Source organism: Nicotiana sylvestris, chromosome 1 (genome assembly GCF_000393655.2).
Source record: "Nicotiana sylvestris chromosome 1, ASM39365v2, whole genome shotgun sequence".
In the NCBI taxonomy this organism is placed as follows: domain Eukaryota; kingdom Viridiplantae; phylum Streptophyta; class Magnoliopsida; order Solanales; family Solanaceae; genus Nicotiana; species Nicotiana sylvestris.
Genome location: NC_091057.1, coordinates 153,724,193 through 153,868,371, shown reverse-complemented (window position 1 = coordinate 153,868,371; position 144,179 = coordinate 153,724,193). Strand labels below are relative to the sequence as shown.

Below are 144,179 nucleotides of genomic sequence, written 5' to 3'. Positions count from 1 at the left end.
ACGTCTGATTTTTGATAGATTCGACGCGCGTGAAGGCCGATTCGAGGGGCAAAGACGTCGCGAGCTAGAGTTGTAGCCGGTTCGAAGTGAGTAATGATTGTAAATGATGTCCTGAGGATTTGAAACCCCGGATTGCACATCGTAGTGCTATATTGAGGTGAGACACGCGCTTGATGATGAGCATGGAGTTGTTTACTATTGGTGATTGTGACTTGGTCAGTCCCGATTGATGATTTTACCGCGTATTTGACTGAAACTTGTTTGTTATCATCATGGTTTGGGGTGATTGCCATATTTGGGCTTTCTGCCAACTATTTGAACCCTTCGGGGATTTTTATCATTATTTTCTCACTATATTGATTTATTACTTGAACTCAGTCCTATTGTTTTTCCACTGTTTTACAACTCAACCACTTTTACTCAGTTTTGAGACATAAATGATATTTCTAAACGATGTTTTGGGCTGAGCACTACTGTTTTACAAATGCCTGAGGGGCTTGTGATGATTTTCTGACTGAGTGCGGCCGAGGGCCAGATGTGACGATACACTGAGTGATATGAGGCCGAGGGCCTGAGATACATTTACACGCCACGAGGTGGCTTGAGTGATGTAAGACCGAGAGCCGAGAGTTGATGCCACGAGATGGCTTGATATTGCACTTGGGCCGTAAGGGGCCCCTCCGGAGTCTGTACACCCCCAGTGAGCGCGAGTACCCATTGTGTTCTGAGAGTGAGCCCGAGCGACTGATACTGTTCTGAGAGTGAGTCCGAGGGGCTGATACTGTTCTGAGAATGAGCCCGAGGAGCTGATACTGATCTGAGAGTGAGCCCGAGGGGCTGATATTATTTTCAGAGTGAGCCCGAGGGGCTGGTACTGTTCTCAGTTGTTGCTCGAGGGGCGGGTTTCTATTTGTTAATTACCTGCCGAATTACTTGTTTTACTGGTTGAAAAAGGAAAATTTACTTGATATTTCATCGATTTACTGTTTTAAGTGATTTTACTACTTTGGTATAGTAAAATCTACTTTGATTCAAAGTTGAGGTTGGTATTGTGGCACCAAATGTTGAAGTGAGACTTGTTATTATCATTTCTATCTCCCAGTTATTATTGGTCCTTGTTTTGGTGAGGGAGAGTATTAATGTACGAAGGGTGATGTCGTGTCATGTTTTGTGAGTGATAATGCACGAAGGGTGATGTCGTGCCATATTGTAAGTGTTAATGCACGAAGGGTGATGTCGTGCCATGTTATGAGAGAGTTAATGCACGAAGGGTGATGCCATGCCGTTACTATTGTTTCGTATAGTGAGGTTGAGAGTAAAAGCACGAATGGTGATGCCGTGCAGTTTCCTTTACCGCGTTTACGTGTTCCTATCTGTTTAAGGCATATTGGTTAATCAAGTTCTTATCACTGCTTTGATTCTTTATCTTGTGATCCCCTCAGCATGTCCCCCTCCCAATATTAATTGTCTAGTTTCTTTTATTGTTGTTATTGATATATATATTGTTATACTGTACAGGTTTATTTTGTGGGTGTCTTGTCTTAGCCTCGTCACTACTTCGCCGAGGTTAGGTTCGACACTTACCAGTACATGGAATCAGTTGTACTAATACTGCACTCAGCACTTTCTGTGAAGATTTTGGTACCGGACCGAGTTGATCCTGAGTTTAGCTGTTGGCTTCATCTGATCGGAGATCCAAAGTAGTCCTGTTGGCATCCGCAGACCCTGGCGTCCCCTTTTATACATTCTCTTTACTGTTTCATTTGTATCGAAAATACTTGTATTTCCTTCAGACAAAATACTTGTAATTAAATTTTAGAAGTTCTGACTCTAGATTCTGGGCAATTGTGTATAAATATTAAGATTGTTATGAATTTGCGCATTCTTTTTAACTTGTTATGGCTTAATTGTTGTGAATCACCGAAGGGTTAAGGATTTGGCTTAATAATCTCTAATATTGGCTTGCCTAGCAAGTGAAATGTTCGGTGCTATTACGGTCCTGCGGTGGGAATTCTTGGTCTGTCACATATCCATCTATAACTTTGGTATTTCGCATTTTATCTTCAAGACCAAGATTTCAAATTATTATGCCATTTGTCCTCAATTCTAGTTTAATTTGCTAGAATTGTTGAAATGCTCTTGGGACTTGAGTTTTCTTTATTTTTTTACTCCTGCCGTTGTGATCCGTAACAACTTTGCGATTCTGCTCATTATTTGAGAAATGTATTTATTTAATATCTAAGTTAACTAAAAACCAAACGGTGCTATATAACTAAAATTTCACCTGCCCATATAATCACAAACATGAATTCATCTACATTATTTCAAGAGGAAATACTAACTATTTCTCTAAACATCAGTCAATTGACTTTAGCTAGGATCAATTAGGCACAAAACAATAAAATAATTGCACAAAACTAACTTGCTGTTATTACAAACTTGCAAGGGGTACTTCTCTAATATCTAATTATTTGAAAAATTCTTCAATGTCAAATGTGACACTAGGTTCAAAATCCACAGAGAAATCCCAGTCTCCACCAAATGGGGAATTAGATATTGAAGTTGGGGTTGAGATTAATTCAGTAACATCTGACTCTGAGCTCTGTAGAATGTTTTCCATTGCAAATTCTTCATTGCGGTCTGTCAACAGTGACATGTACGTCGATAATTCTGAGGTAATTGGAGATGAAAATGGTGCCATGGAATTGGAAAAGTATTGGGTTTCTTCAATCGGATTTAGTGGGGTAGGAGGGAATGAAAAGGGAGTGAAAACTTCTTCTTTTGTGAGGCTAAAGTTTTCAACTTTATGGTCTGGTCCAGAGTTGAATATTACCATCTCTTGTTCTTGTCTTTGATAACTCAATTCTTGTTTTTTGTTGTGTTTCTGACGTTTTTGGTTTTGAAGTGAAAAGATTTCTGATTGTGCAATTTTGCAACTGTGCCTTCCTTTATATGTGACCTCAAAAGTTGATGAGTTTCCAACTGATCTTTGGACTTGTTTTGTTGCCAAACAGCCTTGTGTATTCCTGTGAGTGCACCTATAATAAGCCCTACATTTACAAAAAATCTATTAGGTCAACAATATTAAGCAATTCTAATATTAACTAAGTGGAATCTAACAACTCAAAAAAATAAGACATGCAACTTGTTATAATATAGTTACTGCCAGTATATATGAGTTAAGTCTAAAATAGATTTACTACTCCTTGCATTCCTTTTCACTATGAATTATTGTCACGTAGCATAAGTAGTTGCCAAATGAAAGAGACATTAGTTGTTGTCTGGACTCTGAAACTTAAAAGTTCCATATGTGTAGTGAAATCATATTGGTTTGCTTTTAATAGGAAAAGGTACTATCTTCAGCACATAGTATTGGAAATTTTTATTTAGGAGGGGGCCACATGAAATGATCCAAAACTCATGCAGTGAATGTAGCCTATAAAGAAAGAAAGAAAGAAAGAAAGAAAATTGCCAAAAAAACCAAAATTGTCAAAGACAAAACCTAGGACCTGCTATGGGGGTTGCAATATACTCCACATTTGTTTTTATTTGTCTATATTTTTATTTTTATTTATCCACTATACTGAATTAAAAAAAAAAACTATTTTTACAATTATTTTCCAAGATTTTTAGAGATATTATCATTACTATGGACAAAATTATAAAATACATATTTTATTTATTTTTTCGTAGATAGAGTACAACTAAAAATGAAAAAAGACTAATAATGAAAAGAAAAAGAATGATTGAGGGATCCCATCTACTGCCATCTTGTTCCCTGTAATTTATATTTGGAGCAACTGGCAAGTGGCCATTTAAGTAGCTGCCCACCTCCTTCTTTATTAGTACTACTAACTTCCAGGTAAAACTGAGTTTAAGTCTTTAAATTAGTGAAATAAAAGTATATTAAATTCAACAGTTGATTAAGTAGTTTGTATATGAGACAAAAAGTCCAATTTTAGGATATTTAAACATTAAGCAAACAGCTAACAAAGTATAGTGGAAAAATGTAAATTATGGTTTTGTTTTTGTGCATATTCCAAGTAAAAGTTGCTGATCAAATGTGAGTCGACTCCATAAAAGATAAATTATTAATGTTAAAACACAACAAATAAAGGGAAATAAAAGCAAAAGGATTGTTACCTTGGATGAATAGACCCTAAAATATCTTTCTGGCCATATTTTCTCCAACTATATCCATCATCATGTGGACTTTCAAGTCCAGTTCCACAAATGCTAACTTGTTTACTCCATTGATGTGGTGTCTTTCTGTAAGCCAAAAAATGTTCCAAATTACAAATATTGACCAAAAAAAAAAGAACCCTAATCCAAGAAATGATTGATTTACAAGAAACCACAAAAAAAAAAAAAAATGTCAAAAGAGTCCTAAAATTACCTCTTCTTGCTGAACACATTTTGGCCCACCAATTGATCCTTCGAAGAATCCAAAACCTCACTCTTTGGACTATTATTATTACCAAGAAATGAAATTGATGAACATGAAGATGTAGAATTAGCATTTCCACCTTCAAGAAGAAGTGCCTTCAAATTCAGAATTGATAAAGATTTTTCAAGTGAAAATAGTATTTTCCCAAGTAGTAAATCACATTCTTCAGGAGAAGCCAAAGGACCAATCTGTTTTTTCAGTTGATTAACAAACTCCCTCCCTTGTGTTAGCTCAGTGATCAGTTTCTTTTTCTCCAAACCTTTAACTTTTTCCATTTTTGGAATCTTCAACTTACAAGAAAAATGATGACAAATTAAATAGGTATTATTTGAGATGAGTAAAGAATACTATAAATGGTGATAAATGGACAAGAAAAAAACAAGAAAGTTGAAGATAAAGGAAATTAGTGTATTCAAATCAATTGCCAAGAAAGAAGTAGGAGAGAGCAAGTGAAGAATTGTAAGTTAGAAAGAAGAGAAGGAAGGAAAGGAGGATATAAAGAGGAAAAAAAGTGGAAAGAGAGAGGGGGAACAAATATTGACTGTGATTATACTTTGTTGGATTTTTCTTTGTTAAGTCTTGAATTTCTTTTTCTTTTCCTATGGAGGAATTAAATTCAAGAAAATATTCAAGAAACCCTACTGCTGACTGATTCAAAAGGACGTTTTTTGTCGGGCCACCACGGTTCACATCCTTTCCTTTTTCTCTCCCTCCTTTTTTCCTCTTTTACACGGTTTAGTTTTTTATCATTCTTGATCACTAATTGATGTTTTTTAATCGTATAAATACTACTAATAATATACTAAAAATAGTCTAAATCTGAATATTATGTAGGGTTTTATTTGATTTGCTTATTCATAAAAAGGAAATTCCATTTTTAGGTACGAATGTCACATTTAGAAACACAAACGCAAAAATTCTCTAACTATTGTAGAGCATGCTTAGAGGTGGATGTATGCTTGCGCGTTAGAAGAAGCTAATCAACACAACAAGGGGTCGTTAGACTGTAGCTTGCGCGAAGGAAGAAGCAAATCAATAAAAATTATGTAGCTATGCTTATATTTATGCTCAATTAAGGGTGTATAAAGGAAACCGACAAACTATACCAACCCGATAATCCGAGTCAAACCGAGAAAAAAAAATCCGACTATGGTTTCGTTTGATTTAGTTTGGTGTTGGAAAAAAAAACACGACCATAATTGGTTTAGTTTGATTTTAATTAAAGAAAGTCAAACCGAAACCAAACCAACCCGACATTACATATATAGAAATTTTAGATATATTTAATATATAAATATACTTATTGTGATGTAATTTATAAATATTTCTTAAAAGATTTCATAATTTTATCTTTTAAGGTATTATTTCAATGTTGGATTTAGAACTTTTGAATGCTCCAATAAATTTAATAGCCATTAATATTAGTAAATTAAATAATGCTAACAAAAGCCCAAACCAAAATCAAATCAATACTAATGCTAACAAAAGACATTCAATTCAATATTACGAACGAGAATGTATTGAATATCTATTTTTTGTTTTGCAATAATTTAGATAAAAATGCATAACCTATTTTTATTTTTCTTTAGCGTTTAGTCATGCAATTAATACTCCCTTATTAGTCTATTTATTTTAGCATGACTTAGTACTTTTAGATTATGTTTATTTTTATTATGGCTTTTTAATTAGCAATATTTATATTACATAATTTTATTGTCTTTATTGTTGAATATTTTAGGATAATACCATGACACATCTCATATTTTTTTTATTATTTTCTTGATAAATACTTTATATAGTTGTATCTTACTAGGATTAAAGAAATATTTTGAGCATACGTTATATGTTTTGTTCTACGAAGATTTTACCGGAAAAAAACCCTGAAAAAACTCTAATAACCCGAAAACCCGAGATTGACAAACCCGAGTTTTATTGGTTTGGTTTGGTCTTTAAATTTAATAATCCGACACAATTGATTTAGTTTGGTAATTGTAAAATCCGAACCAACCCGATCCATGTACAACCATATGCTCAACACATGACCTGTCCTTAATAAATAAACCAAAATGACTTTTTGTACAAAATTATATTAAAATCATCTGGTATTAGGATTTATATATATATATATATATATATATATATATATATATTAATTTTCTTGCTGTCTTCATAATGTGATTCGTTAATCCTAGCGTCATATATGACTATGGCTTATCCTGTCTTAATAAAATCTATATTGCATCTCTCATCATCATCTTCGTTAGCTAAGAGACATGGGAATCCATTTTTCATTTTATATGTCCAACTTATGTGTGAACGTGGAAACACGTGCTTCAATATTCAACTACGTTTAGATTGGAGAATAGATTCGCATTTTGTTTGGTTTTGGAAGAATTATCTGTTTTGAATTACTATCTGGAAAAATAATTTTTAGTGGGCGTTTGGACATAAGAATTATAAAATTTCAAAAAAAAAGTGAAAAGAATTTCCAGTGAAAATGGTTTTGAAAATTAGAATTGTGTTTGGACATGAATATAATTTTGGGTTGTTTTTGAAGTTTTGTGAGTGATCTGAGTGAAAATTTTGAAAAATAGCTTTTTGGAGTTTTTCAAATTTTCGAAAAATTCCAAAATTCATCTTCAAGTGAAAATTGGAAATTTTATGGCCAAACACTAATTTCGAAAAAAGAGAAATATTTTCAAAAAAAAAAAAGGCAAAAAATTCTTATGTCCAAACGGGCTCTTAGTGTTTAATTAATTTGATATTGATAGATATGTTTGTAGATTTCCTTTTCAAAAGAAAACAACGTTAAAACCCTAAATAAATTTTAAGGTTTTCATAATGCGAAAGTGAAATCACTGGAAAATCATCTTTGGCTGCTACTTTTTTTTTTTTTTTTTGGTAAATAAAGAATTTTATTACCAAACAATGTTATGTACAGAGTTTCAAACCTATAAAATCAGACAAATTACATCCGCGAGCTGAGCATAGTGCCCCAATTGCTAGGTACTTCCTATCTATCTATCTTCTACCTTCACTGCCTATGGATATGAATCCAATTCTTTTAATCTATAACCTACTTTTGACTTCTTGTTTCCTCGATAAAATATGTCTTGTACTATCAGCCGAAGGATCCCATCAACAGTCTTCTTCTTGTCCTGGAACAATCTTGTATTCCTCTCAAGCCATATATAGTAGACACACCCTGCGAGAGTCATTCTGTATACCTCTGCAATGGCTTTCTTTCCATTTATTTCTCGGATTGCCCATTCAATCTCCTCATCCCACTTCAATACCGACCTTTGGAATCCCTGCCATTTCAGTAGTCTCCCCCAGATTTCTTTTGACATCCGACATTCAAAAAATAAGTAATGGTTTCATTTTTCTCATTACACAACTCACATTTTTGGTCTATTGCTTTGCCCCATCCTGCTACCTTATCTTTCGTGTGCAACTTCATCGCCAAATTTATTATAAAACTCCACCTAGGAACAACATAGTTGTTGCAAGTTATTCTCCTCTATGGCACCTTTGGGAACTCCCCTCTCATTCTATGGTACATCTTTTTAATAGAGAAGGATTGCTGGCTCATCAACTCTGTAACCTCCATTCCTGCCCTTCTAGGTATGCCTTGGCTTTAAGAATTTTGAGTAGTACCTAAGATGCTTGCTTCACTTGGACCTCCCAGATGTTCTTCCCTTTCCCGTAGTATATATGGACCCACCTTACCCACAATTTATCTTTTTTGGTACATAGGTTCCACAAAAGTTTAATTATTGCTGTCTTGTTCCAAGTTTCAATGTGTATTACATTAAAACCCCCTGTTGTTCTTGGCCAACATACCTTTTCCCAAACCAACAATGCTCTCTTTGATATCTCTGTTGTGCCATTCCAGAGAAAGCTTCTACATATTGCCTCTATCAATTTCACAATTTTCTTAGGTAGCACAAAGATTTGGGACCAGAACACTTGGACTGAGAATAGTACATTCTTGATCAGTTGGAGTCTCCCGGCATAGGACAAGTATTTTGTGGTCCATGAAGTTATCCTTCCCAACATCTTCTCTACAAGTGGCTGACATTGTACTAGGGATAGTCTTTTGGAACTCACCCAAGTACCTAATAGGTAACTCCCATTTTGTAAACTCCAGTGTTGTTAGAATTTCCTCTTGCACCTCCCTGCTTACCCCTCCAAAATAAATGGAGCTTTTATCTCTGTTTGCTATCAGTCCTGAGCATTGTGAGAATTCATTAAAACAGCTCATGAGCAATTGAACTGAGATTTCATCTCCCCTGCAGAAAAGAAGTAAATCATCTGCAAAACATAGTTGAATAAGCTGCAACTTTGAGCATTTAGGATGAAAATTAAAATCTGGGTTGTTTTGTAGTGCCTTGAATTTTCTATTGAGGTACTCCATGGCAATAACAAAGAGGAATGGGGACAATGGATCCCCCTGCCTTAGTCCCTTCTTGGCTTGAAATGGCGAGCTTGGTGTCCCATTAATGATAACTGAATAAGAGACACTTGTAATACATATCATGATCCATTCTATAAACACCTTTGGGAAGTTCAAAGCATGTAGGATTTGTTCCAAGTAGGGCCATTCTAAGGAGTCATAAGCCTTTTGCATGTCTACTTTGATCATACATCGTGGGGACACTAATTTCCTTCCATAACCCCAGACCAATTCATGGCTAATAATAATATTGTCTGATATAATTCTTCCAGGGATAAAAGCTGATTGGCTTTGGTCTATTATAATATCCATTACTCCTTGCAGTATCTTTGTAAGAATTTTGGATATCAGTTTATACAAAATTGTGCAGCATGATATGGGCCAAAATTGATTGATAGTGAAGGGGTTCTTAACTTTTGGTATTAATGTAACTGTAGTGCAATTAATAGGCAGATGCATGGTCTTTGTATTGAAGAAGGACAGGACAACATTAGTTACCTCATTCCCTATAATGTTCCATACTTTCTTGAAGAAAAACGCATTGAAACCATCACAACCTGGCGCTTTCTGGTCATCTACATCTTTCAGAGCATTCATCACTTCCATTCTTGACACTGGTGCTATCAGTTTCAGCTGCATCTCTCTGTATAGAGTCAGCTGCTGAGCCCAGTAGTCGTTTATAAAACCCTATGATCTCTTCTTGAATTGCTTTTTCACTCTGCAGCAGTACACCATTATTATCTATCAAATTTCTGATTTTATTTTGGGATAGTCTATTCTTCACAGAGGCAAAAAAGTAGGCTGTATTTGCATCCCTCAATTGCAACCATTGGTTTCTAGATTTCTACTTTGTTATACTTTCTTCAAAAAGGATCCACTTCTCTAGTTGCTCTCTAATTGATTTCTCTTCCTTTTTTAATTTCTCTTATATCCCCCTGATTCTCAACTCCTCCTGGATTGACCATAGTTGTTGTCTACTGTTTTTGATTTTCTCATCAACTTCTGAATAGTGAGTACTGTTGAGTTGTTTCAGTCTTTGTTTCACTCTTTTCAGTTTTTCCCATACTCTCTGCATATTCACCTCTTTATCCATGCCAATCCACCCTTCTATTACTTTTTGCTGAAATTCTTCATGTTTTGCTATGACATTGAAAAATCTAAATGGTCTATATGTCTTCTTCTGGTGATCCTCCAATCTAATAGCTAACGGACTATGGTCAGAAAAGCAAGACGCAATGATTATAATATCAAAATGTGGATATTTGAGCATCCATTCTACATTTGCCACTCCTCTGTCTATCTTACTGCTAACTGAGTTATTCGACCATGTGTAATTTGCCCCTATACTTCTTAGCTCTGCCATATGACAATCATTCACAAAGTCTTTAAAATCTTTAACCTCAGATTCATGTATCTGGTTGCCATTTATTCTATCCTCTATATTCAACACTGCATTAAAGTCTCCCATTGCTACCCCAATAGAGATCAAGGTCCATTTTTTCATTTTAATAGGGTTTATTGTAGGTGTAGAGTCAGCTGTTGAGCCCAGTAGTCGTTTATAGAACCCTATGATCTCTTCTTGAATTGCTTTTTCACTCTGCAACAGTACACCATTATAATCTATCAAATTTCTGATTTTATTTTGGAATAGTCTATTCTATCCTCTAATCTAATAGCTAACGGACTATGGTCAGAAAAGCAAGGCGCCGTGATTATAATATCAAAATGGGGATATTTGAGCATGCATTCTGCATTTGCCACTCCTCTGTCTATCTTACTACTAACTGAGTTATTCGACCATGTGTACTTTGCCCCTATACTTCTTAGCTCTGCCATATGACAATCATTCACAAAATATTTAAAATCTTTAACCTCAGATTCATGTATCTGGTTGCCATTTATTCTATCCTCTATATTCAACACTGCATTAAGGTCTCCCATTGCTAGCCATGGTCCTGCTTGATCATTTTGAATTTGCCTTAGTTCATGCCATAGACTTCTCCTATCACCAATTGTATGCAGACCATAGATAGCTATGAAGTTAAATCTCATCTTGCTATCCAACATGCAAACCTGGCCATGAATGAGTTGTACATGAGTAACTTCTACTGTGAAACTGACCCTGTTAAGATCCCACAGTAGCCAGATTATTCCTTTATCTCTTGTTCCATAGTTGTTGCACCAGTTCCACTATGGAGCTATTTTATTTTTGATCTTTTTTGCGACTACTTCTGTCACTCTATGTTCTACTATAGTTATTATTGCTGTATTATTTTCCTTTATAAACTCCTTCATCTCCTTCTGCTTGTACAACTTATTCAACCCCCTTACATTCCATGTGACTAATTTCATCTTGGAATGAATAGGTGTTGTGCCTCCCTCCTCTACTTGTGCTACATTGTCCTGCTTTCATCCCCTGTTTGGTTATAGCAAATTGCAAAAGATCACCTGTTGCTAGAGGGTCAAAATCATTTTTGGTCTGCATGCCTTCATTTTGATAGCTCACTAGAGACTTGCCTGTTGATTTCCCCCTCACTTCTGTCCACCTTCTTCCTTTTCTATTGTATTTTATTTTGTCGGTTCTTTCTCTATAGTTGGTATCTCAGCCATCTTAGTTTTCTCAGGATTGCTTTGTGCCTTTGCTGTCTGTGTTCCCCCTTTTGCGTGCCATTCCTGTCTCTGCTTAGGGACATTCTTTCTTACTTGCTTTGGTTGCTCTTTTACCTGTTCTTGTTTCTCCTTTTGTTGGCAAGAGTGTCCCAATTGTAGACAAACATTACAATATTCAGGGCGCCAATCATTGGTCACTACCTGCTCAAAACATCTACCATTTGGATCCTTCACATCGATCTTTTCAGGGATTTTTTTTGTGATGTCAATCTCAATTAACACACGAGCATAAAAAATTCTATCCACTCTGGTAGTACAGTCATCAGCATACAGGGGTACTCCCAAACTACTTGCTATTCGACTCAGGGATGTCGTCCCCCAGCAATTCAGAGATAAGTTTGGAAATCTTACCCATATTGGCAAAGTATTCAGTATTTCATCCTGGAAGTTGAAATCAGTTGTCCATGCCCTTGTTATTATCGACCTGTTGTTTATAGTGTTGGGGGATGCATATAATGCCTTATCTCTGTCCTCTATACTGTGGAATCGGATTAGGAAATAGCCATCGTTATGGTAGTAGACTCTTGGCTTTACAGCAATTCCCCATTGACTTGCTATAAACCTCTCTACAGCCCCAATTGTAGGTGAGTCCCCAACCACATAGAAGACAATTGCCTTGCGCCATTTTTTAGTTTCCTCTTCCACTTCTTCTTTTTCTAATTCTACGATTTTAACACCATCTCGTATAGTGGGGGCGATGTAGCTCAGATTCATACCTTTGGAAGCATATTTGTTTCCTTCAAACAAGTTCACCCAGGGCAGTTTGGTTGGTGGATCATGCCCTAGGTCCAGTCTTTTTTGCGCCTTATTCGTCTCTGCCACTAGGTTCCCATTTTGATTTTCTGAACTAAGTGCTATTGTATCCTTGCTTACATCTTTCACTTCCTCCACTTCTGCAGAGAGTGGCGTTTTGGTCTTCTCATTGCAGCTGGGTAGAGCAGGCCATAAACCCTCCTTTTGTGGAAATTGATCCCTTGGCGTATCAGTAATCAACATGCTTATGCTCAAAGGTCACTTTGTGGGCGGTGTAAACTTCTCCGCCACCATCTTTGCTGGTGCGGTGCAAATTTGTTCATTCACATCCCCTCTAAGATCCTCCTGCTCTGAGTTCTCAGTTCCCATGGGTCGTCGATTAAACTTTGTTAATTTCACATTTGATAGTTCAATTCTGTGCGCTGCCTTTTTTGCTCGGCCCCTAGCCATTTCCGGCGAGGACGTACGTTAGTAATCACCACTATCGTGCGCCTTGAGAGGAAGAGCTAGAGATCTAAAGATACTACTAAATATATCTTTAGTATTTATTTTTGAAGAATTAACCCAAATAGCCGTCCACCTAATTTCTTAACCTAAAAGTAGATGCCAGATGTATAATATTTGTAAAATTCATGTATAATATGTGTATAATTATGTATAATCAACATATAATATGTGTATACCGACTAGAAAAAGTAAACAATGAATCTCACAAGCTATTTGGGTAAAAATCCCAATGTAAAAAAAACTTGATCAAATAATTAGAGTCGTGGTTTTTCAGCTAGGAAAAATCCTTTAACCAAATGTACTTTTTTTGTTTTGTTTTGTAAAACACACTTATAAGATAACCTATATCACTATCTCGACCATATTATTTATCTTCTAATTAAACCACATATTAACCATTAATTATCTCCATATATTATTTTTAGGACTCAAAAAAATGAAAAAGGATAAGAGGAAAAAAAACATTGAGATAGTGATAGTGTATAAATAAAGGGTGAGAGAATTGCATAAACGTAAGAAATGGGTTGTATATATATGACGCCACCCCATAGACGTCATCTTTCTCTCTTTCTTTGTCACTTAGTATTAGCAATATTTAAAGGCAATAGCGCGGAACCACGTTTGAAGATTCTTCGTTTGACTTATTTTCGCATTTATATTATCATGTAATAATCTTATTATAATTCTGTGGCTTATATTATTTTGTTGTTATCTCAAAATTAAGCCAACAAGAAGCTTCTTGCGTTTTGAATTTGATGTTAGACTAACACCGAGAGACAATTCAAGATCTTAAGCTACTAATAGTGCATTTACTATTATCTGTGTCCATATATATGTTCTCATTGATTTATTTTTTTTCCTACCTCCTAAGAAAATTTTTGATAGCCTATAATTATATAAGTATTTGTTTAAATTATCCTGAAATGTCTCACTTAATAACACTTAACAAATTAGAAAAATGATGGTAGATTTGAACAAAGAAGTAATAAATGATTCAATTTTTTCTAAAGTGTCCAACATTTAAAATAAATTTACGTACCAAGTACCAACTATCAGAATTTAAATATCTATGTGTGTGTCTGTGTGTGGGCCGGGGGGGGGGGGTAGGGTGTCTGTCGTTGTATAATGGTTTTAGTTTTATTGGCTTTTGACCGAGAAAGCGTATGTAGCTAACGTGTTAAATTTTACGTAACTTGATATGTATTACTTATCTGCTTATTGACATTCGTACAATTAAATGGTTTCGAAATTTATTCAATTTCACTTACCTAGTAAACATATTTTCTTGTATTTGACTCATTCTCTTGAAAATGGTTTGTTTGCACTTGACTTGCCATGAAACATCCAACCGCCTGCGTGAAAAAAGTTTATTTTGTATCTTACATAACTGAAACCTGTTGTGTGAGGCCCGTTGTGTGAGGCTTTTTTATTGTCTCACAACCGTGTGGTCCCAGAATTTGTGGACCTAGATGTGTAAAATATGGGTCCACAAATATGTGAGATAAAAAGAGGTCTCACACGACTAGTATAAGTTGTGTGAGACACAAAATAAAATCACTCTGCTGCATGCGAAAAATATAAACATCTGGGGTCAGTTAACAGTGGGTGTGTGCTTCTTTAATTTCCGAACCAGAAAGTCGCACCAAATTGAAAAATCAAACCAAACCAATTTAAAAACCTAATTAAGTTTGGTTTGATTTGATTTGGTATTGGGTAAAAAAATTCGAACCAAACCGACATATAAATATTATAGAATTTTCTTTAAAAAATATAAAAAGATATTTGCGATTCTCTTGTGGGATATAATATTTAGTTAAATATGGAGTGCTCCATATTTATTAACGTTAAATAATAGGTTGCACAATCACTTTCTTATCAAGTGCTAGTGAAATACGTCAATCTCTTTGTTCTTCCATATTCATATATCAAGATCTATTAAATTCTTTATCTTTTCGAATTTAAAATGGTATTTCGATAATTTAAAATTAAATAAAATATATCATTATATAGGTTCATATTTATTTTTGTGTTATTAAATTCGGTTAACCTTGAAAGTGTACATCAACGTAAAATTATTATCAGACAAAAAATAACTATCATGCATTACTAAGAAAATTCTTCACAAGAATATTTTAATAGATCATATATTTGTCAATATTTTTATTTACTAAACGTATATTTACTTATAAAAAATTTAACAAAGTAAGATTAAAATAATATTCATGCAACTAAAAAAATTCCGAAAAATTCAAAAAAACCCGACAAAATCGAACAATCCAAACCAATATAGCTGATTTGGTTTGGTTTTGATAAAATCCGAACCAACCCGCTCCATATACATCCCTAGTTTCGATAATACTGATTAAAGAATATTCAGTGAGACTATTACAAAATTTGTTTAAGAAGATACACCTTAGATAATTCTTATTGTAGATCTCTCCATTTAAGCTAGAACAACTTAATTTGTCCAATATCATATAAGATAAAATTAAAAATTAAAATAGACATAAAAAATCACTAGAAATTCTTTATATTATCTAATGTATATAAAGCTTTGGCAAAATTAAAGGATCCTAGATCGCTGAAACACAAGAGAGAGATGTATCCTGTAAGTCTAACATAAGATTAAGGCCAATAATAAGATGACAGATTATTATTTAATTCTTTAATCTAAACACAAAAGAATATCATGCATGCACCTAGCTAGACAATTTTATTGTTTTCTAATCTGATGCTGGCAATGAGTTGTGCTTAAGTGAGAGATGATTAACATGTCCTCCTGTTGGATTAAGTTACTACTCCATAATGTACGTAGAAGGCCATTTAAAACAAAATCATGAAAACTAGCTAGGGGTTTTGTTTAACAAACATGAACAGTCAACTTCAAAATAATTTGAAGCTGAGCATTAATTAGTGCTCTATTTATGGAAACTGGGAATCCTCCTCCTGCAACGTAACGTACTGGAACCCCAATTGCCAAATTGCCAAATTGCAGTTTTATATTGTCCTCTTCACTTGAAGCATTTACTCCATGTATGTTAAATTTATTAATGTTGGTATACCGATTGTCTGTAACTTTTGTTTTTGTTTCTCTTTTTTGGGGTTATGATTTTTTTTTTTTGGCTCGACAGACGAAATTATATTATACGTGTTGTTCCTCCTGTATTTGTAATATAATGATTATGGAAATTAAAATATTAGCTTATTAACGTAAGTATAAATGATATAAATGAAGCAGAAATTAATTCGAGCCCACTGAATTCACAGTGTTTCCTTAAGGAATTTAATCCCCTCCTAGTACCCAAAGTTATGGATTATTTCCTCCCAGGATAGAACGAATTACACACTGGTGTAGCGGTACTTCAAACCCCAATATTCAGCGAACACAAAGTTCAAATATTACGTTAATATTCACTATTAACAAATAAATTTGGTCCAAAAAATTAATCAATCAATCGATCATTTGACCGAATCCGAATCCAAATGAAGCCGAAGCCGAATCCGAATCCGAATCCAAATGAATCCGAAGCCGAGCCGAGCGAGCGACGACGACGACGGCGCGAGGCTTGCCTTCTTCTTAACTCTTTAAGAGCTACATGAAGTGCATTTGTATATAAACCCACCAAACTCCTTTTCCTCTACCAATGAGGGACAATGTCTCATTAAAAGGAGAGGGAAACTTAAAATTTTACTCAAAATTTTCATTTCCCTCCATTTCCCATTCACCCTCTTTTTAATACCTTTCTATATTAAAAAGAAACTCAACAATCCCCCACATGAATGGGGAATGGCTATATCACGGAAGTATGCATGAAAAACTTGTGTGATTTGCAAGCAAGGATTAATTGCATCTGGATAAGTAGGTTTCCCTTTGAACTTTCCGTAGTGAACTTATGTCGGATATACTCGGTCAATCGGTAGATTTGATATCTTTGAACCGTCGAACTTTAGTGTATACCTAGACAACCATAAGTCACACAATCAATCCCTTAACCGTCTTTGGTTCTCATTGTTGTGTTCGTTTCAGCCATGAACACTGCCTGGTTTCATAAGTGCGTAGAGAATTGGCCTTGCAAAATTCTCCTTGAAGCGGCTAACACTTCACACTTACATAGGTGATTCCTAAACGTGTCATCCCGTAGATACACTATTTGATATACCCTGTATCAAATTTAGAAATCATTAAAAAGCCTTAATGCTTTATCCTTGGTACTGAACATTGTCTCATCACGAGAATGGACTAAAATTTTTGTTGACAATGTTGAACCGTCATTAATGAATTTGTTTGATCTCCTTGAACCTAGATCTTGGGATCTCCAGTCTTCTAGGTAGAGTTACCGCCACAATGACTTGTTCTCGGCCATAGTCCGATTCCCCTCGATGATTTCTCAACTACCTCTCTAGTTAGGCCTTTTGTAAGTGGATCCAACACATTATCACTTGACCTTACATAGTCAATCGTGATAATTCCTCTAGAGAGTAGTTGCCTAACGGTTTTATGTCTACGTCGTATATGACGAGATTTACCGTTATACATAACGCTCCCAGCCCTTCCAATTGCTGCTTGGTTATCATAATGTATGCATATTGGTGCCAACGTTTTGGGCCAAAATGGAATGTATTCCAAGAAATTACGGAGCCATTCAGCTTCTTCACCGGCTTTATCTAAGGCTATGAACTCAGCCTCTATTGTAGAGCGGGCAATGCAAGTTTGTTTGGAGGACTTCCAAGATACCGCTCCTCCACCAATAGTGAATACATATCCACTTGTGGACTTCAAATCAGTTGAACCGGTGATCCAATTTGCATTACAATATCCTTCAATCACCGCAGGATATTTACTGTAGTGCAAATCAAAGTTTTGGGTATGTTCTAAGTATCCCAAAACTCGTTTCATTGCCATCCAATAAGATTGACCTGGATTGCTCGTGTATCGACTTAGTTTACTTATAGCACAAGCTGTATCTGGTCGTGTACAATTCATGATGTACATTAAGCATCCCAACACACGAGCATAATCCAATTGTGATATGTTTTGGCCTTTATTCTTTGCTAGTGCAAGATTTACGTCAATTGGAGTCTTTGCAACTTTAAAGCCCAAGTGCTTGAATTTTTCAAGTACTGTCTTAATATAATGAGATTGTGACAATGCCAGACCTTGAGGAGTCTTTTGGATCTTAATCCCCAGAATTAAATCCGCAATTCCCAAGTCCTTCATATCAAACTTGCTAGTTAGCATACGCTTAGTAGCATTTATGTTGGCAATGTTATTACTCATTATCAGCATATCATCCACATATAGGCAAACAATGACTATGTGATTTGGAACATTTTTAATGTACACACATTTATCACATTCATTTATCTTAAAACCATTTGACAACATTGTTTGGTCAAATTTCGCATGCCATTATTTGGGTGCTTGTTTTAGTCCGTAAAGGGACTTAACAAGTCTACATACCTTATTTTCTTTACCTGGAACCACAAACCCTTCAGGTTGTTGTCACACCTCCTTTTTACCTTACACCCCGGAGAGGGTATAATAAAGGGAGTTTTTCCAATTAAAGGACAATCGAAACGGGATTTATTATTTAATTCAGAGTCGCCACTTAGGAGATTTATGGCGTCCCAAGTCACCGGTTGAATCCCGAATCGAGGAAAAAATTGACTCTGTATTACAGTTCGCGAACCAGAAATCCGGATAAGGGATTCTATTAACCCGGAGAAGGTGTTAGGCATTCTCGAGTTCCGTGGTTCTAGCACGGTCGCTCAACTGTCATATTCGGCTTATTTATCTGATTTTAATACATATTGAACCTATGTGCAAATTTTAACTGTTTAACGCTTTTATTATTATTATTATTATTATTTTTTAACGGGAATTGCGACGTTGTAAAATACATCTCGGACCACGTCACATCAATGCACCCGTGGTTATCGACACATTTCGACTCCGTCGAGATTTGGATTTGGGTCACATAAATGTGCACCCGGGTTTAAGAAAGTAAATTACTAAAAGTGCGCCTAAAGTGACTAGCGCGTTATTATCTTTGAAGAGGGCCGTGAAATTCACTAAACGACCCATCCTGAATTCTAAATGTTTTATTTAAAGGTCCATGCTAAAATGACTACGATTTTCTATATATATATTTTCCTCTAAAAATATTTGGGATCCTAATTTTATTATTAATTCTACTACCACTACTACATTTGGGGTTGTTCAAGTCACTACTAGAAACATGATTTTTGCCAAAGATGCGAAGCGACTGTTTAAACCAATTGATTCAAGTTAACCTTACTAGATCAATATTCAAAACACCCAATATTTTGAAGCTATGATATTGAAATGTTATTAGAAAACAAATGTCAAAAGGATGTCTTTGAATTAATGCCTATATCCTAGATGACAACCAGTTTCTACTTATCACTACACGCGAAAGATGTAAGTCTCACACGCGAAAGATGTAAGTCTCCAAGACTGGTTGGATTGGACCGGGTAAGAGGGTATTTTGGATTGGGCCAGAACTTTCTTTTAAAATTGGCCCAGTCCGATTTTCTTCTCTTGTTTCTTCTTTTTCTTCTATTTTCTTTTTAATTCCTAATTACCAAAATTTTGTCCAATAAATTGTAAAGCCAAATTAACTCAAAAATACTTATTAACCCTTTAAAATCTAAAATCAAACACTAATTAAAACACAATCACATAATTGGACATCCAATGCTAAAAATGCAAAAATGCACATTTTGTAATTTTCATTCTTTTAAAACCAAACATAGTTTAATTAATTCCTAATTGTTAAATAAAAATCCTAAATGCACATGCAATATATTTATTTTTAATTAAAGTAAAAACAAACGTGCACAAGCAATTACAAATAAATCACAAACAACACAAAACTATTTTATTTTGAATTTCTGGGAGTAGTTCTCATAGGGCAAAAATTACGTGCTTACAGCTGCCCCTCTTTGTCCGAAAACAAAAAGAGTTTTCGTGCAAAGATAAAGTGAGTGGATACGAGCGATTTTTGCCCGTTGGAGTACTCCGTGTGAAGCATTTTTGAAAAAATTTAACCGAACCTTTGCTTTAAAGGTTTCCTACATATCCCTGGCTAGAAGGGAATCAGGTTAATGCAGTTCGGGAAGTTTTGGTAGCTGGGACTACCATGGGACTGCGATGTTGCTGTTACTGCTGTTGCATGCTGTTACTGCTGCTTTTCGACCTTCTTATTACACCATTGCTAGACGGAAAACAAAAGTTAGACTAAACTAATGATTACAGAATCTTATCTATCTTTGACTTGCTCTTGTAGTCTTCTTTCTGATTTCTGAAATGAGATTCATGCTGGGGGTATTTTTGTTGTGACCCTCCGCATTACTAACTTCTGACTTGATCTTGAAATGTATTCCTCTGTTCTGCAGGCGAGCTCCTAACTTCAACTCGAACGTGTACTCCTTTGTTCTACATTCGGGCTCCTGACTCCAATAGCGGCTTTGCAAATAAATCAGCCTCTATTCTCCAGGCGGGCTCCTGACTTCAACCGCAACTTTAAAATAAACACCTCCATTCTACAGGCGGGCTCCTGACTCCATCAACTTAAAATATGACAACCTCTGTTCTACAGGCGGGCTCCTGACTTCTTCAACTTAAAATTATAACAACCTCCGTTCTACAGGCGGGCTCCTGACTTCATCAACTTAAAATTTAACAACCTTCATTCTACAGGCGGGCTCCTGACTTCATCAACTTAAAATTTAACAACCTCCATTCTACAGGCGGGCTCCTGACTTCATCAACTTAAAAATTAACAACCTCCATTCTACAGGCGGGCTCCTGACTTCTTCGACTTAAAATTATAACAACCTCCGTTCTACAGGCGGGCTCCTGACTTTGACTTGAAATTGTAACAACATCCGTTCTACAGGCGGGCTCCTGACTTCGACTTGAAATTGTAACAACCTCCGTTCTACAGGCGGGTTCCTGACTTCAATTTCAACTTAAAAATGCATTTTATTGTTGTTGCTCCTTCCTGCCTCCTGGACCATTTTCCTTCTAACTTGAAATTATCTTCTTTCAGAACTGCTTCCCTTAAAACTGGTGTTTCATTCCTCTGAAAACTGTTGGGGATAACATTGCTGGGGAATTATCTTCCTTTTTAAGACTAGTTACTTTCCTCCGTTTAACAATGGTGGGGATGATACTGATTCAAAGACCATTACCCTTAAAACTTGGGTTATCTTGCTTCTTCCAAGATTGCTTTCTTTAAAACTTGTATTGCCTCCTCCCGTAAACTGCTGGGGATTCCACTTCCTTCAAAACTTGTGTTATTTTCCATCTTCCTCAAGTGGGTATCTGATTTCAAGAAAATTTTCGCAATGAAAGAAAATTTTCTGTCCCAGTTTGATAATCTTCTTTGATGTCAATAACATTTCCTTTCCCCTGCTTCAAATAAAAAAAAAATTGTTAGTTTAAAACGTGGTGAGTGGTCGTGCCACTCATGCTGGGGATGGTTTTTCCCTTTTTCCTTTCCCTGCTTTGTGTTTTATTATAAAACTTGCTGGGGATGATATTATTTGCTGGGGATGATATTCCTGCCGGGGATGATTTTTCTTTTCTCTTCCTTCCCCGCTCTGTGTTGTCCGACCATCGTGGAACTTGGTCGATAATCTGTCGGAGTTGTTCCTGCATCTCGCAAATCTGCTGGGGATCCTCTTGGAATCTGCTCCATAACTTTTTAGCTTCCTAATTTTCTGTTTTTCTCAAACTTCCCCTGGGAATTTGGTCCTCTTGGAATCTAGACCCATTCATCACTTGGTCTTACGACAAACTTCTTTTTGCTTTGTCACCTTATCTTTGGCCTGTCCTATTCGCATTTGCTTTGCACCGTTTTGGCAACTAGTAATAAGCTCTGAAAAATCTTTCTCAAAACAAACTGCTGGGGAGATAAAGTCTTAAAACAAATGAAAAGTGATGATTTCAAAAGATGGAAAAAGAAAAAGTTTTTCCGAACGAATGCTGGGGAGAAGAAAAGGAAAAGGACTTATCTGAATGATATAACCGATCCTAACGATCATGCCGTGAATTCCGGATTAGTCAACCCAGTCTATTTGTATCAATCAATCTTTCTGGTGGCCTCATTTCGCTGGGGGATATGCAGACACCCAACTCTTTGCCAAATGCGGATCCTTTCCGCCAATCTTGTCTTGTCGCCTCATAGTGCCCTTCGAAGGGTTTTCACTAATAAGACTCTCTCATTTCTCTCAACTCCCGTTGCCTTATGATGCTTGTGAAGGTTTTCACCGATAAGACTCTCTCGTTTTATTTCTCTCAACTTACGTCGCCCTATGGTGCCTTTGAGGGTTTTCACCATAAGACTCTCTCATTTTATTTTCTCTTTCTCAGCTGGGGATTGGAGTGTTGTCGATAAGATTCTCTCTACTGGGGATTCTTTTGGCTATCAATTCATTTTCAGTTTATGATCCTCTTCTCTGCTGGGGATCAGAGTGTTATTCCCGACTTCCATTTGCATGACTTGGCACTTCTCGAATACTGATCGGGAGGTCTTTTTTGGACATCAATATGGGTTTTTGTGTATGCCTAAAATAAAAAGGGGTATCAAAAGGTTCAAAATAATTTTGATGGGTAAAACATTACAACTCTTGGAATCAAACTTCCTTCCCAAAATTACAAACACAACTTCTGCACCAGTTTCTTGATTGGGGATTTTTATTTTTGTTACACTATGTTACACTATGACCGAGCCATGAGGCGCCTATGTATCCTTCTTTGAGGAATCAGGTCAAACGTAGTTCCCAATTCCTTTGTTTTTCTTGTGACTTTCTTTTGTCTTTATTATCATTATTTTCTCTTCTCTTTTTCTTTCATTTTCATTACTGATTCCAAAAGAGGGGTATGAAAGAATAAATAAGGCTCAAAAGGGGAAGCAAAGGTTAAAGTGTTTGGATAGAAGAAAGAATTGCCTCCATCATTTCATTCTCCGATAAATGCCAAGTACAAACAAACAACAATTACAATCAAAAGAAATCATACATAATATTTCTTAACTGCATCAGAATTGATAGCCATGTCGACGCATTTCCCTTCGATATCTATTAAACATAAAGCGCCATTGGATAACACTCTGGTCACAATAAACGGCCCTTGCCAATTCGGGGCGAACTTGCCCTTTGCTTCGGCCTGATGTGGCAAGATTCGTTTCAGCACCTGCTGTCCTACTTCAAATTTTCTGGGACGCACCTTCTTATTATATGCTCTTGCCATCCTCTTTTGATACAACTGGCCATGACATACTGCTGCCAATCTCTTTTCATCAATCAAGTTCAACTACTCCAAACGGGCTTTGACCCGTTCATCATCATTAATCCCAGCCTCAGCGATAATTTAGAGGGACGGAATTTCTACTTCTACCGGTATCACTGCTTCAGTTCCGTATACCAACAAATAAGGAGTTGCACCTACTGAAGTGTAGGCAGTAGTGCGATATCCCAACAATGCAAATGGCAACCTTTCGTGCCATTGCCTGGACCCTTCTACCATCTTCCTCAATATCTTCTTTATGTTCTTGTTGGCCGCCTCAACCACGCCATTCGCCTTGGGACGATACGGGGTGGAATTACGGTGTGTAATCTTGAACTGTTGACATACTTCTTTCATCAAACTACTGTTAAGATTAGCGCCATTGTCCGTGATGATCACTTTGGGGATCCCAAATCTACAGATGATATGGGAATGAACGAAATTCACCACTGCCTTCTTGGTTACCGACTTGAAAGTTTTAGCCTCAACCCACTTGGTGAAATAATCGATGGTGACCAGAATGAACCTATGACCGTTGGAAGCTGCCGGCTCAATCGGTCTAATGATATCCATGCCTCATGCAACAAATGGCCATGGTGCTGACATTGTATGCAATTCTGTTGGCGGAGAATGAATCAAATCTCCGTGTATCTGACACTGATGGCATCTTCGCACGAAATTGATACAATCATGCTCCATAGTGAGCCAATAATACCCTGCTCGAAGAATCTTCTTCGCCAATACATATCCGCTCATATGTGGCCCACAAACTCCCGTATGTACCTCTGTCATCACTGTCGTGGCTTGACCAGCATCTATACATCTCAGCAATCCCAAATCTGGTGTTCTTTTGTATAACACTCCTCCACTGAGGAAAAATCCATTTGCCAATCACCGAATGGCTCTCTTTTGATCTCCGATGGCCTGCTCTTGGTATATCCCCATCCTGAGGTATTCCTTGACATTATAAAACCATGGCTCGTTATCCATTTCTTCCTCTATCATGTTGCAATAAGCATGCTGATCACGAACCTGGATATGCAACGGGTCAACATGAATTTTGTCTGGGTGGTGCAACATCGATGCTAAAGTGGCCAAAGCATCGGCAACCTCATTGTGAACTCTTGGGATGTGTCTGAACTCCACTGATCGAAATCGCTTGCTCAGATCGTGCAAACATTGTCGATATGGTATAAGCTTCAAATCCCGTGTTTCCCATTCACCCTGGGTTTGATGCACCAGGAGGTCCGAGTCTCCCAAGACCAAGTCGTCCTGGACATCCATGTCTGCAGCTAACCGTAAGCCCAAAATGCATGCCTCATATTCAGCCATGTTATTGGTAAAAATAGAAATGTAGCTGTGCCGTAACAGGATAATGATGTCCTGTTTCAGAAATAAGTACCGCTCCTATTTCAACTCCTTTCGCATTTGCGGCTCCATCAAAGAAGAGTTTCCAACCTGGTTCCTCAGATAATTCCAACTCATCTATATGTATCACTTCTTCATCAGGAAAATACGTCCTCAATGGCTCGTATTCTTCATCAATAGGATTCTCAGCCAAGTGATCGGCCAATGCTTGGGCTTTCATGGCCGTCCTCGTCACATAGACGATGTCGAACTCCGTGAGTAATATTTGTCATTTCTCTAACCTCCCTGTGGGCATAGGCTTCTAGAAAATATACTTCAGTGGATCCAAGCGTGAAATGAGATAAGTAGTATATGATGACAGATAATGTTTAAACTTCTGTGCCACCCAAGTTAGGGCGCAACACGTCTTCTCAAGTTGAGTGTACTTAACCTCATAGACCGTAAACTTCTTACTGAGATAATAGATGGCTTGCTCCTTCCTTCCTGTGATATCATGTTGCCCCAGTACGCAACCAAATGAATTCTCCAGTACCGTTAGATAGAGAATCAACGGTCTTCCTGGTTCAGGTGGGACCAACACAGGTGGGTTTGATAGATACCCCTTGATTTGGTCGAAGGCTTCCTGACATTCTGCCGTCCATTCTACCGTAACATCTTTCTTCAGTAGCCGAAAAATAGGTTCACAAGTCGCCGTGAGTTGAACGATGAACCTGCTGATATAATTCAACCTTCCCAACAGACTCATTACTTCTATTTTGTTCTTCGGCAGTGGCAATTCCTGGATGGATTTGATTTTTGACGGGTCCAACTCAATGCCTCGCCGACTGACGATGAATCCCAACAGCTTTCCAGATGGAACACCAAATGCACATTTGTCCGAGTTGAGCTTAATGTCGTACCTTCGAAGTCTTTGGAAAAACTTTCTTAGGTTTGCCACTTGGTCTTCCTGACGCTTAGATTTTATGATCACATTATCTACGTACACCTCAATCTCTTTGTGTATCATGTCATGAAATGCCGTAGTCATTGCTCTGATGTATGTTGCCCCAGCATTCTTCAAGCCAAAAGGCATTACCCGGTAGCAATAAGTCCCCCATGGCATAATGAATGCCGTCTTTTCTGCATCTTCTTCATCCATCAGAATCTGATGATACCCAACATAGCAATCTACAAAAGACCCGATCTCACGTCCGGCACAATTATTGATCAAGATATGGATGTTGGGTAATGGAAAGTTGTCCTTGGGGCTTGCCCTGTTCAAATTGCGGTAATCGACACACACTCTGATCTTCCTACCTTTCTTCGGCACTAGCACCACATTAGCCAACCAATCAGGATATCGAGTGACCCGAATAACCTTTGCCTGCAGCTGCTTGGTTACTTCTTCTTTAATCTTCACACTCATATCTGTCTTGAACTTCCTCAATTTGTGCTTGACGGGAGGGCACGCCGGGTCAGTGGGCAATTTGTGAACCACTAGATCGGTGCTTTAGCCTGGCATGTCATCGTACGACCATGCAAAAACATCTTTGAATTCAATGAGTGCTTTGATTAGTTCCTTCCTGATGTTTGGCTCAATGTGGATGCTTATTTTGGTTTCCCTAACATCGTCTACATCCCCTAAATTAGCTTCAGTGTCGTTTAAATTGGGCTTGGGTTTCTCTTCGAACTAGCTTAATTCTCTGTTTATCTCTTCAAAGGCTTCATCCTCATAGTATTCCGATTCATCATCATAATCTACCTCTTGTACAATTAGTTCGGAATCAGATTGATTTTTTAGACTAGGTTGAAGATCCGTTGTGCATGCCATGTCATTAGAACTAGTATAAAGAGAACTGTTCAGAAAAAGAAAAGAAGAAAACAGAATTAAAACAAAATAAAGAGAGAAAACTTTCACTTTATTAAAATGCGGGATAACAGAGTTTCACGCTTTTGTTAAATACAAAAATAAAACAAAATTGGATTACAACTCTGGAATAATCCCGAAAACAAGAAAGAAAATTCAGAGCCTACTACCAAGACTCCCTCCGGGTAGGAAGAGGAGTAACTGTCCAATTGTTGATATTGGCCCTAGGCCTCACAAACTGTATATCTGCCCTACTGGAACCTTCTCCAGCTTCTATCACGTTGACGTCAGCGAACAGCCTTTCAAAACCCTGATTCAAATCTCAATCTGACCCAATCAGAGGTCCGAGAATTTTGGGGACTTACAACCTTCCGATACCTGCTATGACAAAGGATCTAGAAAGACATGGAGCTGGCTTGGGAAGAACCCAAACTTTCTTCTTCAACTTTCTGGCTCGCCTTACATCTGCTGCCGTAGGCTTGAATCCTAGCCCAAAAGTGTCCAGGTTCTTGGGCAAAGAAACTGGCTGGACCATACCTTGCAGATCAAACCCCAAACCTTTTCCTGGTACAAACCCGCTGGTTTTCTAAGGCTACCATGAAGGTCGCAGCTGCGATCCTGGGAAGTGGAAGGTCCTCGCCTTCAAAAATTTTATCCACTGAAACCGCATCGAAAACCTGGTACACCCATGGACCTTTGTCGTCATCAGTTTCTATGAATGGCACAACGACATCACTCACAATGCCTGTACCGTCATCCCCGTGCACCACTATCTCCTGCCTGTCCCATTCAAATTTCACCATCTGGTGCAATGTAGAAGGCACTACTTTGGCGGCATGGATCCAGGGTCTCCCCAATAGAAGATTGTATGATACTGCCACGTCTACCACTTGGAATTCCATGGTGAATTCTACTGGACCAATGGTCAACCCCAGTATGATATCACCCACCATGTCGGTACCACCTCCATCGAAACCTCGGACGCATACGCTGTTCCTGTGAATCCGGTCATGATCAACTTTCAGCTTGTTTAGATTAGTCAAATTACAGATGTTGGCGCTTGATCCATTATCAATCAATACCCGGGTGACCACCGAGTCTTCGCATTTCACGGTCAAGTATAGGGCTTTGTTGTGTTCTGTACCCTCTGCTGGCAATTCATCATCAGAAAACGTCACTCGGCTTACCTCGAAGATTTTGTGCACTATCCTCTCCAAGTGATTTATAGAGATTTTATCCAGAACATGGGCCTCGTTCAGGATTTTTATCAGTGCCTGGCAATGATCGCTAGAATGGATCAACAGTGATAGTAACGAAATCTGTGCTGGGGTCTTTCTTAACTTCTCTACAATAGAGTAGTCTTGTGCCTTCATTTTCTTCAAAAACTCCTCAGCCTCTTCCTCCGTCACTGGCTTCTTTACCACCGCTGGGTTGGACCTTCTTAACTCTACGGGAGAAAAACACCTTCCCGAACGAGTTAAGCCCTGAGCCTCACATACTTCTTCCACAATCTCCTTCCCTTTGTACATTACCATCTCTTTACTGTAGCTCCATGACACGACTTTCTCGCTGGTTATCCGCATCTACATTACTGGCCTGATGACAACTGGCCCTATGCATGCTGGCTTGCTTGGTACCCCTCGCACCGTTACTTTGACCGGCTCTAGATTCTTTGCAACAACAGGCGAACTCTTCCCCATCACCACTACTGGCTTGACATCTACCTTTTCCAACTGTACCACCTCTTCTCCACCTGTCGACTTTTCTTTTGGACTGGCACGGATCATCATCACTGTCTGTGAGGGTTTCTTTAGCTCCCCTCCTTCGTGCACAAGCTCGATCATGTGGGTTTCGTGGTGTGTTGGCAACGGGTTCTGATTGATGTTGGGTGCCTCCGGTGTCTAAACCTCGATCTTGTTGGTGTCAATAAGATCTTTCACTACACGTTTCAACTTCCAACACTTCTCGGTATCATGTTTGGGAGCCCCCGAACAATACTCACAGCTTACCGAGTGGTCCATATTTTGGGGAAGGGGATTGTCGCACCTCCTTTTTACCGCACCCGCGGGGCGCGTGGGGGAGTTTTCTCCAATTGAAGGACAGTCGAGACAGGATTTACTTGTTTGTTTTAGAGTCGTCACCTGGGAAATTTAAGGCGTCCCAAGTCACCGGTTTTAATCCCTGAATCGAGGAGAATATGACTCTGTTTGTTATTTTGCGAACCAGAAATCCTGAGTAAGGAATTCTATTAATTCGGGAGAAGGTGTTAGGCATTCCCGAATTCCGTGGTTCTAGCACGGTCGCTTAACCATTTTTATATTTGGCTTAATTATCTTGATTTACTAAATACCTTTTTCTTGTTGCTTGATTTTATTACCGCTTTTTGTTTAGATTGTTTACAATTATATAAACGAATCACGCGTACGTATATTCGTATTATATACCTTTTATAAATGTAGAGCATCGTGCCACGCATACGTGTACACAATAGGGTTGGCAATATATATTTTTTTTATAATAAAAATCATATGTTTGAAATCGTGCTTAGAATAAAATTAAGAACGTTTGTCGCTCTTGTATTGATTAAATAGTGAACCACACACCTCGGGTTTTTATGAAATTAATTTGATATTCTCCGAAAAATCCCTTTTTATTAAATGTTCACTCGAAGTTGCGCGAACGCATAATCCGAATTGCTTTTTAGAAATATAATCAGGTCACACGAACGTATCCCTAATCACAAAAATATTCTTGATGGTAGTATAAATTTTTTCACAAATTGTTTATTACATCCATATATTTTTATGTGAAAGTCATGGTAAATCACTATTTGAGACGCCTCTAAATTACTCGAAAAGAATTCACAAATTATTGAGTGTTGACCACAAATTATATTTTTTCGCGTATAAATTATATTCCTCCAAGCCATTTAAACTTAAAGAGTAAAATAAACAAAGTGTGATTAATACTACCATTTTTCTCGTATAGGTATACTCAAAATGTGAATGGCGTAGGAAACTAAAAAAAATCGATTCATGAAAGGAGGTGATATTTTCGAAGAATTTTCATTACTCTATTTGTAACGAATGTTATTTTACATTCTTAAAATTGTTACACATTATAAATCTAATCTCCTTCTACATTGCTTGTTCCTAATCTGATAGGCCTAATTATTTTTGATTAATTCTGCTTATGATTGAGTTTGGGATATACATAATCAAACCGATTTTTATTCTCAATCTATGCGAACTATTACTACTAACTTTATGCATTGTTTAAATTCCTAGGCCATTTGTTATTAAGAAAGAGAACTAATCTACCTGTTGACTTAATAAGAGGAAATTGCATACAACATTATTCGCCATATTTCAACATTGTGAACATAACAGATTGTACTAATGCATCTTTCAACTATTGATTATAAACATAAACATTATTACGCCATATATGAATAAATTGCAACTAACATCATTCAATCCACAACTAAACCAGATATTAGAATAAGCTAGTAATATGGTTTTTGACATTTTTATACTATTCTTTATTCAACTAACAATGCCACAAAGCTTAGTTAATGGCCAATATTTATGCCATATTTTCCTATCTTGGCAATCCAATTATAACTATACTTTTAATGAAATTCCGAAATAGGTAACATTATTACAACTCCCATACGAACTTCAAAAGGAAATGATTAACTAGTATTCTTTATGTCAAGCATACTACTATGTTGGCCAACTGAAAACAAACTGGAATTTAAGCTAATAGACTTAACAGAGTAGATGACATAATTATAATCCCAAACTTCGTTTATTTGGCCAAGGTTGAAGCTTTCCATAACATGAGTTTTAAAGTATATACCTGGAAATGAGGGAAGGAGAAGTGAATTTCAGCAGTAATAGCAGCAACAAAAACCAGTAGAAAACCCCAATGTTTCAACAGATTTGAACAACAATACAGAACCCGAGAACACAGACGTAACGTAGAATGACTCTTTAAAAAATTTCAGATTTTAAACTCAACAATGGGATTTGAACAAATCCACACAGATAAAAACACAGTATTTCTGATTTTTCAAGACTTAGGAGAAGGCAAACTGAAAATTTCAATCTCAGAAATTCAACCTTAACACTAGCTTCTATTGTAGAAATCTGTTTTTTCTACTTCTGATTTTTCTTTCTTTATTTCTGTTTTCTTTCTTTTTCTTGAATCAGATTTCTTTTTCTGCTTCTGTGTGTGTTCATTTATTTCTATCTCTCCTCTTTCCTTAGTGTGTGTCTATGTATTTATACAGGTCTGCCCCTTTCCTTTCAGTGCTGCCTGGACCCCTTCTCTTTTAAAAAACAGAACATCCCATTCAAAACCTGCTTTTAACTACTTTAAATCCCATTACAAATCTTTTTTCCTGATTTTCAGCACTCCCATTACCCTTTGTTTCCCATTATTACATTAAATAAGAGCCATTAACACTCCACTATCAGCACACTACTACCCTCACTGTTTCATTCCCAATAGTACCCCTGAAAGCCTACTGTTATTACTGCCCTCAAAGAAATCAGAATCTGATACAAAACAGATTTTAAAATCTGTTCAAACTCGATTATCTTTCTGAATTAAACAGCTATAACCAATCCTATCAACTTCCTAACAAAGTTGTATCTAACCAACCCTTGTAAACTTGAATTCAAACCTAACATCACAATAACATTATACTGAATTTCAACATTGAACTAAGATCCAAACAAATACAGGAGCATTGTCAATATACTGACAATGCCCTGAAACTTAATGCTCAGAAATCAACACATACACAACATCCTTTTGATGAACTTATTGAACTATAAACAAGGATGATTTAATTGAGGAGTATTAATCAAACTGATTATCTACAACATTTGCCAACAATCAGTTTATAAACAGATAAACAGATCATTTCAAACAACATTTTCAGAAACAGGATTTTATAATATAACTAATCGACGAACTTAATCGAGTCGATTACACACATTGTAAACAAACATAACCAACAGAAACAATTCACTTATTTGATCAAATAGACGGGTATGAGACAGAATCACAGAAAAAAATAAAAATAAAATATGAAAAATTACACATGTTACTGAAACAAACAACAATACATGTAGGAAACAAAAGAAAATAGGAAAAATACCTCTGAATCTTTAAATTTACACGGACTCAAACTCAATTTGGATTCGGACCTTTTTGAGGCTGAACAGACTTTATTCGAAGTATTCTCAATTGAGAATACCTCGATTAAAGTCTCTTAGACCTCAATCCCTCACTTGAATTGGAAAAATTCCATGACTGGAAATTTTTAGGGTTTCAGATTTTTTGATTTCAAATCCGAACATTTCTAGGTATATTCGAATCAAACCAATGGTGTTCTAGGCACGAGGGGGTCAGGTGGATAACTGGTGTGAGTTTGAGGCAGGTTGGGATAGGGTCCGGTTTCACTCGAATCTTCAAATGAAGATTTGAGCAATTCTAGGAGGATTCGAACCATGCTACTAACAGATCCGTAGTGAGGGTAGTTAGGGGAAGTTGTGGTGTTAATTTGGAGACCATTGGAGAAGATAAGATTTTCAGGACAACCTTCGATTTAAGAATCAAAGAGGCTGGGCCTGATTCGAAAGAAACTGACACCAGATCCGTGAAGAGGGGGTTGTGAGGAGTCGAGGATGTTCAGGTGGTGACCGGCGGCATTGTTGCCGCCGGGTTTCAGGCGATGGAGAGTTAAGGTGGCTAGGGTTAGGGGTGTGATTTCGGAGATGACGATGAACAGTAGAGAGGGGGGGTGTTTAGTTAGGGGGTCGGGGTAGGGATTTGGACTTATATAGGGATGGGGTGGATGGATATTGACCATCCGATCAAGTAAGATACATGGTCAGGATCAGTTCACTTAACCAAACGACGTCGTTTGATTTAAGTTGAGGGAAAGGGTTGGATCGGGGCAATGGGTCGGGTAGAGGGTTCCGGGTAAAGGGTGTGGGATCTTAGCCGTTGGATGGATTTGATCCAACGGCCTTTGATGAAATATGACCAAACGTCGTCGTTTGGTATTGGTTTTGAATTGGACCGGACCTGGGGTTGTTTGGACTGGGCTGTGGGGAAGTGATTTTGTTTGGGCCTGGATTTCAATCCAGGTCCGATTTTTTACCTTTTATAAATTATTTTCCATTTCCTAATTTTATTTCTAATTATAAAAATCCTAATTTTAATTATAAAAACAAAATTACTCTTTACAAAAAAAATTAATTACTTTTTTAACAACTATTAACACATAAACAAAACATTAATCCCACAATGACATAATTTAAATAACAAAAAATAGTATAAATTCATATTTTTTTGTGATTTTCCCTTTTAATTCTTAAATGCATAATTAAAACTTAGATATGCATGAAACATGTATTTTTATTTTAGTTTCGTTTAATTATAACAAAGCAAACATTTACGGACAAAATACAAACAATTAATAAACATCACATAAATTCTAAAAATTTCATACTAAGAGAATTTTGTTTTATTTTTGATTTATTTTAGAGTATTTTTCGTGAGGCAAAAATCACGTGCTCACAGCTGCCCCTCTTTGTGCGGAAACTCGAAGAGTTTGCGTGCAAAGATAAAGTGAGCGGATACGAGCGATTTTTGCCTGTTCGAATACTCTGTGAGAAGCATTTTTTGAAAGATTTGACCGAACCCCTGCTTCAAAGGTTTCCTACATATCCTTGGCTATAAAGGAATCAGGTCGATGTAGTTCGAGAAGTTTTGGGTAGCTGGGACTACCGTGGGACTGCGATGTTACTGCTATTTTGTGCTGCTTTTACTGCTTGCTGACCTCCTTATTACACCTTGCTTCAAAGGTAAAACAAAAGCTAAACTAGACTATGATATATGAATTACAGAATCTTATCTTGATCATGCCCTTGCGTTTCTTGTTGTCTTGATGTCTTGGTGACTTTTGGGCATCTTTTGCTTCTGACTTGTTCCGCATTTCCTTTCATTGTGCCTTGTATTTCCTTTATTTGTTTGGGACTCTTGTTGTTTCTTGCTGGGGATTTGGTTGGACTCGCCTGATTTCTTCTTTAATTCTTCATCCTCATTCTCCAGGTGGACGCCTGATTTCTTCTTTAATTCTTCATCCTCATTCTCCAGGTGGACGCCTGATTTCTTCTTCAATTCTTCATCCTCATTCTCCAGGTGGACGCCTGATTTCTTCTTCAATTCTTCATCCTCATTCTCCAGGTGGACGCCTGATTTCTTCTTCAATTCTTCATCCTCATTCTCCAGGTGGACGCCTGATTTCTTCTTCAATTCTTCATCCTCATTCTCCAGGTGGACGCCTGACTTCTTCTTAAATTCTTCATCCTCATTCTCCAGGTGGACGCCTGATTTCGTCTTTAATTTTTCATCCTCATTCTCCAGGTGGACGCCTGATTTCTTCTTTAATTCTTCATCCTCATTATCCAGGTGGACGCCTGATTTCTTCTTAATTCTTCATCCTCATTCTCCAGGTGGACGCCTGATTTCTTCTTTAATTCTTCATTCTCATTCTCCAGGTGGACGCCTGACTTCTTCTTAAATTTTTCATCCTCATTCTCCAGGTGGACGCCTGATTTCTTCTTCAATTCTTCATCCTCATTCTCCAGGTGGACGCCTGATTTCTTCTTCAATTCTTCATCCTCATTCTCCAGGTGGACGCCTGACTTCTTCTTAAATTCTTCATCCTCATTCTCCAGGTGGACGCCTGATTTCTTCTTTAATTTTTCATCCTCATTCTCCAGGTGGACGCCTGATTTCTTCTTTAATTCTTCATCCTCATTATCCAGGTGGACGCCTGATTTCTTCTTAATTCTTCATCCTCATTCTCCAGGTGGACGCCTGATTTCTTCTTTAATTCTTCATTCTCATTCTCCAGGTGGACGCCTGACTTCTTCTTAAATTTTTCATCCTCATTCTCCAGGTGGACGCCTGATTTCTTCTTTAATTCTTCATCCTCATTATCCAGGTGGACGCCTGATTTCTTCTTTAATTCTTCATCCTCATTCTCCAGGTGGACGCCTGATTTCTTCTTTAATTCTTCATCCTCATTCTCCAGGTGGACGCCTAATTTCTTCTTCAATTCTTCATCCTCATTCTCCAGGTGGACGCCTGATTTCTTCTTTAATTCTTCATCCTCATTCTCCAGGTGGACGCCTGATTTCTTCTTTAATTCTTCATCCTCATTATCCAGGTGGACGCCTGATTTCTTCTTTAATTCTTCATCCTCATTCTCCAGGTGGACGCCTGATTTCTTCTTTAATTCTTCATCCTCATTCTCCAGGTGGACGCCTGATTTCTTCTTTAATTCTTCATCCTCATTCTCCAGGTGGACGCCTAATTTCTTCTTCAATTCTTCATCCTCATTCTCCAGGTGGACGCCTGATTTCTTCTTTAATTCTTCATCCTCATTCTTCAGGTGGACGCCTGACTTCTTCTTAAATTTTTCATCCTCATTCTCCAGGTGGACGCCTGATTTCTTCTTTAATTCTTCATCCTCATTCTCCATGTGGACGCCTGATTTCTTTTTTAATTCTTCACCGGGTGTTTCCTGACACAAATGTTGTTTTTGCCCCTGTTTCAAATCAAAGAAAACTTCGTTAGTTTAAAGCAGGGTGGTTAACTGGGGCATTCTTGCCGACGGTGGGGCTTCTCTTAGTCTTGTTTTATTGCCTTGGAATGGTTGAAAAGACTGTTTTGTCCTTGTAATTGATCCTTAACTATAGGATCCCCAACTGTTGTTTTCACTTCAAACCTTTTCAACTGTAATCATATGTCTCTCCTGACATTGCTGAACCACTTTTGATTCCACTTTTCTTACACCCATATCTTATTTTTATCCTATTACCTCCTGCCCATCATGGCCGTATTTTTGTCCTATGCAATCTTGAATCTTGGTAGTATACCTTGACATTCCTTCTTATTTGTTTGGAACAAAAGTCATCTCAAAAGCTTTAGAAGAGTAAGATTATTAGTGACGAAAACATGACGATTTTGACAATCTAGAATGGAAAGAAAAACATCCCAATTTGGATGACTGTTGGAGAAAGAATAAAGGACTTATCTGATTGGAGTCACTGGCACCAATGATCATGGTATGCATTTTGGATTAATCAACCTAGTCTTTTAATCAATCTCCTTTCAATTGTTTCATTTTGTTTTCCCAAAATTTCCATAACCCAACTTCATTTTTTTTCATTTTACAGACCTGTTTGACTTGCAATATCTTAAAGAGTTTTCACCGACAAACCTTCCTCATTTGTTCATTTCTTAATTCCTTTTTGCCTTATCGTGCCTGCGAAGGTTTTCACCAATAAGACTCTCTCATTTTACTTTCTCTCAACTTTCGTCGTCTCATGGTGCCCGTGTGGGTTTTCACCTATAAGACTCTCTCATTTTTACTTTCTTTTCTTGTTTGGACCAGAGTGTTATGAACCATCTTCATTTGCTCGACTCGGCATTTTTCTAAGATTGATCAAAAGGTCTTTTTGGTATGTGGTTGGAATCAAAAGTTAAACAATTTTGATATGGGTTTAAAATTACAACTCTTGGAATCTTTTCTTATTACCAATACAATTCCTGCCCCAATTTCTTGATTGGGGTCTCTTGATGTTTCTTTTTGTGCACATTATGCATATCGTGCACCCTATGACCGAGCCGTGAGGCGCCTACGTATCCTTCTTGAGGAATCAGGTCAAACGTAGTTCACTCTATAATAGTGATTTTCTATTTATATATATATATATATATATATATATATATATATATATATATATATATTTATTTGACTTTCATCGATTCCAAGAGAGGGAAAGAAAGAAACGAATGTGGTTCAAAGGGGAAAACAAAGGGTACAGTGTTTGGATAGCAGAATAAATTGTCTTTGTCATCCCAATCTTCGAAATAATGCCGAATACAAACATTTAATAATTATACCAAAAAAAATCATTCATAATATCTCTTTACCGCATCAGAATTGATAGCCATGTCTATGCATTTGCCTTCAATATCTGTTAAACATAATGCCCCATTGGATAATACTCTGGTCACGATGAATGGTCCTTGCCAATTCGGGGCAAATTTTCCTTTTGCCTCAACCTGATGTGGAAGAATACGTTTCAGCACATGTTGACCCACTTCAAACTTCCGGGGATGCACCTTTTTGTTGTATGCTCTTGCTATTCTTCTTTGATACAATTGGCCATGACATACTGCGGCCAATCGTTTTTCATCAATCAAGTTTAACTGTTCCAGACGGGTTTTGACCCATTCATCATCATCAATCTTAGCTTCGGCGATGATCCGAAGGGAAGGAATTTCAACTTCTGCAGGAATTACTGCCTCAGTGCCATATACCAACAAATAAGGAGTTGCTCCTACTGAAGTGCGAACAGTAGTGCGATATCCCAACAACGCAAATGGTAATTTTTCGTGCCATTGCCTTGAACCTTCTACCATTTTCCGAAGTATCTTCTTTATGTTTTTGTTGGCTGCCTCGACTGCTCCATTCGCCTTGGGCCGATATGGGGTAGAGTTGCGATGTGTAATCTTAAACTGTTGACATACTTCCTTCATTAAGTTACTGTTAAGATTAGCACCGTTATCTGTGATGATCACCTTTGGGATTCCGAATCGACATATGATATTTGAGTGGACAAAATCGACCACAGCTTTCTTGGTCACTGATTTGAATGTTTTGGCCTCAACCCATTTGGTAAAATAATCAATGGCTACCAGAATGAACCTGTGCCCATTGGATGCTGCCGGCTCAATTGGTCCAATCACATCCATGCCCCAGGCGACGAAGGGCCATGGTGCCGACATTGTGTGCAACTCGGATGGTGGAGAATGAATCAAATCTCCGTGTATCTGGCATTGATGACACTTGCGCACAAAACTGATACAATCTCGCTCCATGGTAAGCCAATAGTAACCAGCTCGGAGGATTTTCTTTGCCAACACATATCCGCTCATGTGGGGTCCGCAAACTCCCGAATGTACTTCAGACATGACAGCCGTAGCTTGTCGGGCATCTATGCATCTTAATAATCCAAGGTCTGGTGTTCTTTTATACAAAACTCCTCCGCTTAAGAAGAATCCATTTGCCAATCGCCTAATGGTTCTCTTTTGATCCCCTGTGGCTTGTGCTGGATATATCCCCATTCTGATATACTCCTTGATGTCGTGGAACCACGGTTCACCGTCAAATTCCTCTTCAACCATATTGCAGTAAGCGTGCTGATCGTGGACTTGAATATGTAGTGGATCCACATAAGCTTTGTCCGGATGGTGCAACATTGATGCCAGGGTAGCCAATGCATCGGCAACCTCATTATGGATCCTTGGAATATGCCGGAACTCCACTGATTGAAACCGCTGACAAAGATCATGTAGACATTGTCGGTATGGTATGAGCTTCAAGTCTCGGGTTTCCCATTCTCCTTGAATTTGATGTACCAGAAGATCCGAATCTCCCATGACTAAGATTTCCTGGATACCCATGTCTGCGGCTAGCCTTAACCCCAAAATACAAGCTTCATATTCAGCCATATTATTGGTGCAATAAAATCGTAGTTGAGCCGTAACAGGATAGTGATGCCCTGTTTCAGAAATGATTACAGCTCCTATCCCGACTCCTTTCATGTTAGCGGCCCCATCAAAGAAAAGTTTCCAGCCAGGTTTTTCAATTTGCTCCATCTCATCGATATGCATTATTTCTTCATCGGGAAAATAGGTTTTCAACGGCTCGTACTCCTCGTCGACCGGGTTTTCAGCTAAATGATCAGCCAGTGCTTGGGCTTTCATTGCAGTTCGAGTCACATAGATGATGTCAAATTCTGTGAGCAATATTTGCCACTTTGCAAGTCTTCCCGTTGGCATAGGCTTTTGAAAAATATATTTCAACGGATCCAGACGCGAAATGAGGTAAGTAGTGTAGGATCACAAATAGTGTTTCAATTTTTGAGCTACCCAAGTTAGGGCGCAACATGTCTTCTCCAGATGAGTATACTTAACCTCATAAGCTGTGAATTTCTTGCTAAGGTAGTAGATGGCCTGTTCTTTTCTGCCGGTGAGGTCATGTTGCCCCAATACACAACCAAATGAATTTTCCAAGACCGTCAAGTAAAGAATCAGAGGTCTTCCTGGCTCTGGCGGGACCAACACGGGTGGGTTCGACAGGTATCCTTTTATCTTATCAAACGCCTCTTGACACTCATCGGTCCATTTGACCGCAACATCTTTTTTCAACAATTTGAAAATAGGCTCACAGGTTGTTGTGAGCTGAGCAATAAACCTGCTGATGTAATTCAACCTCCCCAACAAACTCATTACTTCAGTTTTGTTCCTTGGAGGTGGCAATTCTTGGATGGCTTTGATTTTTGATGGGTCTAGCTCGATGCCTCGCCGACTGACTATGAATCCCAGCAACTTTCCAGATGGAACTCCAAATGCGCATTTGGCAGGGTTAAGCTTGAGGTTGTACCTGCGAAGTCTTAAGAAGAATTTCCTCAAATCCCCAACGTGGTCGGCCTGATGCTTTGATTTTATGATCACATCGTCCACGTATACCTCAATCTCCTTGTGTATCATATCATGAAACACTGTGGTCATTGCTCTCATATAGGTTGCTCCGGCGTTCTTTAAACCGAATGGCATTACCCGGTAGCAATAAGTTCCCCATGGTGTGATGAATGCCGTCTTTTCTGCATCTTCTTCATCCATTAGAATTTGATGATACCCGGCATAACAATCCACGAAAGACCCTATCTCATGCTTGGCACAATTATCGATCAAAATATGGATATTGGGTAATGGGAAATTATCCTTCGGACTTGCTTTGTTGAGATTGCGGTAGTCGACGCATACTCTAATTTTGCCGTCTTTCTTTGGTACAGGAACGATATTAGCTAACCAAACAGGATATCGAGTGACTCGAATGACCTTTGCTTCCAACTGTTTGGTGATTTCTTCCTTAATTCTCACACTCATATCAGGCTTGAATTTTCTCAGCCTCTGCTTGACAGGAGGCACCATTGGATCGATGGGCAATTTGTGAACCACTAAATCAGTGCTCAAGCCCCGCATGTCGTCATATGACCATGCAAAAACATCTTTGAATTTTATGAGTGCTTTAATTAACTCTTCTCGGATCCTTGGTTCGAGATGGACGCTTATTTTAGTTTCCCGGATATTATTCATGTCCCCTATATTGATGTCTTCGGTATCACTCAGGTTAGGTTTGGTTTTTTCCTCAAAGTGAATTAACTCTTTACTAATCTCTTCAAAAGCCTCATCTTCATCATATTCTGATTCATAATCACAATATATTTCTTGAATTATTATTTCGAAACCAGATTGATTTTTAAGACTGGGCTGAGGATTCCTCATGCATGCCATATCACTAGAGCCAGCGTAAAAAGAACTGTACAGAAAAAGAAGAAAAGGAAAAGAAAACTATCAGGAATGATAATGAAAAAGGAAACTGTATTTTATTGGATGATGAAAGATAACAAGGTTTGCACACTTCAAACAAACTGTAAGATAAGCATTGGGATTACAACCCTGAGGTAACCCAAACAAACTGAAGGAAAATCAAAAATAAACTACCAAGACTCCTTTCGAATGGGGAGAGGAGTGGCTTTCCAATTATTAAGCTTTGTTTCTGGCCCAACGAATTGAACTTCTGCGTTGCTACAACCTTCCCCGCTTTCCACCATATTCACATCGTCAAACAATTTCTCGAATCTTTCAATTAATTCCTCCTCAGGATTGACCAGGGATTTAGGAATTGTTGTTATCGGGCGATTTTTAGCACCGGTCTTGACAAAAGACTTTGATAGATGTGGGACTGGTTTTGGAAGAACCCATGCCTTTTGTTTCAGCTTTCTGGCCTTTCTCACGTCGGTGACAGTGGGTATGAATCCCAAACCAAATGTTCCCCAGTTCTCGGGGAGAGATACTGGTTGTATAATTCCTTGCAAAGATGAGCCCAGACCTTTGCCGGGTATAAAACCATTTTTTAACATTTCATAGGCTACCATGACTGATGCAGAGGTTATCTTTGGATTCGGAAGGTACTTCCCCTCTGGAATTTTCTCTACCGACACTGTATCGGACACTTGGTATACCCATGGTCCCTGGTCATTTTCTATTCCCTCGACCGGTACAATGGCACTGCTGTGAGCATTTAAACTTTCTTCCCCATGCACAACTATTTCTTGATGATCCCATTCAAACTTGACCGCCTGGTGTAGTGTTGACGGGACTGCTTTAGCAGCATGGATCCATGGTCGACCCAACAACAAATTATAAGAAACAGTTATGTCCAGTACTTGAAACTCCATTGTGAATTCAACTGGCCCTATTGTCAGTTCCAACACTATGTCGCCAAATGAATCTCTGCTTCCACCGTCAAACCCCCGTACACAAATGCTATTCTTCTGGATCCTCTCCTCTTTGATTTTTAATTTGCTTAAAGTAGAGAGAGGGCAGATGTTTGCACTTGACCCGTTGTCAACCAATACCCGGGTTACTATGGAGTTTTCACATTTCACGGTGAGGTAAAAAGCTCTGTTGTGCTCAGTCCCTTCCACAGGCAATTCATCATCAGAAAATGTAATTCTGTTCGCCTCAAAGATTCTGTTGGCTATTCTTCCCAAATGATTTACAGAGATTTTATCGAGAACGTGAGCCTCATTCAGGATTTTCATCAAAGCCAGACGGTGCTCCTCTGAATGGATCAGTAATGACAATAATGAAATTTGAGCGGGCGTCTTCTTCAGTTGATCCACAACAGAATAGTCATGGAGCTTCATTTTTCTTAAAAACTCTTCCGCTTCTTCTTCCGTCACAGCTCTCTTTATTGGTGTTGGATTATTTTTAGTTTTTCTTAACTCTTCGGGAGTAAAACATCTTCCCGAACGAGTCAAGCCTTGCACCTCACAGACTTCTTCCTTGACTTCTTTTCCCTTGTACATTACAGTCACCCGTTCATAGTTCCATGGAATGGCCTTGTTGTTGATCACTGGTAGCTGGGTTACAGGTTTGATAATAACCCGATCTATACGGGCTCCTTCCACGAATACAATGGTTTGCTGGCAATCCCTGGTACTATCACTTTCGGCCTTTCTTGCTTTGTGGCAACTTTGTTCGAAGATTCCTTCTCGACTACCACAGATAGTTCATCACCATTTCTGTTCTGCTTAGGTACCGGCTTCTCCTCTGTTAACTGCTTATCTGGCTTGGCTTCATGAGACCTGATCATCATGACAGCTGTCACACCTCCTTTTTCCGCGCCCGTGGGGCGCAAGGGAGTTTTTTCCAATTAAAGGACAATCGAAACGGGATTTATTTGTTTATTTCAGAGTCGCCACTTGGGAGATTTAGGGTGTCCCAAGTCACCAATTTTAATCCCGAATCGAGGAAAATAATGACTCTATATTACAGTCTGCGTACCAGAAATCTAGATAAGGAATTCTATTAACCCGGGAGAAGGTGTTAGGCATTCCCGAGTTCCGTGGTTCTAGCACGGTCGCTCAACTGTTATATTTGGCTTATTTATCTGATTTTTAATACACTATGAACTTATGTGCAAATTTATCTTTTAACCGCTTTATTATTATTGTTTTTACAAGAATGTGAACATCGCTTAAAATATATCTTTGGACTGTGTCACATGAAATGCACCCACAATCCGAAACATATTTTATATTTGATGTTTTAGGATTTGGATTTGGGTCGCATGAAATGCACACCCGAGTTTAAGAAAATTAGATTATTAAAGGTGCGCCTAAAGCGACTAGCACATTATTATTTTTTGGGTAGGGCCGTGAAATTTGCTAAACGACCCATCCCGGGATCTAAATATTTAATACATATATTTTGTGAGGGCCCCGCAATTTGTCCCTTTTATTTGGCGAGGCTCGTCTCATTTTATTTTTTATTATTATTATTTACTATTTATTTATTTTTTATATTTTTAAAGGGATGCCATTTTTACGTTTTTAACCATACTAAACCTTACAGCTTCTTTACAACTAAAATCTCATAACTTGTTAGAAGTTTAATAAAAAGAGTTTTAGCAAATGAGTATTTCGGTAGTAGTAACAGCATGCACTAATACTATTTTTTCGAATGAACTAACCGAAGGAAAAGACGAACAGATTAATGTCAAACTTGTGTCATAGTACGACTAGTCCAACTTAATTAAAACGACATCAAATAAACAAGAATAGCATAACATGAAAATGAACAAAAATGCAGACAATGAAACATAGGCGGAAAATTTCCATACCAATTTTTATATTGCATCTCAAACATTCAACGTAAAGTTTATTTATCTAATACGTCGAGGTTTACTAACCTTTGCACCTCGACAAACTCAGAACGACAAACAGTGCCTCCTACGGAACTTGAACCGGACTTCACCGAACAAGGAACAACAACGAAACCCCGGAACAAACTCGACGAACCGGACCTCGACTCAACTTTGGACTTTGGACTGGAACTCGACTCAGCTTTTTGGGCTTTGGACTGGAACTCAACCTCAACTCGACCTCACTGACGGATTGTTTGGTCGACGACTGTGGAGCTCGCAACGGCAACAATGGCGGATTCAAGGAGGAGGAAGGCGATGGTTATGGCGGTGTTTGGACAGTGTCCAGGAGCTGGTCGTTGCTATATTTTCCGGCGCGACGTCTGTGTACGTGAAGCTGCAGTTGGAGAGGTCGTTTGGGCAGTTGGCGACGGGGGGTGGTTGGACGACGCAGTTTGGGCAGTGGTCGACGACGGAGTGTTTGGTGGGGGTGACGACGCTGAGGAGGTTGGTGGCGACGTGAGGAGGTGGTGGTCGACGCAGGTCATGGCGTTTGGACAGTGGTAGGCGATGGAGGAGTTGGGTGGTCGTTCATGGAGGCGGGCTGGTTGGTCGGAGGTTGACGACGGGAGGGGTGGTCGTGGTCAGTAGGGTCGTTTGTGGTGTTTGGACGTGGAGATCGGTGGGGGAAGGTGATGGGTTGAGGAGGGTGGTCTCGTTTCGTTTTTTTTCCCCCTGCGTTCTTTCTGCTTCTTCTTCTTAAGAAGAAGATAAACAGTACATGTTTTCTCTTTTTTTTTTTTTTTTTTTTCAAATTTTCAAAATCCCTCCCTTTGTCAAATGTGTAGTCCGTGTATTTGACATGGTTTGCCCCGAAAAATGAGCCCACGCGTGGTGGGGTTCAAGGCATATGTCCCTCACGCGTGGTGGGGTTCCCCACGTGTCCTGGACACGGTTTATTATGGGCTAGGTCCGAAAATTAGGCCTAAAACCGGGTAGTTTGAACCCGAATATTATTCTTTTGCCCGGACCCGAGAAATAGGAACACGTTGCTTAACTAGTCCTATGTAAGCAAAATAACTACCAAAAATAAGACTAGTATTTAAACAAAACTATATATTTTTAAATATTTTTCAAGATTTTAAAATAGCTACAAAAATATTAATAAAACTATTTTTTTGTAATTTTCGTAAATATTAAGATAAAATATGAAGTAATATTTTTTGTATTTTTCAAAGTTAAAATAACTATAACATATTAATAAAACTATTTTTTGTAATTTTCGTTTTTTTTAATAAAGACAAAAATATGAAATAATATTTTTTGTATTAAAATGACTTCAAAACATTAATAGAATTATATATATATTTTTTGTTAATTTTCGAATTTATATAAAGTACCAAAATAAAGTGCAATTTTTGATTTTTTTTTCAAGTTTATGAGGGATACATAAACTAAAATTTATATATATACTTTTTTTTGTAATTTTTCTTTTTGCAATGAAATAAAGTAAAAATAGTTAAAATAGCTATACTAGACCCAATTTCACATATTCACACTAAAAATGTGAAAATTCTCGGGGAGGGTCAAAAATCACGTGCTTACAGCTGCCCCTCTTTGACTGGAAACACGAAGAGTTTTCCGACAAAGAACGACTAGCCGTGTTTTTGACCCGACCATTACTTGGACGGACTACACTTCAGGAAAGGGAGGGAATGTGACCGAGCCCTGGTATCCGAGCTGCCTACATATCCTTGGTTATACAGGAATCAGGCCACGTGTAGTTCGGAAATGAGAGAGATAGTGAAGTGTACCGAGGTGAAGAGCCGATCGAGGTGCCGTTCCGTTGAGGTTCCGGTCCGCGGTCCTGTCGTTACAACAAAAATGAAAACTGAAAAAGACTAACTAAGCCTATCAGCTACTAGTTACAAGGATTCCTATCTCTTAAGTCTTCTGAAACTTGGTCTTGAGTCTTGAATGGTGCTTCATACAGACTTTGGATTTGAACCTTGATACTTGCTAGTTGTAGGCGCTAGTTCTTGAGCAGATCACATCCGTTCTCCACTTCCGTGCTTCGGATTCATTCATTTTTCTTTTTTTTCTTCTTTTTTTTTTCTCTTTTTTTTCTCTTTTTTCTTTTTGTGACTAGCTTTTGTTGACCATCCCAGACTGTTGACTTGCGTTCTTGGGGCGAGCTTCTTGTTGCTTCTATCTTGGATTGAGTGCTGGGATTTTTGTTGTGACTTCCTGCCTTCCAATGGGTTACGGCTTGACTTTGAACGATCCCGCTGTTCTACAGGCGGACCCCTAACTTCTTCAATCTTTGACATATAACAATCTTCTGCTCTACAGGCAGGCCCCTGACAATCAAAACAAACAAAACAAACAAAATTTCCTAACCCAGTTTGCACTGGGAAGGTTTGTGAGTCGTTAGCAAAATCGTAGCCCACTGATACTACTGGTGCAGTGCTGAGAGTGAACTAAACACTAGATTAGGATGTATTCCCTTGTTATGCAGGTAGGTGCCTGGTTTTAGGAAAATGACTCTTTTTCAAAATGTTTTTTTTTTTGGTATCTTAGGAGAAAGATTCATCAGACTAAGATTTTGATCCTAGGAGAAGGTTCATCAGACTAGGTCATTTTGTTTTTTGGTTATCTTAGGAGAAAGATTCATCAGACTGAGATTTTGATCCTAGGAGAAGGTTCGTCAGACTAGGTCTCTATCTTAGGAGAAAAATTCGTCAGACTAAGATTTTGATCCTAGGAGAAGGTTCATCAGACTAGGTCATTTTTGTTTTTAGGTTATCTTAGGAGAAAGATTCATCAGACTAAGATTTTGATCCTAGGAGAAGGTTCGTCAGACTAGGTCTCTATCTTAGGAGAAAAATTCGTCAGACTAAGATTTTGATCCTAGGAGAAGGTTCATCAGACTAGGTCATTTTTGTTTTTTGGTTATCTTAGGAGAAAGATTCATCAGACTAAGATTTTGATCCTAGGAGAAGGTTCGTCAGACTAGGTCTCTATCTTAGGAGAAAAATTCGTCAGACTAAGATTTTGATCCTAGGAGAAGGTTCATCAGACTAGGTCATCATTTTTTTTTATTTTTGGTTATCTTAGGAGAAGGATTCATCAGACTAAGATTTTGATCCTAGGAGAAGGTTCATCAGACTAGGTCATTTTTTTTTTTTTTTTTTTTTTTTTTCAAAACAACTTAGGAGGAAATGCATCTCCTATGGGTAAAACTTAACTTTGAGGAAGTGCGTTTCCTGTGGGTATAATAAACTTAGGAAGTGCGTCTCCTATGGGTACAATAAACTTAGGAAGCGCGTCTCCTATTGGTGAAATGAACTTAGGAAGTGCGTCTCCTATGGTGAAACTCACTTAGGAAGTGCGTCTCCTATTGGTGAAACTTGCTTTAGGAAGTGCGTTTCCTATGGTGAAACTGAACTTTAGGAAGTGCGTCTCCTATGGTGAAACTGACTTAGGAAGTGCGTCTCCTATGGTGAAACTGACTTAGGAAGTGCGTCTCCTATTGGTGAAACTTGCTTTAGGAAGTGCGTCTCCTATGGTGAAACTGAACTTTAGGAAGTGCGTCTCCTATGGTGAAACATATCTTAGGAAGTGCGTCTCCTATTGGTGAAACTTGCTTTAGGAAGTGCGTTTCCTATGGTGAAACTGAACTTTAGGAAGTGCGTCTCCTATGGTGAAACTGACTTAGGAAGTGCGTCTCCTATGGTGAAACTGACTTAGGAAGTGCGTCTCCTATTGGTGAAACTTGCTTTAGGAAGTGCGTCTCCTATGGTGAAACTGAACTTTAGGAAGTGCGTCTCCTATGGTGAAACATATCTTAGGAAGTGCGTCTCCTATTGGTGAAACTTGCTTTAGGAAGTGCGTCTCCTATGGTGAAACTGAACTTTAGGAAGTGCGTCTCCTATGGTGAAACATATCTTAGGAAGTGCGTCTCCTATTGGTGAAACTGAAACAAACCTAGGAGGAAATGCATCTCCTATGGGTAAAACTAAAATTTAGGAGGAAATGCATCTCCTATGGGTAAGACGTGGAATGTATGCCTCTATTATCTGGGCGGGCTCCCAATTTCAACACTTGAAATAAAAAGACTGAATGTATGCCTCTGTTATCTGGGCGGGCTCCCAACTTCAACACTTAAAATAAAAGACTGAAACCAACATATCCTATTTGAGGGCGGATGAACCCAACATATCCTATTTGAGGGCGGATTAACCCAATTTCAACACTTAAAATAAAAGACTGAATGTATGCCTCTATTATCTGGGCGGGCTCCCAACTTCGACACTTGAAAAAATAAAAAGACTGAATTTATGCCTTTGTTATCTGGGCGGGCTCCCAACTTTAACACTTAAAATAAAAGACTGAAACCAACATATCCTATTTGAGGGCGGATGAACCCAACATATACTATTTGAGGGCGGATGAACCCAACAGATCCTATTTGAGGGCGGACTAACCCAACAGATCCTATTTGAGGGCGGATTAACCCAATTTCAACACTTAAAATAAAAGACTGAATGTATGCCTCTATTATCTGGGCGGGCTCCCAATTTCAACACTTAAAAGTAAAGACTGAAACCAACATATCCTATTTGAGGGCGGATGAACCCAACATATCCTATTTGAGGGCGGATGAACCCAACAGATCCTATTTGAGGGCGGATGAACCCGACAGATCCTATTTGAGGGTGGATGAACCCGACAGATCCTATTTGAGGGCGGATGAACCCGACAGATCCTATTTGAGGGCGGATGAACCCGACAGATCCTATTTGAGGGCGGATGAACCCAACAGATCCTATTTGAGGGCGGATGAACCCGACAGATCCTATTTGAGGGCGGATGAACCCAACAGATCCTATTTGAGGGCGGATTAACCCAACAGATCCTATTTGAGGGCGGATGAACCCGACATATCCTATTTGAGGGCGGATGAACCCGACAGATCCTATTTGAGGGCGGATTAACCCAACAGATCCTATTTGAGGGCGGATTAACCCAATTTCAACACTTAAAATAAAAGACTGAATGTATGCCTCTATTATCTGGGCGGGCTCCCAATTTCAACACTTAAAAGTAAAGACTGAAACCAACATATCCTATTTGAGGGCGGATGAACCCAACATATCCTATTTGAGGGCGGATGAACCCAACAGATCCTATTTGAGGGCGGATGAACCCGACAGATCCTATTTGAGGGTGGATGAACCCAACATATCCTATTTGAGGGCGGATGAACCCAACAGATCCTATTTGAGGGCGGATGAACCCGACAGATCCTATTTGAGGGCGGATGAACCCGACAGATCCTATTTGAGGGCGGATGAACCCGACAGATCCTATTTGAGGGCGGATGAACCCAACAGATCCTATTTGAGGGCGGATGAACCCGACAGATCCTATTTGAGGGCGGATGAACCCAACAGATCCTATTTGAGGGCGGATGAACCCGACAGATCCTATTTGAGGGTGGATGAACCCGACAGATCCTATTTGAGGGCGGATGAACCCGACAGATCCTATTTGAGGGCGGATGAACCCGACAGATCCTATTTGAGGGCGGATGAACCCAACAGATCCTATTTGAGGGCGGATGAACCCGACAGATCCTATTTGAGGGCGGATGAACCCAACAGATCCTATTTGAGGGCGGATTAACCCAACAGATCCTATTTGAGGGCGGATGAACCCGACATATCCTATTTGAGGGCGGATGAACCCGACAGATCCTATTTGAGGGCGGATTAACCCAACAGATCCTATTTGAGGGCGGATTAACCCAATTTCAACACTTAAAATAAAAGACTGAATGTATGCCTCTATTATCTGGGCGGGCTCCCAATTTCAACACTTAAAAGTAAAGACTGAAACCAACATATCCTATTTGAGGGCGGATGAACCCAACATATCCTATTTGAGGGCGGATGAACCCAACAGATCCTATTTGAGGGCGGATGAACCCGACAGATCCTATTTGAGGGTGGATGAACCCAACATATCCTATTTGAGGGCGGATGAACCCAACAGATCCTATTTGAGGGCGGATGAACCCGACAGATCCTATTTGAGGGTGGATGAACCCGACAGATCCTATTTGAGGGCGGATGAACCCGACAGATCCTATTTGAGGGCGGATGAACCCAACAGATCCTATTTGAGGGCGGATTAACCCAACATATCCTATTTGAGGGCGGATGAACCCAACAGATCCTATTTGAGGGCGGATTAACCCAACATATCCTATTTGAGGGCGGATGAACCCAACATATCCTATTTGAGGGCGGATGAACCCGACAGATCCTATTTGAGGGCGGATGAACCCCGCATATCCTATTTGAGGGCGGATTAACCCGACAGATCCTATTTGAGGGCAGATTAACCCGACAGATCCTATTTGAGGGCGGATTAACCCAAAATATCTTTAAGACTTGAAAATGTCTTACCTCGAATACTTGCTGGGGATTGGGATGAACTTTCCTTTTCTACCTTCCCCACTTTGTTTTTGCATAGCTTCTTCCTTCGAAGACTACCTCCCTTGATTTACTTACCTGTTGGGGGTAAAATGTTATCAGCTGAGGGTACCTGACTTCCAGAAAATTTTCTAAATGAAAGGAAAATTTTCTGCCCCAGTTTGATAATATCCCTTGTGGCATGCGTTTCTGCATCAATGCCATTTCCTTTACCTGTTTCAAATCAAACAAAAATTGTTAGTTTAAAACATGGTGGTTGATTGTGATACTCCTGCTGGGATGGTTTTCCCTTTCTCCCTCCTTGCTTTGTGTTCCACAACTTGTTGGGGATGATATTATGTGCTGGGGATAGTCCCTTCCTGCTGGGGGATATCCCTCTTCTTTTGTGGCATAGCTTGGAAACTGGCATTTTCCCCGACCTTTTAGTCTAGTATGGATTCCGCCAAATCATGCTCACTGCTTTCCTTGCTTTGTTCATGGGCCTTGGCCTTGAGGCTTATAACTTTGATTAAGGCAATGGTATCCCTCTTGACGCTTGTCAATCCTTCTGTCAATTCCCTTTTGCTGGGGATACCTTTTTGACACTGGCTTCGCGTTTGTTCCCTGCTGACTATACCACTTGGATGTACTAGTCAGATCTCATTTTGGAAAGCTGATGGCCTATTCGAAGTCATTTCATACTTGTTCTGACCAGACAGACTCTATTGGGGGTTTTTCCATGAAAGAAAAAAAGATAAAAAGGGAACAGGATAAAAAGACAAAGGAAAAAAACATGACTCTTTAACAAAAGAAACTATAAATAAAAACCCTATCAAATGCAGATACCGACTCTAATGGCCATGACATGCGTATGTGGCCTATCCTTTACCGTCAATCCTCTTTCAAGATCTTCAATTGGCGATTCCCCATCTGATTCTCACTCTTATTCGACTTGTAGTGCCCGAAGGGTTTTCACTATCAAGCCTCTCTCATTTTGGTTTTCTCTCAGCTTTCATCGCCTTATGGTGCCTGTGAAGGTTTTCACCAATAAGACTCTCTCATTTGTATCACTTTCCAGCTGGGAATTTGGAGTGTTGCCGGCATGACTCTTTTTGTTGGAGATTAGAGTCCTTTCTGTTGTGGAAACAGAATGTTATGTTCGCCGGTAAGAATCTTATTTGTCTGACTTGGCATCTTTTGAAGACTGGTCAGAAGGTCTTTCTTTGGACCGTAATGTGGGTTTTGGATAGGGCTAGAAAGAAAGGGTATTAAAGGCTCAAAAATGCATTAATTTTGGGTTATTAATTACAACCTTCGGAATTAGATTTATTTGCATCAAACACAACTTTTTGCCCCAGTTTCTTACTTGGGGATATTTTAATTGATTTTTTTTTTCATTTTTCAAAACTATGACCGAGCCGTGAAGCGCCTACGTATCCTCTTTGAGGAATCAGGTCAAACGTAGTTCCCAATTCCTCTTTTTCTTGTGGCTTTCTTTTTGTTTTTGTTATCATTTTTCTTTTCTTTTCTTTTCTTTTTTTTCTCTTTTTTTTCGTTGTTGTTTTCTTTCTTTCTCTCTTTTTTCTTTTGTTTACCTGCCGCGCTTGCGTATTCTATTCATTGCTACTAATTCCGAACGAGGGGTATGAAAGGAAAATAAATAAGGCTCAAAAGGGGTAACGAAGGATAAAGTGTTTAGGTAGCAGAACAAAATGCCTTCGTCATTTCAGTCCTCAAAACATGCCAAGTGCAAACAACACACTTTAAATTTGTAGTCTCTTCTGATGGTGCTGGACTTGACAATTATGTTAAACATTTTATTTTTCCTTTGTCATTTCTAAGCACCGTTGGGCGACACTCTCATTATCATGACTGACCCTCATGCCAATTTGGCGAATCTTGCTTTTAACGGTTTTCTTTGTGTTCAACTTGCCCCAGTTCCACATGACTCGAGCTCTGAATAATCTCAACCGTCCTTATTTCCTTTAAATGGTCTGAATCGCCTTTCCAGGGTTTTATGATTAACTTTTAAGATTAGGCCCAAACTGGGTGCGCATGTCATGTCCCTAGAATCGGCATTGAACAAAAATGGTAAAAAGGACTAAACAAAAGATGACTGGAAATAATAAAAGACCGGACTTTGTATTAGACTTTCGGCGAAATGGTTTAAATAACAAAGCAAACAAAACAATCCAGAACAAAATCCTAAAAACAAACTGGATAAGACAACATCCGACTCATAACCCTAATAATCCGAACAACAGAAATGACAACAAAATGAGCCACCACAAGCTTCTCTCTTGCTGACCAAGGAACAAAACGTCCTCCCACTTTATCAAAATTGGCAATTTAGCCACTGAGCTTTGCATCAATATTACCAGCTTCCACCTCATCAACCTCCGTAGGCAAGTTCTCGAGGAGGTTCGAGTGCTCCATGTCACTGTTATTAATCGCAACCCGCCCTTCTCGGATCATTTTCTCTACTTCCTTTCTCCAGCTATGACAGCTCTCAATGTTGTGCCCTACGACATTGGAGTGGTAGGCGCATCGTGCTGCCGGATCAAAGCTCCTTGCAAGCGGATTTATAGTACATGCGGGGAGTGGCTCAATCGAACCAGCATGCCTTAGCCTTTCAAACAGACTGGCATAAGATACCCCGATGGGGGTGAGAGCCTTTCCTCGTTTCAGCAACCTCTTCATTCTTGCATGTTGACAGGGCCGGAAACCTGATCCAGGTGGCTTTTGGTAGGCTTGTGTCGGTGGGTAGGCATTTTGTGGAGCCGGGTGCCTGGAAAGTGAAGTATGGCGGGGAAAGAATTGGTGTTGGGGAGTGGAGAAGCATTGAGGAGTGATGGAGCTACTCGGGTAGCTGGGAAAACTGTCATAAGCGGGTCGGGATGGTGAGTATGGGGGATCTTCCGCTATGGTGTTGGGTGCTTGAGAAGCGACAGAGTTCAAGAAGCTTGGCGGTGGAGGGGGTGGTGCTTTTCCTGTTATCCATGCCTGGTACATGTCTGCCACATGCTGTCTCAGCATTTTCACTTCTTCTACCAACCCGTTGTTCCGTTCGACCAATTGTTGTCGGTCATCAGTACCGACCCACTCGGTTCTGCGGTTCTGAGCCATTGTCCTTTGATTTTGCTTTGCAAGGAGGAGTTACCACAACCAACCACTCTCTTTATATGGACACATCAAAGGGAAGTCATCACGTTAGTGTTAGGGCATTGGACAGACAATCATATATCAGAGATACAATGTACCTAAGCATTTAGACAATTGTGCCCCCTGAAAATCTTCCACACTCTCTTTTATTTATTTATTATTATATTTTTTTTATATTTTTTTTTATTTTGTTTATTTTATTATTTTTTCATTTTAGTGGTGGTCGAATCTTATGGAGATTGCCTACGTATCATGACCCCGCATGAATCAGACCTTGCGTAGTTCGGACCAATAAAAGATAAACAATAATGAACATTTTTCTTTTCACTTTTCATATTAAAACAAACTGGGTTTCCAAGGTTTAAAGATGACCTACCGACTTGAAAATCAAACAACCCGCCTATTTTAATCAAAAGATTTATAAACTCAAAAACAAAAGGCTAACTCCCTTTCTCTGTTCGACAAATGCAACCAAATGGTTATTTTTTTTTATTTTTTTTTTTTTGCCAATGTGGCCCCTTCTAAATTTCACATGAATTTTGAGGCAGGGGAGGATTATTTTATGACACTTTGCAAACTTGTCCATTCTTTTACGAAAATAACCCTTCGACAACTGAAAGATTATTCTAAGGCTATTTCGGCAAGAACAGTTTAAGACGCGGCCGAAGCTGGCTCGGCTTATTATGACAAAAGACGGTATTCACCTGACCGTCGACTCTTTTTCAAATTATAATAAAATTTGGTGTTGCAAAACACGGCCCTTCAGCGCCTCGGGGACGAAGATCTTCTAAGGCTGTGTGGGTCAATTGGACCAAATCTAAAACAATGACCCAAAGGTGGCTGTTTATGCAAAGTCAGCCTTCCGGCGTCCCTTTCGGGAACATTCGGCTATTTATGACAAAACAACATCACCTGACTTATTTATGACTCTTTTTTCGTTTTTCAAATTAGAAAACTCAATATTGCAAACACGGCCTTTCAACGTCTCGGGGACGAGGATTTTTAAGGCTGTGTGGGTCAACTGGACCAAATCTTAAAAAATGACCCAAAGGTGGCTGTTTTATGCAAAGTCAGCCTTCCGGCGTCCCTTTCGGGAACATTCGGCTATGTCTTGATAAAACAGCGTCACCCGACTTCTTTATGACAAAAATTGAAATTTGACATATATATTTTTTTATGATTATTATTTGTTTGTTTTTGGCTTTTTAGCAAAACGGTGGGGTTGGACCCGATGAGAGTTGCCTACGTATCTCACATCCGGTGAGAATCAAACCCGCGTAGTTCGGGCAATCAAAATATTTTTGAGAAGTCCCTTTTTCCATTTTCTATTCTTTTTTTTTTTTTTATATATATATAGCAACAATCAAATAGACTATTATTCTATTATTTTCATTTATAACAAACAAACGAATTAACGAAAAACATAAAACATTCCTTCTTTTTTGAGAAGGTGGGTTGGACCCGATGAGGGTTGCCTACGTATCTCACATCCGGTGAGAATCAAACCCGCGTAGTTCGGTCGAATAAACTATTTTTGAGAGGACCCTTTTCCATTTTCTATATTTTTTGTTTTTGTTATTTTTCCCACAACAATCAAATAGACTATTATTTTTCATTCATAACAAACAAAAAAATTAACGAAAAACATAAAACATTCCTTCTTTTTTTGAGAAGGTGGGTTGGACCCGATGAGGGTTGCCTACGTATCTCACATCCGGTGAGAATCAAACCCGCGTAGTTCGGTCGAATAAGAATAAGTAGGCAAATAATAATAAGAAGATGAACTAACCTTTTTTTGAATTTTCGTTTAAAAGAACTACTTTAAAAGAAGCAAGGAAATATTATTTTTTGATTGATTTTCTTTTTTAAAAGAAACACTTCTAAGATATATTTTTTGAATTTTCATTTGCTTTTTTTTTTTATTCTAAAGAAGAAGAAGAAAATATTTTTCGGAATTTTGCTTTTAATAAAAGAAATGCTTCTCAAAATGTTTTTTTTTTGAATTTTGAATTTTCTTTTCAATTTTGAAAAAAGAATCAAACTATTTTCGGATTTGTTTTTTTTTATATATATATTATATTATTTTTTTGAAAACAATTAGAAAGACTTCCTAAAGAAGTCAATAATGGAGAAAATATTTTTTGGATTATTTTAATTTTGTCATTTTCATAAACAAATAAATAACACATATTTTAAAAACAAGACTCTTTTTTCATTTTTATGGCAAGACAAACTTTTATGGCAAAACAATGATTATTTTTTCTACTTTTCCTTTGCTTTAATAAAACAAACTAATAAGACATATTTTTTATTTTTATTTCTCAAAATTTCGGCAGAGTTTCGACACTACTTGGACATTTGCGTTTTTTTTCTCTTTCTAAAAATAAGTAGTTATATCTCTACACTGCCATTTCCCCATCTTTTCACGATTTTCTAATTTGTGGAAAATGACGACAACATACAAAATCTTTTGAATTTTCATGCCTTGTTTTTATATGTATTTTTATTTTTTTATATTTATTGTTGTTTTCAAAATGTGGCATGGGAAACATAAGGATTTCCAAGACATCTTGGATTTCGCAAATGTTCCCCATGCGCTTTTTCCAACATATGAAGCGTGGGGGACATATGGGAATTCCAAGGCTTCTTGGATTCCACAAATGTTCCCCATGTGTTTTCCCAAAAAGCAAGCGTGGGGGACATAGGGAATTCCAAGGCTTCTTGGATTCCGCAAATGTTCCCCATGCTTTGATTAAAATAACATCATGCTGGAAATGACCAAATGACCCATTCGCCCTTGACTGAATACAACATGTAGCACATAGGATGCCATAAGATGGTCTATTATTTTCAGGTTGCTTGTCCTAGACGGACCCAACCCCTGTGTTGAGTCCCCTAAGTCAAATGCACATGATGCAAATAAACGTTCCTACTAGGGATCCGGCATGTGGCTTTGTTATACTAGGTTCAGAACCTGGGTGTTTGTTCTAGACCTGGCTTACCCGAGCGGACAGCTCGAGCCGAGGGGGGGCAGCGTACCGGGAATACAGAAGCTTCACCGGCTTAGCAACTTATCCGAACCTCGTTCTAAATTGGGATTTGACACTATACAGAAAAGAAGTCATACGAAGTACGCCCTTCTTCATGATTTAGAAGACTCAGAGAGAAGATGGGTTTCGGCACAATTTATATACAGTTCACATAATATCAAAGCGGTAAAAGCAACATTTAGCACATTAGGCTTAAAACATGTAAAAAATCAGATAAAGCCAAATATAACAATTTATCTAAGCTCGAATTTCTAACCCTGAACCAGTGGTTCTGGGTTATTACATCCCCAGTGGAGTCGCCAGAGCTGTCACACCTCCTTTTTCCGCGCCCGTGGGGCGCAAGGAGTTTTTTCCAATTAAAGGACAATCGAAACGGGATTTATTTGTTTATTTCAGAGTCGCCACTTGGGAGATTTAGGGTGTCCCAAGTCACCAATTTTAATCCCGAATCGAGGAAAATAATGACTCTATATTACAGTCTGCGTACCAGAAATCTAGATAAGGAATTCTGTTAACCCGGGAGAAGGTGTTAGGCATTCCCGAGTTCCGTGGTTCTAGCACGGTCGCTCAACTGTTATATTTGGCTTATTTATCTGATTTTTAATACACTATGAACTTATGTGCAAATTTATCTTTTAACCGCTTTATTATTATTGTTTTTACAAGAATGTGAACATCGCTTAAAATATATCTTTGGACTGTGTCACATGAAATGCACCCACAATCCGAAACATATTTTATATTTGATGTTTTAGGATTTGGATTTGGGTCGCATGAAATGCACACCCGAGTTTAAGAAAATTAGATTATTAAAGGTGCGCCTAAAGCGACTAGCACATTATTATTTTTTGGGTAGGGCCGTGAAATTTGCTAAACGACCCATCCCGGGATCTAAATATTTAATACATATATTTTGTGAGGGCCCCGCAATTTGTCCCTTTTATTTGGCGAGGCTCGTCTCATTTTATTTTTTATTATTATTATTTACTATTTATTTATTTTTTATATTTTTAAAGGGATGCCATTTTTACGTTTTTAACCATACTAAACCTTACAGCTTCTTTACAACTAAAATCTCATAACTTGTTAGAAGTTTAATAAAAAGAGTTTTAGCAAATGAGTATTTCGGTAGTAGTAACAGCATGCACTAATACTATTTTTTCGAATGAACTAACCGAAGGAAAAGACGAACAGATTAATGTCAAACTTGTGTCATAGTACGACTAGTCCAACTTAATTAAAACGACATCAAATAAACAAGAATAGCATAACATGAAAATGAACAAAAATGCAGACAATGAAACATAGGCGGAAAATTTCCATACCAATTTTTATATTGCATCTCAAACATTCAACGTAAAGTTTATTTATCTAATACGTCGAGGTTTACTAACCTTTGCACCTCGACAAACTCAGAACGACAAACAGTGCCTCCTACGGAACTTGAACCGGACTTCACCGAACAAGGAACAACAACGAAACCCCGGAACAAACTCGACGAACCGGACCTCGACTCAACTTTGGACTTTGGACTGGAACTCGACTCAGCTTTTTGGGCTTTGGACTGGAACTCAACCTCAACTCGACCTCACTGACGGATTGTTTGGTCGACGACTGTGGAGCTCGCAACGGCAACAATGGCGGATTCAAGGAGGAGGAAGGCGATGGTTATGGCGGTGTTTGGACAGTGTCCAGGAGCTGGTCGTTGCTATATTTTCCGGCGCGACGTCTGTGTACGTGAAGCTGCAGTTGGAGAGGTCGTTTGGGCAGTTGGCGACGGGGGGTGGTTGGACGACGCAGTTTGGGCAGTGGTCGACGACGGAGTGTTTGGTGGGGGTGACGACGCTGAGGAGGTTGGTGGCGACGTGAGGAGGTGGTGGTCGACGCGGGTCATGGCGTTTGGACAGTGGTAGGCGATGGAGGAGTTGGGTGGTCGTTCATGGAGGCGGGCTGGTTGGTCGGAGGTTGACGACGGGAGGGGTGGTCGTGGTCAGTAGGGTCGTTTGTGGTGTTTGGACGTGGAGATCGGTGGGGGAAGGTGATGGGTTGAGGAGGGTGGTCTCGTTTCGTTTTTTTTTCCCCCTGCGTTCTTTCTGCTTCTTCTTCTTAAGAAGAAGATAAACAGTACATGTTTTCTCTTTTTTTTTTTTTTTTTTTCAAATTTTCAAAATCCCTCCCTTTGTCAAATGTGTAGTCCGTGTATTTGACATGGTTTGCCCCGAAAAATGAGCCCACGCGTGGTGGGGTTCAAGGCATATGTCCCTCACGCGTGGTGGGGTTCCCCACGTGTCCTGGACACGGTTTATTATGGGCTAGGTCCGAAAATTAGGCCTAAAACCGGGTAGTTTGAACCCGAATATTATTCTTTTGCCCGGACCCGAGAAATAGGAACACGTTGCTTAACTAGTCCTATGTAAGCAAAATAACTACCAAAAATAAGACTAGTATTTAAACAAAACTATATATTTTTAAATATTTTTCAAGATTTTAAAATAGCTACAAAAATATTAATAAAACTATTTTTTTGTAATTTTCGTAAATATTAAGATAAAATATGAAGTAATATTTTTTGTATTTTTCAAAGTTAAAATAACTATAACATATTAATAAAACTATTTTTTGTAATTTTCGTTTTTTTTAATAAAGACAAAAATATGAAATAATATTTTTTGTATTAAAATGACTTCAAAACATTAATAGAATTATATATATATTTTTTGTTAATTTTCGAATTTATATAAAGTACCAAAATAAAGTGCAATTTTTGATTTTTTTTTCAAGTTTATGAGGGATACATAAACTAAAATTTATATATATACTTTTTTTTGTAATTTTTCTTTTTGAAATGAAATAAAGTAAAAATAGTTAAAATAGCTATACTAGACCCAATTTCACATGTTCACACTAAAAATGTGAAAATTCTCGGGGAGGGTCAAAAATCACGTGCTTACAACAGTTTGTGACGGCTTCTTTGTCTCCCTATCAACCTGTACTATTTCTATCATATTTGCCTCCTGATGGGTTGGCATTGGATTTCTGTTGATATTGGGAGCTTCGGGGTTTGAACCTCGATTTTATTAGTATCAATCAGTTCTTGTATTACATTTTTTAAATGCCAGCATTTTTCCGTATCATGGCCTGGTGTACCGGAGCAATACTCACAGCTAATGGTGTAGTCCAGATTCTTTGGAGGAGGATTGGGTAACTTGGATTGTATTGGTCTTAGCATGTCCAGCTGTCTCAGCCTGTGGAATAGACTAGTGTAGGACTCTCCCAATGGAGTGTAGGTTTTCTTTTTCTGCCCCCTTTCACCCCTGAATACTGGACCAGGTCTGAAACCTGGTCCGGAGTGGGCTCGCAGATAAGGGTAGGTACTTGGTATGACAGGAGCACGCCAATTAGCGTGAGCAGGTGGATGATTGTATGCTTGTGCATGGTTGATGGAAAAATGAGGCTCCGAAGGGTGATAGTAGTGTTGAGGTGAATTGTGGTGGTGAGTTGATTGGTGAGGTCGATGTTGATTATAGTAAGGAGGTGAACCTCTGGATCCCGACCAAGTTCCTGAATCAATTACCGCTGCTTCCTCCCTTTTCTTTCTTCCGATTCCTCCTACCCCGCCTTGAATAGCTTGAGTAGTTGCCTTAATAGCCGAATAGCTCATGATTTTATTTGTCTTGAGGCCTTCTTCCACCATACCTCCCATCTTCACTACTTCGTTGAATGATTTTCCTACCGCTGAAACCAAATGGGCATAGTAAGTTGGTTCCAAGGCTTGAAGGAAGTAGTCTACCATTTCACTCTCCTTCATAGGAGGATCCACTCTTGCTGCCTGTTCTCTCCACCGGAAGCCATACTCTCTGAAACTTTCATTGTGTTTTTTCTCAAATTTTGTCAAAGATAGTCGATCTGGGATGATTTCCAGATTGTATTGGAAATGGTATGCAAATGCCTGTGCCAGGTCATCCCAGGTGTACCATCTCCCATGGTCCTGGCGTGTATACCACTCCAAAGCTGATCCGCTTAAACTTTGACTGAAGTAAGCCATCAATAATTCGTCCTTTCCCCCAGCTCCTCGCATCTTGCTGCAGAAACCCCTTAAGTGGGCTACTGGGTCGCCGTGCCCATTGTATAGGTCAAATTTAGGCATCTTGAAGCCAACTGGTAATTGTACATTTGGGAACAAGCACAAATCCTTGTATGCTACACTGACTTGCCCACCTAACCCTCGCATGTCTCGGAACGATTGTTCTAGGCTTTTGACCTTCCTGAACATCTCTTCTTGTTCAGCATTTTTGGCTGGCTTGTCAATTTCGGTTGGGAGGTCAAAACGAGGAGTAGTTGAATGGATTTCGGAGGCTTTGAGGGTGGGTTCCGGGGGTAATATTGGTTGTCCTGGGCCTGGAATGTAGGATCACTAGGAGATTTGTGGAGTGTAGCTGTGGGAGGTGTCACAAAGACAGGAGTTACATGTGGAGGAAAGTATGGAACTGGTTTAGGAGGGGGAGACTGCGGTGTCTGAGAGGTGGTGCCTTGGTAGTGTTGGTAGATGGGGAAATTTGGGGATAATTCAGTGGTAATATTATCCTGAGTTTGGGTCATTGATGGAGCAGGGTTAGTTGGGTAAGATGGGGGTAACTGTCCTGTAGACCAGGCTTGGTACATCTCAGCCATTTGCTGCTTGAGTTTAAACATCTCTTCTTTCATTTTCCCGACATCCATCTCCTCTAGCTCAATACCTGTGTCAACATCTGGGATAGACATACTTTCGGGTATTGGTCCTTTTGATCTCGTGTGATAATGATAATATGCCAGTATACTCTTTAGAGAAACTAACTGCTTGAATTCTGGAAATGAGCAAACTTGTTAGTTTTGAGAGTTTAACACATATATAATTACACGTTGAGATGCAATGCTCCTAGACAAATAACCCATTTCTATTATGCATTTGCTCGGCCGCTTGTGTCATCCCAGCTTTTCTTGGTCTTTTATTGTTGTTCACTCTTATTTTATTTTGTTTTTTATATATTTTTTATTGTGGTCGAATCTTATAGAGATTGCCTACGTATCATGCCTCCGCGTGAATCAGACCTTGCGTAGTTCGGACGTAAGGCAAACATTTTTATTTATTCTTGAAAATAATACAAAGATGGAACATACATTACATTTGAAAACCTTATAAGAAAATGGTCTGAAACACACACACCCAAATAAAAATAAAAGACACAACTCTTAACATCTCTCATCATGCTCCACTTTCCACTTTTGTTGTCAATCATTGGATTATCTGCTCAATGTGGGGCTTGACCTGGATGACCTCCCAGTGTACGATACATCCTTTCTAACTCCATTGCCAAATGACGGGCAAAAATAGGTGCATGTTCTATAAACCTTTCATAATCCATCCCTTGGCAGTTCACATAACTTTGAGAGGTGTAAACCGCTAAATCATGGATTTGTGCCCTGAAATCTTGGAGACGTTGGTCTTGGTTTTGCAGTTGCTGTTGGCGAGTGGTGGCTATATCTCTGATGCAGTCCTCACGATCTAAAGCTGACTCTAACTGAGCTCGGAGTCTGGCCAGATCGAGTCTTGCCTGTGCCCTTTCTCTGTCGATGTCCGCATGTTGATGTTCTCTGTTGTATCTTCTTGCCTCTTCCAGTTGTGTACGAAGTTGGAATTCTGAACGTATCCAAGGGTCTTTTTCCTTCTTGAATTGTGCCATGTCTTCTTCGGATTGCCTTACTTGGCGTTCCTTATTAGATCTGGCTTCTTCGTTTAATTGTTGGATTCTTTCTTTAGCTTTGCTCAACGCCCTTTCGTTTTTTGCAAGAATGGAATCATAATCTTGCATTCTTTCAAAAAGATTGGCGATGGTTTTTTGATCCTTCCAACTCCTCATTGGTGTTTCAGAAGCTTTTTCATTTTTTGAAATCGAGCGTGAAGATTTTCATTCTCACAAGCTAGACTCTTCTTCTCGCCTTCGGCTTCTTGTGCTTGCAAATCTTTCTCCAGACTGAGGCTCCTCAGATTTTCCTTTAGGGCATGGATAGTTGCTTTGTACCCTTTTTCCTTTTCTCCCCAAATCAACCGCTCTTGGATTTTATCATTAAAGGTTTGAACATGGGGTCTTTTTGTTGGCCTTCTTAGCTCGGGTTCTGGTACATCATCCACGCGAGACCGTTTCTCAAACCACCTTGCATATCCTGGATTTATCTCGCCCCTTGTAGTGTCTGGGACTTGAGTATCACTTTTCAAGTATCGACATCCATTCCACATCTGCTGAATTAGAGCCTCGGGAATAGTGGCTTCAGGGTGTAATTCGATTACTTGCATACTCAAATCTTCATCATCAGGAACTACTTGGTATCTCCCTAGTTGTCTTAGAACTCTTAGTGGCGCATATGGCTGGATGCTTCTCAATCCCAATAGTAGCAAATAACTATTTGAGGTTGACATGTGTATCACTTCCCTCATCGGGAGCCATCCCAAAGTCCACTCAATTTGATTTGCCGTTAAAGCCCTTAGATGAGATACCCAGGCTTCTATCCCTTCTGGGGACTTATAATCTTTTATTCTTTCCTCATAACTCTCGATGGAATTATCATTGCTTGGCCAATACTGTATGATCTTGGGCTGATGTTGGTGATGTTCAATCACCCACATTTGCAACAAAATTTTGCATCCTTCGAAGACTTTTGCCCCTGATTTACATAAAGTCAACGCCCGAATGAATGTCTGAGAGAATGATCGGGACAAGGGTGTGATTTTCCTTGGTGGTGAGGACTTGTACAACTTTCGATGTGCGAATATCAATTGTTCGCTCTTTGTTTGGGAAGACCATGATTCCTAGAAAAGCCACCATGAAGGCGAAGTGATGGTGAATCTGCCAGGTGTCTTTGTTTTGCTTGTTAGTAAGGCTTTTCTCATGAATTTCAAATCCATCTGGCTTTCCAAACCTTGAATACAAGAAGTTGAAAGAACAACATCCGTTGATGACATTGCTTTTCCTGATTTGATTACTGATGTTCAGAAGACCGAAGAATCGATGTACCCAGGGAGCCTTTGTGAATATCAGGTTTTGATTTCTTAGACTTCCGTCAAAACCAGCATATCCAGCTATCTCTTCTAATGTAGGAGTAAGCTCGAAATCAGAGAAATGAAATACATTGTGAACAGGGTCCCAAAAAGTTACTAACGCCGCAATCAAATCATCACGTGGTTTAACTTTCATAATATCTGTGATATTTCCCAAATGATTAATGACCCATTTTTGACCATCTTCGCCTAACTCATACCACCACATTTGAAGCTGAAATAGAAACTCGTCTGTATTCGTGGACGAGGGGTTTTATGTGGTGCTCATTTTGTATATGAAATTTAATTTAACAAAATCAAGACTCATTTTGAAAATATACACTCAAAATAAAAAAAAATTGTTTTTATTTATTTAACACTTTTTTTTTCAAGATTTAAAACTATTTTTGGGAATTTTCTAAAACAACCCATTTTATTCCTCGGCTCTCACAATGATTTCAATTAAGCTGGTCAACAAGCAAATCTGAGGCAAATGAATGCACAGGTATCAAGTAGGATGCATCTGGATAGTCTTTTCATCTTGGGTTCACCTGTCCTAGACAGACCCAACCCCTGTGTTGAGTCTCCAAGGCCAAATGTACATGATGCAAATAGACGTTCCTACTAGGGATCTAGTACATGGCTGAGTTATTCTAGGTGAAAAACCTGAGGCATATTGTTCTAAACCTGGCTCACCCAAACAGACAGTTTGAGCCGAAGTGGGGGCAACGTACCAGGAGCACGAAAGTCTACCCGACCTAGTTACTTGTCCCAACTTCGTCTTATTTGGTATGACCTTTAACAGAAAGGTGGGCCACGCGCACGTGTGCACCATAAATTCAGAAGACTCAGAAAGAAGGGGTTTCGTAGCAGTTGTATATATTCACAATTCAAATAATATTAAAGCGGTAAAAGCAACATTTAGCATATTAAGCATAAACGTGTGAAAATCATATAATAAATAAATCCAACTATAATAGTTATTTTAAGCTCGAATTCTTTAAACCCTGAACTAGTGGTTTTGGGTTACAGTTTTCACTAATGTCCCCAGCAGAGTCGCCAGAGCTGTCGCACCTCCTTTTTACCGCGCCCGCGGGGCGCGTGGGGGAGTTTTCTCCAATTGAAGGACAGTCGAGACGGGATTTACTTGTTTGTTTTAGAGTCATCACCTGGGAAATTTAAGGCGTACCAAGTCACCGGTTTTAATCCCTGAATCGAGGAGAATATGACTCTGTTTGTTATTTTGCGAACTAGAAATCCTGAGTAAGGAATTCTATTAATTCGGGAGAAGGTGTTAGGCATTCCCGAATTCCGTGGTTCTAGCACGGTCGCTTAACCATTTTTATATTTGGCTTAATTATCTTGATTTACTAAATACCTTTTTCTTGTTGCTTGATTTTATTACCGCTTTTTGTTTAGATTGTTTACAATTATATAAACGAATCACGCGTACGTATATTCGTATTATATACCTTTTATAAATGTAGAGCATCGTGCCACGCATACGTGTACACAATAGGGTTGGCAATATATTTTTTTATTATAAAAATCATATGTTTGAAATCGTGCTTAGAATAAAATTAAGAACGTTTGTCGCTCTTGTATTGATTAAATAGTGAACCGCACACCTCGGGTTTTTATGAAATTAATTTGATATTCTCCGAAAAATCCCTTTTTATTAAATGTTCACTCGAAGTTGCGCGAACGCATAATCCGAATTGCTTTTTAGAAATATAATCAGGTCATTCGAACGTATCCCTAATCACAAAAATATTCTTGATGGTAGTATAAATTTTTTCACAAATTGTTTATTACATCCATATATTTTTATGTGAAAGTCATGGTAAATCACTATTTGAGACGCCTCTAAATTACTCGAAAAGAATTCACAAATTATTGAGTGTTGACCACAAATTATATTTTTTCGCGTATAAATTATATTCCTCCAAGCCATTTAAACTTAAAGAGTAAAATAAACAAAGTGTGATTAATACTACCATTTTTCTCGTATATGTATACTCAAAATGTGAATGGCGTATGAAACTAAAAAAAATCGATTCATGAAAGGAGGTGATATTTTCGAAGAATTTTCATTACTCTATTTGTAACGAATGTTATTTTACATTCTTAAAATTGTTACACATTATAAATGTAATCTCCTTCTACATTGCTTGTTCCTTAATCTAATAGGCCTAATTATTTTTGATTAATTCTGCTTATGATTAAGTTTGGGATATACATAATCAAACCGATTTTTATTCTCAATCTATGCGAACTATTACTACTAAATTTACGCATTGTATAAATTCCTAGGCCATTTGTTATTAAGAAAGAGAACTAATCTACCTGTTGACTTAATAAGAGGAAATTGCATACAACATTATTCGCCATATTTCAACATTGTGAACATAACGGATTGTACTAATTCATCTTTCAACTATTGATTATAAACATAAACATTATTACGCCATATATGAATAAATTGCAACTAACATCATTCAATCCACAACTAAACCAGATATTAGAATAAACTAGTAATATGGTTTTTGACATTTTTATACTATTCTTTATTCAACTAACAATGCCACAAAGCTTAGTTAATGGCCAATCTTTATGCCATATTTTCCTATCTTGGCAATCCAATCATAACTATACTTTTAATGAAATTCCGAAATAGGTAACATTATTACAACTCCCATACGAACTTCAAAAGGAAATGATTAACTAGTATTCTTTATGTCAAGCATACTACTATGTTGGCCAACTGAAAACAAACTGGAATTTAAGCTAATAGACTTAACAGAGTAGATGACATAATTATAATCCCAAACTTCGTTTATTTGGCCAGGTTGAAGCTTTCCATAACATGAGTTTTAAAGTATATACCTGGAAATAAGGGAAGGAGAAGTGAATTTCAGCAGTAATAGCATCAACAAAAACCAGTAGAAAACCCCAATGTTTCAACAGATTTGAACAACAATACAGAACCTGAGAACACGGACGTAACGTAGAATGACTCTTTAAGAAATTTCAGATTTTAAACTCAACAATGGGATTTGAACAAATCCACACAGATAAAAACACAGTATTTCTGATTTTTCAAGACTTAGGAGAAGACAAACTGAAAATTTCAATCTCAGAAATTCAACCTTAACACTAGCTTCTATTGTAGAAATCTGTTTTTCCTACTTCTGATTTTTCTTTCTTTATTTCTGTTTTCTTTCTTTTTCTTGAATCAGATTTCTTTTTCTGCTTCTGTGTGTGTTCATTTATTTCTATCTCTCCTCTTTCCTTAGTGTGTGTCCCTGTATTTATACAGGTCTGCCCCTTTCCTTTCAGTGCTGCCTGGACCCCTTCTCTTTTAAAAAATAGAACATCCCATTCAAAACCTGCTTTTAACTACTTTAAATCCCATTACAAATCTTTTTTCCTGATTTTCAGCACTCCCATTACCCTTTGTTTCCCATTATTACATTAAATAAGAGCCATTAACAATCCACTATCAGCACACTACTACCCTCACTGTTTCATTCCCAATAGTACCCCTGAAAGCCTACTGTTATTACTGCCCTCAAAGAAATCAGAATCTGATACAAAACAGATTTTAAAATCTGTTCAAACTCGATTATCTTTCTGAATTAAACAGCTATAACCAATCCTATCAACTTCCTAACACAGTTGTATCTAACCAACCCTTGTAAACTTGAATTCAAACCCAACATCACAATAACATTATACTGAATTTCAACATTGAACTAAGATCCAAACAAATACAGCAGCATTGTCAATATACTGACAATGCCCTGAAACTTAATGCTCAGAAATCAGCACATACACAACATCCTTTTGATGAACTTATTGAACTATAAACAAGGATGATTTAATTGACGAGTATTAATCAAACTGATTATCTACAACATTTGCCAACAATCAGTTTATAAACAGATAAACAGATCATTTCAAACAGCATTTTCAGAAACAGGATTTTATAATATAACTAATCGACGAACTTAATCGAGTCGATTACACACATTGTAAACAAACATAACCAACAGAAACAATTCACTTATTTGATCAAATAGACGGGTATGAGACAGAATCACAGAAAAAAATAAAAAAAAATATGAAAAATTACACATGTTACTGAAACAAACAACAATACATGTAGGAAACAAAAGAAAATAGGAAAAATACCTCTGAATCTTTAAATTTACACGGACTCAAACTCAACTTGGATTCGGACCTTTTTGAGGCTGAACAGACTTTATTCGAAGTATTCTCAATTGAGAATACCTCGATTAAAGTCTCTTAGACCTCAATCCCTCACTTGAATTGGAAAAATTCCATGACTGGAAATTTTTAGGGTTTCAGATTTTTTGATTTCAAATCCGAACATTTCTAGGTATATTCGAATCAAACCAATGGTGTTCTAGGCACGAGGGGGGTCAAGTGGATAACTGGTGTGAGTTTGAGGCAGGTTGGGATAGGGTCCGGTTTCACTCGAATCTTCAAATGAAGATTCGAGCAATTCTAGGAGGATTCGAACCATGCTACTAACAGATCCGTAGTGAGGGTAGTTAGGGGAAGTTGTGGTGTTAATTTGGAGACCATTGGAGAAGATAAGGTTTTCAGGCCAACCTTCGATTTAAGATTCGAAGAGTTGGGGCCTGATTCGAAGTAAACTGACACCAGATCCGTGAAGAGGGGGTTGTGAGGAGTCGAGGGTGTTCAGGTGGTGACCGGCGGCGTTGTTGCCGCCGGGTTTCAGGCGATGGAGAGTTAAGGCGGCTAGGTTTAAGGGTGTGATTTCGGAGAGGACGATGAACAGTAGAGAAGGGGGGTGTTTAGTTAGGGGGCCGGGGTAGGGATTTGGACTTATATAGGGATGGGGTGGATGGATATTGACCATCCGATCAAGTAAGATACATGGTCAGGATCAGTTCACTTAACCAAACGACGTCGTTTGATTTAAGTTGAGGGAAAGGGTTGGATCGGGGCAATGGGTCGGGTAGAGGGTTCCGGGTAAAGGGTGTGGGATCTTAGCCGTTGGATGGATTTGATCCAACGGCCTTTGATGAAATATGACCAAACGTCGTCGTTTGGTATTGGTTTTGAATTGGACCGGACCTGGGGTTGTTTGGACTGGGCTGTGGGGAAGTGATTTTGTTTGGGCCTGGATTTCAATCCAGGTCCGATTTTTTACCTTTTATAAATTATTTTCCATTTCCTAATTTTATTTCTAATTATAAAAATCCTAATTTTAATTATAAAAACAAAATTACTCTTTACAAAAAAAATTAATTACTTTTTTAACAACTATTAACACATAAACAAAATATTAATCCCACAATGACATAATTTAAATAACAAAAAATAGAATAAATTCATATTTTTTTGTGATTTTCCCTTTTAATTCTTAAATGCATAATTAAAACTTAGATATGTATGAAACATGTATTTTTATTTTAGTTTCGTTTAATTATAACAAAGCAAACATTTATGGACAAAATACAAACAATTAATAAACATCACATAAATTCTAAAAATTGCATACTAAGAGAATTTTGTTTTATTTTTGATTTATTTTAGAGTATTTTTCGTGAGGCAAAAATCACGTGCTCACAGGGATTCGGCAATCTGGGCTCAACAGGACTCAACAAACCTAACAGCCTTAATTTGTGGAACAAAGCAGTATAGGTTTCTCCCAACTCAGTGAATGTTCTTTGTCTCTGCACCCTTTCATTTCTGAAAGCATGATTCCCCTGGAAACCTGGCCCTGCAGGATTCCTGTAGGCCCTTGGTGGTGGATATGTGTTTTGTGGAGTTGGATATGTATTCTGTGAAGGTGGATAGGTATTTTGGGAGCCGGCGTGCGCCACTGTGGGCGAGCCGGAGGCTGGGTATATGTCTGGGCTTGATGGACGGAAAAATGTGGTTCTTGTGGTAGGTAGTAACACTATGGGGGTAATTTGGAGTGTGTGGGTAATTTGGGTGATGGGGTCTGGCTTGGTAGCAGGGGAAAGGACCCCTCGATCTGGACCAATTACCTGCCTCTATTGTTGCGACCTCTTCTCTTTTCTTCTTCCCGAGCGCACCTTCCGTGCCCCTCTGAATGGCCTGAGTTGTTGCTTTGATTGCCTAATAGCTCAGGATTTTGTTGGACTTAAGTCCCTCTTCAATCATACCGCCCATTTTCACCACCTCGTTGAAAAATTTGCCAACTGACGTCACCAAGTGACCAAAGTAAGTTGGCTCTAGAGTCTGCAGAAAGTAGTCCACCATTTCCACCTCTATCATCGGAGGATCAACTCTTACTGCTTGTTCTCTCCATCGGAACCCAAATTCTCTAAAGCTCTCTCCCGGCTTCTTCTCAAGTTTCAGCAATGTGAGACGGTCAGGGACGATCTCAAGGTTGTACTGGAAGTGACCTGCGAATGCTTGTGCTAGATTGTCCCAGGTGTACCACCTGCTTGGATCTTGTCTTGTGTACCATTCCAGTGCAGACCCACTTAGACTTTGACCAAAGTAAGCTATTAGCAGCTCATCTTTACCACCTGCACCTCTCATCTTGCTGCAAAACCCTCGTAGATGTGCCATTGGATCACTGTGCCCCTCGTATAGATCAAACTTTGGCATCTTGAACCCTGCCGGTAATTGAACATCAGGGAAAGGACATAGATCTTTGTAAGCTATACTGACCTGATTGCCTAACCCATGTATATTCCTGAAGGACTGCTCCAGGCTTTTAAATTTTGAAGCACTTCGTCCTGCTCTGGGCCCTTAGCCGGCTTTTCAGTCTCCACCGGGATTTCAAAGTGAGGATTATAAGTATATGGCTCGGGTGCTTTGAGGGTAGGTTCTGGGGGGTAATATTGGTTATCGTGAGCCTGAAACAACGGCCCACTGGATGATCTTTGTAACGTGGCTGGTGGGGGTGCCACGAAAACAGGAACATTTGGTGGGGGAAGGTTCTGATTGGGCGGTGGAGCTTGGGGATCATAGGGATTTCTTCCCTGATAGTAGTGGTGACTTGGGAAGCTTGTCGAAGGGCCGGGTGAAGGGTATTCGGGTGTGTGTCCTGGTGGGAGAATAGGAGTAACGGGTGGTTCGGGCCCCTTTTGTACCCTAGCTAGGGCTAGCTGCATTTCGTTCATCTCTAGTCTCATTTTTTCCATTTTTTCCATTGTCTCATTCAGCATTTGACTTTCCATCCTTTCCTCTTCAACACTGTTTTCCGAGTTAGTCATGCTTTTTGGTATGGGCCCTTTGGATCTTGTTTGGTAATGGTAATCTGCCAGAACGTTCTAACAAACTAACTGGTTTGAAATCTCTAGAAAACAACAAACTTGATAGCGTTAGAGTTTAACACATATTGCAATTGCACGTTGGGGAATGCAATGTTCCTTGGCAGTTTAACCATTTTTAACATGTCTTTGCTCCGTATGCATCATCCCGACTTATTTTACTTGTGCCTTTTAGGTGTTTCTGAAACTTTCCTTTATTTGCTTTCTCTTTCTCTCTTTTTCTTTCTTTTATTCACTTTTTCTTTTAGCGGTGGTCGAATCTTATGTGGATTGCCTACGTATCATGTCCCCGCATAAATCAGACCGTGCGTAGTTCTACCACAAATAAAGACACCAGTTTTTGGAAAATTTGTTTCATTACTAAAACTTCTATTACAAACTACCCATTTGGAAAAGGAAAACAAAATGCAGACTCCGAAGTACTAATATAATTTAATGCCAAAAGGAAATACACGAACAGACAACAGACTTTTGAAAATACAGATTTGAACTAGGAGTACATTAATGCTTTGAATTTTGGTGCCCACGGGGCATCGTTCGGCCTTTCCGCGGGCTTTGGTGCAAGGCCCCTTTGCAAGCTTTTCAATTCTTCCATGATTCGGTGGACGTAACCCATGACTGAAGCAAAAAGGGTATCACGGGGTATTTCCTCACATGCTAGGCACCTCATGGTGACGTAATGCCCAATCTCCTCAATTCTACCCCTAATTCTATCCCTTTCCATGAACAGTTGCTCTATTCGTTGATTCTTTGCTCCCAGTACTTGAGCGTTGTCAGTGAGTTGATATTGGAACCGCTCCATTTGTTCTTCCATTCGGGCCATTAAATCATAGCAGCGCTTCCTGTCCGTTCTGGCATCTCGGGCTTGTCTAAAGACCCGATCTTTGAGAGTGAAATTTGTTTCTCTTAATATTTCAATGCTCGCTTCATAATCCCTTCTCACTTGCCGTAAGTGCTTTGCTCGCGCTGTTGTACATTTTGCCCCTCTGGCCCGAATTCTTGCTATGCAGGCTTCTGATCTTACCAAACCCTCTCGGCTTTCAATGACTTGGTTTCTCAACCCAGTTATCAGACCTTCGTCGGACCGACTCCTTTGTTGGTTGTCGGCATCCATTCTGACTCGTTGGATTTGGGCTTTCAAGGCCTTATTTGCTTGAGTCAATCTGTTCTTTTTTCCTGTGTCAGCATCGACTTGCACGCTATTTTCATATTTCAGATCCTCAATTTGCTGTTTCAGCTTGCCAATTTCAACCTGATAGCCTTCTTCTCTTGCCAGCCAGCCCCATTGTTCTTGCGAGTCATTCGTGAATTGCTGGACATGGGCTCTTTTAGAAGGCCTTTGACGAATCCGGAACCTTTTCCCAAACCATGCATCATACTTCGGGTCCACCTCGCCTTTGGCTAAATCTCGCACCATAGTTTTGGGCTCAAGGAATCTGCATTCATGCCACAATTTACTAATTGTATCTTCCGGGACTGTGGCATTCGGTCTTAGCTCGATGGTATGCTTGCTCAAATCTTCATCATGAGGGATAATCTGGAACCTTCCCAATTGACGCAATACCCGATGGGGAGCGTATGGTTGGATACTACAGACACCCATCAGAAGAACATAACATTCTTTGGCCGACATGTATATTGCTTTAGTAGCGGCAACCACCCAAACGCCCATTCAATTTGGTCCGCCGTTAGTTATCTCAGTCATATAAACCAATCTCCAGTACCCTCGGGGAATGCAACACCCGTTACCCGCTTCTCAAACTTTTCAATGCAGTTTAAACCAGTCAGCCTGAAGTTCATATACCCCACTCGATGGCAGAGATGTTCCTGTATCCACAACTGAAGTAATAGATTGCAACCTTTGAAAAAACATCCTCCCTCCTTACACACGGTCAATGCTCGGTATATTTCTGATAAGATCAAGGGAACTATAGTGCTGTCAGCCTTTTTCATTGCGACATCAACCATCCCCACGAGACCTATCTCTATTTTCTTGTCGTCTCGTGGGCAAACCATGATTCCCAAGTATGCCGTTATGAATGCCAAGGTTCGTCTGGCTTCCCATTTACCTCTGTTTCCGACGTGAGTCAGTCCCAAATTTGGCTCATCAAAACCTCGCGGATTACCATAACGCTGATATAAGAACTGAAAAGTGCATCATCCTTTTGATAAATCATTATTTTGCACGGTCCGACTGATATTTAACAAGTCCATAAATCGGTGTGGCGATACCGGCCTTGGTGACAACAAATACTGACTTCTCAGATTCCCATTCATACCCGCATAACCTGCTACTTCCTCCAGTGTGGGTGTAAGCTCAAAATCCGCAAAGCGAAATACATTTCGGGTCGGGTCCCAAAATGGTATCAAAGCCTCGATAACATCCAACCTTGCCTTGACATTTAGTAGACTAATGAGACCCCCCAAGACTCTGACCACTATTTCTTTGCTGCTTTTTCCCAAATCGTCCCACCACATATGGAGCTGGAGAGGGGCCTCGCTAAAGACGGTGAAGGGTTTGTTTTCACTTGTGCTCATCCTGCACATTTATTAAGGTGATTTAAACAAAACCAAAATATTATTTGACTCAAAAAATGATTTGACTATATTTTCAGAAAGAAAGATCCGATTTTCTGAACACGGCCTTTCAATACTTCGGGGATGAAGATTTTAAGGCTGTGAGGGTCAACCGATCAAAACTCTAAAGGATGATCAAAAGTGGCCGTTTATGCAAAGTCAGCCTTCCGGCGTCCCTTTCGGGAACATTTGGCTATTTTTGACAAAAACAGCATCACTTGATTTATTTAAGACTCTTTTCTGGGTATTTTTGCAAAGAGGGGAAGTTGGACCCGATGAGGGTTGCCTACGTATCTCATATCTGGTGAGAATCAAACCGACGTAGTTCGGACAAATAAAATAGACTATTTTTTTTTCTAAATAAACCATTTTGAAAACAAGACAAACTAAAAATAAAGACTTTTTTTTGCTTTTTGAATAAAACAAACGATTTAAAATAAAAACTTTTTTCATTTTCTAAAAAATTTGGCAGAATTTCGACACTATTCGGGCATTGGTATTTTCAAAACTAGTGATTAACTCTCTTAACCCTCTACACTGCTATTTCTTTTTTTTTTTCCCAATATTTAAAAGCCGGTCAGCATGCGAGTCCGAAGCGTATAAATGCACATGTAGCAAGTAAGATGCATCATGATGGTCTTTTTTATTTCAGGTATACCTGTCCTAGACAGACCCAACCCCTGTGTTGAGTCTCCAAAGTCAAATGCACATGATGCAAACAAACGTTCATACTAGGGATCCGACATGTGGTTCCGTCATACTAGGTTTAAAACCTGAGTGTATAGTTCTAAACCTGGCTTACCCGAGCGGACAACTCAAGCCGAGGAGGAGGCAGCGTACCGGGAATACAGAAGCTTCACCGGCTTAGCAACTTATCCGAACCTCGTTCTAAAAATTGGGATTGACTCTAAACAAAAAATAAGTCACACGAAGTGCACCCTTCTTCATGATTTAGAAGACTTAGAGAGAAGATGGGTTTCGTAACAATTTATATACAATTCACATAATAACAAAGCGGTAAAAGCAACATTTAGCACATTAGATGAAAAAAAATGTAATAAAATCAGATAATAAATAAAGCCAATATAACAATTATTCCAAGCTCAAATTTCTAATCCTGAACCACTGGTTCTGGCTTTATGTCCCTAACAGAGTCACCAGAGCTGTCACACCTCCTTTTAACCTTACACACCGGGGATGGTATAATAAAGGGAGTTTTTCCAATTAAAGGACAATCGAAACGAGATTTATTATTTAATTCAGAGTGGCCACTTAGGAGATTTATGGCATCCCAAATCACCGGTTGAATCCCGAATCGAGGAAAAAATTGACTCTGTATTACAGTCCGCGAACCAGAAATCCGGATAAGGGATTCTGTTAACCCGGGAGAAGGTGTTAGGCATTCCCGAGTTCCGTGGTTCTAGCACGGTCGCTCAACTGTCATATTCGGCTTATTTATCTGATTTTAATACATATTGAACCTATGTGCAAATTTTAATTGTTTAACGCTTTTATTATTATTATTTTTAACGGGAATTGCGACGTTGTAAAATACATCTCGGACCACGTCACATCAATGCACCCGTGGTTATCGACACATTCCGACTCCATCGAGATTTGGATTTGGGTCACATAAATGTGCACCCGGATTTAAGAAAGTAAATTATTAAAAGCGCGCCTAAAGTGACTAGCGCATTATTATCTCTGGGGAGGGCCGTGAAATTCACTAAACGACCCATCCTGAATTCTAAATGTTTTATTTAAAGGTCCATGCTAAAATGACTACAATTTTCTATATATATATATTTTCCTCTAAAAATATTTGGGATCCTAATTTTATTATTAATTCTACTACCACTACTACATTTGGGGTTGTTCAAGTCACTACTAGAAACATGATTTTTGCCAAAGATGCGAAGCGACTGTTTAAACCAATTGATTCAAGTTAACCTTACTAGATCAATATTCAAAACACCCAATATTTTGAAGCTATGATATTGAAATGTTATTAGAAAACAAATGTCAAAAGGATGTCTTTGAATTAATGCCTATATCCTAGATGACAACCAATTTCTACTTATCACTACACGCGAAAGATGTAAGTCTCACATTTTTGTCTCATGCTTCAAACTATCCTGATTTTTTTCAACATTTGAACCACATGGATAAATCATCTTACATCAAGATTGGTGATTAGCACCAATATGCAGGCTAATTAGCATAAACATACACGTCCAACTTCAGCCCACTTTATACAATCATATACAAATCAAATCTAAACTATACTAAACCATTGCGTCTACATTACTTAGGCATCAACATATAACAGTCCAACTATACAAAGCAGCAAAAATTTACATAGCAGTAGTATACAAAATGTTCTAACTACAATCAGTAAACAAATAAGAAGCTGAATCAAACTTCAGACTTCCATTTTTTATATGTATTCATGCTTCCACATATTTTACCTTATAATAGCCAGTGTTACAGTCGTGTACCTGGTATTGGAAACAAAAGAAGAGGAAGATGAGAAACAGCAGATGCAGTAGCAGCACAGCAACATCAACAAACAACAATAGCCCAATAACAGATTAAAACCAGCAAAATCCCAGCAATAACCAATGGAATAGTAATGGGGAAACCCACAACAAACTCAGAAAAACCAGTTGACAACCCCAGCAATACCAAACTGAACCAGAGAAATCCCGGAAACAAACGGAGAGCAGAAATCAACTCAGAAATGCAATGAAATAGTACTTTCTGATTCTCTATTCTTTAACTCTCAAAGAAGAACACTTTCAAGAAACTCTACTCTTTTAACTGATTTTCAGCAATCAAAGCAGACTAGACTTTCTTACTCTCAAACTCAACTGACCTCCTCAACATTAAAAGTCAGCCTATTTTATATATTTCTAATTCTGAATTTCTGATCTCCAAAAGAAAATTCTCTTCCCTCTATCAGTCCAAATGCCTTCTCCTTTTATAACCATTACAGACCTGCCCACTCTTTAAAACTTAACTACCCGACCCCCCACCAAACAAAAATCTGCATATTTTCACTTAAAACCCATTAAGGAATGCTTTTCCTTATTTTCAGCCCCAATTCCCTCTTGTTCCCCATTAACTTATTAATTTAAAGACATTTAATACCCCATTAACATTAAAATATTATCCTAACTATTCCATTCCCAAATCACCCCTGAAACCCCTTAATATTATTGCCCTAATACAATCTATTCATCTACATTAAAAACTTTTAACTCTAAAATCTGTTCAAGCTAACAATTATCTAAAACTAATTCTGATTAATAGCTATAACCAATCCTCCTGACAACTGAATGACTATGGTCGAATTCCAATTGAAACAAAGGGACTGAATTTGAAACAAAATCATATTAACATCACACAGAACCCAACAACATTATTGAAGCTGAAACTTGATATGGGGATTAAGCTAACACAATTCTAAATTCAACCTATCCAAAATGCCGGATCACTGTCAGTATAATGACACTGAGCCCTGAAGCTAAGTGTCTACAGATCAGCACACACAACACGTGACATTAAACCATTTGACGAATTTAGTGGTCTACAAACAAGCACGAATTAATCGACGAAATTATTTATAACCTATGTTATTAATCGATAGAACATAAACTGATGGAAAAGAGATAAAATAACGGACAAAAGATGAATTACAATGAACCTAATTTAGGCAAATGAAGAATTGATTGAACTACTCAAACAAACATTGGAATACTTAATCTAACCAGAATCAGAAAAAGAAGCAGAATATATACTGGATTAACCTAAACTGAAAACCTAAAAAAGCGACTAATTACACAGACAAACAAACACATAGAAAAAGGAAAAGAAAAAGCTAAGAAGAACTCACTGTTCTTTTCTCGGATTTCAACCATATGCCCTTTCGAACTTGAGTTCCAGTTAGTATTATACGTCTATTTCATCAGAAATAGGCTTATAATACTAACCAGAACCCGTTCGACCCTGACATCTTTGAAATAGTCTCAAACTGTCGAGCCCTAGATCCACCATTCGATGAGTTTTACTCGGATTCGAGCCAATCTGGTTAGGGATTAGTGACGAGGAGGTAAAGGGGATTATTGGGTGTGATTTTGGGGTTAAGTGGACAAGGTAGGGTTTGGGACGGGGTCTTCGATCGAAGATTTGAGAAGCAGTAGTATAATTCAAGGTTAATGGAGTATGGAATCGTGTTGAGGGTGGTTAGGAGGTTCAGGCGTGTTATTTCCACGGCCATCGGAGCCGGCGCCGCCGGTTTACGGTGAAGGGATGGGGTGGCGGCTATTAGGGTTCCTCGTCTCTGAAAGAGACGAGGCTTGGGACAGAATAAGAGGGGGGGCTTGGTTTGGGGGGTGGGGTATGGTTTGGGTATATATAGTGGGGTGGGGATTTGATCCAAACCGTTCGATCAAGTGAGATCAATGGCTTGGATCAATCCCCTATAGGAAACGGTGTCGTTTGGTTTCGTTGGGGGACTGGGTCGATCCGGGGGCAAATGGGTCGGGTTGTGGGGATTGTTCTGAGGCGTTGGATCAAATGAAATGAATGGCCTGGATCTATTGGCTATATACGACGTCGTTTGGATATATCTGGAGACGGACTGGACCATTCGATCGAATGAGATCAACGGCCCAGATTCTTCATGCCCGAACGACGTCGTTCCACCCGTCTCCAAGACCGGTTGGATTGGACCGGGTAAGAGGGTATTTTGGACTGGGCCTGAACTTTCTTTTAAAATTGGCCCAGTCCGATTTTCTTCTCTTGTTTCTTCTTTTTCTTCTATTTTCTTTTTAATTCCTAATTACCAAAATTTTGTCCAATAAATTGTAAAGCCAAAATTAACTCAAATATACTAATTAACCCTTTAAAATCTAAAATCAAACACTAACTAAAACACAATCACATAATTGGACATCCATGCACATTTTGTAATTTTCATTCTTTTAAAACCAAACATGGTTTAATTAATTCCTAATCGTTAAATAAAAATCCTAAATGCACATGCAATATATTTATTTTTAATTAAAGTAAAACCAAACGTGCACAGACAATTACAAATAAATCACAAACAACACAAAACTATTTTATTTTGAATTTCTGGGAGTAGTTCTCATAGGGCAAAAATTACGTGCTCACAGTTGTTCCATGTAAATTTCTTCCTCCAACTCTCCATTTAAAAGGCTGTTTTAACATCCATTTGATGAATTTCAAGACCATACACTGCAGCTAATGCTACTAACATCTGTATGGACGTAATCCTTGTAACTGGGGAGTATGTATCAAAGTAGTCAAGACCTTCTCGTTGTCTATACCCTTTGACAACAAGTCTTGCCTTAAATTTATCAATAGTGCCATCATCTTTCATTTTTCTCTTAAAAATCCATTTAGAACCCAAAGGTTTATTTTCAGGAGGAAGATCAACCAATTCCCATGTATGGTTGTTCAAAATGGATTCTGTTTCACTATTGACTGCCTCTTTCTAGAACAATGATTCCGAAGAAGAAATAGCTTCTTTAAATGTTCGAGGCTCATTTTCCAATAAGAAAGTCACAAAATCTGGTCCAAACGAAATAGACGTTCTTTGACGTTTACTGCGTCTTGGATCCCCCTAAATGTACTTTCTTTTGTTTCTTCCCGAGGTCGTTTAGATCCTTCACCAATCGACTCGCATTCCTTTTTATACGTATACATATATTCAAAGAACTCAGCATTATCTGATTCTATAACCGTATTGTTATGAATGTCGGGATTTTCTGATTTATAAACCAGAAATCGATATGCTTTACTATTGGTCGCATATCCAATGAAAACGCAATCAACTGTTTTCGGTCCTATTTTTACCCTTTTGGGTTTAGGAACTTGCACCTTTGCCAAACACCCCCACACTTTAAAATAATTCAAGTTGGGCTTCCTTCTTTTCCATTTTTCATATGGAATGGATTGTGTTTTACTATGGGGTACTCGATTTAGTATTCGGCTGGCCGTAAGAATGGCTTCCCCCCACAAGTTCTGTGGCAAACCAGAACTTATCAACAATGCGTTCATCATCTCCTTTAATGAACGATTCTTTCTTTCCGCAATCCCATTGGATTGGGGAGTGTAAGGGGCTGTTGTTTGATGAATAATTCCATATTCTAAACATATTTGTTCAAAAGGAGATTCATATTCACCACCCCTATCACTTCTTATCATTTTGATTTTCTTGTTAAGTTGCGTTTCAACTTCATTTTTGTATTGCTTGAATGCGTCTATTGCTTCATCTTTACTATTAAGTAAGTAAACATAGCAATATCGAGTACTATCGTCAATAAAAGTTATGAAATACTTCTTTCCACCGCGAGATGGTATTGACTTCATGTCACAAATATCTGTGTGAATTAAGTCTAAAGGATTTGAATTCCTTTCAACCGACTTATAAGGATGTTTAACATACTTAGATTCCACACATATTTGACATTTTGATTTTTCGCATTCAAACTTAGGCAATACTTCCAAGTTAATCATTTTTCGCAAGGTTTTATAATTGACATGACCCAAACGTACATGCCATAAATCATTTGACTCAAGTAAGTAAGAAGAAGCTGAAGTTTTATTATTAGTTTCAACAACTATTACATTCAGCTTGAAAAGGCCCTCAGTAAGGTAACCTTTTCCTACAAACATTTCATTCTTACTAATCACTACCTTGTCAGATACAAAAACGCACTTGAAACCGTGCTTTACAAGAAGTCCAGTAGAGACTAAGTTCTTCCTAATCTCGGGAACATGAAGGACGTTGTTCAAAGTCATGACCTTGCCAGAAGTCATCTTGAGAAATATCTTACCGTATCCTTCAATTTTTGTTGTAGCAGCATTTCCCATAGAGAGCGTCTCTTCGGGTCCAGCAAAAGCATATGCAGAAAATGCTTCCCTCACAGCAGAAACATGGCGAGTGGCTCAAGAATCAATCCACCACTCCTTTGGGTTTCCTACCAGGTTGCATTCAGAAAGCATGGCGCACAAGTCATCAACATCATCATGCTTTTATACCATGTTTGCTTGACCCCTTTGCTTGTCTTTCTTCCGAGCACAACACTCCGTAGATTTGTGTCCAGTTTTCCCACAGTTGTAGCAGTTTCCACTGAACCGCTTCTTGCTTGGGTTGTGTTTCGGACCAGAAGCCTTCTTTCTCTTTTTGTTATCTTCAACAATATTTGCTCCCATTATTGTTGAATTTCCACGGCCTCTCCTTTCAGCAACTTTATTATTTTCTTCGATTCTCAATCGAACAATGAGATCTTCAAGGGACATCTCCTTTCGTTTATGTTTCAAATAATTTTTGAAGTCCTTCCACAATGGAGGCAATTTCTCAATTATTGCTGCTACTTGGAATGCTTCATTGATGACAAGACCTTCAAAGAAAATTCCGTTAGTAAAATTACTAAATATTTTACTTTCAACATCAGTATTCATTTGCATTATACCTTCAGTAAGTAGACCATGAATAATCACTTGCAATTCCTGGACTTGGGTAATAACAAACTTGCTATCTACCATTTTGTAGTCCAAAAATTTTGCAGCGACGAATTTCTTCATCCCGACATCTTCAGTTTTGTATTTCTTTTCAAGCGCATTCCACAATTCTTTTGACGTCTCCACGCCACTGTATACATTATACAGATTATCCTCCAGTCTGCTAAGAATATAATTCCTACACAAGAAGTCAGAATGCTTCCACGCCTCAATCACGAGAAAGCTTTCATTCTCTAGAGTTTTATCTAGAAGATCAGGAACATCTTCCTTGATGAACTTCTGTAGACATAACGTAGTCAAGTAGAAGAACATCTTCTGCTGTCAGCGCTTGAAATCCATCCCAGAAAATTTTCCTGGTTTCTCTGCCGGTGCCAACGCCGGAGTTCGACTTGTTGATGCGTTGGCAGTCATCATCGGAACAGCTTGATTTTCGTCAGTCGCCATTTTTTTTCTGAAAAACAAATGACACAAACATACGTTTAATAAACGTTTAAAACTGGAGTGAAAAATCACGTAGATTTTAATCTCCAACAAAATGCCACGAAGGCTTTACTCTCCAAATGGGAGTACACAAAACCACAAAGGTTTTAAGTTTTCAGAATAATAAGAATAACACAAATACAGAAATTAAAATTAGTAAATTCCTTAAGCTTGTTGTTCCTCCTGTATTTGTAAAATAATGATTATGGAAATTAAAACGTTAGCTTATTAACGTAAATATAAATGATATAAATGAAACAGAAACTAATTCGAGCCCACTGAATTCACAGTGTTTCCTTAAGGAATTTAATCCCCTCCTAGTACCCAAGGTTATGGATTATTTCCTCCCAGGATAGAACGAATTACACACTGGTGTAGCGGTACTTCAAACCCCAATATTTCAGCGAACACAAAGTTCGACAGCAAATCACACTTACTGTTGCTTTCTTAGTAGTTTAAAACAATGAAGAACAAGGGAGGAGAAGTCAGAAATTCGTATGGAAAATCTGAGAGGAAGGAGTGCAAAGTATAGCTAACGTTGAGTTTTCGGTGAAGAGAAGATCAATTGCTCTCAAGTTTTCAGTGAGTCTTCAACAGGCTGCTTGCACCCTCTATTTATAGTGCAATTAGCTGCTAAAAATGGACCCGCTACCACTCATGAAGTGGAGCACTTGGCCATGGTGGACAGAGCACCAGGCTGTTTACTAATGGAGCAATCAATATGGCAATGGTGGCTGGAGCACTACTCATGGTGGAATGAGCACTTGCTCATTAATATTCACGGATTGAAAATCATCCATTACAAACACGGATAATATTACGTTAATATTCACTATTAACAAATAAATTTGTTCCAAACATTAATCAATCAATCGATCATTTGACCAAATCCAAATCCAAATCCAAATCCAAATCCAAATCCGAATCCGAAGCCGAAGCCATAGTCGTGACCGTAGCCATAGCCGAAGCCGAGCCGAGCGAGCGAGCGAGCGACGGTGCGAGGCTTGCCTTTTTCTTAACTCTTTAAGAGCTACATGAAGTGCATTTGTATATAAACCCACCAAACTCTTTTTCCTCTACCAATGAGGGACAATGTCTCATTAAAAGGAGAGGAAAACTTACAATTTTACTCAAAATTTCCATTTCCCCCCATTTCCCATTCACCCTCTTTTAATACCTTTCTATATTAAAAAGAAACTCAACAATACGTATTAAAGATGAGAGCCAATACTAGAAGCATTGTGGATGTTTTGCGGATTGTTACAAAAAGAAGGGGTGTCCTGACCATTCGAATGGACTGTGCTACAATATTATCGCCACTATCATGTTCATTAATACAAAAATACATGTTGTTTATTGAAGTAGGCATTGTTGTGTTCCTTAAGTAACCACCGCCCAGTTTGTCGTCCATAAATTGCTGATTCAAAAGAGTTGGTGGTTGGTGCAGAATGAGAGTCTGCTCTGTTGAGTTTTGTGTGGCTCCATTTTGTGCAAGTTCATCTGCAATACGATTCTGCTCCCTGTATATGTGTTTTATGCATGGGTTGCCCAATTACCGGAGCAAGTACCTATATTCCAACAGCAAAGATGAGTAGTATAAATTGTGGTGGATTAGCATAGATATTACCTCTGTGGAATTCACGTTGATTGCTAATGGGATGAAGTGATGATGTCATGCTAATTGTAATCCCAGTAGCAATGCACAAAGTTCCATATATGTAGAATATCTTGTGGGTCCTGCGCCCATGAAGCCAAGTAAACAATAGCCCGTATTATTTCTAAAAATTCCGTCTATACCATTTTCGGGGGGTCGTCCTTTAGAAGAACTGTCGACGTTTAATTTAATAATTCCATTTGTTGGTGGGTACCATTTGATATACATAGGTGTGGCAGACGGTTTTTGTGTCTGTTTCTAGATAATATAGTTATATTCAGCTACTTGGAAAATTAATTGCTGAATTTCCGGGTAGGTGGTTGGTGTTGAAAGATAAACAGGTTACGAATGTTTTATATATGCCATGTTGTATATGAAATTAATAATCGTGAAGGTAGGTTTAGCGGAAGATTATTTGTGGTAAGTAAAGTATTAATGATTTAAATAGGGTCGGTATTTGGTATATCCATACAATGTAGAGCATGTGTTAGGCCTAAGTGGGCACATATGTGTTGAGCATTTGGGCATCGGAAGAGTAGATGATTAATAGTTTTATCACTTTGTAGGAAGATTGTACAGATGTTTGAAGGGGTGATATGTAATTTATAAAGGTGAGAGGCAGTAGGTAGCCGTTGGTGGAAAATTAACCACAGAAAAAGAATTATTTTAGGTGGTAGTTTTAATTTCCAAAGCCAAGTGTATGAGTACTGGTTACGAGTGCCAGTTAATTCTTTGTAAAGATATTTTACTGAGAAGTGTCCTGAGGAGGTAAGACCCCATATTATTTGGTCAAAAAGTTGTAAGTTAGTTAGTGGTGGTACATAAATTTGGCGGATTAAGGAAAGAGTTTCCGTAGGTAAGTCAAAAGGCAAATTTGTAGTATTGATCATATTGTTTGTGATGTGTTGATTGACCTTGGAACCATCTTCGTGGTTGGGTAAGGGACATTCGATAACATTTCTAAGTGAGATATTTTGTCCTATCCAAGGTTCGTTCCATAATTTAAAATGCTGACCTGTAGCAATATGCCAAACAATTCCTTTTTGGCAAAATTTCCAACCTAATTGGATGGCTTTCCAAGTTTGTGAAGATTGGTTTGATGAGTATAGTTGATGTATTTAGTGAGTAGTAGTGAAGCCCATAGTGATTTAGGGAATTTAAAAGAGCATCATGCTAAGTTTCCAATTATAGCATTATTCTTGATGGCCAAATTTTGAATGCCTAGTCCACCTTGACATTTGGGTTGCTGAACGGTAGACCATTTTATGAGGTGTATTTGTTTATGCCGAGTTATGCCCTAAAGGAAATTACGTTGGTAACGATTCATTTTGGAAATGACCTGTTGTAGGATTTTAATGACTTGCATTACATGATTAGGGAGAGTATTTATTGTATATTTAATTAGGGTAGTCCAACCTGCCATCGTAAGCATATTGACTTTTCACCCCGCCAATTTTGCTTTAAAGTTGTAAAGGATAAACTGAAAGTCGTATTTGGTGGGTTTTTGTGTGAATAGGGGAAAAACAAGTATTTTCGAAACTGGACTCCTTCTTTCATACTAAAGGAATCTAGTACAAACGATTTATAAATTTGTGTGACATTTTTTGAGATTTTTTTTTGACTTTATATAATTAATACTTTGTTCTGATTTTTGTGTGAAATGGTTAAGATTATTTATAATGGAGTGGACACTCGTAGTTATTAATCTTGAAGTTAGTGTAATATTATCGGCAAACAATAGGTGAGAAACTACTGGGCTATTTCTCGAGACCTTTATAGGCTTTCATTGTTGATAGTCCACGATAGTATGTATTTATTGTGATAAATGCTCCATACATAATATGAAAATGTAGGGAGATAAGGTTTGACATCTAGTTTTGATCTCTCATGTTTAGGAACATGCACACAAGCTTTACACCTAAAAACTCTCAGGTGATCATAAGAAATATCTTTGGCAAATCAAACTCTGTCTGGGACATCACCATCCAAAGCAACAACAAGAGACAAATTGATAATATAGGCAACAGTGTTAAGTGCTTCCGCCCAAAATGTATTTGAAAGTTTAGCCTCTGAAAGTAGGCATCTAACTGTTACAACTAGAGTTCTATTCACCCTTTCTACCAAACCATTCAATTGAGGCGTCTTGGCAGAGTTTCCTGATGATGAATTCCTTGTTCCTTGCAATAGTTATAAAAGGGACCACAATATTCACCACAATTGTCAGTGTAAATACATTTTAATTTCTTTCTCGTCTGTCTCTCAGTTAAGGCCTGAAATTCAACACTTATTAAAACACCCTAATACAATAAAATAGGTTACAAATTCAAATTACAAGATTTTGGTCTTTAAAATCCAACAAGCCTCCAAATAACATAAGTGTGACACATATATATATATATATATATCCTGTATATCATGTATATCATGTACATGTCCCAAAACTATGCAAACCAAGGTGTATATGCAAATGTGATCTCCATAAATTCTCCCAAAAAGACTACTTTACCCTCGCCATCTTCAGATTTCATCCCGAATATTTCCTACGATAGAAAACAACTATCGCTAAGCATAAAACTTAGTGGTGCATAAACTTTAGGCTTGGAGTCCGCAGGTGCGACACCGCAGAAATGACTGGCTAGCCGCAAGTGCAAAGATTGGCTATGTGGGTTGAGTCCGCAGGTGTGAACATGGGGGCGCAGGTGCGTGACCGCAAAATCGGTCAATGTCCCATAGAAGCGGCATATAGCTGAAGGGGCAGTAGTGCAGGTGTGAGGGCTCGACCGCATATACTTGTGACACCGAGTTTTGGAGATTTGTAGCACTTATGTACTGTTGTACTTGTCATTTCTATCACCGTAGAGTATGCACTTTTTTTGTTGGTATTTGGTTTAAAAAGATTTGTCGTAATTGCATGAAATCCAATTTAAAGTCTTCTCTAATATGGAAAATCTTCCGTATTAAAATTGTTAAAAAGAGGTAAATCACTTGTAGTTGCACTTGTGGGCTTGCCTAACGGCAACGTTAGGTGCAGTCTTGACCTATTACGGATTTGGATCGTGACATCGACATTGTTCTTTTTCTGCTACTATATTAATAAAAATATTCAGAATAATTTAGTAGCGGAAGTAGGCCCATGCGAAAAGGTTCAAAGTGCAATATTTTTTTTTGTTGAAAATACACCATAATTTTATTTTAAATTAAATACAATGTCAAAATATTAACATATGGTGATATAACCCTTCTTGATTAATCAACAGATTAAAGCAACTTCCTAACAGATTTATACAATGATTCAAAATCACTACAAGTTTGTATTGTACATAAATTTCAAACTATCGGGTAAAAAAGAAACTAGTTTTCTCTTTTTCTACATATTTACAAGACAAAGTGTAAATTCAGCATATTACAAGATGAAGTTTCAAATTAAGAGGATTATGTTGTCGGATAGACAAAAATGGACAAACAAAAGAAAGATAATTTGGATCACAATCCTCAAATCTCATTTTCAAAAAAATCCCAGAGGATTTACAAAGTAAAACAGACATGAAACAAAATTGAACAACTCACTATTGTTTTTCTTTTTTCTTTTTAAAAGAAAAAGCTGAACCCAAAGTGCACGATACGACCAATTCGACATTTTTTTTTTTTTGCAATCTTTTTTGTTTTGTTTTTTTTCTTTAGCACTCCTCACCACTTAGAAAATTAATAGTTTTTATTTATTTATTTACACTTCACGTGACTCAAACTTCTGCCTTTCTATCTTACATAATAAGTGTTGAGTGTGCCAACAAAGTTCCACATTAATAGCTAAAAAAATTGAGAGCCTACATATAAGGTGTAGGAATTTCTTAATGGTGTAAGACCTTTTTAAAAAAATTTATGGGTTTGGCTCAAAACGAACAATATTATATGGTGTTAAAAGTATTTTTGGGCTAATTTAGCTCAACTATAAGGTACATCCACCATCTCAGGATCTCGCTTGTAGAATAACAGCGAGTATGTTGTTGCTGTGACTCAAACTTCTAACTTACTGGATGATAGTAGAAGTGCTATAGAGCACTATAGAGATCGACGATACCAATTTTTTCTCATTAGAAGGTTTATTTTTCATGGGACAATTAGTAGAAGGTGAGAATGATCTTTATTTCGTTTTATACATTATATATAACGATCGGTGTCACAAGGCAACACCTACGTAAATAAGTTCCATCAAGTACTACTGACTTGCCTACTTGTTGTGTGGACTACTTCAACATATCTGATGTTAAGTCCCTATTGTCCAGTCCTTGGACAAAAATTTGGGTAATAGTATTAAATATGATGTTACTGGAGTTTTGTGGTTGGATTTTGCGAGATTCTGTAGAATGATTTTAAGAAGCATCCAATAAGAGAGAGTTAACACGTGATGGGTCACACTTTAGTTTCCAACGAAAATACCAACCAACCATAATTTCCATATGGAAGGAAGCATTCTATATTCAATTTCTCAAACGCGTGGGATAAAAAAATCAGCTACTTTACTATATAAATTAAGGGTGTTAAACGGGCTGGGTTGGATCGGTTCTGGACCGGTCCAGACCGGTATAACCCGGAACCGGCCCGGACCGATAATAGGGGGCTGGGCTGGGTAGGGGGGTTTGGGGGGTTTGCGCGGTTCATCTGGCCCAAACAAGTAACCGGAACCGGTTGAACCCGGTAGAGTGAACAGTAACTCTTACCGGGTTAACCGGCCCGGTTCAAACGACTAGTTTTTTTTTTAAAATTTTTCTGACTTGTGGGCCCACAGACCGTTGGCAACGGTCAGACCATGTTTTGGTCTGTTGGCCAACGGAAAAATTGCACAAATAGCCTTTTTTTTTAATTTTTAACCCTTTTTCAATTTACAAAACTAATCTTCTCTAAAACTATAAATACCCCCCCCCCCCTCATCTTCATTTCTTCACTCATTACTCATTTCTCATTTCTCAATCTCAATTTCTCTCATTCTCCAATTTGCAAGAATTCAAGTTTTCAATCTAATTTTATTTGGCTCTCTTTTCTTGAATTTAATTTATCGTGTTTTGTCATTCGGAATTTGAAGTTTGCACTTTGAACAATTGAAGTTCAAAATTGAAATACTTGCTTGACATTTGTTCGTGGTAACCTCGGGATTGCCTAATCAAGTGCTCAATTTATTGGCGAATTCGGTGCACTCCCTCCAACTCTTTCTCTTATTTACTATTTTAATTGCATATTTAATTTTAGCTTATACTTTAATTTTTACAATATGTTTAATGCTGCTAAAAGAGCGTGTAAAAGAGTTACTGGTAGGGGAAATAAAAAAAGAGATAGTCCTTCAGCATCTGGTAGTAATAGTAATAACCCATTATCATTTACACATGTTTCCGAATCATCGCCTAATGATAATTTAGATATAGATTATGAACAATTACAAGAAGATTTTGGAATAGAAGATAATGAAATAGGAATGGAAGATGAGATACCAGCTACACCTACTAGTGTTGGAGTTGGTATTATTGGGTTGCTACAAGGGGCGGTGGTCGTGGCACTAGAAGTAGACCACCTGTGGCTCCGACTACTAATCGTAGAAAAAGAAGTAAGGTTTGGAATTTTTTTGAAATAATAGAAGGTACTGATAGAGTTAAATGCAAACTTTGTAAAGGTGATTTTAAACATTTGACTGGAGGAAATTTAGGGGGACTGGGACGCTTAGTAGATATATGAGAACTGAGCATCCCATAGAATGGGGCGCTGATGGTGATGGAAATCAAACAACTCTTAACCCTACTACTGGAGGTCTAGTGAAATATGATAAAATGAAGGATCGTAAGGAGTTAGCAAAAATGATTGCTTTTGGTTGTCTACCTTTTTCTTTTGCTTCTTCATCATATCTTATTATGTATATTCAAAGGATTTACAATCCTTTATTTAAAGGTATCCCTGGAAGTACTTGTAGAGCTGATATATTTAGACTTCATGGATAATATCAAACATACATACGTTATTTGTTTAGCCACCTTCCTTGTAGAGTTTCTCTAACTTCTGATATTGGCCATGCTGTTAATGGAAATGATTATTTGACAATTACATGTCATTGGATAGATGATACTACTTGTATGCAAAAACGTATTATCGCCTTTAGATATGATGAAGATCAGAGTCATACTGCTACGTTTATAAGTAGTACTATTTGTGAAGTTGTTGAATTTTATAATCTCAAGCAAAAAGTATTGTGTAAGTCTTTTGATAATGCTTCTAACAATAACGCCGCAATTTCAATATTAAAACTGCATTTGCAACCGCCTCTTGAGGAAATTTTTCATGTTAGGTGTGCATGTCATGTTTATAATTTAATTGTTAAAAGTGGCCTTGATTTATTTTCGACTGAGATTACTCATGTTAGAAGAGCAGTTGGTGTTATTCAAGGAAATAATAGACAATCTAGAATAAAGGAATTTAAGAATAAGTGTGTCCAGTATAACCTTAAACCCAGATTCATGCCAGACGAAATTGTTACTAGATGGAATTATACATATATATTTTTAAAATGTTGCTACAAATATAGATTTCCAATAACTGAAGTTGCTAATGCGCATTGTACTGATCCAAACCGTATGCTAACAAGTGGTACTTGGGAGGTCATTAATGATGTTTTTAAATTTTTACATAAATTTTATACAGCTACTGTTGAGTTTTTTGGAGCATACTACCCTACTGTTACTATGGCTTTAGTACATATAGCTGAAATTTCTTTTCTACTCTTTGAATTTAAGAAGAAAGAAAAATATAGGGATGTTGTTGAAACAATGCAAGCAAAATTCAAAAAATATTTCTTTCCAATTCCTCCGATTTACTTAATTGATGTTGTTTTAAATCCTTCTATTAAGATGTCTGATTGTCACCAATTAATGAATGCTTTATATACTTATATGGAGATTGGACCAACTGAAACCCCAGATTTATATACTTGTATGAACAAGCTAAATGAATATTTACAACAATTATATAATTATTATGCAAATGTAATTGATGATGCTGCTCTTAATGTAGGCAATGTTAATCCAACTATGCATTGTACCACTTCTGCTACTGTGGATGATGAAGAAGGCCTTGATAGTTTTAATATTTTTTCTACATTTTCTAACACTCAAACCAGTAGCAGGAACATTGATGAACTTCAATTCTACTTGCAGAAGCAAAAAGAGCCTCGCACAAAGGAATTTTCACCGTTGGGATGGTGGCATGAGAATGGAAAGCAATTTCCTGTTCTTTTCGCTATGGCTCGGGACGTGCTGAATGTACTAATTTCTATTGTTGCATCAGAGAGTGCATTTAGCCAAGCAAGACAACAACTTGGAGACACCCGCCACTCATTGGGAAGCAATGCTTTGGAAGTTTTAGTATGTTTCAGAGATTGGATTAGATCGGAACGAAGAAATCAAGGACGTGAAGATGTTGATAGCCTAGAAGACGAGGAACTTGGAGATATATTAACACATGGAAACCCATCCGAATTTAACACTCCAGAAGAAGGTCAATCGGTTCATATTGATTATGATGAACTTACTAAGGCAATGCAAAACCTTTGAATTTACTATTTTACTTGTTGAAAAAAATGTAAACCTTTCAATTTGTAAGTTTGAAACTTTGAAATTTGAATTAAGAAATAAAAGTAGCACTTGCAATAAGTGCATTTTTTCCCATCTTCCTTGTATTCTTTATGTTAGTACTTTGTAATGCACTTATTGCACTTATTACAATATTTATACAAAATTTCAAAAAAAAAAATTAAAATTACACTAAACCCGGCCCGGCCCGACCCTCTCAACCCGTAACCCGTACGGTTTAGTTTTTACCCGGTTGAACCCGAACCCGTTAAACCCGTTAAGAACCAATCCGGAACCGGCCCGGACCGTAACCCGTACGGGTTCAAAAAAGGGAGGCCCGGACCGTCCCGGTTAGCCCGTTAAACAACCATGATATAAATGTTTGCTTTAATTATTTACTAGGTCTAAGGAAAGAAGAAGACCCCAAAAAGGAGCATTGATTGCTAACGGTGAAGGACAAATATCCAGTTATACATCTTCGAATCTGTATTGATTTGTTGGAAGTAAGTGAACAAAGTTTTACATGGAAAGTAAAAAAAAAATAAGTTACTTATAAGGATTTGGATATTCTTAATGGTGTGAGGCCTTTTGGAAAAAACAGTGCAGTTTTGGTCTAAAACGGATCATACCATGTTAAAAATATCTTTGGATCGTTTTAGCCCAAGATGATTCTTTCTTTTGCTGAATATAATTGTTTGGTACGTTGAACTTTATTGAGCTTTCTGCAAAGTTAGTAGCTGGGCAAAAACTATAAACAACAACCTAGCCTACATGTAACGATCCGATTGGTCGTTTTGAGCATTTGTACTTTGCTCGGTAGTTACGGGCGTGAGTAACTCCGTATGATGTATTTTGACTTATGTGAATCGTCGATTTTGGTTTTCAGATTTTTCGGGACTGACTTGGAAGAATGATTCTCAACTAGGAAGCTTTAAATTAGAAAAATTGACCGAGTTTGGATTTTTTGGTATCAGGGTCGGATTTCAGTTCCGGAAGTTGGAGCAGGCCCGTAATGTCAAATTTGACTTGTGTGAAAAATTTGAAAGCAATCAGACGTGATTTGATAGGTTTCGACATCAGTTGTGAAAGTTTGAAGTTTTAAGTTCATTGATTTTTGGATTGAGGTGTGAATCATCGTTTCGATGTTGCTATGTGTGTTTTCAGGCCTCGAGTAAATCCGTATTATATTATAGTACTTGTTGGTATGTTTGGACGTGGTCCCGAGGGGCTCGGGTGAGTTTCGGATATATTTGGGTTGTGGTGTGCTCGTTTTTTTATGTTTCGACGTTATTTCTTCAAGCATAAATGGTACTACATTAAGCAAATGAGCTCCAATTTCTATTTTTATTGAAACATTAGATCCGTATCGTAATTATGGAGCCATAGCAAAGAGAATCATCGAATTTGGATATCGTATGAGGAGTTTATGGTCATTTTACTAAGAATTGGGTTGCCAGCTTTTTCAGATTAATTACGAAATTGCTATTGACTTCGTATTTAAAAATCTGCTCTACTTCCAAATATTGAAACCAACATATCTCCTTCAATATAAGGTCAAATGGAGTGATTCAAGAGTCTAACGTGACTACGAAACAAGGAATTCATTGGAGACATAAAAAGTAAGTTTCGAGATCATTTGGCACAAGAAACGAGACAGAGCAGTGTTAAAATGAGGGTTTTGTTCATTTAACATATTTTGAGTGGGGAGCTCGGAATTAGAAAATTTTTTAGGCGATTTTCACCATATGAATTAGGGTAAGTGTTCTCTACTCGATTTTAGTTATACTCCATGAATCTATTTTCGATTTTTGCTCTATGTTGATGAATTTTTAAGAGGAAATTGGGGGGTTTTGGTCTAAAGTTTCATAATATGAATTTTTGAGTTTTGAACATCGATTTGGAGTCGGAATTGGGTGAAACTAGTATGGTTGGACTCGTAATTGAATGAGTTATCGGATTTTTATAAGTTATGTTGGGTTCCGAGGCGTGGACCCGGGTGTATTTTTGGCCGGATTTGAGATTTGATTTAGGATTCGATCTTTATCATTTGAAATTGTTTCCTTGGGCTTTATTTGATGTGTTTGAGTTGCTTTTGGCTTGTTTTGAGCCGTTCGGAGGTCACTACGCGCGTGATGGCATTTTTGGAGCATCCTTGGCTTGCTTGGTATTGTAATTGGCTTGTTCGAGGTAAGTGTCTTGCCTAACTTTGTTGAGAAAATTTTTCCTCCTATTTTACATTGTTTGCTACATGCGGGGGTAATACATATATGAGGTGACGAGCGTATATGTATGTGTCGGGGTTAATCATACTCGGGGGTAGATTATGTTATATTTGTGTTTGTAGAACTTCGTGACCTTCCTGTTTCATGCCTTACTTGACTCTTAAATGCTAAGAACATAATATTAGATGATAGAAATCAAGACTTAGCTTATTATAACATGATCAAACTTGACAGAAATTCTGAGAATATATTGGTGTGTCTAATTCGGTCATCTCTATGTGATATCACTATTACATTACTACGGCCAATATTCTTAAAATACTAGACTCTATACTTGTGTAATGGATCATTTGTGAGATTTGTGGAAGTATTTGAATAATACGGTTCTTAAAGGTTATTGAATCATTGTTGACTTGGAAAGTTATAATTTGGAATTTGTTTGGAATATCCGTCAAAACACTCTCCTCGATGTTATTTATACATCCTGCCTTGGCATTTTATTGATATTCATATGCTTGGTAAGGAAGAGTGTAAAGCACAAAGGGTGATGGCGTGCCACATTATTGAGAGTAAAAGCACGAAGGGTGATGTCGTGCCGCATTATTGAGAGTAAAAGCACGAAGGGTGATGCCGTGAAATATCATTTGAGAGTAAAAGCATGAAGGGTGATGCCGTGCCATATCATTTGAGAGTAAAAGCACAAAGGGTGATGCCGTGTCATTTTATTTATATTGTTATGCTTGTATGTTATCGTGAGGTCATGGCACGATGGGTGTTTCCGTCAGGCGAGGATGAGGGACAAGCATTATGTTTAATATTAGTCTTTCGTGTATACGTTCATATCTTTACCTTTAACTGCTATTGTTATAATTATAGATCTGATGTGACATGTTGCTATTGTCCTGTCATTGATCTCTATCTCAATTGTTGTTGTGTTGCTCATACCTTTTACTCGCTTAACTTGTAAATACCATGTCTATTTCCTGCTTTTATAATTATGCTCATGTCGTATCTATTCTGCTGCACTTTAGTATAAGCCTTCCACCATACTAGCCATTTATGCTCTTATTTGTAAACTTGTAAAGATTATGTGTTTCCTTCTTATTTGTTATATTTGTACTTAGGCCTCCAATATGCTAGTTGATTGAAGTTGATATTCCTTGTTTTCAAATTGTTGTTATTATTCGCGTGCTTTCCGCTTAGTCTTTTACTCTGCCCACATGTGTATCCTTGTCCGTTGTTGTTACTTGGGTATTTCCTACTTTGTAATTCCTGTTATAGATATTTCTGTCATTTGGTTGGTTCTGTTACTCGTACATTTGGGAAGATAAGTTGAACGCACGAAGGGTGTTGTCGTGCTAATTAATTTGTCACAAAAATCATTTTATATATGGTGAGGCAGAGATAGAAGCACGAAGGGTGTTATCGTGCCGTTTGACTTGATATCTTGGATATACTTCTCATATCAGGAAAGACTGTAAATCTTCTACTGTGACTCCTTTTAGTAATTATTGATTGTCTCGCAGAGTTATATATGGTACTTTTATCTATTAAGCTTTGAACTGCTTTTACTGTTAATCTAATGTACAGGTTACAACAATAAGCATCTTTTAACTAAAAGCCTCATCACTACTTCGACGAGGTTAGACAAAATACTTACCAGTACATGAGGTCGGTTGCACTGATACTACACTTCTGTACGATGCGTACAAATTTCTGGAGCGGATATGCTGGTGATATCGGGTGCTGATTCGGAAGATGTTCGCGCATTTCGGGTATAGCTGCCTCTTGTCTTAGGCAGTTAAGATTTTACTATTCTGTTTATGTATCATTCAAATAGAACGCATATTTATTCGTACCAACTATGTAAATTCCAAGTTTTAGAAGCTCATGATGTCGTACTACCAGGTCTTGGGTAAATTGTAAATGTTCAGTTATTTATTCTTTATTTTTTTATAATCTCTGTTGCATTATATTGTGTATCAGTTGGCTTACCTAGCGGGTTGAGTTAGATGTCATCACGACTAGGGATTTTGGGTCGTGACACTACAATTGCATATTACAACTTGGAGCCAAAAATAAATAAAATTTGTACCGCCCGTCCTCCCTAGTCACCAATATCCAAAATTTTCTTGTATTCTTTCCTCTTCTTTCAATTTATCTCGTTCACTACAGCTCTACCAATATTCGCTCTCGTATCTTCTTCTGGAAATAAATCATTCACCAAAGAGAAAAAGAAATTGTAGTATAAATCAACAATACAAACTCTTAGCACTTCTTTTCAGGCCAAGACTTTTTTAATTCTACCACTTCCATTCTTATTTTATACAAAATTTCATCTTACCTTACCAAATTCTCCTATACAAAATATATAAAAATAGATTGTCACTATACAAAAAATATACTAACTAAATTGTAACTATACAATGTATATACAATAGACTGTTATTGTACAAAATATATGTAAAATAGAGTGTCACTATACAAAAATATACAAAATAGATATTTCGGGCTATTAGATGTAATATATTTGGGACGAGGGACATTTCGTGTCAATGAAAATTGATCATTTTCTCAACTTTATTCCTCCATATATGAATTATAATTCACTTTTTACAAGTTACAACTAACCAATGGATAAATGTTACCCGCTTATTTTGGCAAAATATGAAGCTGTTTAACTCAAAAGATATTAAAACCTTTTTGAACAAATCAATCAAAGATGAAGGGGTAAATCTTAGCTGAGGTTAATAATCTCTAGAAAGATTAATAGAGAAAGAGTAGATAGATCACAAGTTTTCTTTTTATTTGTGAATCGTAATGTTTCCAAAGTTTTGAAACTCCATTACAAGGTTATTGTCCCCTATTTATACTAAGAGAAAAACTCTTATAAACTATACAAGACAAAAATACAAGGAATATTCCCGATGTCCTCTAAGGGCTATACATTACTACAAGGGTCATCCAGTCTCTAGTTTGTTTTAGGGTGGTCTCTTTCAGGGCATCAATTTAAGGAGGCCTCATCAATCGTCGTAATCGTCGTCGGTCATGGTTAGTCAAATTTGGACCCATATAGTTAGTCCCTCCGCTTGTCGGGGTCGCGTCTGGATGCGTCCTCGATGAGCGGACACCACGCGTTCCTATGGAGAAATTTGAGCCGTTGTGACGTTACGAAATGGCCAATGGGGAAAGGTCAGCATGCTGAGCAAGACACCGGTAATATACTTTACCAGGGAATATGTCATCTTCACGTGCGTCATCATCAGGCATGTTTTTGAGGCAGGAGTTGATGGCTTGATGCTTTGGTTCTAGCGCTATTTTGTGACTTTTTGCTTCGATTCTGGTGCCACCCACCCCTATAAATAGGTGAAGGATTTATTTTTTCGAAAGTTTTTGGTCATTCCTCTCTTGATATCCTTCTTCATTCTTCCGAACATTCCTTCATACCTTCGTGTTTCTTCTTACGTTCTTCATTCGAAGCTTTTTTCTTCTTCTTTCTGTGTTGATATCCCTTTGAACGATATTATGCCAAGGTCTCGTCGTTCTCGTGAAGAGGTTATTGAGGCCACCCCATTGTCCACGGCACCCCCTTCTGGCAGTGAAGATACGATGGTAGAAGAGGGTGACAGCCTTCCTACGGTGGAGGAGTTACTGTCGAGGCATCTTATGTCTCGAAGTGACTTCCTCAAAGATCCCCTCTACTCTAGACCCTGTATTCTATGAGACGGAGCAAGTTCATATTGATGCTCTTCGTGTGAAGTACGGTATTCCCGCTCATGTAGATATGGTTCCGGCGAGGAGAGATACGTAGAGGTCCACAGACCCGGGTACTGTGCTTTCTGTGAGTACTATTTTATGATTGGCTATACTCTTCCTCTCTTCCCCTTAGTGGAAGAATTTTGTAGATTCTATCAAGTTTGTTCGACACAACTTTTGCCGTATACGCTCAAGATACTTCTGCTGCTGACCAAGTATGCAGAATTAATAGAGTGTAACGTTTCCATCCACCACCTTTTGCACTTGTTTACACCAGGCTTTCAAAGAGGTACCATGGTTCACTTGAGGCTCTGTGGTACGAAAGGGCTGGTGGTCGGGACAGATGACCGGGCAAGTCGCAAGTTTTGGCACAAGTATTTCTTCGTCAAAACCGAACATGTCATCTCTGACTCCGCCAGGTTCCCAGAGCGATGGAATGAAGCTCGTAAGTGTCACCACCCATTTTACTCTTTTTTTCTTTGTATTCATTATAAAGTTTGTTCGCTTCCCTTCTGCAGCTATGGGACATCCGCCTCACCATATTGCAGATATCAGGGATTGGGTAGCCCGTCTGTTACCTCATGTAGTAGAAACTCGAGATTGGCCCGCTTTCATGAAGCGTTATGGCCCTAAAGTCCCCTCTGGTAAATGTTTTCCTTACTACTTCATTGGTTGTATGACCTTGTTTATTGATACGACCCTTCATGATGACAGGTCGAGGAGCTTTCAAGAGAAGGGCACCAGTCCCTACATTTCGACAATCCATTGCTACTGCGGACACGCAGTTTGTTTTGAGTGAATCTGTTGGAGAGGATCGTCCTCAACCTATTCAATTAGAAGGTTCATCCCGAGTCGTGGTCATGAAGGAGGAGGCTTCTTCGGTGCCGGCCTCCCACCCTTTGGACAAATCCTCTAACGGGGACGAGCTATTGTTGAGAAAAAGGAGGAGGCTGGAACTTGGGAAAGGTGTGGCCATGGACGCTGATAGAAGCAGAGCGTCACAGATAGCCCCTGTGCTTGTATTTATGGCTGACGCCATTTTATCGGGGAGATCTCCCCAAGTGGAAGGAGTTTACCCAGGAGCTGGCTTAGTACGCTCTGCTGAGGGTGGTGTGTCGTCCAATGTTGGAGGACGTCGTGTTGAGGGTGATGGCTTAGTTTCAGATGTCGACCCGGAGGATGTCAATGAGTTCGTAGGTCGCCATACCTATGTGGAGGTCAGAACGGAAAGGTCTGATCGTCATATAGTCGTCCCGGGGTAAAACAACTTGCTGCTGAACTACGAGCAAGTGTTGTTTGCCCTAGCTCCTCTATGTGTCGCTCCAGAAAACAAGGTGCTTAGAGTAATGAGCGACGTGGAGTTGTCTCAGAAGGTTGCCGGTATAGCCCTGCGGGTAGGTATCTTTTCTTCCTTTTTTGTCGTTGGGTTTGTGTGGTGATCGTCGTTCTGCATTTTGTTTATAACTTCTCCTTTTTGCCAGACCCTCATCATGGAGATTGAGCGAGAGCGTCGGGAGATGAGAAGGACGGGCCTTTATGAGAAGATGTCATCCAAATATCAATAGTATCATACTAAGCATCGTGCGAAGGTCGACATTTATCATCAGGACCCTGAGTTTCAGTTGTTTCGCGAGGGTCTCAAACAGTAGGAGGAGCAATTAGATCGTAAGATCGAAGAGTTGAGGGAGCGGGATGAGGAGCTCATGAAAACTGTCGCTCGTAACAGTGAACTCGAGGCTTCCCTCAAGGTGAAGGACGACGAGCTTGAGTTGAGTAGGGGGTGATGGCCGAAAATGCCGACCTGCAGGCAAAGGTGGCCAATTTGACCACTGAGTTGAATGCAAAGGCGATGGAGGTAGAGGGGCTTAAAGGCGAGCTGAGCGTTGGTACTGATAAGTTGGCAGCAACTATTTCTGGAACTGCATCTTTGGAGAATGCCCTCCGCGTTTGTAAGTCGGAGATAGATGAAGAGAAGGAGGCCTCTAGTCGTAAGGTTACGGGGCTCGAGGGACTTGTCAAAGAGCTGGAGGCGGAGCTGGCAGCATTAAATGGATAAGTGGCCTCGCTGAGGGCAGAGGATGCAAGTCGACGTTCTCAGCCTTCTACATCTCGTATCTCAGCCAATCCGGTGGTGCCTCATCGTTTATATGAGCCGTGGGTCCATGCTGAGGCTCGGCTTGACGTGTACAAGGCTTTTCATGCTGAGGGAAGGGAAAATAAGGTGGAGCTTCAGGTCATGCACACCGAAGCTCGTGCGACTCGTGAGGCTTGCGGGTACGACCCCCTTACACCTGACGGGGGCGACATCAATTCTGATGATGCGAACCGTCTTTCTTCGGACTCATGATACGAAGATGCTTACCCCACTGGGGATGAAGTATAGTCTTTGTTTGTACTTTGCTTTTGTTTTGGGATTTTTGTAGAGGGCGTACTTGGGCCCGTTTGTAAAGACAATGTAAATAACATTTTGATGCAATGCAAAATATATTTTGTCGATTTGCTCTTTTTTGCAATGTCTATGGTATCCGAGGTACCTGTCGATGGCCTTGGCCATTGGGATGTAGCTTCAAACTATCGGCAAAGTAGTATCCCTTCGTAGTTCGTACGAGGTCGAACTCATGTTTTTGTCGATGGCCTTGGCCATTTGGATGTTGCTTCGAACTGTCGTCGAAGTAGGATCCCGTCGTAGTTCGAGCTAGGTCGAACTCATGTTTTTATCGATGGCCTTGGACATTGGGATGTTGCTTCGAACTGTCGTCGAAGTAGGATCCCATCGTAGTTCGAGCGAGGTCGAACTCATGTTTTTGTTGATGGCCTTGGCCATTACTTGGATATTTGATCGTATTCCCGTAGGAAGACATGTTGATTTTATTCATGTAATTGATGTTTCATTGTATACTTGCAAGGTTCACATGTCGACTAATGGAGACTTGATTCTGCACATACAATGGAGATTTAATTCTGTACATACAATGGAGATGATTATCTATATCCAGTCCCTTCATTACTTCGCCCCGGAGACCATGTCGACGGGTCAGGGTAATGAACAACACTTTGATCCTCGAGGCGCCTCCTTTCCACCTCATTAAAAACCTCCCCGGGAAAACCCAATTGGGACAAAACCCGGTTGAGGAAAAAAGAGTACGACTTAAGTGACGCCTTCTTTTAGAAGTGGAAGTACTTGAGATGAGCGACATTCTAGTTATTTTGGAGTAGTTTTCCTTCCATTGTTTCTAACTGGAATGCTCCTTTGTTTGTTGTGGTTGATTTTGTACGGTCCATCCCAGTTTGTTCCTAGTTTTCTCTCATTAGGGTCTTTCACTGCTTGTGTTTTAGCCTTGAGGATGTAATCTCCGACTTTGAGCGGTCGCACCTTGGCCCTCTTGTTGTAGTACCTTTCCACTTGTTGCTTCTGGGCTACCATTTTTATGTGGGCCATGTCTCTCCATTCTTCAACTTCATCTAGATCTTGTAGCCTATTTTCGTCGTTGCTTGGTCCGCTCTCGTTGGAGTATCTCAAACTGGGTTCTCCAACCTCGACGGATATAACTACGTCAGTCCCGTAGACTAGAGAATATGGCGTCTCACCTATGCTAGTTTTTGGCGTAGTGCGATATGCCCATAATACTTCTGGTAGTAGTTCAGGCCATAGCCCTTTAGCACCCTCAAGCTTCTTTTTCAATATATTCAGTATTACTTTATTGGAGGATTCAGCTTGACCATTGGCGGCATAGTGATATGGCGTGGAGAGTATTCGTTTGATGTGCCATTTTTCGAAGAATTTAGTCGTTCTCTTTCCGACAAACTGAGGTCCGTTGTCGCAGCGGATTTCTTTGGGGATGCCTGTAGACATGTGATTTTTGACCCTCCCCAAGATTTTACATATTTTAGCATTTAAATACTTAGTTAGGTCTAATATAGTTATTTCAACTAATTTTTACTCTTTTGCTTTATTTCGTCACAAAATGAAAATTACAAAAAAATATTTTTATTTTATTTGTCTTTAATAAAATAAATAAATAAATAAATACATAAATAGTAGCGTATTTTTATCTTTATATAATCTTGGAAATACAAATATATATAATAGTTTATGTTTTAATATAGTTTAGTTTAATTAATTAGAATTAGTTTTGCATTATGCAGTATAGTTATCTTATATTAAAGGAATTTAGCTATGGTTTTGAACAATAATTTTGGGGTCTTGGAGCCCAATTTTAAGACCCAACTAGACATGGACCTACCCCAATCTCCTAAATTAGTCCCAATAATACCAAACGCATACCCCCTTAACCTAAAAAATCTTTCTATATAACCAAAAACCAGCCTAGAAATCCCTAGAGCCTAGAGCTAAAAGTCCGCCATTTTCAACCTAGACCTCCCCCCTGCAATTGTCCTCTTCAACAACGAGAACACCAAACGACCCTCCATTCTTCATCTTCTTCAGGGACACATAGAGACCTCAACTTCCATGTCTGCTCCTTAACCAAAACCAAATGACCCTCCGTTCTTCATCTTCTTCTTCACTTTGAATGAACACACACACACACACCCAGCGCCTCTCTCTTCTTGAGACAGAGAAGCTCAGTAAAACACAAACACCTAAGAGCCGCCGCCTCTCATCTCCTTCACCTTTCAGCACCTGAAAATTGAGAACACAGAAACGAGAGATGAAGGAGCGGTGACAGATCTAATTCCCAAAACTTGCCGGAGACCAGCCACACAGCACCAGCGATTAGATTCCTCACTCCATCTCCGCTATCTCCCTACTCCAAAACCTTCGTCACCTTCACAAACACACACACACAGAGGCGCAAATGGACAGAAAGGGAGGGGGTGGACTGACTTGGTTACTACAATAAGAAAACATCCAAGATGTTTTGGTTTTTTTTGTTCCGTATCATTTTGAAGAAGGAAATTGCAACAGAAATAGAGCTGGAGTCTCTTTTGTTTGTCGAAGTTTACTATTTAAGCTCGTTTGGGTCTAAATCCGTGCTCGTTTGAGTTTTCCAGCGCCGTCGAGGTTTAGAGTCTCATTTTGCAGAGTTGTTGTTTTCGGTTTGAGGTCCATCTGTCATCTGTGGTTCAAATTTCAGTTATGTCACTTGCCGTAGCCATTTTTGCGTCCAAATGTTGTGAAGTTGGAAACTCTCATTAATTGGCAACACTAGGTTCAATTCTTTCCTATCTCTTTTTAGTTTCATATATATGGTTTTGATGATTGAGTTGATATGGTTTGATTTATGTCAATGATTTGTGCATGAGTTTGGATATAAATATAGCCATATACATGGTTTTGTTTGCTCTATAAAGGAAAATGTCCTCTTCTTACTTTACTGTCATGTTGTAACTATGGGCGTTTACCTTATAGTGCAAAGGTTTAAAATTGCATATTCATGTTCCAATCGATTTGGGAAAATCACGCTAGATACAGTAAAAGATAAGACTTGCGCCATTGGAATTTCAAATGATATTAAAATTGAGTGGCTGGCCAAATACTTGTTATAGGACTAATAGATTTTCTTGGGCCATTCATTTATGTTGTCCAAAGTTGAATTCTTTTGTCCTTCGTCTAACATGGATTTCTTCATTATTGAACAAGACTAATAGATTTAATGTCCCCTTAAAGTTGTTTTCTTATTTGCTTTGCTTGCGTTATTTGGAATATGGTTGGTTAAGCATAGCTGGTACTGTTCTCTACCATAATATGATTTTCATAATTCTTATGCCTCTCAATAATCTCAAAATTAGTTTTAGGAAATGAATATTCATAGGAAATGTTGTAGGCGCGACTTAACCTACCATCGTGATTGTGGACACGTTCGCGTGACACAATTACGATTTTAAAAACAAAATCGGAGTATGCATTCGCGCAACTTCGACTAAACTTTCTTAATAATAATAATAAAGTGTTATTAATTGTGGACACGTTCGCATGCCATAATTTTCGACACACCAAACAAATGGGTACACGTATGCGTGACCTGTTTTCAAGATAATTTCTTAATTAAAAAGCAAATGCACATAGGTTCTAAAATTGAGTAATGAAACAATTTGATTAAGCCAAGTATGATCAAAGCGACCGTGCTAGAACCACGGAACTCGGGAATGCCTAACACCTTCTCCTGGGTTAACAGAATTCCTTACCCGAATTTCTGTATTCGCAGACCATAAATAGAGTCAAACTTCCTCGATTCGCGATTTTAAACTGGTGACTTGGGAAAGCATAAACTATCCCAAGTGAAAACTCTAGTTTTTAAATAAATAATTCCCGTTTCGATTGTCACTTAAATTGAAAAAAAAACTCCCTTATACTTTCCTTCCGGGGGTAGGAAAAAGGAGGTGTGACAGCTCTGGCGACTCTGTTGGGGATGAGAACCCAGAATTTCTGGTTCAGGGTCCAAGAATTCGAGCTTGTTAATATGATTTTTTACTTGGCCTTATTTATTGTTGATTACTATATTTTATGGACCTAATGTGCTAAATGCTGTTTATTTACCGCTTTGATATTATTTGAATTGTATTAAACTGTCTTCTTACGCCACCCCTATGAGTCCTCTGAAAATGGACACGTTCGCATGGCCTGCTTTTTCTGTAGAAGCTATACCAAATAGAACGAGGTTGGGCCAGCAACAAGGCCGGGTAGACTTCGTGCTACCGGTACGTTCCCTCCTCTTTGGCTCGAGTTGTCCGCTCGGGTAAGCCAGGTCAAGAACACAACCCCAGGTTTAAACCTAGAATAACATAGCCTCATGGCGGATCCCTAGTAGGAACGTTTGTTTGCATCACGTGCATTTGACTTTAGGGACTCAACACAAGGGTTGGGTCCGTCTAGGACAAGTGTACCCAAATATAAAAGACCATTCTGATGCATCCTATGTGATATATGTTACATTCTTCAAGGGTAAAGGGTAATTTGGCAGACCACTTTAGGTCGTCTTTTACCTTCTAGTTTTGTACAATAATGTCGAGCTTTTTGTTATTGTACTTTCTATTTTGTATTTAAAAAAGTGTGTTATAACTCAAAAGTCCAAAAAAAGAGATTTTGTGTTTTATATTTCCGTTAGAAGTTTTATTTAGAATACCAATTCTAGCAATAAAAAAAAAATTCTTTTGAGGTGGTTTTCCTTAGGAAGTTAATATCTAGAACTTAAAATAAAAATTGCTTTTATATTTCTTTTAGTATATTAAGACTAAAAATTCAAAAAAAAAAAGAGAATTTTCTTTTAGTACCTCCTTAAAAGTTTTCTTTTAAGATATTAATTCCAAAAATCCAAAAAAAAAATTCTTTTGAGGTTCTTCTTTGGGAAATTAACGAAAAAATGAAAAAAACATTCTTTTATTTTCACTAGAACTTTAGAATATTGTACATAAGAGAGAAAAAAAACATACTTTATCTTTGGTTTATTTTCAGAGTTTCTCCCTTAGGTAATCAAATTGAAATCCAAAAATATTTTTTATCTTTTTCATTTCTTGGGTCGAAATCTTTCTTTCAGGATATCAAATGAAAATTCAAAATATTTTTCTTTGGTTCTAGAACATTAAGTCTAGAAAACTCAAAAAAAAGGATTTACTTCTTTTATTTCTCTTTTCTCATCAGAGTAGTCATTAAGGTAAAAAGAAAAAAAAGAAAAGAAAAGAAAAGAAAATGAGAACATTAGTTTGTTTACTTTATTCCCGTTCTTTCCGAACTACGTAAAGATCTTATTCATGCAACGTCATGATACGTATGTAACCTACATAGGGTTCGATCGAATCATTTTTATTTATTTTTTATTAAAAGAAAAAGAAAAAAGAAGGAAACAAAAAAAGAGATGAAGTTATGGGATGTGAGAAATGAGAGGAAAGAAAAGAGTGATAATTAGAAAAAAGGGAAGGAAAATGAGCAAGCCAAGAAGTGCTAGAAAAGAAAAGAAAAGAGGAGATATAAATGAACAAAATTGGGATGATGCCAAGTGACCTTGTCACCCTCGAAGTCATTCTAGAACGGTTAATTGTTGCTAGGTGCATTGTACGCAATGTGATATTTTTAGCTGTTAAATGCCCTAATGCTAACAGGATGACCCCATTTTGTTCCTTTTGTTATCTTCATTAAGCAGAAGGGTGGTTGGTTTGTGGTTTTTAAGTAACTCGTCCATACAACACAAAGTCAAAGAGCAAGGTAGTCATGGCTAGCAAAGACTTGGACACAGGGGTTATTGATCCGTCTAGGGGAATTGTTGAATCAGAATCTGAGTTAAAAGAAGAGATCTTGAGGTTAAAAGGGCAGATGGCCGAAATATACCAAGCCTGGATTAGGGGGCATCCTCCACCTTCATTCCCTCCTAACTATATTGAAAACCCTGCAACTATCCCACCACTCTTACAAATCCAGATTCTCACTGCTGCTGATATCTCCCCACAACCATTTTATACTCTACCCGCCAAAACCACCTCATATCTCGCTCCTTTGACCACTCATGTTCTTGTAGCTCCCCCTCCAACTATTTTTCCTCGATCCTCTAACGAGACTGTGTTCAAAGTCCCCGATGCCCAACACTATGCTCCAGAACCAACTTTCAAAGTCTCGGATCCATACTCTCACGCTCCTCATTTTGAGCCTCCCGGTGAAACTAAAAAGCCTGCTAAGACAGTAGAGCAAGATGCGATATCCAGGAAGGTAACAATCTTAGAGCAGTTTTTAAGAAACATGCAACGGATAGGGAGCCAGATGAGCGTGTCTTACAATGACTTGTGTTTGTTTCCTGACGTCCAACTGCCTGCTGGGTTTAAGATGCCAAAGTTTGATTTGTATGACGGGCACAAAGATCCCGTGGCCCATTTGAGAGGTTACTATAGTAAGATGAGAGGCGCCAGTGGGAAAAGAAAATTATTGATGGTGTATTTTAGTCAGAGTCTGAGTGGGGCAGCTCTAGAGTGGTACACCCGCCAAGACGTTAGCAAGTGGTACACATGGGACGATATGGCTCAGGTCTTTGCCAGGCACTTTTAGTACAATATAGAAATTGTCCCGGATCGCATATCCCTCACAAAGATAGAAAATAAGCATAATGAAAGCTTTAGGGAATACGGGCTCAGATAGAGAGAGCAAGTTGCCAGAGTCAATCCCCCGATGGAAGAAAAAGAGATGGTCGAGTACTTTCTTCAAGCTCAAGAGCCAACTTACTTTGGGCATTTGATCTCGGTTGTGGGTAGGCCTTTTAATTATGTCTTAAAAATGGGAGAAATGGTAGAAGATGGGCTAAAGTCGATCAAGATCATGAGCTATTCTGCTTTAAAAGCCACAACACAAGCAATTAAGAATGACACAAGAAGCTTGTTGGGTCAGAAGGAACATGATGATGTTGCCATGGTTGTCTTAGGATCAGGACATGGTTCAATGGGTCCGCCTCACCAATATACTCAGCCTCAACCAAAACCCCAAACCTATCCCCGAGCTCCACATAATCCATCTCAGTATTATCCTCCGAACAATGTTCGGTCACCTGTCCAACCACCGGGTCACTCCTTATGGCAAGCGCCAGCACCACATAATGCACTCTTGTCTTCACAACATTTTCGAGCACCCAACAACCCTAGAAACAGGGGCAGGGAGGGGAACAAAGGCAAAGAAATAGTTTCACGCCAATCGGGGAGTCCTACACAAGCTTCTTTGAAACGCTAAAGCATTCTGGCCTGATTGAGCCGCTCCTCGGCTATACTCTAGACCCATATGCAAAAGGTTTTGATCCTACTGTACGATGCATGTACCACTCTAACGTCCAATGGCATAGCATTGAAGATTGTCGTGCTTTGAAAAGGGAAATAGAAAGAATGATTCAAGAAGGGGTAATTGTGATCAAGAACAGTGACAGGGAGCATGCGAATCCTCTTGGGAACTTGTTGACTGAAGTTAATGATATTGAAGTTGGCAATGGTCTTGGCAATATTGATGTGGAACCCAGTGGCTAAGATGTCGTGCTTGGTAATTGGAAAGACGTTCTATTTCTTGTTTAGCCGGGGAGGAGTTTTGGTGGTTTATTTTGTTGTCATTTCTCGTCCGGGTTATTTTCAGGGTTGTAATCCGGATATTGTCTTGTGACTCAAACCCTTGTATCCTTTTATTTTGCCTAGTTTGTTTAGTCGTAGTAGCTCATTTAGTGTTGCCTGGTTTTTTTCCAGGGTTGTAACCCAGCTTATTTTACTTGTTTTGTTGTTTAAACCCTTTCACCATCTGTCTAATGCAATTTCCTATTTTCTATTATTTCTAGTCATTTGTTTGTTTAGTTCTCTTTCCTACTGACTCTAGTGACATGACATGCACGCATAATTCTAGGCTTGATCTTAAAAGTTAGTCTAATCATAAAGTAATGAAACAATTTTGAAGATGATAGGGACATTTGAGGAAAGTAAGTAAAGGGATTTTGAGATCGCTTAAAGCCCGAATTATGTGAAACTGGGGCAGATAGTTTGTGAACTTAATGTGACGATAAGAAGTTGTTACAGGAGAGTACGTCCCAACAATTTGAAGTGAGTAGTTTTGAGTTCAAGTACACCTCAATTTACAAGATAAAGTCAAGGGAGTTTGCTCCAAACAGACGGAGGGTATCCATCGTGAAGGATAAATCACCCAATGAGAGTTCTGTACTTGACAAGACACTAAAATGTGAAAGGCATATCAATGATACCAATGCCGATGCTGCAAAAGAAATGCTATGCATGATCTTCATTTTTCATTTTTCAAGTTGCATATGTCATACTTGGTGTTCTTAGAGATTGGGAGGCACTCTTTCAGCTATCCAAACACTTTATACCCTTTGGTATCCCTTTTGAGCCTGTACTGATTTCTTTGACCTCCCCTCTTTTGGAGTTAAAGTCATACAAACAAAGTTCACGTCCCCATAGGTTTATTTTAGAAATTTCATTCTAAAAGGAAAATTCAAAAAAAAGAAAAATAGAGATAAAGAAAAATAGAGGGGGAAAAAAAGAAAAAGAAAAAAAGGGGGGAAAGAAAAAAGAAAGGGGAAAAGAAAAAAAAAGAAAAAAAATAAGGAAAAAGAAAGAATGAAAAAGAAAAAGGAAAAACAATAACAAAAAGTGTTCGTGTGAACTATGTTTGACGTGATTCTTGTCACCACAAGATACGTAGGCAGCCTTACGGTTCGGTCATACCAAATAAAATATTTCATAATCCCATGAAGTCAAGAGTGGGGCGGTTGTTCTTAGAATCAAATTCTTTTATTTTAGAAATTGAGGCAAATTTTTGAAATGGATTCCAAAGGTTGTAAATAAATTAACCCTGTTATCTTAGTTGTCTTGAGCCTTTATGATATCCTTTCTTTCTAACCTTGTCCAAAAGCCATATTACAGTCTAAAAAGACCTCCTAGATAATCTTTGAGAGTGCTGAGTTAGCCATGCCAGGAGCGTATGATGTTTTTTCTATGGTCAATGCCCTGTCATCTACAGAATCAGAGGAAAGATGAAGAAAAGAAAATGAGAGAGTCTTATCGGTGAAAACCTTCACAGACACCATAAGACGACGACAAGTTGAGAGAAAAAACAAAATGAGAGAGGCTTGATGGTGAAAACCCTTCGGGCACTACAAGTCGAATAAGGATTGTGAATCAGATAGGATAATCGGAGCATTGAAGCCCAGTTTCACGGCGAAGAGGTACAACAAGAGTTGAACATTAGACTTGCTTGACAGATTAGGCCACTTAATCTAAAGGTGCATGTCATGGTCATTAGAGTTGGTATCCACATCGGATAAGTTTCTACTTTGTAGTTTTCTTGTTAGGAATCATCTCCTTCCATTGTCCTTTACTCAGTTCATTTTGTCTTGTTTACTTCCTCTTCCTGAGTCTGTTTTGTCAGAACAAGTGAGAAATGACTTCAAAATTTACTACCAGCTTTCTAATTGCACAAAATGGAGTCTGGCCAGCACATCAAGTGGCATAACTCAGGAAAGAACAATATGCGCACTGGGTCGGTAACAATCAACGCGCTTTGGGATTCATGTAAAATATAAAGGTTCCGTATATGTCAATTCATGAACAATGCAACAGACAGAGGGCGTTGGGTTTGAACGGATCAAAGTTATTTTCTGTGATAAGGTTGACAGAGAAAGTGGTTAACCAATAACAAGCAAGGTCTTCCAAGTGAAAATTAAAGTTATCATGGCAAGTGAAGGAGCGATAGACCTCAAGGCCAAGGCCAGTGGCATATGTAAGGAAAAGAACATCAAGCGCACTGAGTTGGTAACAATCAATGTGCTTTGGGATTCATGAGAAATGCAAAGGTTCGGTAAATGTCAATTCATGAGCACAATGCAACAGATAGAAGGTATTGAGTTTGAATGAATCAGAAGTATTTTCTGTGATAAGGGTGACAGAGAAAGTGGTTAGTTAATGAACAAGCAATGTCTTTCAAGTTGAAATCAAAGTTATCATGGCAAGTGAAGGAGGAATCGCCGCAAAGTCAAGGCCACAAACCAACCACCATGTTTAAATTCACAAGTTTTCTTTGTCTGAAATAGGGACGGAAGCTAGGTTCATATCAAAGCTTGGAAGCTTGAAATTTTCAGGTGTAATGCCCAAATTCTGCTTACGCAAAGGCTACTGAGAAGATCACACATCACCCCAGGAGAAACACTTCCTTGTCTGGGTTTTCAAGTTATATTTTATTGTAGGAGACGCACCTCCTAAATTGGGATTTTACCCTTAGGAGACGCACTTCCTAGTTTGGATCATATGAGTTTTAGTCACTGAAGTTTTCACTCCTAGGAGACGCACTTCCTAGTCTTGGTCATTTAAATTCACCCCTAGAAGATGCACGTCCTAGTTGGAGTCATTGAAATTTTACCCGTTAGGAGACGCACTTCCTGGTAGGGATCTTTTAGATTATACTTTTTAGGAGATGCACTTCCTAGCTTTGGTCATTTAAATTCATTCCTAGGAGGCGCACTTCCTAGTTTATGTCATTGATGTTTCACCCATGGGAGACGCACTTCCTAGTATGGGTCTTTCAGGCTATACTGTTTAGGAGACGCACTTCTTAAACTAAGATTTTATCCCTAAGAGACGCACTTCTTAAACTGAGATTTTATCCCTAAGAGACGCACTTCCTAGTTTGGTTCATTCAAGCTTCACCCTTAGGAGACGCACTTTCTAATTGAGGTTTTACCACTAGGAGATGCACTTCCTATTTGGTTCATTTAAGTTCATTCCTAGGAGATGCACTTCCTAGTTTGAGTCATTGATGTTTCACCCCTAGGAGACACACTTCCGAGTCTGGGTCTTTTGGGTTATATTTTGTTTTAGGAGACGCACTTCCTAAATTGAGATTTTCCCCTAGGAAACACACTTCCTAGTCTGGTTCATTTAAGTTCATTCCTAGGCGACGCACTTCCTAGTTTGAGTCATTGATGTTTCACCCCTAGGAGACGCACTTCCTAGTCTGGGTCTTTCGGGTTATATTTTGTTTTAGGAAACGCACTTCCTAAATTGAGATTTCCCCTAGGAGATGCACTTTCTAGTCTGGTTCATTTAAGTTCATTCATAAGAGACGCACTTCCTAGCTTGAGTAAATAAAGTTTCACCCCTAGAAGACGCACTTCCTAGTCTAGGTAGTTTAGGTTATATTTTCATTTTAGGAGACGCACTTCCTACATTGAGATTTTACCCCTAGGAGACCCACTGCCTAGTTTGAGTCAACAAAGTTTCACCCCTAGGAGACGCACTTCCTAGTCTAGGTTTTTCAGGATATACTTTTAGGAGACGCACTTCCTAAGTTGAAATTTTACCCCTAGGAGACGCACTTCCTAGTGTGAGTCATACAAGTTTTACCCCTCGGAGACGCACTTTCTAGTTTGATTCATTCAAGTTTCAGCCTTAGGAGACGTACTTCTTATTTGGTTCATTCAGGTTTTATTTTTAGCAGACGCATTTGCTAGTCAAATTTTTTCGGTTTTACTCATAGGAGACGCACATCCTGGTCTAGTCTTTAGTTTACTCTCATCATTGCATCAATAGTATAAGTGGTTTACAATTTTGCTAACAACTCACAAAACTTCCGAGTGCAAACTGGGGCAGAAAGTTTCGTTTGTTTTGTTTGTTTTGATTGCAGGCACCCATATGGAAAATAAGGGAACACAGAATGTTTCAGCAATCAGACACCCACCTTGAGAACAAGGGAACACAGTTCAAGTTTCAAGGGAAAGCAGTTCCGAGGGAACACAGAAAGTTTCAGCAATCAGACGCCCACCTGGAGAACAAGGGAAGACAGTTCAAGTTTCAAGGGAAAGCAGTTTCGAAGGAAGACAGTTCAAGTTCAGCAATCAGGCGCCCACCTGCAGAACAAGGGAAAACGGTTCAAGTTTCAAAGGAAGACAGTTCAAGTTTTGGCAATAAGGTACCCACCTGGAAAATAAGGGAATTCACTTCAGAATGAAATTTAAGTCAGCAACAGAAGAAGCTCGCAGCAAGAGTGCGATTCAACAGTCCGAGATAATCAACAGAAGATAGTCACAATCCAGAATTTTAAAAAAAAACAAGTGAATCCAAAATGCAAAAGAGAGAAAGATGCGAACTGCTCAAGACATGGCTGAAATCACAGGCATTGCATGTCCGGTCTCGATTCGAAGAAAAATGAACTAATACCTGTAGCTAGCAAGCGTCAAGTTTCAAATCTAAAGTCTGCATGAAGAACCATTCAAGACTCAAGATCAAGCTTCAGAAGACTTATAGCGAGGAATCTTGTAACTCGTAGTTGACAGGCTTAGCTAGTCTTTTTCATTCTTTGATCTTTGATGTAATAACAGGACCGCGGACTGGAACCTCGACGGAACAACACCTCGATCATCTCTCTACCTTGGTAAACTCTATCACTCTTCCCACTTCTGAACTACACGTGGCCTGATTCCTTTATAGCCAAGGATATGTAGGCATCTCAGATACCAGGGCTCGGTCACATTCTCTTTCCTCTTAGTTTTTGGTCTCCTAAATAAGGGTTGGGTAAAAAAAACTTGTCTAGTCATTCTTTGTTTAAAAATACTTCGTATTTCCAGTCGAAGAGGGGCAGCTGTAGACATGTGATTTTTGACCTTCCCCAAGAATTTACAAATTTTAGCATTTAAACATTTAGTTTAGGTCTAATATAGTTATTCAACTTAGTTTAGGTCTAATATAGTTATTTCAACTAATTTTGACTCTTTTGCTTTATTTCGTCACAAAATGAAAATTACAAAAAAATATTTTTATTTTATGTATCTTTCATAAAAATAAAAAATAAATACATAAATAGTACCTTATTTTTATCTTTATATAACCTTGGAAATACAAAATATATATATATATATATATAATAGTTTCATGTTTTAATATAGTTTAGTTTAATTAATTAGAATTAGTTTTGCAGTATGTAGTATAGTTATCTTATATTAAAGAAATTTAGCTATGATTTTGAACAATAATTTTGGGGTCTTGGAGCCCAATTTTAAGACCCAACTAGACATGGACCTACCCCAATCTCCTAAATTAGGCCCAATAATACCAAACTCATACCCCCTTAACCTAAAAAACCTTTCTATATAACCAAAAACCGGCCTAAAAATCCCTAGAGCCTAGAGCTCCGCCGTTTTCAACCTAGACCCCCCCCCCCCCCCCGCGATCGTCCTCATCAACAACGAGAACACCAAATGACCCTCCGTTCTTCATCTTCTTCAGGACAAATAGAGACCTCAACTTCCATGGCTGCTCCTTAACCAAAACCAAATGACCCTCCGTTCTTCATCTTCTTCTTCACTCTGAATGCACACACACACACACGCACCCAACACCTCTTTCTTCTTGAGACAGAGAAGCAGCAGCAAAACACAAACACCTAAGAGTCGCCGCCTCTCATCTCTTTCACCTTTCAGCACCTAAAAATTGAGAACACAGAAATGAGAGATGAAGGAGCGACGACAGATCTAATTCCCAAAACTCGCCGGAGACCAGCCACACAACACCAGCGATTAGATTACTCACTCCATCTCCTCTATCTCCCTACTCCAAAACCTTCGTCACCTTCACAAACACGCACACACAGAGGCGCAAACGGACAGAAGGGGGGTGGTCTGACTTGGTTACTACAATGAGAAAACATCCAAGATGTTTCAATTTCTTTTGTTCCGTATCATTTTGAAGAAGGAAATTGCAACAGAAACAAAGCTGGAGTCTCTTTTGTTTGTCGGAGTTTACTATTTAAGCTCATTTGGTCTGAATCCGTGATTGTTTGAGTTTTCCGGTGCCATCGAGGTTCGCAGTCTCATTTTGCAAAGTCGTTGTTTCTGGTTTGAGGTCCGTCTGGCATCTGTGGTTCAAATTTCATTTGTGTTGCTTGTTGTAGCCATTTTTACGTCCAAAAGTTGTGAAGTTGGAAACTCTCATTAATTGGCAACACTAGGTTCAGTTCTTTCCTATCTCTTTTTAATTTCATATATATGGTTTTGATGATTGAGTGGATATGGTTTGATTTGTGTCACCGATTTGTGCATGAGTTTGAATATATATAGTCATATACATGGTTTTGTTTGCTCTGTAAAGGAAAATGTCCTCTTCTTGCTTTACTGTCATGTTGTAACTATGGGCGTTTACCTTATAGTGCAAAGGTTTAAAATTGCAATCTTCATGTTCTAATCGATTTGGGAAAATCACGCTAGATACAGTAAAAGATAAGACTTGCGCCATTAAAATTTCAAATGATATTAAAACTGAGTGGCTCGCCAAATACTTGTTATAGGAAATGTTGGAGTGATTTTATGTCTTTTCCTAGCACATCTTTTCTAGATAGTTTACACCCTTACCGAGCAAATGCTTTTCTTGGGCCATTCATTTATGTTGTCCAAAGCAAATGCTCCATCCTGAAAATATGCTATGAGGCAATTACGCCAGTCCCAAGTTAGGTTTACAAAATGTACCTCGACGTGGTCGATTGCAGAATGGAGGAGGGTGACCACATTTTCCCTGTTGATATTTTTGGTAGCCGCAGCTAGTTTGGCGAGGCCATCTGCTTCGATATTTTACGCCCTGGATATCTGGTCGAGGCGGCATTTATCGAATTCCGGCAGTAGTTTGTGAATTTCTGACTGGTACTTCTGTTAGTCTTTGTTCTTTGATTTGGAAAGTCCCGGTGACCTGGTTCACCACGAGTTGAGAGTCGAAATGGAGGACGAGCCGTCGGGAGCCGTACTTGAGGGCTAACTTTAAACTTGCAATCACGGCCTCATACTCGGCCTCGTTGTTAGTCATCTCGGGGCATCGTATGGACTGGCGAATTACTTCGCTTGTAGGGTCTTCAAGGACAAGTCGCAGTCCCTATCCCGAGGCATTAGAGACGCCATCGGTGTAAAGGACCCAAAGGTCGGTATGCGTGGAAGTGCGGAGCGCTTCTTGTTCTACTTCATGCAATATTTCTGCGTTAAAATCAGTGACAAAGTCGATGAGCACTGCGACTTAATGGCAGTTCGGGGTTGGTATATTATGTTGTGCTCACTTTATTCTATGGCCCATTAGGCCAGTCTACCCGATAGTTCAGGTTTGTGTAGGATACCTCTGAGGGGGGAAGGTTATCACTACCTTTATGGGGTGACATTGAAAATACGGTCTGAGCTTTCGTAAAGCTACGACCAATGCCAAGGCTAGTTTTTCAAGGTGAGGGTACCTTGTTTCGGTATCGATTAAGGTCTTGCTAATATAGTAAATCGGATATTGCGTACCTTCGTTTTCACGGACCAAGATTGCGCTTACCGCAACTTCGGAGACTGCTAGATACACAAGTAGACATTCTCCCGGGTCCGCTTTGATGAGTAGTGGTGGCGAGGATAGATAAGTTTTCAGCTTTCTTAGGGCGTCGACACATTCTTCATTCCATTGCAGTCTGTGGTCTTTCCTTAACACATTGAAGAATTTGTGACATCTATTCGAGGACCGCAAAATGAACCTTGACAGGGCGGCTACTCGTCCTGTCAGTTTCTGCACCTGTTTTTGTTGGTCAATATCTTTGGTATTGCGTCGATTGCCCTGATCTGATCTGGGTTGACCTCGATACCTCTCTGTGATACTAGGAAACCAAGGAACTTTCCCGAAGTTACGCCGAAGGCACACTTTTTGGGATTCGTTTCATTTCGTATTGCCTTAATATCTCGAAGGCCTCCTTCAGATGGCCGATATGGTCCTCTTTCTTTGTCGATTTTATTAGCATGTCATCGATGCAAAACTTCATGGTCTTGCCTAGCTGTTCCTTGAACATCTTGGTAACTAGTCTTTGATATGTGGCCTCTGCGTTCTTGAGTCCGAACGGCATTACCTTATAGCAATATGTCCCTCGGTGAGTGATAAAAGTTGTTTTTTCGTGATCTTCTTCGGCTATTAGAATTTGATTATAACCGGAGTAGACGTCCAAGAAGCTCAACAGTTCATTCCCCATTGTCGCATCGATGAGCTGGTCGATGTGGGGTAATGGAAAGGAGTCATTCGGGTATGCTTTGTTTAGATCAGTGAAGTCGACACACATCCGCCATTTCCCATTCTTCTTTTTGACCATGACCACATTGGGCGGCCCATTAGGGGTATTTTGACTCTCTGATGGAACCATTAGCGAGTAATTTATCAACCTCTTCGTTGACCGCCTCATTGATGGCGGCATTGAACTTTCTCCTTATTTGTCGTACTGGCGGATGAAGTGGATCGACATTCCGCATGTGTGTGGCGATCTCCCTTGGTATTCCTAGCATATCTGAGTGGGAAAAGCCAAACAAATCGGCGTTGTCAGTTAAAAACTCACGATATTTACCTGGTTCCGTGAGGTTGTGTCCAACATAAGCCTTTTTTGTGCTGTCGATATTGTCCAACTAGACGGGATCGAGATCCTCTATGGTTGCCTTACAAGCTTCTACGATGTCCGGGTCTTTGATGGCTTCTACTTGTATGTCGTGTCTGGTTCCTAACATGGCTGATTGTTATGCCATCGCACTAGCCCCTTTTAGTTGTTTGGTGTGCGTGCAATCTTGGGAGATTCAGTAGCATTCTTGTGCGGTGCGTGGCTTGCCTCGGATGCTGAATAATCCTCATGGGGTGGCAAATTTGATTACTTGGTAAAAACTTGACGGGACGGCCCGCATGGCGTGTATCCATGGACATCCTATGATGGCATTGTAGGTTGTTTCCTGATTCATGACGTGGAATGTCGTTTCCAAGGTGACCCCTCCTGCTAGGACGGGTAGCATTATTTCTCCAGATGTTCGCTCCACTACATCTGCACGAGAACTCGTGGGTGAACAATACACGCGCTGCTTCCGTTATCCACCATTATTCTTTTTACATTGGTATCCGCGATGCATAAAGTTATAATCAAAGCATCATAGTGAGGGAAAGACAAACTGTCGGCATCCGACTTATCGAAGATGATACTATCTTCGAGGTCGTCATACCGTTTGTGGGCAATTGTTCGTTTGAGTTTATGTCTGGTGGTGAATTTCACATGGTTGATCGTCGTATCGTCGCCCGCCAATGATCATTTGTATGGTACGAGCTGATGATGGTGGCTTTGGAGGTCCTTGAGGTTGATCGCGCCCTCAAGCGAAGTTGGACCGTCTTTTATCACTTAGCAGTTCTTATAGGTACCCCTGGTTTAAAATCCTCACTACTTCTTATCATAGACATATGCAGTCTTCGGTCTAGTGTCCTCTCTCCGGGTGGAATTCACACAGGACGTTCGACCTCCTGGTACTTGGATCCGATTTCATCTTCTGCGGCCACTGCACCTTCGTGCCCAGCTTTTCCAGTGCGTACACTATCTCTGAAGGGGAAACTAAAAAATTATGAGCAGATAGTAGTGGAGGCATACCTACTTCATTTCGGAAGGGTGCAGTGTGTTGGGGCGCGACATCCGCGTGTCGTGGAGGGGCGGATTGGATATTCGGATATAGGGCTGATGCCTTTCTCGATTGAAACGTGGTAGTTGATCCCTTCGCCCGTCATTACGTCGATATCTCCTTGTCTCAATATGGACTGATGTTTATCGCTGAAGCGGGTCATTCAAGTCATCCTCGTCTGCCCTCACTTCGGCGTAATAGGCGTTGTGGATCTCTTCCCATGTGGTAGGGGGTACTTCAAGAGGCTACTGAGTAGTTTTTTTGTCGCTTTTGATCCGTTTTTGTTTAACCCATTTTGAAAGTCTACTACTGCCATCCCTTCCGACATGTTCGGTAGGCTCATCCTTACTCTGTTGAATCGGGCTAGGAAATCCCGAAGTCCCTCGCCGTCATTTGCGTGACGACGAAGATATCATTACCCCTAGCCTCAGCCTTCTTCGCTCCCGCGTGAGCGGTGGCGAATTTATCCGCCATCTCTTCGAACTTCGATATCGATCGTGCTGGCAATTAGGAATACCATGTCAATGCTCCCCCTAACAGAGTTTTGCCGAATTTTTTCAACAGCACAGACGGTACCTGTTCTTTTGATAGATCATTACCTTTTACTGCGGTAACGTAATGGATTAAGTGATCCTCCGGATCCGTGGTCCAGTCGTATATTTTCAAGTATGGTGGCAATTTGAAGGTCTTTGGAATAGAATGGGGAGCTGCCCCTTCACTGTATGGTTGTTCGATGAATCAGCCCACATCGCGTTTTGGTAATAACTTCAGAGCGCCTGGTATTTTATCAACCCTCTCCTGATGTTCTTTCATCTGATCGCGGAGTGTTTTGTTCTCACTTTCCATATCTTCCATTTTCTTTAAGATGGCGTGAGTGCATCGCTGCCTGTATCAGCAACAGTACGGGTGTTACTTGTTCGTGTAGCGTTTGGCTCATCGGCAGCAGCTGCGGTTTCTGTGGGTAGCGCACATTCGATACCTCCCTGAATAGGTTTCTCGGGCATGTTGCTCAAGGTGCTCGTTAACAATTATTCTAGTAGCCTCTTGACAGCAGGCGACGCTTCTCCTGCTGCGGATGTTGAGGTTCTTCTCTCGCGCAAGATCGTTATATTCCCGTGTGGAGGAGGTGAGATCTCCCCCTCCAGTGTAACACTTGGTGTTGCATTCTCATTGTTTTTTCCACTGGCTTCGTTGAGGGAATTCAAGAGGTTGTTCGTGACATCCACTATTGCCTTTAGCCTTGCTTCTCCCTTTCCCGCCATCGGTGGTTTTTATGAAGCTGAAGAAAAGTGATTATTACTTTCAAGAATCTAGATGAAAACTACGATTTCAGCTATAGAAATCCCCACAGACGGCGCCAAATTGTTTGACTCAAAAGATATTAAAACTTTTTTGAACAAATCAATCAAAGATGAAGGGATAAATCTTAGCTGAGGTTAATAATCTCTAGAAAGATTGATGGAGAAAGAGTAGATAGATCACAAGTTTTCTTTTTATTCGTGAATCGTAATGTTTCCAAAGTTCTGAATCCCCATTACAAGGTTATTATCCCCTATTTATACTAAGAGAAAAACTCTTCTAAAATATACAAGACAAAAATACAAGGAATATTCGAAGGAATATTCCCGATGTCCCCTAATGGCTATACATTACTACAAGGCCATCTAGTCTCTAGTTTATTTCAGGGTCATCTCCTTCAGGGCGTCGATTTAAGGAGGCCTCATCAATCGTCGTACTCGTTGTCGGTCGTGGTCAGTCAAATTTAGACTCATACAGAAGCGTTAACTCATATGGCAGGAAACTGTACGTTTGAAAGAGATTCTAACCTTTAAGTATATATATACATCCCAGAATAAAAGATTATTAATTAATTGCAAAGGTGACGACAGTCCCATCACATACAAAATATTTTTTGATTTTCACTCGATATCTAATATTCATATTATGGCCGACTAAATTTAAATTTGTGCTAAAACATTTCACATTAAAGGTAAAATATTCCCAAAAGGCGACTCCATACAAAACATTGTCACCTCAAAAGGACATTCCCATGAATGATATCCAATATTTTACCTTAATCTTCCCGCAAGTTTAGGAAACATTATCATTGCGAAAAGAAAAAGTAATTAAGAAGAAAAGGTAATGATGAAATTTGGAATTTGGATGTCGCATATACGGACATGAAATAATTGGTATGAATTGCGTTGTGAGGACTTTCGTACTCGACATTGGACTTTTTCAATGTATGTTTCTGAAGGTTTTCTTCATATGTCAACAACAGCATTATTGGCCCGTTTCCAAGACATTTCCTGTTGTTTTCCTTAGTATTGCTGCTTCTTTTTAAAGTTAGGTATTCTCAGTTTAGCTTTTCATATTCGAATCAACTCTCCTCATTAGTTGGATTAAAGGACAATTATAGAAAATATACTCTAACAAGCTAACTCATATAAAAAATCATCTGACCTACCAGCCGGTACTTGCTTAAAATTAAACTACGTGCCCTTTTGAATTTTCCTTTAGTACTACACGTATTACTAGCATTTTGGGGTCGATCTCTCACCTTTTTCTTCCTGGAACAATTACACTTAGAATCATTTTTCTGGACCAAATAACGTAAACTAGCTCATATTAAAAATCTTTACCTGGCTTAGCCCAATGTATACATAATTGGAATAGAAATTATTGGAAACTACCCGATTTAATTGTTTGGAGCTTTTGCTTTGCATTTTCTGCTACCTTTGTATGAAAATAACAGTTAATTATGTGAAAAAATTTATTTTTTTTAAAACCTTGGCCTATTATATATCTTTTGGGCTACAGATTTGCAAAGTTATAACTGTATCACCTAGTTGCAATATATGCGTATGGATGTAAGAAATTGAAGAATAGAAGTCCACCGTTGAAAGCCATTCAAAACTTCGCTTTTGAAAATACGATTTTTTGAGTTTGTTAGTCGTTTGGATTGAGTATGCAAGAAAAAGGACGAAGTCAGTTTTTGTATAATGATGTATAATATTGTATATGGGTGTATAAATACCTCTTATACACTATTATACATATTTATACAAACGTCTATAGACGAACTTTTTTCACGATTTTCAGTTACAATTTTTGTTCAACCACTTCAAATCTCCGTTTAAATGACTTCAAATTTTGTATACAATCTCCTTATACTATTTCTAACAAGTCTAAAGGACACTCACTCCAAATTTCTCCCAAAATTCCAGATTCAAAATTTAAAAAGACGTATTTAAGCTTGTTCAACAATGGTGGACCAGTCTAAATCTTTATTAAATGACTTCAAATTTTATATACAACCTGCTTATACTATTTTTGATAAGTCTAAATAACACTCATTCCAAATTTCTAACAAAATCATATTCGAAATTTAAATCCACTTATTTAAGCGTGTTCAATGTCAATGGTGGACTATTTTAAAAATATAATTTTTCCCGGCCCAAATGTATGTAGTTTGTTAAACTAATATTTGAGTCACAATTACATATTCGAAAATTGGTTAAAAGCTTGAGCATTTTTTTCAAAAAATTGAATATTAATTTCAAGAACCTATTTGGAGTTGAATGTTGAATCTTTAGAATAATATTTTTGGGCAGCAGCTTTGCAAAATTACATAGAGACCACTTAATTATAATGCATATGTGTGAGTTGTATTTATATGTAATTTCCTTTTTCTTTTATTCCACTCTTCGAAATTATCGGGGACTAGCTTAAGGGACTTATATAGTTAAAATTTAAAGAAAATAGATGGCATCATATGATGAAGGAATTATAGTGATCGGTCGTATTTAGGGATGTTCATAAAAATCCGAAAATCTGAATCAAACCGATAACCAAACCAAATCGACACTTTTTGGTTTGGTTTGGTTTGGTTTTGGTTTTGAAATTTAAAAAACCGATCAAATTTGGTTTGGTTTCGGTTTTAATTAAAAAAATCGAACAAACCGAATATGGGAGTAACTATTTTACACACACACACACACACACACACACACACACACACACACACACACACACACACACACACACACATATATATATATATATATATATATATATATATATATATATATATATATATATATATATATATATATATATATATATATATATATATATATTTTGTATAAAAGTATATATATATACTTTTATACAAAGTTTTAAAAAATTTATAGTAAATATTAATCGTTTGCACTTTTAATACAATTCATTACCTTTACATTCTAGTTTAATTGGTAGTTTTCTTTTGTTAAGTGTAAGAATCTATTTCATGTTAAAAATAATATATTTTTAATTGAGTCCTTAAATTATTCATCACTATTTGATTCGATTAGCATCAATATATCTTGGTAAGTAATAAATTTCTCAAAGGACAATTGATTTGATAGTGTTATGTTGAAAATGTGGTCGCCGAAATGTGTGTTTGGTAGTGTATGTCTTATATTTAAGAAAAAACCGACAAATAACCGAAAAAACCGAAAAACCGACATAAACCGAATCGAGAAAAAATCGACTTAACTGGTTTGGTTTGGTTCTAATATTTGAAAAACTGACTTACTTGGTTTGGTTTCTTTTTAGGGAAAAATCGATCCAAACCGAACCATAAACACCCCTAGTCGTATTATATTGATTATATTGATGGTCCCTACTATTTGTTTGAAAACTAGGAAACACGAGAAATTAAATATGAAAAGAAAGTTAGAAATCTCTTCCCTTTATTTCCCAAACTTTTGCCATATGTTGGTTTCTCTTACTTATTCATTCACAAAGAAAGAGTTACAGCCACATTAAGCACGATGATACAAAAGTATAGCAAATTATTGAATTCATACTTGGATTGAAGAAAGGGAGAATAAGACAGTGCCCCTTGCAGCAGGACTCCCCAAACAATTGACTTTTCTATTTCCCCTACCATTAAAAAAAATTATTCTATTGCCCCTACCATAAAAATTATTGTAGAAAGGTGCTCTTACCATAATTAGGGGGGGAAGTGGGAATGACACATTATATATAGAGCAAGCTTTTGACTTTGACAATTTCTCCCTGTCTTTGTGATTTAAATCGGAAGTGATCAGAGCAAGTAACTAATATTGTATTTGTATTAGAACAATAATCAGTAGAGTGAAAGATACAACCTTTTTATAACAACAGTTAAAAGTGAAGCTTGAACAGACGTGCAAGAACGGAAGATATATGAAGGGTGTTTTGGTGAGAATACTATTAATATTTAGGGTAATAAAAGCTTGAACCTTGGAAACGAGAAAAAGCTTTCTATCACTTTCTTCGAAACCAATCACACTAAGGTGGAGAACAATAACAACTACACCAATCACGAATTCATTACTCCTCCTATTCACGATAAGTGACCAATTTACTGCATCACTTGTGTTGCAATGAAATTTTACGTTTCGAGACCTTAAAAACCTCCCTTAGCACCACCTCTATTTACGTGCGCAGTCCGGGCGCATAGCCGGAAAGCTTAAATGTAAAAATTTGTGAAAAATAATAAGTTTTGACTGTAAAATGAATAAATTTGACTTCGATCAACGTTTTGGATAAACGGACCCGGACCCGTGATTTAACGGTCCCGGAGGATCCGTAGAAAAATATGGGACTTGGGCGTATGCCCGGAATCGGATTCCGAGGTCCCAAGCCCGAGAAATGAATTTTTAAAGAAAATTATTTTCTGAAATTGTTTAAAGAAATTGGAAATGAAATTTGCTTAGAACATGATGGTATCGGGTTCGTATTTTGGTTTCGGCGCCCGGTACAGGTCTTATATATGATTTAAGATGTTTCTGTGGAATTTGGTGAAAAACGGATGTCATTTGATGTGATTCAGACTTAAATTGCAAAAAAATTGATGTTTAAAGAAGTTTTGAGAAAATTTCATTGATCTCGAGGTTTAATTTGATATTCATGATGTTATTTTGATGATTTGATTACACAAATAAGTCCGTAGATGTTTTTGAGGTTTTGTGTACACTTAGTTTGGAGTTCCGAGGGCTCGGATGAGTTTCGGGTAGGTTCCGGGGTGTCTTAGGCTTAAAAACAGAGATGTTGCAGGCTCGGAGAGGTGGAGGACCTCTGAACAGGCCAGTGCGGTCACGATATGGACTGCTGCCACGGAGAGGCCTGTGCGGCCGCACTAGTTTTGGTGCGGTCCGCGGTGAAGAACAATTCACTGGTCCGACTTCGGAAACCTTATATCTTCTGATCTACAAGGAATTTTGAGATGATTCAAAAACAAAAATTGTAGCCCTTCGTGTCTAGTTTCCAGAAAGGTAAAGAAATCAAAATTTAGACATCTGTAGAGAAAGTTATGGCTAAAATATTAAGACTTGTCACTGCAGAACACATGAAGCCTGTGCGACCGCAGTTGATTTTGTGCGGTCCGCACACGACATCTGAGGGCAGTATATTTAGACGGGCTTTTCAGCTATTTTCATTTTTTTAGACCCTAAAAATATAAGAGGCGATTTTTTAAACAATCTTTCTTCTCCAAATCAATTGTAAGTCGTTTTTAACTAGTTTTCTTCAATCATTAACATGATTTCAACTTCAAATCAATGATTTTCATGGGGGAAATTGGGTGTTTTGGGTAGAACCTAGATTTTTCAAAATTGGGGATTTGGACCTCGATTTGAGGTGCGATTTCAAAATAAATTACATATTTGAGCTCGTGGGGGAATGGGTAATCGGGTTTTGGTTCGAACCTCGAGTTTTGACCGCGTGGGCCGGGGGCAATTTTTGACTTTTTGGGTAAAACTTTGAAAAACTCATTTTCATGCATTGGGGTTGATTCATTTAGCATTTATTGATGTAATTAAGTAATTTGTGACTAGATACGAGCGAATTGGCGGTGGAATCAAGGGGTAAAGCTATAATTGAATCTTGAGTTGTGTTCGAGGCATCGAGGTAAGTGTTTGGTCTAACCTTAGCTTGAGGGATTAGGAGTTGTGTCTTATTTGCTACATGCTAATTGTGGAGTACGACGTATAGGCATGATGACGAGTATCTATACGTTGGTATCAAGCATGCCCGTGAGTCTTGTATTATAACTGTTATGATTCCGTTATGGTTTATTACGCTTCATATGTTATTATCACCATTGTTCCCTTGCCGGAAAGTTGTTATATTACTCTTGTTCCCTTGTCGGGATTCCTTGTGATCATTGTTGGCTTGTAACTGGGAGTAGGTGGTAGCCTACCACAAGTTAAATGAAATGGGAGCGGGTGGTACGCCTACCACAAGATAAAATAAAATGGGAGCGGGTTATATGTCTACCACAATATATAATGAAATGGGAGCGGGTGGTATGCCTAGCACGAGATATAATGAAATGGGAACGGGTGGTACGCCTACCACTAGATATAATGAAATGGGAGCGGATGGTACGCCTACCACGAGATAAATAAAATGGGAGCGGGTGGCACGCCTACCACGAGATAAATGAAACGGGAGAGGGTGGTACGCCTACCACGAGATACAGGTAATGAGATCGGGTTGCACGCCTGCAACGAGATGTGAAAAGAAAGTGAAATCTGCCTTTGTTTTCCTTACTCTTGCTAGTGGTTGATTTTGATTCCTTTATAATTCTCTTGATATTCTGTTTTACCTGTTATTCCCCGAAGCATGTTTCCCCTTCCCCAGCTTTAATTTGTTTGTTCCAGTTTATTTTTCCGCTGTATATACATATAATTGCACAAGTTTATCTGGAGTCTGGTCCTAGCCTCGTCACTACCTCGCCGGGGTTAGGCCAGGCACTCACCAGCACATGGGGTTGGTTGTGTTGATGCTACACTCTGCACTTGTGTGTAGATACCGAAACACCACTGGGTCAGCAGTAGTAGCTTGGGAGCCAGCCTTCAGTCCACCGAGATTCCGAGGTAGTCCTGCAGGCATTCGCAGGCCCGACGTCTCTTCTATCAGTTATTTTGTTCTGTTATCATTGTATTCGAGACAGACAGTATTCCTTCTTTCAAACGTTTATATGTAGTAATCATAGATAGTCCGTGAATGTTGTCACACTAGTTTCTGGGTAGAGGCATATGTTGATTTCCGTATTATTTTGGCTTATTTTGTTTAAGTCTTCTGTTTAATCTCATATTCCGCTATTATTTAAATGTTTATCACCTGTTAATGCAAGTTGTTAAGAAGATTAAAATAAAGGAGTAAAGAATTTTCTAAATTTCGTGGCTTGCCTAGCTTCTACGAGTAGGCGCCATCACGACTCCAGAGGATGAGAAATCCGGGTCGTGACAAGTTGGTATCAGAGCTCTAGGTTACATAGGTCTCACAATTCACGGAAAAGCTCAGCAGAGTCTGATGGATCTGTATGGAGACGTTTGTATTTATCCCCCAGAGTTTATAGGGTTAGGAAAACTTCATACTTGTTCTTTCTTATCGCGCGGCTTTGCTTCTCAATACTAATTGCCTTTCTACTCTGTTCTTTCGCAGATGGCGAGAACAAGCGCCTCCTCATCCACCGCTCAGCAGCCCGAGCCCCCAGCAGCAGCTCCCACGAAGGGCAGAGGGCGAGGTCGAGGCTGCGCCGGAGGTCGAGGTAGGGCCAGAGCTCAACCCCGAGCAGCAGCCCTAGTGGCGGAGCCTTAGGTTGATTTTGATGACGAGGTTCCAACCCCAGCAGTTCTGGTGGGCCCAGCTCAGGTCCCAGAGGGGTTTATTGCTACCCCAGTTCTTCAGGATGCTCTAGTCTGATTAGTGGGCCTCATGGAGATTGTCACCCGAGCAGGTTTGCTTCCTGTAGCACCAGCCTTCTCTCAGGCTGGAGGAGGAGCCCAGACTCTTGCTACTCGCACTCCGGAGAAAGTAGCTCCCCAGATTCAGACTCCAGCGGTCCAGCCAGTTGGAACAGTTCAGCCGGGTGTGGTAGCTCAGACCGGTGATGGAGCGACTATGTCTGCTGATGCTTTGTGAAGGCGGGATAGGTTCACCAAGTTCTTTACTACTACTTTCAGTGGTGCTTCTTCTGAGGATCCCCAGGATTATCTATACAGCTGCCACGAGGTTCTCAGGAACATGGGGATTGTTGAGACCAACAGGGTTGATTTTGCTACATTTCGCTTGTCTGGATTCGCCAAGACTTGGTGGAGGGATTTCTATTTGGCCAGACCAGCCGGATCGCCAGGCTTGACTTGGGAGCAGTTTACACATCTATTTTTGGAGAAGTTTCTCCCCATTACTCAGAGAGAGGCCTATCGGAGGCAGTTTGAGCGCCTCCAGCAGGGTTCCATGACTGTTACCCAGTATGAGACCAGGTTCATCGACTTAGCTCGCCATGCTCTTGTCATAATTCCTACCGAGAGAGAGAGAGAGGGTGAGGAGGTTTATTGATGGTCTTATTGAGCCGATTCGTCTTCACATGGCTAGGGAGATTGGGAGTGAGATATCTTTCCAGGAGGCGGCCAATGTGGCCAGGAGAGTAGAGATGGTTCTGTCACAGGGAGGTGGTCATGGGTCAGATAAGAGACCCCGTCGTTCAGGCAGATTCAGTGGTACCTCGACTGGAGGTAGAGGCCATCCCCCTAGGCCTTTCCAGTCAGCACTTCAGGTTTCTCACAGTGCTTCAGGTAGCCGTGATCCTCAGATGCAGTATTCTGATCAGCAGTCCTACAATGCACCACCGCTTCAGAGTTTCCAGGGTTGTCAGCCCCAGCAGCCGAGGGCTTGTTTTACTTGTGGCGACACGAGGCATATTGCTAGGTATTGCCCTCGAGCTTCGAACAGTTCTCCGCATCAAAGTTCCCGTGCTATGGATTAGGCACTAGGTGTCCCACAGGCCGCCCAGCCAGCTAGAGGTGGGGGTAGAGGTGCTAGAGGTGGAGGTAGAGGTACTAGAGGTAGAGCTCAGACCGCTAGAGGTGGAGGCCAGCCAGTTGTAGGCCATCCCAGAGATGTAGTTCAGGGTGGTGGGGCACAGCCCCGATGTTATGCTCTTCCAGCTAGGCCCGAGGCTGAGGCTTCAGATATAGTTATTACAGGTACAGTTCTGGTTTGTGATAGAGATGCTTCAGTGTTGTTTGATTTAGGGTTTACATACTCGTATGTGTCATCTTATTTTGCACCGTATCTGATCATGCCTAGTGATTCATTAAGTGTTCATGTTTATGTGTCTACATCGGTGGGTGATTCTATTGTTGTTGATCGAGTCCATCATTCTTGTATTATGGTGATTGGGGGTCTTGAGACTCGTGTAGGTTTGTTGCTTTTAGACATAGTCGATTTCGATGTTATATTGGGGATGGACTGATTATCACCTTACCATGCTTTCTTGGACTATCATGCCAAGACTGTGACCTTAGCTTTACCGGGTTTGCCTCGTTTAGAGTGGAGAGGGGCTCCTGGTCATTCTACCCGTAGTGTTATCTCTTATGTGAAGGCTCGGCGTATGGTCGAGAAGGGGTGTTTGGCCTATTTGGCATATGTTCGTGATTCTAGTACTGAGGTTCCCTGTATTGATTTTGTGCCCGTTGTTCATGAGTTTCCTTAGGTATTCCCTTCAGACTTGCCGGGTATGCCACCCGATAGGGATATTGATTTTTGCATTGATTTGGCTCCGGTCACTTAGCCCATTTCTATTCTGTTGTATCGTATGGCCCCGCCTGAGTTGAAAGAGTTGAAGGAACAGTTGCAAGACTTGCTTGAGAAGGGTTTCATTATACCCAGTGTTCCGCCTTGGGTGCATCGGTGTTGTTTGTTAAGAAGAAGGATGGGTCGATGAGAATGTGTATTAATTACCGGTAGTTGAACAAGGTTACAATCAAGAATAAGTATCCATTGCCAAGGATTGATGATTTGTTTGATCAGCTTCAAGGTGCCAAGTTATTTTCAAAGATCGACTTGAGATCTAGCTACCATCAGTTGAGGATTAGGACATCCGATGTCCGTAAGACAGCTTTCCGCACTCGGTACGGGCATTATGAGTTCTTGGTTATATCATTTGGGTTGACCAATGCCCTAGCAGCTTTTATGGATTTGATGAACCGAGTGTTCAGGACTTATTTGGATTTGTTCGTGATAGTCTTCATTGATGATATTTTGATATATTCCCGCAGCCAGGAGGAGCACAAGCAACATCTTAGAGTGGTTCTTCAAACTCTGAAGGATAGTCAGTTATATGCTAAGTTCTCGAAGTGTGAGTTCTAGTTGAGTTCAATTGCATTCTTGGGTCATGTTGTGTTAGCATAGGGTATTCAGGTTGATCCAAAGAAGATTGAGTCAGTCAAGAACTGGCCTAGACCAGCATCATCTACGGAGATTCAGAGTTTTTTAGGATTGGCAGGCTACTATCATCGGTTTGTGGAGGAGTTTTCATCTATCGCAACCCCGATGACCATGTTGACCCAAAAGGGTGCCCAGTTTAGATGGTCGAACGAGTGTGAGGCGAGATTTCAGAAGCTTAAGACAGCTTAGACTACGACACCGGTGTTGGTTTTGCCCACACGTTCAGGGCCTTATACAGTTTATTGTGATGCATCTCGTATTGGGCTTGGTGCAGTGTTGATGCAGGATGGCAAGGTCATTGCTTATGATTTGCGACAGTTGAAGATTCATGAGAAGGACTATCCGGTTCATGATTTGGAGTCGGCATCCATTGTTCACGCATTGAAGATTTGGAGGCATTATCTGTATGGAGTGGCATGTGAGGTGTTCACGGATCACAAGAGTCTTCAGTATTTGTTCAAGCAAAAGGAGTTGAATTTGAGGCAGAGGAGGTGGTTAGAGTTGTTGAAGGATTATGATATCACTATCTTATATCACCCGGGAAAGGCCAATGTGGTCGCCGATGCTTTGAGTAGGAAGTCAGCCAGTATGGGTAGTCTTGCTTATATTCTGGTCGGTGAGAGACCGCTTACTTTGGATGTTTAGGCTTTGGCCAATCAGTTCGTGAGGTTGGATGTTTCTGAGCCCAGCTGTGTGTTAGCTTGCACAGTCGCTCGCTCTTCATTATTGGAGCGTGTCTGAGATCGGCAGTATGATGATCCCCATTTGTGTGTCCTCAGAGATACGGTACAATACGAAGGTGCCAAGTAGGTTACCTTAGATGATGATGGAGTTTTGAGATTGCAGGGTCGAGTTTGTGTGCCTAATGTAGATGGGCTTCGAGAGTTGATCTTAGAAAAGGCCCATAGCTCCCAGTATTCTATTCATTCGGGCGCTGCAAAGATGTATCAGGATTTGCGGCAGCATTATTGGTGGCATAGAAAGAAGAAGGATATCGTTGCATATGTGGCTCGGTGTTTGAATTGTCAGCAGGTTAAGTACGAGCATCAGAGGCCTGGTGGTTTATTTCAGAGGATTGAGCTTCCCAAGTGGAAGTGGGAGCGGATCACTATGGATTTCGTTGTTGGACTCCCGCAGACTCGGAGGAAGTTCGACGCAGTATGGGTCATTGTTGATAGGCTGACCAAGTCAGTACATTTCATTCTTGTGGCAGTCTCCTTTTCATCCGAGAGGTTAGCTAAGATCTATATCCAGGAGATTGTTCACCTTCATGGTGTGCCTGTGTCTATTATTTCGGACCGAGGTACGCGGTTTTGGAGAGCAGTTCAGCGATAGTTGGGCACTTAGGTTGAGTTGAGCACAGCATTTCATCCTCAGACGGACGGGCAGTCCGAGCGGACTATTCAGATTCTTGAGGATATGCTACGAGCTTGTGTTATTGACTTTGGAGGCTCGTGGGACCAGTTTTTGCCTATAGCATAGTTTGCCTACAACAACAGCTACCAGTCGAGTATCCAGATGGCTCCTTATGAGGTTTTGTACGGTAGGTGGTGTCGGTCTCCGGTTGGATGGTTTGAGCCAGGGGAGGCTCGGTTGTTGGGTACGGATCTGGTTCAGGAGGCCTTGGACAAGGTCAGGATTATTCAGGATAGGCTTCGTACAGCTCAGTCTAGGCAAAAAAGTTATGCAAACCGTAAGGTTCGAGATGTGGCTTTTATGGTTGGTGAGCGGGTATTGCTTCGAGTGTCGTCTATGAAGAGCGTGATGAGATTTGGGAAGAAGGGCAAGCTTAGGCCTATGAAGGGCGTCCTTAACTTGTATTTGCACCTTCTGTTGTTAAACTTTAGGACTTTATGTCCTTAACTTCATATGTGCAGTGTAAATGTTAAGGACATGGTGTCCTTAACATCATGTATACAGTGTAAATATTAAGGACATAGTGTCCTTAACTTTATGAGTGTTGTGTAAATATTAAGGATATGGTATCCTTAACTTCATGAATGTTGTGTAAATATTAAGGACAAAGTGTCCTTCATGTCCTTAACTTCATATGTGCAATGTAAATGTTAAGGACATGGCATCCTTAACTTCATGTCTGCAGTGTAAATGTTAAGGACATAATATCCTTAACTTGTATTTGCACCTTCTGTTGTTAAACTTTAGGACCTTATATCCTTAACTTCATATGTGCAGTGTAAATATTAAGTACATGGTGTCCTTAACTTCATGTATGCAATGTAAATGTTAAGGATATAGTGTACTTAACTTTCTGAGTGTTGTGTAAATATTAAGAACATGGTATCTTTAACTTCATGAATATTGTATAAATATTAAGGACAAAGTGTCATGTCATGTCCTTAACTTTATATGTACAGTGTAAATATTAAGGACATGGTGTCCTTAACTTCATGTGTGCAGTATAAATGTGAAGGACGCCATGTCCTTAATATTTACACAACACTCATGAAAAAGGGGTAAAAATATATTTTCGTATTAATTAATAAAGTAATGGCTATTTTTGTTCAGCATTAAAAATACTAGATAAAAACTAAATACCATATTAAAAAGTGGTTATCCCATGCCATTTCTACTACTAGTAGTTTTCTGCTTGGGCCATTGGGCGCAACATTTCCTAAGGATATTTCTTAGATGACAAGATGCTAGCAGCAGAAAGATCGAGATCATTAATGTTGCCTGCTTCGGCTAATATACCAGCTGCTGCTTTATTGTCTTACTAATGCAGCTAGTAAAGTACCAAAGTACCAAACTGAAAATATGAGAAGTGTGTGTTATGATGAAGAAGAGGCAAACCCGAAAATAAAGAAGATAAAGAACACCAAATTTTAACGTGGAAAAACCTTCAAATCGAAGGTAAAAACCATGGAATCACAAAGATCCAAAAAGCTCCACTATAACAATAAGAAGGTTACAAAAGTTCTTCAAATTGGATACACAACAAGTGCCAAACACGGAGCAACAACTGTAATAAGAGCAACAACTAATCAATTGAAGAAAGAGGAGAATCCACAAAAACGAAGTTGTTGTTCGAGGCTCGAAATCAGATTCTACGAGCCTCCAAATCCGAACTCCACCGTTCAAATCCAAGACGAAGATGTTACTAATACTTAATCAAAATTTTAGCACGATCCAACTGTTAACGAATCGGAAAACGTGATTTGAATGTTGGCTGGTCGAAATAAAAATCTACAGGAAACCAAATATTTTTCTTCTCTCTTCTCTCTTGATGAAAGCTCTCTCAAAAACCACTCTTATGTGCTTAAGTCTTTCAAAGACTTGTATTAATGAGCATAGAATAATTCTCAAAGGTTGTCCTATTTATAGATCATGAGTGGTACTTTCTCTTAAAGTCAAAACCCACTCAAAATAGAAATAAACCGAATCCAATTCTAAATAGGAATGGAAATCAAAAGAGAATAGGAATAGGCCATTAGGTCTTTGGCTGGATAACATGGGCATGAGCCCAATAGTGTGAAAGTTACCATTTTGGTTCTTGCCATTACTCAAGTTACGAACCGATCGATACAACTGGCTTGTTGTGAAAATATTTTGTAATGAGCAAAGTCAATGGCAGATAATTAAAGCCCCTAAATTCTTTATCCAATTTATGGCATATTTAATGTCATGACAGCTTTCCAGCCATGCCCCATGACCATTTGGACCCGCCTCGTAGCGTACTAGCAAGCCTCCCAACGCCTAGCGCCACAGATGGCCCCGTGGTCTTGGTCTGGCCAAGTGACAAGCGCGCATGTGTCTTTGTCGCCTCACTAATATCCCTCGCCAGCGCCTATCCGCATACAGATGCCAAAAGCTCCTTGCGCGCAGGCCGTGATGCAAAGACAAGGTTGCTGACAACGGACCTGTTTCTACCTTGGAGAAAACTAAGTCCTTTTCATTGTAAATATAGAGTAATTTTATTTCATGTACTTCTATTATGCTCCTCTAGCTTAATTAGGTCTAGTCTTGTAACTTTGATTTATTTTTTAAGCACTATTAGGGGGATCAAGCAATCAAACTTTCTAGCAAGCAAACTATTCTCTGTATTAGTGTCTCTCCCCCTCGACACCACGTTGCTTTTCTGTAATAGCTTTCATTAATGCAATCAAGCTTTCTTTCATTCTCAATTCTCATTTTTGTTCTCTCAATTGATCTTGACATTGGTTTTCCCATATGACACTAACAATCTCGTCTAGCGTATGGAGGGGACCTCAGTTGGCGGATAGTAACTGCAATTACATCAGTTGCTTAGCCTTACGTCGCCCTTCCAAGGAATCTCAGGAAGGCGTCGCGTAACAGTTAGTATCAGAGCCTAGTATCGACATCGCACGAGGGAACACATTGCCATGACCACTATTTCTAACTATGGGGAATCATGGGGACCGTATTGCGGCCCTTGAAGAGACAGTTGACATATTGCAGCCCATCATGGATACGGTGCCTGAACTAAGAACCAGCCTAGTGCAAAGGTTGGATGACCTGGACTGCAGAATGCTCCAGGCTGAAGTTGAAATAGAAAACATCAGTCGCGACTCTGAAGGAGATCGGCAAACGGAAGCCACAGAGGTAGCCAAAAATTTTGGCAAATTCGAGGGCCTCCAACAGGAGTGTGCCGAGGATTTAGCCTACAGGGCACAAAAGGCAGACAGGGTGACTGTCATGCAACAAACTATAGATAACTTGACATACCAGCTCAATGTTGTCAATGCTGCTTTAGAAGGCCTGCTTCGAGGAGGAGGAAACCAAACCGGGGGTGCTGTGAACCTTGCCCCCGCGACACAAAAACTAAAAATTCCTTAGCCAAAGTCATACAGTGGAGCTCGGAATGCCAAAGAAGTGAAAAACTTCAATTTTGACATTGAACAGTACTTCGATACCGTGGGTGGCCTAGAAGAAGCTAAGAAGGTAGCAACTGCTGTCATGTATCTTCAAGGTAATTCTAAACTCTGGTGGCGGAGGAAGTACGAAGCCATCAGGGCCGACGAAGATGCTCTCGAGACATGGGCAGAACTGAAGGCATTCATATGCCTACAGTTCTTCCTCGAAAATGTTGAATATAATGCAAGGAGAAAGCCACGAAAGCTCCGCTAGACCAAATTAGTACGGGACTACATACAGGAATTCTCCGCGCTCATGCTGAACATACGTGACATGAGGGAAAAAGACAAACTCTTCACCTTCTTTGAAAGGTTGAAACCTTATGCCCGTATGGAGCTACAAAGACAAAGGGTAGATACCCTACCCAAGGCGATCTAAGCAGCTGAATGCTTTGGGGACTATCAAGTGGAAGCTCGAAAGGATAGGCCTCAACTGCCTGCCCGAGCGAGATATAAAAGAGGCCATCCTGGCAATGGTGGCCCTAGCAGAGTGCGGGAGATCAGAGTGCAACCAAATCTAAGGCTCCCTCCTCAGGCAGCAATAGTGTTGTGTCAAACAACAATGATCGGGGGAGAAATCCCCTTCAAGATGCCATCATTATGGCGGACCACATTGGAAAAATAAATGCCCACATGCATAGATGAACGCCCATCAAGATTTTGATGATGGGACAAATGATGACACAGATGATGCAGACCATACTAAACCAGTGGGTGCCTTCAATTCAATTGTTGGCTCTATATTTGAAGCCTTAGCGGAACCCAGTACAGGTATTCATAAGAAGAAAGACCCCTGTCCCATCACCAAGAAAGGGAAAATGAAGGAGGATGAGAGGACTACTCTTAAACAAGAGAGGACCTTAATGTTCGTCTATATGAAGGTAAATGGCAAGCCCATTCGGGCGATGATAGACACGGGTGCTACCCATAACTACTTAGCCTCGACTCAAGTGGAGCGTCTTGGTCTAGTTGTAGGAAAGGGTAGAGGTTGTGTAAAGGCTATCAATTCACCTCCTCAGCCAGTGGTGGAATTTCCAAAGAGGTACCAGTGAAGCTTGGCCCTTACAAAGGAAAATTCAATCTACGAGTGGTGATCATAGATGACTTCCAGTTGATAGTTGGGTTGGAATTCCTAAGGCAAACCAACACCATGCCTGTACTATATGCAGACATGCTACTAATGATGGGAACAAATAGGGCTAAGCCTTGCATTATCCCGTGCATGCCTATGAAGATGGCCGCTGAGAATATCTCGGCCTTGTAGTTGAAGAAGGGGGTCAAAAGACATAAACCTACATTCTTGGCAACCCTCTACATTGAAGACATAGAACGCTCATTGGGTCCCATTCATGTACCCGTGAAGGAGCTTCTACTGGAATTTGAAGATGCCATGCCATAGGACATGCCAAAGTGACTCCCGCCTAGGCGCACTATGGACCATGAAATTGAGTTGGTGCCGGGCACGAAGCCACTCGCCCGGGAGCCTTAAAGAATGTCACAACCCGGACTCGCCGAGATTCGAAGATAGTTGACGGAAATGCTAGACACATGGATCATTGTTCCCTTCAAATCCCCATACGGGTACCCTGTGTTATTCCAAAAGAAACATGATAGCAGCCTGCAACTCTGTGTGGACTATCGGGCTCTAAACAAAATCACCGTGAAGAACAAGTACCATATTCTACTAATGGCAGACTTGTTCAATAGACTGGGTGATGCGATGGTGTTCACCAAGATTGACATGAAGACAGGTTATTGGCAAGTTCGAATTGTAGAGGGTGATGAGTACAAGATGACCTGTGTGACAAGATATGGGTCATACAACTTCCTGGTTATGCCGTTCGGCCTAACTAACGCTCCAGCCACGTTTTGCACCCAGATGAACCAAGTCATCCGATAGTACATTGACGAATTCGTGGTGGTCTATGTGGATGAAATTTTGGTATACAGCCAAATACTTGAAGAACACCTGGAGCACTTGCGGAAGGTCCTAGCCCGATTGCGGGAGCACGAACTATATGCAAAGCTGTCCAAGTGCTCCTTTGCTATAAAATAGATTGACTTCCTCGGACAAGTCATCGAGGAAGGGCGAATCAAGATGGACCAACAGAAGATCTAGGCTATCATATATTGGCTACCATCTAAAGATATCCACGCCTTGAGGGCGTTCCTTGGCCTATGTAACTTCTATCGGATTTTTGAAAAATTACTCCCTCATCGCAGTGCCATTAACAGAACTCCTCAAGAAGGTCACACCTTGGGATAAGGGACCCAGGCGGGCAGAGGCCTTCAACGCATTAAAAGAGGCTATGTCTAGTAGCCCCATCTTGGCCCTCCATGATTTGGCCAAGCCATTCGAGGTACAAATGGATGCCTCCGACTATGCCCTTGGCAGAGTCTTGCTACAAGAAGGGTATCTTGTAGCTGTCACACCTCCTTTTTCCGCGCCCGAGGGGGTGCAGGGGAGTTTTTCCAATTAAAGGACAATCGAAACGGGATTTGTTTTTTTATTTCAGAGTCGCCACTTGGGAGATTTAGGGTGTCCCAAGTCACCAATTTTAATCCCGAATCGAGGAAATAATGACTCTATATTATAGTCTGCGTACCAGAAATCCGGATATGGAATTCTGTTAACCCGGGAGAAGGTGTTAGGCATTCCCGAGTTCCGTGGTTCTAGCACGGTCGCTCAACTGTTATATTTGGCTTATTTATCTGATTTTAAATACAATATGAACTTATGTGCAAATTTTAACTGTTAACCGCTTTATTATTATTGTTTTTACAAGAATGTGAACATCGCTTAAAATATATCTTTGGACTGTGTCACATGAAATGCACCCACAATCCGAAACATGTTTTATTTGATGTTTTAGGATTTGGATTTGGGTCGCATGAAATGCACACCCGAGTTTAAGAAAATTAAATTATTAAAGACGCGCCTAAAGCGACTATCGCGTTATTATTCTGCGGAGGCCGTGAAATTTGCTAATCGACCCTCCTGAATTCTAAGTAATTTTAAACAAGTATTTACTGAGGGCCCCGCGATTTGTATTTTTTATTCGGCGAGACTCATCTCATTCTTATTTTTTTAAAGAATTTGCAACGTCATGGAAATGCATCCCGGGCCACGCCACAATCAATGCGCCCGTGACTAGAGACATATTTCGACTCCGTTGAGATTTGGATTTGGGTCACATAAATGTGCACCCGAGTTTAGGGAGATAACATTATTAAAGGCGCGCCTAAAGCAACTAGCGCATTATTATTTTGGGGTAGGGCCGTGAAATTTACTAAACGGCCCGTCCCGGAATCTAAGTATTTAACACATATATTTTGCGAGGGCTCCGCAATTTGTACATTTTTATTTAGCGAAGCTCGTCTCTTTTTATTTATTTTTTTATTATTATTTATTATTTTTTTTTATAATTATTTATTTATTTTTAAAGGATGCCATTTTAACGCCTTTAACAATGCTAAACCTTACGGCTTCTTCACAACTACAATCTCATAACTTGTCAAGATTTGCTAAAAGAAGTTAAGCGAATGAGTGTTTCGGGCGTAGCAACAACAGGTACTAATACTAATTTTGTCCAAATAAACTAAGACAATAATAACATAACACATTGAACGTAAATAATAACAATACTAATCTTGGGACTACTAATACAACTAAATCAAATGACATCAAGTAATCAATAATAACATAACACAAAAATGAACTAAAATGCATACGGTGAAACATAAGCAGAAAATTATCATATCAATTGATATATTGACATTGAACGTAAAATTTCTTTAATCCAATACATCGAGGCTTACTAACCTGAATAAACAGAAACGCATAGAGCCATGGACCAAACCTCAACGTCGACCTCACCGAACAAACTCGACGCGCCGGATCTCGACGAACAAAACAACCTCACCGGACTGAAGCAAAGACTGAGCTACTCAGCAATGCAGCGACGCAGCAACAGCTGCTGTATTTCGACGCAGCAACTGTTGCGTGAAGCTGCAACATAAGGGGTCGTTGGAGATGAGGAAAGGAGCAGCTATGGAGGGTCGTTCGTGTGGTGTCGAGGAGCTGGTTGTTGCTGCGTTTGGAGAGGTCGTTTGGGCAGTTGACGACGGGGGGTGGTTGGACGACGCAGCAGCCGGAGATGGTTTGGGTGAGGGTTTTCGTTGGTTTTGGTCGTTGGGACAGAAGGGACGGAGGGAGCTGTTTGGGGTGTCGGAGGGTGGTTGTTTGGTCGTGGGGGAGATGACAGACTGGTGGTTTTCGGACGTGAGGCTGGTGAAGCTGGGACGGGCAGCGTTGGTGGTCGACGACCGGACTGGGACGACGAACAGCTGAGGTCATCGGGGTGCAGCGATGGAGGGAGTTTAGTGGTCGTCCATGGTGGTTTTGAGGCAGCAGGTTGACGGGGATGGTACATGGGGGTGCCGGAAGGTGGTGACTGGTTGGTCGCGATGGCTGGAGCTTGGACGTGAGAGAGTGGAGGCTATGGCGTTGTGGGTGTTCGTGGTCTTGGGGAGTTTGACGTTGGTTTAGGGTGGTTTTCCAGCGTTGATGGAGGTGGTGGTGCGACTGAGTTTTAACTACGACGGGAGGGGTGCTGCTGGCGGGTGGTCGATGGGATGGAGATGGAGTTTGGGCTTGACAGTCGGGTTTGGACGTGAGGATGGGGGGAGCTCTTTTAGGGTTTGCTTTCTTTTTTCTTTTTGAAGAAGACGAGTGTACAGTACTTTTTCCAAAAATTTTCAAATCCTTCCCGTTCCTTTCCCCCCTCAAGTTTCCTTTCTTTCTTCTTTTATCAAGAAGAAAGACCAACAGTCCTTTTTCTTTTTAAAAAAAAAATTCCCAGTCCGTGTTTTTGTAATGCAATGCCCATGAAAATGAGCCCCACGCGTGGTGGGGTTCGAGGCATATGTCCCCCACGCGTGGTGGGGTTCCCCATGTGTCCTGGACACGATTTATTATGGGCTAGGTCCGAAAATTAGGCCTAAAACCGGGTAGTTTGAACCCGAATATTATTCTTTTGCCCGGACCCGAGAAATAGAAACACGTTGCTTAACTAGTCCTATGTAAGCAAAATAACTACCAAAAATAAGACTAGTATTTAAACAAAACTATATCTTTTTTAAATATTTTTCAAGGTTTAAAATAGCTACCAAATATTAATAAAACTATTTTTTGTAATTTTCGTTTTTAAATGTTAAGATAAAATATGAGGTAATATTTTTGTATTTTTTCAAAGTTAAAAATGCCAATAAAACTTTAATAGAATTATTATTTTTGTATTTTTTCGAAATTATATAAGGTACAAAAATAAAGTGCAATTTTTTGTATTTTTCAAGTTTATGAGAAATACATAAACTAAAATTTATATATATTTTTTTTGAAATTTTCTTTTTGCAACGAAATAAAGTAAAATAGTTAAAATAGCTATACTAGACCCAATTTCACATATTCACGCTAAAAATGTGAAAATTCTCGGGGAGGGTCAAAAATCACGTGCTTACAGCTGCCCCTCTTTGACTGGAAACACGAAGAGTTTTCCGACAAAGAACGACTAGACGTGTTTTTGACCCGACCATTACTTGGACGGACTACACTTAAGGAAAGGGAGGGAATGTGACCGAGCCCTGGTATCTGAGCTGCCTACATATCCTTGGTTATACAGGAATCAGGCCACGTGTAGTTCGGGAATGAGAGAGATAGTGAAGTGTACCGAGGTGGAGAGCCGATCGAGGTGCCGTTCCGTTGAGGTTCCGGTCCGCGGTCCTGTCATTACAACAAAAATGAAAACTGAAAAAGACTAGCTAAGCCTATCAGCTACTTGTTACAAGGATTCCTATCTCTTAAGTCTTCTGAAACTTGGTCTTGAGTCTTGAATGGTGCTTCATGCAGACTTTGGATCTGAACCTTGATACTTGCTAGTTGTAGGTGCTAGTTCTTGAGCAGACCACATTCGCTCTCCACTTCCGTAATCTGGGTTTTTTTTCTTTTTCTTTTTCTTTTTTCTTCTTGTTTTTTTTTTCTTTGTTTTTGTGACCAGCTTCTGTTGATCATCCCAGACTATTGATTCGCGTTCTTGAGGCGAGCTTCTTGTTGCTTCTGTCTTGGATTGAGTGCTGGGGATTTTTGTTGTAACCTTCTGCTTTCCAGTGGGTCACTGCTTGATCTTGAAAAATGTTTCTCCGTTCTACAGGCGGACTCCTGACTTCGACACGCAACAACCTTCGTTCTTAGGAAGTGCGTCTCCTACTGGTAAAACTTGCTTAGGAAGTGCGTCTCCTATGGTGAAACTGAACTTTAGGAAGTGCGTCTCCTATGGTGAAACTGACTTAGGAAGTGCGTCTCCTATGGGTGAAATGAACTTAGGAAGTGCGTCTCCTATGGTGAAACTGAACTTTAGGAAGTGCGTCTCCTATGGTGAAACTGACTTAGGAAGTGCGTCTCCTATTGATGAAACTTGCTTAGGAAGTGCGTCTCCTATTGGTGAAACTTGCTTTAGGAAGTGCGTCTCCTATGGTGAAACTGAACTTTAGGAAGTGCGTCTCCTATGGTGAAACATATCTTAGGAAGTGCGTCTCCTATGGGTGAAACTTGCTTAGGAAGTGCGTCTCCTATTGGGTGAAATAAACTTAGGAAGTGCGTCTCCTACTGGTGAAACTTTTTAGGAAGTGCGTCTCCTACTGGTACAATGGATTTTAGGAAGTGCGTCTCCTACTGGTGAAACTTGCTTAGGAAGTGCGTCTCCTACTGGTGAAACTTGCTTAGGAAGTGCGTCTCCTACTGGTGAAACTTGCTTAGGAAGTGCGTCTCCTACTGGTGAAATATTTTTAGGAAGTGCGTCTCCTATTGGTGAAACTGAACTTAGGAAGTGCGTCTCCTATGGTAAAACTGAACTTAGGAAGTGCGTCTCCTATCGGTGAAATATTTTTAGGAAGTGCGTCTCCTATTGGTGAAACTGAGCTTAGGAAGTGCGTCTCCTACTGGTGAAACTTATCTTAGGAAGTGCGTCTCCTACTGATAAAACTTGCTTTAGGAAGTGCGTCTCCTATGGTGAAACTGAACTTTAGGAAGTGCGTCTCCTATGGTGAAACTATTCTTAGGAAGTGCGTCTCCTATGGTGAAACTATTCTTAGGAAGTGCGTCTCCTATTGTGAAACTGACTTAGGAAGTGCGTCTCCTATTGATGAAACTTGCTTAGGAAGTGCGTCTCCTATTGGTGAAACTTGCTTTTAGGAAGTGCGTCTCCTATGGTGAAACTATTCTTAGGAAGTGCGTCTTCCTATTGTGAAACTGACTTAGGAAGTGCGTCTCCTATTGATGAAACTTGCTTAGGAAGTGCGTCTCCTATTGGCACAATGGATCTAGGAAGTGCGTCTCCTATTGGTAAAACTTAACTTAGGAAGTGCGTCTCCTATTGGTGAACCTATTCTTAGGAAGTGCGTCTCCTAATGGTAAAACTGAACTTAGGAAGTGCGTCTCCTATTGGTAGAACTAAACTTAGGAAGTGCGTCTCCTATGGGTGAAATGAACTTAGGAAGTGCGTCTCCTATGGTGAAACTGAACTTTAGGAAGTGCGTCTCCTATGGTGAAACTGACTTAGGAAGTGCGTCTCCTATTGATGAAAACTTGCTTAGGAAGTGTGTCTCCTATTGGGTGCAATAAACTTAGGAAGTGCGTCTCCTACTGGTGAAACTTTTTAGGAAGTGCGTCTCCTACTGGTGAAACTTTTTAGGAAGTGCGTCTCCTACTTGTGAAACTTTTTAGGAAGTGCGTCTCCTACTTGTGAAACTTAGGTTAGGAAGTGCGTCTCCTATTGGTACAATGGACTTAGGAAGTGCGTCTCCTATGGGTGAAACTGAACTTAGGAAGTGCGTCTCCTATTGGTGAAACTTTTTAGGAAGTGCGTCTCCTACTTGTGAAACTTAGGTTAGGAAGTGCGTCTCCTATTGGTACAATGGACTTAGGAAGTGCGTCTCCTATTGGTGAAACTGAACTTAGGAAGTGCGTCTCCTACTGGTAAAACTAAAACAAACTTAGGAGGAAATGCATCTCCTATGGGTAAAGACGTGGAATGTATGCCTCTGTTATCTGGGCGGGCTCCCAATTTCAACACTTGAAAAGTAAAGACTGAATTTATGCCTCTGTTATCTGGGCGGGCTCCCAACTTCAACACTTGAAAATAAAGACTGAATTTATGCCTCTGTTATCTGGGCGGGCTCCCAACTTCAACACTTAAAAGTAAAAACTGAATGTATGCCTCTATTATCTGGGCGGGCTCCCAATTTCAACGCTTGAAATAAAAGACTGAAATGTATTCCTCTCGTTATACAGGTGGGCGCCTAGAACATGAAATGCAAATACTGAAATGTATTCCTCTCGTTATTCAGGTGGGCGCCTAGTGGTGAAATTTAAAGACTGAAATGTATTCCTCTCGTTATACAGGTGGGCGCCTGGTGAGAATTTTAAAGACTGAAAGTATTCCTCTCGTTATACAGGTGGGAGCCTGGTGGTAAAGATATGAAACATGATATGCCCGCATTATACTGGTGGGTGACCTAGAACAGAAATGAAAAGACAAAAATGTATTCCTCTCGTTATTCAGGTGGGCGCATGTCTTCAACAATAACTTTGAAAATAAGATCCTATTTGAGGGCGGATGAACCCGACATATCCTATTTGAGGGCGGATGGACCCGACATATCCTATTTGAGGGCGGATGGACCCAAAATATCCTATTCGAGGGCGGATGAACCCAACAAATCCTATTCGAGGGCGGATGAACCCAACATATCCTATTTGAGGGCGGATGAACCCAACATATCCTATTTGAGGGCGGATGAACCCAACATATCCTATTTGAGGGCGGATGAACCCAACAGATCCTATTTGAGGGCGGATGAACCCGACATATCCTATTTGAGGGCGGATGAACCCGACAAATCCTATTTGAGGGCGGATGAACCCGACATATCCTATTTGAGGGCGGATGAACCCGACATATCCTATTTGAGGGCGGATGAACCCGACAGATCCTATTTGAGGGCGGATTAACCCGACATATCCTATTCGAGGGCGGATGAACCCAAAATATCCTATTCGAGGGAGGATGAACCCAACAGATCCTATTCGAGGGCGGATGAACCCAACATATCCTATTTGAGGGCGGATGAACCCGACAGATCCTATTTGAGGGCGGATGAACCCGACATATCCTGTTTGAGGGCGGATGAACCCGACATATCTTTAAGACTTGAAAGTGTCTTACCTCGAATACTTGCTGGGATTGGGATGAATTTTCCTTTTCTACCTTCCCCAATTTTTATTTTTATTTTTTGTTATTATTATTCTTTTTTTTTATTTTTTATTATTATTATTATTATTAGCTTCCTCCTTTGAAGAATAACCATTGAGGATACCGACTTTCCAATCTTGTGTTGGACTCCTCGCAACTGCTAGGGATAACACTGTTGAGGAATTATTTACTTACCTGTTGGGGGTAAAATGTTATCAGCTGGGGGTACCTGACTTCCAGAAAATTTTCTAAATGGAAGGAAAATTTTCTGCCCCAGTTTGATAATATCCCTTGTGGCATGCGTTTCTGCCTCAATGCCATTTCCCTTACCTGTTTCAAATCAAACAAAATTGTTAGTTTAAAACATGGTGGTTGGTTGTGATACTCCTGCTGGGATGGTTTTCCCTTTCTCCCTCCTTGCTCTGTGTTCCACAACTTGTTGGGGACGATTTTATTTGCTGGGTACAATCCCTTTCTGATGGAGATATCCCTCTTCTTTTGTGGCATAGCTCGGAAACTGGCATTTCCTCGACCTTTTAGTCTAGTATGGATTTCGCCGAATCATGCTCACTGCTCTCCTTGCTTTGTTCACGGGCCTTGGCCTTGGGGTTTATAACCTTGGTTTTGGCAAGGGCATCCCTCTTGATGCTCGTCAATCCTTTTGTCAATTCCTTTTTGCTGGGGATATCTTTTGACACTGGCCTCGCGCTTGTTCTTTGCTGACTATACTACTTGGAGGTACTAGTCAGATCTCATCTGGCATAATTGGAAAGTTGATGGCATATTTTGAAGTCAATTCACTTGTTCTGACCAGACAGACTCTATTGGGGATTTTTCTATGAAAGGAGAAAGATAAAAAAACAAAAATAAAGACAAAGGAAACGATGACTCTTTTACAAAAGAAACTATAATTAAAAACCTATCAAACGCAGATACCGACTCTAATGGCCATGACATGCATATGGGGCCTATCCTTTACCGCCAATCATCTTTCAAGATCCTCAATTGGCGATTCCCCATCTGATTCCCAATCTTATTCGACTTGCAGTGCCCGAAGGGTTTTCACTATCAAGTCTCTCTCATTTTTGGCTTTTCTCTCAGCTTTCATCGCCTTATGGTGCCTGTGAAGGTTTTCACCGATAAGACTCTCTCATTTGTATCACTTTTCAGCTGGGGATTTGGAGTGTCGCCGGTATGACTCTTTCTGCTGGAGATTAGAGTCCTTTCTGCTGTGGAACAGAATGTTATGTTCGCCGGTAAGACAACATTAGTCTGACTTGACATCTTTTGAAGACTGATCGGAAGGTCTTTCTTTGGACCGTAATGTGGGTTTTGGATAGGGCTAGAAAGAAAGGGTATTAAAGGCTCAAAAGTGCATCGATTCTGGGTTATTAATTACAACTTTCGGAACCAGATTTATTTACAACGAACGCAACCTCTGCCCCAGTTTTCTTGCTTGGGGATATTTTTTGGAATTTTTTTTTTTCAAAACTATGACCGAGCCGTGAAGCGCCTACGTATCCTCTTTGAGGAATCAGGTCAAACGTAGTTCCCAATTCCTCTTTTTGACTTTTTTTTGTTACCATTTTTTTTTTTTTGTTGTTGTTTTCTTTTCTTTCTCTTTTTTTTTCTTTTGTTTACCGATTCCGAACGAGGGGTATGAAAGAAAAATAAATAAGGCTCAAAAGGGGTAACGAAGGATAAAGTGTTTGGGTAGCAGAACAAAATGCCTTCGTCATTCCAGTCTTCAAAATATGCCAAATGCAAACAACACGATTTAAATTTGTAGTCTCTTCTGATGGTGCTGGACTTGACAATTATATTCAACATCTGTTTGTTCATTTGTCACTTCTAAAGCACCGTTGGGCGACACTCTCATTCTCATTATTATGAACGACCCTCATGCCAATTTAGGCGAATCTTTCTTTAACGGTTTTCTTTGTGTTTAACTTGCCCCAGTTCCACATGACTCGAGCTCTGAATAATCTCAAACCGTCCTTATTTTCTTTAAATGGTCTGATCGCCTTTCCAGGGTTTTATGATTAACTTTAAAGACTAGGCCCAAAGTGTGGTGCGCATGTCATGTCCCTAGAATCGGCATTGAACAAAAATGGTAAAAGGACTAAACAAAAGATGACTGGAAATAATAAAAGATTGGATTTTGTGCTAGACTACCGGTGAAATGGTTTAAATAACAAACAAACGAAATAAAAATCCTAAACAACCTGGACAAAACTAAAACAAACCGCTATGACAAAACGGAAAGATAAGCGGAAAGATATTGACACAAAACAAAATCCGAATTACAATCCTAATAATCCGAACAAACAGGAATGACAACAAAATAAGCCACCAACTGCTTCTTTCTTGTTAACCAAGGAACGGAGCGTCCTCCCATTTTATCAAACTTGGCATCGTAGCCACTGAGCTTTGCATTAGTATTGCAATGACCATTGCCAACTTCCATATCATTACCCTTAGTCAACAAGTTCCCAATAGGGCTCGAATGCTTCCGTCATCAGGCCTGATCCCCGCAGAGTGTGCATCAGGAGGTGCAAGTAAAGGATTCTGGGTGTCATTGTCCGGCTTACCACAAACCAACCACCTTAACTTTCTTGCAAAACAAACAGGTTAGAATGGACTCAGTCGGTCCTCATTATTAACAACATCTTTTTCCTTTTCTTTTTCGATGTTTTTCTTCTTCTTTTTTCGCTTTTTCTTTTTCATTCTCTTTTTTTTCATTTTCTTTTTTCATTTCTTTTTTTTCATTTCTTTTTTTTTTGTTGTGGTCGAATCTTATGGAGATTGCCTACGTATCATGACCCCGCATGAATCAGACCTTGCGTAGTTCGGCCCAATAAAATAAACAATAATGAACATTTTTTCTTTTCACTTTCATATTAAAACAAACCGGGTTTCAAAGGTTTAAAGATGACCTACAAACTTGAAAATCAAACAACCCGCGTATTTTAATCAAAAGGTTTACCAACTTCAAAAACAAAAGGCTAGCTCCCTTTCTCAGTTCAACAAATGCAACCAAACGGTTATTTTTGCAAATGTGGCCCCTTCCAAATTTCACATGAATTTTGAGGCCGGGGAGGATTATTTTATGACACTTTTACAAACTTGTCCATTCTTTTACGAAAATAGCCTTTCGACAACTGAAAG

The 144,179-nt window shown here is 39.3% G+C and overlaps 1 protein-coding gene across 1 annotated transcript; it reads right to left on the bottom strand.

Moving 5' to 3' along the window:
* Window positions 1-2,269: 2,269 nt before the first annotated feature.
* LOC104245013 (probable WRKY transcription factor 41) lies at window positions 2,270-4,849 on the bottom strand. Its single transcript, XM_009800558.2, has 3 exons — window positions 4,397-4,849; window positions 4,144-4,269; window positions 2,270-3,050 (listed from the first exon to the last, which is right to left on the bottom strand). The coding sequence occupies exons 1-3, from the start codon at window positions 4,720-4,722 to the stop codon at window positions 2,468-2,470; spliced, it is 1,035 nt and encodes a 344-aa protein (XP_009798860.1). The 5' UTR covers window positions 4,723-4,849; the 3' UTR covers window positions 2,270-2,467.
* Between the last annotated feature and the right edge of the window lie 139,330 nt (window positions 4,850-144,179).

What these genes read in the sequence shown, in the direction of transcription:
- LOC104245013 (XM_009800558.2), bottom strand. Translation starts at nt 4,722, where the DNA reads ATGGAAAAAGTTAAAGGTTTGGAGAAAAAGAAACTGATCACTGAGCTA. An exon ending in AATGTGTTCAGCAAGAAGAG is followed by an intron (nt 4,270 to 4,396) that starts GTAATTTTAGGA and finishes TTTGGCTTACAG; the next exon opens with AAAGACACCACATCAATGGA. An exon ending in TTAGGGTCTATTCATCCAAG is followed by an intron (nt 3,051 to 4,143) that starts GTAACAATCCTT and finishes TTGTAAATGTAG; the next exon opens with GGCTTATTATAGGTGCACTC.